The sequence below is a fragment of the Notechis scutatus genome, chromosome 6 (assembly GCF_049901735.1).
Source record: "Notechis scutatus isolate UNSWTSFEM ecotype Mainland chromosome 6, rNotScu1.2, whole genome shotgun sequence".
Classification (NCBI taxonomy): Eukaryota; Metazoa; Chordata; class Lepidosauria; order Squamata; family Elapidae; genus Notechis; species Notechis scutatus.
The window spans coordinates 22,399,946-22,508,432 of NC_142014.1; the positions used below are offsets into that span (position 1 = coordinate 22,399,946).

At 41.5% G+C, this 108,487-nt stretch overlaps 1 protein-coding gene and 1 long non-coding RNA gene across 2 annotated transcripts; one reads left to right on the plus strand and one right to left on the minus strand.

Annotated features, from left to right (window-relative positions):
- Window positions 1-233: 233 nt before the first annotated feature.
- Window positions 234-14,080, minus strand: LOC148130141 (uncharacterized). The gene is made up of 5 exons (XR_015750283.1): window positions 14,018-14,080; window positions 8,418-8,505; window positions 4,893-5,043; window positions 1,031-1,104; window positions 234-339 (listed from the first exon to the last, which is right to left on the minus strand). It is a non-coding gene; the product is annotated as an uncharacterized LOC148130141 (long non-coding RNA).
- Window positions 14,014-80,820, plus strand: FBLN1 (fibulin 1). Its single transcript, XM_087969518.1, has 17 exons — window positions 14,014-14,444; window positions 34,327-34,426; window positions 35,674-35,806; window positions 37,762-37,930; window positions 38,479-38,523; window positions 39,803-39,904; window positions 41,790-41,927; window positions 45,791-45,928; window positions 46,365-46,508; window positions 49,436-49,564; window positions 50,560-50,685; window positions 52,403-52,522; window positions 54,167-54,298; window positions 56,035-56,158; window positions 64,842-64,984; window positions 65,696-65,827; window positions 79,448-80,820. Exons 1-17 carry the CDS (start codon window positions 14,363-14,365, stop codon window positions 79,585-79,587), a joined length of 2,097 nt encoding a protein of 698 aa, XP_087825644.1. The 5' UTR covers window positions 14,014-14,362; the 3' UTR covers window positions 79,588-80,820.
- Window positions 80,821-108,487: the final 27,667 nt, after the last annotated feature.

The following is a 108,487-nucleotide window of genomic DNA, read 5'->3' on the forward strand; positions in this document are numbered from 1 at the left end:
AAGTGTGGAGTGATGGCCAAGCACCCAAAATGCGATCAAAGGACTACAGGGTTGGTGCGGCAGTCGTAGCTTTGATGATGGGTCATAAGTACCTTTTTTCCAGTGTGTCTCAAGTTTGAACAGTGTTTAAGTGACCATTTGAAAGTTGAGGAGTACCTGAACCCAACTTGGGATACAATGCGGGAGCTTGTTGTCTTTCGTGTGATGATACCTTCACACGCACGTGCACGCACCTTCATGTTTCAAAAGAAAGTTACCTTCATTAAGGAATCCGTTCTCATTTTCAGCCAGCGCAATTTCCACTGGAAATTGTGGAAACGCCTACTGGGCTTCGGTGACCTGGAAGAGACACAAAGAAGTCCATTTTTGGTCTCTCATTTGCACTTGTGGCCATTGAGCATTACAGTTAAAGAGGCCTCTTTGTGAAGAGGTCCTGGCATGAAGGGAAACAGCTCCTGTGACAAGCCCAATTCCCATGATACTTGATGCCTGTCCTCAAAAACAATCCCTCACTTAGATTGTTCCTAGTGGAGCATTTTACTGGAGTTCTAACATCTGATTCCATGAATGTTTGTACTGGCCCAATTTTCCTTCAAGCTCCCCTGGGACTTTAAGACTTACCACCCTTCCCTTCACAATAAAAATTAAATGCCCCGTTGTTGCAGACTGCTGAAGAAGGCCTCGGATCATGAGGCCAAAGGCCTCCTCCAGCAACAACTTCTCCCTGAAACGAAAGACAGATGATGATGTGTGGAACGTTTTCCCAGCTGTTCCAATACCAGAAAGGAAGTCCCAGAAAAGTTGCTGAGTTGCTGGTACCTCTGAAACATTCTTGTCTCCTTTTTACATGGAGGACAACCACATGAACCCAAAGATCTCCAGGAGGGGAGACTCAGTGTGTGGGCACATGGCTGGGGGAACCTTGCTGTGAGATCAAAGGAATGAAGAGGCATCAGTGCCCATCTTAGGGAACAGCCCTCGGGTTCATTTTTCCTAAGAGAATAGCAGGCAAAAGGAAGAAAAGGCTGACCTGATGTCATAAATAGCAAGTAATGTAGCTAGTCCTGTTGTGAAGCTGCTTAAATTGTTGTCCTCCATCAGAGTCTGATAGGGAACAAGAGTGGAGAGAAGGGAAAGTCAGCCAGGGTGCTCCAGCCCTTCCCTTTTTCTTTTTCCCAGCCCCTGTTGACCTGCTCTTTTACTCCAGCTTCCCTGTCAGTAGAAAGGAAACTGAGCCCCCAAGTTCGGGACCCTTTGCACAGGCCACATTTTGACAGTCTAGGGGCAGCTTTTCTCTCCTCCCTTCACTGCTCCTGTCTCTCTGTCCTGCTTTAGTTGCCTTCAATTGCCACCTGCCTCCCTCCCAAGACAGCAAGGCTGTAGAGGTTCCTGTTTCTTGGCTTTGGGACTGACATTTACCCGCTCTGCTTCAGCTAAAACAGAGTGGTGATGGAAGAGAAGCCCTGAACGACGCTGTACTCCTGCTGCAATGGGAAAGAGTCAGGGTCTAAGATTGGGAGTCTGTGGGGTATCTTGCCCCCAGAATCCCCCGGGTTCTCTTTCAGAAATGAAGGTTGAAAAACCCTTGAGTTTCTCTCTATCCCAGAGAATATATTGTGCCCCCCCGAGACTGGGATTCACACATGGGAGAAAAAAAGCTTAGCTTTTCTCATCCATTGTCACCTCCAGAGGGCTGAGGTCATCCTGGAGAAGGAAAGAACACCTCGAGGCCCACTCCCTTCCCAAAGAATTTTGCAACTAATTCCAGCAACAGTGCTGCAGATTCAAAAATAGGCTTTGTGTCTATAGATGTCTTCTGCTAATTTAAGGCAGAATGTGGGCCAGTCTACAGATTTAGATGCAGAACAGGAAACTTAAACAGAAACTAACCATTGTAAACATAGACACATTATCTTTTAAAAAAATGCTCATTAGCATCTTCAGCTGAGAGGGACTGCTACTATTTTGATTCTCTAGAATTTTTTTTTTATCATATGAATGAGCTTTATTTCAAACAGTAAATAGATATTTTAAAAGCTGGATTGATAGCGCAGAAATCAATTGTATCACCTTCATCCAAAATCTTTTTCAATTCCAACAAGGTATCATTCTCATTAAACTTTTTTTTATAAGCCAGTGAATAAAAAAAACCCACCCATTTATAGAAATTTATCCCATCAGTAAAGTTACTGTAATTCTATACAATATCATCAAAGAGAGTAAAAGAATGGAAATTGTTAAGTCCGTCGCAGGGAAAGGAGACTCGGGAGCCAGTGACTTAGTTCAGCTCTTTATTAAGTCCCGAGATCGGCTCGGGCTCTAGGAGATTCGCGGCGGCTTTTATTCTCTAGCCGCGGCCAATGGCACCACTTTGAATCTCCCACGATTAGTTTTCACCAATCGCGGGGATTCGCGGCGAGCCAATCAGTGCGGCTCGCTTGGCCAATCAGGTCGCCGTGCGCTCTGACCAATCACAGCGCGGTGTTTACAAGTATGTTAATGGATCGTACAGAACAGAAATGAAAATGGGCAGGTCACGTAGCAAGAGGAACTGAGGGCATGTGGACTGAGGCAGTCATAGAATGGATCCCACTTGATCAAAAGCATCCACGAAGGAGATCTAAAATAAGATGGATCTACAACATTATCAAGTATTGCAGGCCCAATTGGCAAAAAAAAATCAGGATTGTATTGGTTGGAAACATGCTATGCTGGCTGGAGAATTCTGGGAGTTGAAGTCCACAAGTCTTAAAGTTGCCAAGTTTGGAGACTTCTGGGCTAAAATGATGATGATGATGATGGTGATAGATATTTTATTATTTCAGTGATAAACAAATCCCAGATTCAGCAAATGATATTCCCAAAGCAGCTTAAAATTCTTTCTGGAATTAAACAGTTTGACCCTGTCATTGTACATCTGCACTTAATGCCAATCAAAATCTAAACAACAGGCAAAATGATGTAACAGATGTGCATGCCACAAACAGCAGTTCTCCATTTCACTCTGCATATTTCTAACCCGAAGTGCCAAAAAAAGCGTGGGCTTTTTGCCTGCATATTTTAATTAGCTGATTGTTGCCAGGTCTCTCAACCCACTTCCTGACTAATAAAACATATGGTGACTAATGCTGTAATTCTAATATGTTCCCTGCAATCTGCACAGTATTTGCAATAGAGCTTTCAAAGCTTTTCTAACGGGTACCATATGCTTTGCACAATTCCCGGCTGCCTGAGATCAAAATTCTTTCGCAAGAGATGAAAAGCCTCCAACTCACTGGGGCTTAAATTAATTGGCCTTTGTCAATGAGTGTGGTGCATTTTAATCCCCTTGGGTCAGTTTTGGATTCCCCGGAGCCGTCTCTTCCTCCACGGAATTCCAGAAAATCTGGGAGCATTCCTCAATCCACTGGAAATATTGGTTCCTTTGCCATGATCCAGGTCAACTATGTCAACTTTTAAGATGTGTGGATTTCAACTTCCAGAATTCCCCAGTCAGACATGCTGCATCAAGCTGAAGTTCTACCACCTTCAACATGTTTTTGTCTTTTTAACCCAGTGGAAGGCCATCACAAATAGAACACTAAGGGACTATGTAGACCACAGAGAGTGTCAACATGACTTTGGAAGTTCTTTGGGCAATTATTATGGGTGCCATAAACCTCTATACCAGGGGTGTCACACTCACATCGTCACGGCATCATCATGTGATGATGTATCGGGACTTATTTCCCCTTTGCTAAACTGGGTGTGGGCATGGCCAGCATGTGGTGCATCCAGCCCATGGGCCGGGAGTTTGACAGTCCTGCTCTATAGAATCTAACTACCAGTAGGAAGTAGAGGAGAGAAGAAGGACATCATGGATTTACACAGATATTGCTGAACGTAAGGATGACTAATGATGAAAGATGCTGAGACTTAAGTTCATCAATATCTGGAGAACCCACCTGATAGACGATTACAAATGCCACTGAGAACTAATATAGAGATTATTTTTCTTTTTAATTGCTGGCTGGTTAGTCAAGTTTTTTTTTCAATTGATCACAATATGGCCAGGACTGAGTGTATGTGATAATTGAAAGAAAATATGGGTGGGGGAGAGGAATGCAAATGTTACACTATTTGTTATTCTTCCTCTCAGTAGCAGTTGTAGCTTTAAAAAATTCTCTAAACCACTAGGGTAGAGTAGGGTAGAGTAGGGTAGAATAGAAAGAGTAGAGTAGAGTAGAGTAGAGTAGAGTAGAGTAGAGTAGAGTAGAGTAGAATAGAATAGAATAGAATAGAATAGAATAGAATAGAATAGAATAGGATTTATTGGCCAAGTATGATTAAACACACAAGGAATTTATTTCTGGTACAGAAGCTCTTACGTCCATGCAAAGCAACAGAGCAATAATAATAATCATAATAATATACCAACAAGAGGTAGTAGAGAAGATGAGAAACTACAGCCATACAACATGGGTGAATATACTTTGAAATAAGACAGTGCTGTGAGGATTAGGTGTTCAGGTGAATGAGGGCGTGAGGGAAATAACTATGTGTTTAGTTGTTTTGGCATCAGAGGTGGGATTCAGCAGGTTCTGACCAATTCTGGAGAACCGGGAGCGGAAATTTTGAGTAGTTCAGAGAACCAGCAAACACCACCTCTGACTGGCCCTGCCCCCATCTTTTCTCTGCCTCCCATTGAGTCCCAGTTGATTGGCTGGGTCTTCTTTGGTTGCCCTGCACAGGAGAACGGAGCTGGAAAGCAGGTTAGTGGAGTGGGGAAGGAATGGGGATTCTGCAGTAACCTTCCCCTGCCACGCCCACCAAGCCACACCCACAGAAGCAGTAGTACAATTTTTTGAATCCCACCACTGGCATCTACATAACACAGATAGTCCTTGACTTGCCTGCGTCCCAAGGGGAGGAGGTGAAACAGTTTATGTTCAAGATGTGAAGGGTCTGTAGTTATTTTCTCAGCTGTCTTTCTGACCAGTGCAATATACAGGTCTTCTATGGAAGGCAGACTGATTGCAATTCATTTTTTTTTCTGCAATAATCCTAAGAGTCAAACATACACACCCTCTTAGCTTTCCATTACTACAAAAAGGGTAATGTTTAGCTCATTCTGATAACACTGAGGAAACCAAACAGTAACTTTTAGCTGGGCATGCTGAGTAACGATAACCCGAATTTCTGAGAACCTCAGTCACACATAGTTTTGGAATGGTGCATGTCTGACTAAATATTGTGGCATAATGATAAGTCTTGTTCTTTGTTTCATCTCTTTTTTTTTGTCTGCTAGACTTTGTGCAATTATCTTTTGAAAATAAGAACCAAATGTTGTCTTTGGAAACGACACCCAGGATCAGAATGGAGGCTTTTCCCACCCACTTCTTGGGGGAACAGACATCCTTTAAATTGCTTCAGACTGGAGCAATCCTTGATCTTCTTAACTAATCCTTGAAGGGATGTGGGAGGCATACTACTTAAGACTTTGAATATAAAATCCTTTCCCCATCCTTAGCCAAAGGAAGATAAGGGATTCTGCATATGGACTATGTTGGAACTCAGGCATTTCGAAGAAAATGTTCTCCTTCTTTGGTTCTTTTGTTGTTGTTGTTGTACATTTTGCACATTTTGACCCATAAAAGGCATGGGAGATGGGCTATCAGTTCTTTCATCAGCCCACATTCCATCAGGAGCTTTTTTCCTCACATTGAGGACCAAAGATGACGCAACCTCTCTAGTTAGTTGAAAACAAAAGTCCCTCCACATGTAACTTCCAACAAAATTTGAAATACAACTGAGAAATTTTGATTAAAAAATATTTAGAATAGAATAGAATAACAGAGCTGGAAGGGACCTTGGAGGTCTTCTAGTCCAACCCCCTGCCCAGGCAGGAAACCCTACACCATTTCAGGCAAATGGTTATCCAATATTTTTTTAAAATTTCCAGTGTTGGAGCATTCACAACTTCTGGAGACAAGTTGTTCCACTGATTAATGGTTCTAACTGTCAGGAAATGTCTCCTTAGTTCTAAGTTGCTTCTCTCCTTGATTAGTTTCCACCCGTTGCTTCTTGTCTGGCCCTCAGGTGCTTTGGAGAATAGCTTGACTCCCTCTTCTTTGGGGCAGCCCCTGAGATAACGGAACACTGCTATCATGTCTCCCCTTGTCTTTCATTAGACTAGACCAGTGATGGTGAACCTTTTTGTTGTGGTGTGCCGAAAGCGCGCACGTGCCAGCACCCACAATGCAATGTGCCCTACGCCCCCTGCACATGCGCATGCAAGCCCTCCCCCCACCACCTTACCTGCACTGTGCATGTGCGCGCCTCCCAGCTGGTTTTCGGCCTGTTTGAGGCCTTTTTCGCCCTCCCGGGAGCTCGAGGGAAGCCTCTGCAGTCTTTGGAGGCCGAAAAACGGGCCTGTTTTGCCACTTCCGGTTTTGGCACTTCTGGTATTTCCAGAGGGCCTGTTTTTCGGCCTCCAAAGGCTGCAGAGGGTTCCCTCAAGCTCCCGGGAGGGCGAAAAAGGCCTCAAACAGGCCAAAAACCAGCTGGGAAGCACGCATGCGCAGTGCAGGTAAATTTGGCTGGGGCTCACATGCACAAATGGCTCTGGATGCCACCTGTGGCACACATGCCGTAGGTTTGCCATCACGGAACTAGACATACCCAGTTCCTTCAACCGTTCTTCATATGCTTTAGCCTCCAGTCCCCTAGTCCCTCAAATCCTGTCCCCTATTTGAGGGACCACCTCTCCCCAGGTACACCTACCCTTCCCATCAGATCTGGCAGGAATGTGATGGGTCCCATTTACTAAGAAAAATCATCTGATGGGACCCAGGAAGAAAACTTTTTCTGCTGTGGTGTCTGCCCTTTGGAACTTCTTTCCCCCAAAACTTAGATTGTGGTCCTATCACCTCCTGTCCTCCTTCCAGACCTAAAATTTGAGCCAATCAACCAAACCCTGCACTGAGATGGCCTTGTCTGCTTATGAACTTATCCACTGCTTCTACTCATGTCAAAGAGCTTCCTTGGAGACCACCAATAGTTCTTTCTCTCTACAAGTAGTTGCTGCTGTCCTACCAAGTGGTTAGATGCCATTCCATGGGGAATGGTTAAAGAAAAAAAATTGAGATGGTGACCACCACAACAATGAAATACATGTAGAAATAGGACAGATTTTGATCGCACACATTTAATGTCTTTCAGTTTACTATTTGCTGTGCCTTTCCCATGCTCTTCATAATGTTGCTAGTCCTGAAAGGAAATAGCACAATAGGCATACAGGTAGTCCTTGACTAACAACCACTTATGACCGTTTTTCACAGTTACAACCTTTGTAGCATCCCCATGATCCTGTGATCAAAATTCTTTTTCTTTTTACAATAATTTTTTTATATTTTAAAAACATCTCACTAGGTGAACAATGTGGTACCAGGTTTTCACATTTCAGTACAAACGTGACCATGATTACATACTCAGCTTTCATATCCAAATTCATATCATGTTATTGCTTATTCCATTTTTCTTTAAATATACTCATGAATAGTTGAACAATATTATCAATATTCTTATTCAATTTCTATATTCATTACTCTTATATTATACAATTTCATCTCATATTATAACTTATTTCACTTTTCTTTAAATATTCTCAAGGCTTATTTAACAATATTATCCATATTCTTATTCAATTTCTATCTTAATTATACACATTTTCTTACATCCGTCACATTTGCAAGTTTTATGACCCTGTGATCAAAATTCGGATGCTTGGCGACTGGTCCATATTTGGTCGTTAGTCATTTTTTTCAGTGCCATTGTAACTTTAAACAGTCACTAAACGAACTGTTTTAAGTTAAGGACTACCTGTACTATTGGCGTTTCCACTACATACTGCGCAAGATGCTTTTTAAAGTTTCCATATATTTATCAGCTACTACTTCATAAGCTACCTAAAATGCAAAAGATTATAATACCAAAGCAAATGAAAACGTAACCAAGGACTTTTCCATTAACTTATCCTCCTGGCTGAAAGTTTATTTTTATTTCTTCTTTCTGGACTTCTCCAACATTACCTTATAAATAGTGGGATCAAGACAGCAGTTACACCCTGGAAAACAGCTGTTCGTAAGATGTGCCCTCAATAGTAAAGGCTTTTTTTGTTTGTTTTTGGGTTAAAAACAAGCAGCCAGACATGTATTATTTTGGTTGGCATCACAAATGTGGCATGAAACAGATAAACTCCTAACATCTCATGGTCCACAATTGTTGGCTTCGTTCCTGCAGGTTCTCCACAGCAAGGAGGCTTGTTTTCATAAAGTCTCATCTTTAGTCATCCCTACCATTCATTACTCTCCCAAGAAGGCCCCAGGACTGAAGGAGCTGACTGAAGAACATACACCTGAGGCCACACAGGTACCAACCTTGAATCAGGTGAAGTAAGGATGCAAGATCCCAGGTCCAACAACATGTCACAAATTAGGAAGAGACGAACAAAGGAAGAGATGCCATCTACTTGAAAGAAAGAAGCATGTTCAATCCAAAGCACCAGAAGGGCAAGACGAGAAACAATGGATGGAAACTAATCAAGGAGAGAAGCAACCTGGAATTAAACTTTCTAACAGTGAGGACAATTACCGTAACCAGTGGAACAACTTGCCTCCAGAAGTTGTAGGATGGTACTTCATCACTGGAGTTTTTTTAAGGAGAGACTGGACAGTCACTTGTCTGAAATGGTATGGGGCAAGGGTCTTCAAACTTGGCAAGTTTAAGACTTGTGGACTTCAACTCCCAGAATTCCTGAGCTAACATGACAGGAGGGGGAATTCCTGAAGTTGAAGTCCACAAGTCTTCAAGCTGTCAAGTTTTTTTTTTAAAAAGTTTTTATTTTTTACAACAAACATACAAACAAAACATAGAAACATAAAACCCTCTTTCAATTATATGCATACAGTGTGTCAGTTGATTACAATCTTTTGTGCTATCCTTTTTTTAACCATTACTCACAAGTTATATAAATTCTCACCTTATCAATCTAGCTTGTGCTTATGTAATATCAATTATTAAACATTCATTTGACTAAACTATTTTCCATCATTTTATACGAGATATTCTAAATTTCATTATGGTTTAATCTTATACATTCATCTAATGGTTATATATTTTATATTGTATTCTATATCAATTTATTAACTTTTATTGTAAGGCTTAGTAATCTATTTTTTACCATGTCTTTTTATCTAACCATTGATAAATCCCATATCATATAAAATTGTTTATCTTCTTGTTCTCTAATTTCAAATGTCAGTTTACTCATTTCGGCACAGTCCATGATTTTCTTAATAAATTCCTCCTGCATGGGTATTTTTTCATTTTTCCAATTCTTAGCAAATACAATTCTAGCCGCTGTTAAAACATTTACAATCAAATATTTTAATTCTTTACGGTATATTTCCGGTATAATTCCCAATAAAAACATCTCAGGTTTAAAGTCTATGTGTTGTTTTATCATTTTTTCCAACCATGTGTGGATTATATATAGTCCAATATCTTTTTGCATCCGAGCATGTCCACCACATATGGTAATATGAACCAGGTACCTGATGACATTTCCAACATTTATCCGATTTATTCTTGAACATCCTCGCAATTCTCGTTGGGGGTAAGTTCCACCTGTAAAACATCTTATACAAATTTTCTTTATACGCAGTTGACATTGTCATTTTATAATTTTGAGACAATTTTTGCCATTTATCTAGATCAATCCCATATCCAAATTTTTCCCCTACGCAATCGTTTCTTTTACTTGTTCTTCCTCTAATTTAAACTCCAGCAAATGTCCATAGTTTTGTCATTACTTTTTCATCAGTACCTGTCAAAATTTTATCTAAATCAGTCAACCTATCATAAATACCTTGTTTTATCTTTATCAAATCTAGATTGTACTTGCAAATATGAAAACCAATTCATTTTTACAACTTGTTCTTCCAACGCTTGCATAGATTTAAGTTCACTTCCAGTATTAACACAAACAACAGAGGCGACAGTGGACAGCCTTGTCTAGTCCCTTTTCTTATATCTATAAAGTCTGTTAACTCTCCATTTATCATAACCTTTGCAGTTTGTTTACAATAAATCGTTTCTGTGGCTTGAGTAAATTTTTTACCAAAGCCCATTTGGTCCAATTGTAGCAGCATAAAACGCCAATTCACATTATCAAAAGCTTTTTGTGTATCTAAAAACATCAAAGCCATTTGTTTTTTGGGATGTGCCTCAAAGTATTCCAGTGTACCTAAAATTATTCTCATATTGTTTTTAATTTGTCTCTTTGGCAGAAATCTATTTTGATTATGATGAATAAAATTGTTTAAGTATCTTTTCAGTCTTTCTGCCAGAATTGAAGCAAAAAAATTATAATCTGAATTTGAAAGTGATATAGGTCTGTAGTTTTTAACTTGCTGTGGGTCTGTGTCCTCCTTCAGTACAAGTGTAATATATGCTTCTGACCATGTTTTCGGTATTCTCTTGTCATAACTTCATTCATAACTTCTAATAAGTGAAGATTCAATGTTTCCTGAAATATCTTATAAAATTCCACTGGCAAACCGTCCGGACCTGGTGCTTTCCCAATGTTTCGCTTTTTAAAAGCTTCTGTTAATTTCATCATTGTTATGTTACTTTCTAACATTATTTCAATATCTTTGGGTATCTGGGGCAAATTTGCTTCCTGTAGGTATTGTTGAGTTCTTTCTTCCTGAACATTCTCTTGATGGTACAATTTTCCATAATATTGAATAATTTTTTTCTTCTCCGCATTTCCACAGCATACATGTCCTTGTTCATTTATCAATTGTGTATCCAAGCCTCCAAGTGGCAGTGCTACTTATTTCCCTTTCCTTTCTCTTCCCCTCTAATATTTAAGCCAGGAATAAAAAAGATAAAACTAGTCTAAAGTTGTTAAAAAGAAACAAAAAAAAAACTTTTCCAAAGAGTTATTTTAAAAGGAAAAAATAAAAGTTAAAAAGACCAGTCCAGTTTAAAAATTGAAAAGTTTTTACAAAAATCCAAAATTCCAAAAAAAAAGAGAAAAAAACTTTCAGGTTTAATTTGTGCTTAATCTCGCCGCTTGACCACTTTTATCTTCACTTTTAAATTTAACTTTTAGTCTTTTAGGGTGTTCTCTCCAGAAAATAATAAGTAGAAATTTATCTCACCAAACTGACTCACTTTCTTTCCAGCTTTCTTCCGTTCCAGAGCTGTCCCAGCTTCAGCAGCTTTAATGGCTGCCTCTCCGCCGCAGGAAAAAAGGGCTTCTCCTGGATCTACCAGGGACTTTGCAATGTTCCTAGGATCGACAGGATGTGCCCTCCACAGTCACCATCTCTACAGGACGGTTTAAATCCGGTGGGACTGTCCTGCAACGGAGATATCAGCAGCGATCTTAGAGCTTCAAGATCGCACGCTGTACCGCCGCGACGCCAGCTCCGCCCTCTCAAGCTGTCAAGTTTGAAGACCCCTTGTATAGGGTCTCCTGCTTGAGCAGGGGATGTACTAGAAGATCTCCAAGATCTCTTCCAGCCCTATTCTGATTGGTTGAAGCTCATATCCAAGGCATCAGAGATGGACAAAAAAGAGGATCAGATTTTCTACCTGCGACTCTGTCTTCTGTGGTTGGATTGCCTGAATCCTTGGACAGGAAATGGACCATCTTTGGATCTTCCTGAAATTGCAACTTGTCACTTGAATTCTTTGGATAAGGTCTTCTGCTTCTTTTGCACACAGAAATCTTTGTTTTTCAGTGTGCTTTGTGTTACATTGGTGAAAGATTTACAACTGCAATAAATATCTTGAGTATTTTTTATCAGTAGTTGGCTAGGGGTGTAACTAGCAGCCCGGAGAACAGTTGTATCTCTCTTGGAACTTTTGCAAACTATCAAAACTTTTTCTTCCTGCCTTTTCTTTTTTGTGTTCCTATTATTAATCTTTAACAGGATTTATGGCTTAGAGTCACGGGAAGAACATGTTTACAGAAGGATAGAGATAGGAGTTAAACAGTTCTCTATAAGAATAGAATAGAAATAGACTAGAATGAAAAGTAAAGGTAATACATAGATATGGAGGTTCAATGCCCTTAACTAGAGTAAGAGACTTTTAACAGGACCTGCAATTGAGCAAAACTTGGCTCCATTCCTGGAAATGTCACTGGAGAAGTCAGCAAGTTAAAAGCAAATAATCTTGAGTTTAGGAGCAGCCTGAATAGCAAATAAGCAGTGGGGTGAGGAGTTCGGTGTGCCAAGCACAATAGAAGGGGCAATGAAATAAAACACTGTTTGCTGATTGGATTGCTGAGTTGAATCAGATGTCCAAAGGTTTTGCATTAAAGCAATTTAAAAAAGTTTATTTCAATATATGAGACAAGGAAAAAAGTCATCTGTTCACTAATGGGAGAAGATGGCAAGGGACCAGTAGCAGGGAAAAAGCAGAACTGCTTAATTTATTCTTCGTATCAGTTTTCATGCAAAAGGGGAAAAATAGTCCAACCTACCAAAAACCGCACTGTAGGAGACAGAATAGGAATGCAAGTCACAACAGGCAAGAAATTGGAAGAGAACACCTATTCATGTTAAATGAGTTTAAATTGCCAGGACCATCCTAGAGTGGTTCCAATCTACAAAAGGGGGAAGGGAGTGGATCCAGGAAACTACAGACCTATCAGCCTGACATCAATACCTGCCAAGATCCTGGAATTGGAGATTAAGAGAGTTGGAAGGGACCTTGTAGGTCATCTAGTCCAACCCCCCCTGCCCAAGCAGGAGACCCTACACCGTTTCTGACAGATGGCTGTCCAGTCTCTTCTTGAAAGTCTCAAGTGATGAAGCTCCCCCAACTTCTGAAGGCAACTTCTGTTCCATTGGTTGATTGTTCTCACTGTCCAGAAAGTTTCTTCTTATTTCCAGGTTGAATCTCTCCTTGCTCAGTTTCCATCCATTATGCCTTGTCTGACCTTCGGGTGCTTTGGAAAATAGTTTCACTCCCTCTCCTCTCTGTGGCAGCCCCTCAAATATTGGAAGACCGCTATCAAACAGTGCATTAGTGCTAGAGAAGTTGTCAAGGGTTACTTCTGAACACCTTGTTCAATGGAAGCTGCAACAGGCCCAGTAAAGCCTTTTTAGAAACACCCCCACATACACACCTCACATGAAAATGAAATAAGCTGCCTGGAATTTAGCTAAATTCTTCCTGACTTTATATTCTGCTTGTTTGCAACCAGCCAAGGCAGGCTAGATGCTGCATCCTGGATAACAGGCATTCAATACTAAAGTAGTAAAATAAGGTATGAATGGAGAAATTACCACTTGCACATTTCTGCTCCCTTAAGGCATATTAATAATCCCCAGGCAGGGAATATGAAATGAGCATGAAATGTCCTGCCTAGGACTAATAATTGCTTTAAGTTTTGAAGGGGAGTTGACCCAGGAGATGGGAATATATTCTCCAGCTGTGGCCAAGCAACAACCAGGATGGCTCCCCAAATGACATCTGACCTCTCTTATCTCCTGCTTGTTGAAGGGGCGGAAGAAGAGGGAGATGGAGGGATTTTAGCCACGATTGAGTAAGATAAAACCAGATCTCAACGTGCTTACTTTAGGACAAAAAGTGACCTACTTTTCTTCCCTTATTTGTTTCAGGCGTTGCTCTTTCCAAAGATTAAACTGTTAACTACCTCCCTTGCAATAAGGATACTCTCCCCTTTAATTCCCGCCCCCTCCCCGAATCTCCTCGATCTGCGTTATTTTTTTTATTTTTTTTTGCATGTGCAGAATAGTATGCGGAGAAATTTGGGCATTTCTCCCCCCTCCCCCCTTTTGGCTGCTTTTTAGAGAATCCTCCCTTTCTGTTTTGCAAGAGGAAAGCTGCGGCAACCTCTGCCTTGTTTCCAAAGCTTTCTAAGTTAAAAGGGTGGTTTTTGGTTAAAAGGGGGTGGGTAGGTGGGGAAAAAGGACCACCCCTGGATTCAACATACCACTCAGGACAGGGCCTGCCTCCAGACGATGCTGAGCCCTCTGCAAGCGGGATAATTGAAAGGAAGGAAGGGAGGGAAAGGGGGCGTTGGGTGAACTCGTTCTAAAATTACTTTTGGCGGCGGGGGTGGTGTTGGTGTTGGTCGGGAAATCCTTCGCCAGGATTTCAACCGGTCCTGGGCGGCTGGGAGCCCTTTGAAACCCGTGATTACAACAACCCCAACTTCAGGAGGAGGAGGAGGCACCGGCAAGCGCGAGAAAGCAGAGCAGAGAGCAGAGTAGCTTTCCGCGTGAGGGGCTCTTTCTGATTTTCCACGGCTTCTCTTCGCTCCCCCTCAGCCCAAGGCATGGACCCTCCGCGCCGGCCGCCCTGGTCCCCGCTGCTTCTCCTCGCCCTCCTGCTCCTGCTGCCCTCCGGCCGGGCGCAAGGTAATAAGAGCAAAGGCGCTGCGCCAAGTTCGCGGGCTTATGGAGAGGGAGGGAGGGTTGCGCGGAAACCCGGCTCTCTGAATGCGGAGAGCCGCTCGGGCGCGTGGAAAGCTCAGGACGGGGCGTACGCGCAATACCTCGAGGCCCCCGGCGCAAGCCCGTTTGTGCCTTCCCGCCTTAGGGATGCCGCGCCGCCCCGTCGGGCTTGCAAAACGCCGAGCCGCCGCCGGAGGGCAGCAAAAGGGAGGCGAGATAATTCCCTCTTGCCACCCTCTAGAGGACGAGCGGAGTCCTGCAGGCCCGAACCGCGTAACCCGGGATCCGCTGGGGAAAAAGGAGTGGGTGAGATCCCTTCTCCGTTCTCCACCCCGCACCGTTGTTCTAAGGCTGTGGTGGCTTGAGAAGGTTCACACGTTCAAAACAATCTCGGGAGGCAAAGCAAGGGGATCCAAGTCATTTTTATTTATTTATTTATTTGATTTGCCAATTGTTTACAGTCAGGTGCGGTTTTGAAGTGCCCTTGGCATTGACGTTACGGAGATTCCCTCCCAACATCTGGGCTCCTTTGAAAGTCCTCGTTTTTGTAGCCAAAAGGGGCGTGGGAATGGGAGGGCAGCTTGTGCAGATGGCACCCGGTTGGGGAAGGTTCCAGAAAGCCCTCGTTTTTGACGTGGGGTGAAGCATGGAGCCATTTCTTCAGTGGCAGATTCAGGCTCACTGGTGCCCTGAGCACTGACAAATCTTGGTGCCTCCCCCCCCTTTGTAAATACTGTACAAACGAAGCCATATTGTCAACTTTGGGCCTGGTGCTTAATGGTTAATACATCACTGCCTTTGTTGTGAAAACGGGTCTTTCTCCCTCCCTCCACACACAATATGGCTCACACTATTGGGACCAGAATTAAGCTTCCCCCATTGATTTTGCTTGATGGAGGCAGGCTGGGAAGATTACAAATAGTGATCACCTGACCCTAGGATGCTGCAACCATCCTAAATAACACGCCTGTTCCCAAGTTCCCAAATTTTGATTATGCGACTGAGGAGATGCTGCAATGGTCTTAAGTGTGAAGACTGGTCAAAAGTCACCTTTTTTCAGTGCTTATTATAACTTGGAACAGTTGCTAATGGGGACTATCCATACATTGTAGGTAGCATATGTATTTATGACAAGATTGCCTTAGTCATGGAAAGAGATATGTGCTATTTATCATAAAGATGGCTGTTACTGAACTTTAAGTTTTCTTTTCTGTTTTCTGTTAGGATAAGGGAATGAAGTGGCAATGCTTGCTTAGAAGTAACTTGCTATTTTTATTCTTTCAAATTTATTTGGCTGCCAGTCTTCATGCAGATCTGGTTGAGAACCACGTGAAAATTGGCACAATGCTAAAGCATGATGGTCTGTCTGAGAGAGATATTAAGGTGCTTTTCTTCATAATAATATAGTGACATATCGGTCAGTATTCAGACTGGGGCCAAGAATCTTGAGTAGTTATGAATACGTTTACACCCTGTGTTTGGATTCTATTGAAATCATTCCACCCGTTTCCTGACATTGGGACAGATGTTATCAAGGATATTTGTAGGACTTGGTGTCTCTTTGAACAGTATTTCTCAATCTTGGCAACTTTTAAGACGGGTGGATTTCAACTCCAGGAATTCCTCTTGCACCATCACGCATCTTAAAATGGCCAAGTTTGAGAAACAATGGCTTAAGGATGCTGTGGCCAGCCTCCTCCATTTTCAGTAATCTCATTTTCTAAGAATGTGTAACGCTAAGAAAAATGAAACCCAGAAATTATAGCCAGTTGTGGCATTTTGAAAAACCAGTAGAACAAGGACATTTCTCTGGCTTCCATTCTTTAAACTCATTGTACTTCATACCGCTGTAACCACACTGTGGCATATAATGTTTGAGGATAAATATTTGAAAACCTGATGGCTGCCAGGATTAAGGTGTTTTTCCCCCCTTTTTTGGTCATGCCAAAAGGCAACATATTTTTGACAGCCAAAAGGCAATGTTAGACATAAGTACATCCTTAATTTACATCTAGGCCAGGTATTCATAGAGAGGTGAACAGCCAAGCTGCATCAAGATAGAAGACCAATTATTCCTCTTGAGGCCTCATCAACCTGTGGCTTGCTTTGCATTGGGTCACCTGTAAACTTATATAAATGTCTTCTCTGTCATCCAGTTCAGTGATGAGTCCCCTGACCCTCCATTCAGGAAGCTGCCTCTTTCAGGTGCCAAAATTCACCCAGTTGTAAGTCCACCTAACAGCCAATATTTCAACAGCAGACCATTATGAGATTCTGGGTTGAATAAAACCTTTTTTTCCCTTGGGGTCCAGCTTTTATGGCCATTCATCTGAGCTACTTGGCTAGCGACTCTATCGAAGTAAGAGTTGGGTGTTTTTCAACTTTGGCAACTTTTTAAGATGTGTGGACTTCAGTTTAGTCTAGTGGTTAAGGCCTCGGAATAGAAAGCAAAACACCATGAGTTCAAATCTTGTCTTAGCCAAGAAAGCCAGCTGGATGAATTTGAGCCAGTCACTGACAGAGTTATTGTGTGGAAAATAGGAGGAAGGTATGTTGGATATGCTCACTGCCTTGAATTATTTGCAAATTATAAAGGCAGTTTACAAATAAATGGGGGGGGGAAATGAACTCCAGTTGCTGGCTGGGACTTAAAATTGTCAACATTGAGAAACCCTGGTAGGGAGATGTGGTTGCTCTGGTATGATTTGTTTATAATAAACTGGTGCTGGCTCCTATTAATAGTAGAAAGTCTATCCAAGTCCTTGCAAGCACACTGTTTTGCCATTTGTTCCTGCCCAGTTTGTAATCAGCTGATAGGCCTGTTATTTCTATGGTCCTCCCTGGGCTAATTTTCTCTGTAAAACTCTAAAGCAGAGGTTTCAAACTCAAGGTCCAGGGGCCGGATCCACGGTGTGCTTAGATCCCTGGCCTGAAAAGAGCAAAGGAGCTCCATTTTTCCTGGCAGGGGGCTGCAGGAGGCTGTTGTGGCCAAAAACAGGCTATTCAAAACAAACTAAAAACAAAACAAAAGGAGAAATGTTTCTCCTTTTGCATTTGAGCATCCAAGGGACAGGAAAGGAGAAAGGGAAAGAGGAAAGACGAAGAAAAATAGGAGATATGGGAAGAGAGCAAGGAAGGAAAAATAAGGAAAGAGGGGAAGGAAGAAGAAAGAATGAAAAGGGAAGGGAAGAGAGGGAGGAAGGGGATTATAATAAGAGTGAGGGAGGGTCTCAGGGAAGCCTTGCATTAGCACTTGGCCACCACAGGTGCCCCTGACACTTGTGCCACGCCCGCCATGGCCACGCCCATCCCTGACCACACCCACCATGGCCACGCCCATCCCCGGCCACACCTGCCATGGCCACTGCCAGGCCCTCTGAAGTCACACAACCCTTCATTGAAATCAAATGTGACATCCCTGCTCTAAAGCCTCTGAAATATGAATCTGTTTGATTATTAGAATTTTAAATAAATGAAGGCATTGATTGATTGTTGTGCCAGCAAATTGGTGCCAGATTTTGGTAACTTCTAATGTTAGTTGTTGTGGGAATAATATCACATAACCCCGGTTATGATTATTTGACAGATTTATAATTTCTGAATTAATGTACTGAGCAGGGATCTGGCTAGACATCTACTTCCAGTTTGATGAATGGTCCCTCCCTGCTAGCAAACTCCTCTGATGCTATAATAGTTGAGGCACTTCAAAAACAACCATTTCCCCCTCCATAAGAATGGGCAGCTGTCGACTACTGGATAAGGCAGGCAATATGTCCTCTTGGTATAGGCTACATGCTTTCTATGGAAGCTGGAGAAACTTCAGTGGGACAGAAAGTTAATGTCAGCCCACATGGTGTAGTAGTAAGAGCATTGGTCTGGCATCAGGGAGACCTGGGTTCAAATTTCACTTGGCTTAGTTACTCAATGAGTGGTAGGATTCAATTTTTTTTACTACCAGTTCTGTGGGCATGGCTTGGTGGGCGTGGCTTGGTGGGTGTGGCTTGGTGGACATGGCATGGGGAGGATACTGTAAAATCTTCCCTCCCCACTCCTGGGGGAAGGTTACTGCAAAATCCCCATTCCCTCCCCCTCCCCACTAACCTGCTTTCCAGCTCCCTTCTCCTGTGCAGGGCAACCAAAGAAGACCCAGCTCATCAGCTGGGACTCAATGGGAGGCAGAGAATAGATGGTGACTGGGCCAGTCAGAGGTGGTATTTGCTGGTTCTCCAAATTACTCAAAATTTCCACTACCAGTTCTCCAGAACTGGTCAGAACCTGCTGAATACCACCTCTGAGTGGCTCTCTCTAAACCTAGCCTACTTCACAAACTTGATGCTAGGATGTTATAAGGAAGCATGACCCCACATTGCGCCGCCTCAAGATCATTTCAAGAAAACAGGATTCATACATGACCTGGGGGGAATGAATGGGACATGACTTGTGTCGGTCAACACCACGTGTTCGTGCATCGTTTTTTTGTCTGATGCAAGTCTATATTTTACACCATTTACATACAACAGGACATTGTTTTCAGGTTCATATATGAGCCATGACAACATAAGTGCTTACTGTATTATTATTCTCAAAGTATTAGCACCTTTTTCTTCAAAAGCCTAGGCTGCTTTAATGGTTTGCCTAGGGGTGCTGTGCTTGTCCTTCCAAAGGATGTTGATACATAAATATTAAGCACGTTAAAATGCAGGTAGTCCTGGACTTATCACCACAAGTGGGACCAGAACTTCCATCACTGAGTCATGCCTGATTTTACGACCTTTTTTTGTCATGGTCATTAAGTGAATCCAGCTTGCCAGAAGCCCTTTGGGAACGTTACAAATGGCAAGTTGTACACTGCAACCATTGTAAACACACGCCGGTTGCCAAGCACCTGAATTTTGTTCATGTGATTGCAGGGACACTGTCAGTCATAAGTGTGAGGACTGGTCATAAGTCATATTTTCCAGGACCATTGTAATTTCACACAGTTGCTAAATTGAGTACTTCTCTGCATCAATCACTCAGGGGCGTGCAAAAAAGTACCAGTGGGTACCATTGAAATTATAAAGTTATTGAAATTGTCAGTACAGAATATACTGTATATTGCAAATGAATAGTAAAAGGGCAATAATAACTCTGTGTTGAGTATATTTATTTGCACATACGCATACACCTGCTCACAAGTGCACGCCCATAGACAGTTGGTAGATTACTTTATAATTCGATTATTTGCATTCTGATGAACAAATCCAAATTACAGAAAACTGTAGTGAATAGGAAAGGGAGGTAGTATAATAATTGTAGGAGAAGGAGAAGCAGCAAATCATGGAGGGTGGAATTAAGAGAGGAATCAGCCTAGAATCTCTACACAGCCACATACGGTCCAAGTCCAGCCTCCTTTGAATTCCGTTAACTCTTATGCCAATTTAACGCTGACCATTAGTTGATTAGACTCTTGTGTATAGCCATGAGCAGTAAATCACCTTAATTGGAACTTAGTGTGTGGTCCTGATTCTTCAAGCCTGACAATTCGGAAACTCAGGGCATTGGGGTCAGTTCTACCATCAGATTTCTGTGAGTCCAAAGTATGCTTGTGTGTTTGTGTTTAAGCAGGAGTTTGTTTACTGTAGCTCTGCATGATTCCTGTTCCCTCCTGGTCTTTTTGGTTGCCTTCCAGGGGCACTTGCATTGAATAACTCTTCTTAACTCTGCACTGAGTGTGAGTGAATTTGCTCACCAAAGGCCGTCCAAAAATTCACCAACATTGCTATTCTCCTTTTAAAAGGAGTGAGTGTCTCTGCGTGTTTTCCTGTTCCAGCTGTTCTTTTTTTCTTCCCAGTGGAAAGGTATGGATTACAACAGGGGTGTTTTTGCTGGCAGAGGCAACACGGGCCAGTCCTTTGCTGTTTCCAGGGTGGCCCCGCAGGCCAGATCTAAGCACCCTGTGGGCCGAATCTGGCCTGTGAGCTTTGAGTTTGACACCCTTGGATTATACCTTTGAAGGGAGGTAATTCTTACTTTCAGGACATTTTTTTAAAAAAAGAAATAACTTTGTGGTAACTATGAGGTATACCTCTTGGTATAATTCCACCAAAAAAAAAGGAAAAAAGCTCTCTCACATTGTATAAGTTTGGACGGATGCTTGCAAAATTCATTCTTTGGCTGGCTTTCATTGCATCTGGGTACATAATACTATAGCCAAATTAGTAGTAGCATCGAGAAACTGGAAACCTGTGCCTTGAGCTCAGCAAGTCAGTTTACGGGTTGTTAGCAGCAAAAAACAAATCCAAAATCTTGTGCATTTGTGTGTGTGTGTGTGCACAGACACATTTAACGGCAATGACTAGTTGTACATTAATTACAGTAATACATTGTATATTAGGGTTCCTGTATTGAGGGCCACATATTTGGCTTGGGGCATCTAAAGGTAAGAAATCGGTAACCTATTGTTTTTCCAAGCTAAGAGAAGAAAAGAATATAGACTAAACAACCTAGAAAACTTCCAGCGATCTTTAATGTTTCAACAGACTGCTTAAAAGATTAGGAAGGAGAATACTATCTGCAAAGTGTCCCCTCACAATCTTTATGTATACTGTAAAAGTGAAATACCACTCACGCATCATCACAAAATCTCCAGAGCCATAAAGCCTACAAACTTGAAATTTGGCACGTATGTTCTTCTTGGCTTCTAGGTGCTCACTAAGAAAGGATTTTTCGAAATGACCATCAGAGCATTAATATTTCGTATATTATTATTATTATTATTATTATTATTATTATTATTATTATTATTATTATTATTATTATTATTAACACACTCTGATGCTAAGGAGTTCTTCTCCCTCTCCCCACCTGAAAAGAAATCTGTTCCAAATGCAAAACACAAGCAGAGGAGAGGAGTTTCAGTTTTAGTTTCACAGCACCAAGCAGCTTTAGTACAGAACAGTTGAGCTAAGCCATGCCCAGGCTCCTTGCTGTCTCCTTGCTCACAGGGCAAATACTTTTTCAGTTTCCATGTTTCAGTTTCCAAACAGCCCTCAACTCTCTCACACACTGACAGGACCCTAGCCAGATGAATACTGATGGATGCTAGTAGGCAGAGGCACAATTTTCTCCCCCTGATTTTCCTCCCCCAAAACTAAGCCCGATCACATAGTTTCGTAGCGGAGCACGGGTATCGAGCTAGTTTTTTTACATAAAATGTAGTTCTACTGAGCGAAAGGCTACACTTGAAAATGATAGCACTTATTCTTCATCCTTGTTATCAGTGAAGTCACTTCGATCTGCACCAATCCTTCATAGAGAGAACAAAACATCCATCCTTACATCCACACACACGCACCCCACTTTTCTTGTATACTTATGTAGAAAAAGTAAGAAATAACCAGAGAAATCCATGATATAAATAGGACTAGTTTACAACAATACCATTCCTAATTTTCCTGGACCTTCTTCCACGTGCTGTGCCCATACATCTCTTCACACATTTCCTTTGTTCTCTGAACTTATCAAAGAAAATTTCTTTTTCAAGATCACATTGATTCCTTATCAATGATGATTTTCTTGTTTTTTCCCCCCTTTCAACTCATTTACTCTTCCTTCACATATTTGTTTTGCAATTTGATCCTCATTTATTCACTCTCTATGACCAAACGTCCCCCAAATTCCTTTTTTTATCCTCGACTTTTATATCTATCCCACAACTATTTGGCGCTCATTCATTCTTGAATCAATTTCTTCTTGTGTTTATCCACACACCCCTTCTTAAGTAACTCATTCCCACTGCATTCAATTTACTTTAATGATATATAGAGTTTCCATATAACTTTTGGCAAACATTCCTGGCCACAGATCACATACCGCCTACTACCTTTCTCCCAACATTTCCACTGTTAAAAAATATTTCCATCCATTTTCCTATTTTTAGGATATATTTTTGAAAAATACACAAATTCTTCTACTGTACTCTCTTCTAAAACTATTGTCCCTGTAGTTTTTCATTGGTTATGTGTAATGTGCAATTGTTCACTCCATTTTTTTTTGTCAAAATAACTAGTTTTCAGGTCTGTACTACTGGTTGCATCGTATAATCTGTTGAACATTCTCTGCAAATCAATTAAAATACAAAATACAATTAAGCTCAATCATTAGCAGTGAAAAAATGGGGTGAAAGATTTTAACGAATTGTGGCAGAGCGTGAGTCGAACACATCATCTTAGGAAGTTCATTCCATAGCCTGGAGATGTTCTTTTCCTAGCTAATCGATAATCAAGCTTCTCTCAGAGATGTAGAGGGAAAGGAAGATGATTTGGGCAGATTTGTTACCAAAGTGAGAAGGGAAAAACTTAGCTTAAGTCAAAACAAGAAGAAGATAAGAGTATGTGCAAGCAACTGGCTAATTCATATGGGTATTGGGAGAAACATAGAACATAAAATAACAAGGTTGGATGTCTTCTAGTCCAACCCCTTACTCGAGCTGAAGAACCTACAGACAAATGGCCATCTAGTCTCTTCTTGACTCCAAGTGTGGTCCTATCAATAAAGTATAAAGTGGTACTATTATTTCATGTAATCTTGATACTATCCCTCTGTTGATGCAGCCTAGGACTGCATTGGCTTTTTTGACAGCAGAAAATACAGTCAGATCTGCAAGATTCTGTTACTACAGGTAGTAGTCCTTGACTTACAACCGTCTCTTTAATGTCCATTCAAAGTTATGACCATGCTGAAAAAAGTCACTTATAACTTATAAGTCCTCGCATTTATGACTGTTGTGGTATCCTCAATTATGTGATCTAAATCAGGGGTGTCCAACCTTGGCAACTTTAAGCCTGGAGGACTTCAACTCCCAGAATTCCCCAGCCAGCAACTGGCTGGGGAATTCTGGGAGTTGAAGTCCTCCAGGCTTAAAGTTGCCAAGGTTGGACACCCCTGATCTAAATCCAGGCACTTGGCAATCAGCAATTTATTTATGATAGTTGCAATATTCCAAAAGGAATGGTGCAACCTTCCCAGGGAGCTTCTGGCAAACAAAGTCAATGGGATAACCTGGATTTGATTAACAACTGTGGTGATTCACATAATGACCGTAGTGATTTGCTTAATGACCACAGAAAAAAAGATTGTAAAACGAGTCACCTAATGATCGCACCACTTAGTGACAAGTTCCAGGCACAATCAAAGAGATAAATTGAGGACTGCCTGTATATTAAGCATTAAAAGCTGCTTGAGCCTTCTTGAATGGTTTTCTTTGTTTGGTATACATACTGGAAGGGGCAGGGAGCCATGTTCAGAAGATCTTCTCTTGCTGGAGTTAATAATGGGGAGAAATCAATTCCTCCATCGCTGGAAATCTCATTATTTCCAGGACCTCCTCTCTTATGAGGACTCTCCCAGTTACTGACTCCAGCAAGAGAAGCTCCTCTGAAGATGGCTCCTTATCCACTGGGGCACCTTAAAATGTGCTGGAAAGCAATTTACAAGCAGGGCAGATTTTTCAGGACAGAACCCCTTAATCCCTTCACGCTACACCAGGGTACTATCTGGGGCGCTGCCTTTTACACCAGGTACAATTCCAAACTCTGGGTAAATGATCCCACAGCAGTCAAGATGGCCTATGCCCAAAATGAAGATCATGGATAATCACTAAGTGCAGTGAGCTAAGGAAGAGTGGGAGTTGGTACACTTGCTGTACCATGCTCCTGTGCTTCTCCCTTAGCCATCCCTTGCAAATTCTTTAAAAACACACTCCCAAATGGTGAAGCTGTTAGTTCCCAGGGTGTGCAGTCCTTAGTGAAGGGTTGGGACTACAGAAGTAAACAAAGGGCTGCTAGGAGAAAAGGAATAAACATTTGAGTCCAAAATGGGACTCAGGAATAGTATCTCCTCTGTGATTAGAATGGACGCTAAATGTCTATGGAGATTCTTACCACAATGTAGAAAAAAAGAAGCATATCTTAATGCTGACACGCCCTGCCAAGTGAAAGCTCAATAACATTGCATGTTCGGTGCCTACCACCTCTTTATCTCAGTGTTGATATGCGGAACTGCTGTGACCATTGAGAAATTTCTTCGGTGGGAATTTGCTTCCCTCTATGAAATCCATGGTTCCATGTCCTGTAGTCATGAATGAAAGAGAACAGATGCCACCACAGAGCCGCACCTTATAGGGGAGATGAGCGGCATGAAACTTTAATAAATAAAAATGAAGTCCAACCTATGCATGGAATGGAAGACCCACAATCGTTAGATTGGTAAAACTGGACCATGATTACAGAGACCTTTTAAGTAAGAGAAAATCTACGTCAAGGTTAAAAGAAGAAACTTCTCATTAAAATAAGTGAAGTGTTAATAGGGCATGTTAATAGGGCTTTTCTTCTCTCAAAAAAAAGGCAGAAGGGCTCTAAAAGAAGTATATGAACTCTTGGATAGATATCTGGAATACTTTGAAGACAATAAGTATTTTACAAGGTAGTTGTTTCTCTATTTTTCCCATTTTTCTGTGTATGGTTTTTTTCTGGGTTGTGTCTATTTAAAAGTTCAAGGTGACATTAGACAATTTGGTCAGGAATCTCCTTCTACAAATAGAAGATGGCAATAATAATAACAATTTATAATAACTGGCCTAAAGTTTAGGTGTATAGTGGCAGGAGGTAATTTAACTGGAGCCATATTTAAACCTATTTTTAATCCTTCTTAGACGGGTTCAGGACTATATGATACAGAACTGTGAAGTCATTGGCTTGGCTTGAGGTTGTTGCAAAGTAGAACTGGCTGCTCTTTCCCAAGTCTAGATTTTTATCGCAGTCTAGACCACAGTTCCTCATCAGCTGATTTATTTTGACATCTGATTTATAACAAGAACAGTCCAGAAAAAAAGTCAACATAAGATTTGTATTGAAACAGTCATAATCTTATAACCAAGAAGAGAAGATTGCGCTGACTTGATGACTGTTTTATCCCAACCATCAAGTTGATTTAAGTTATTGTTTTATTTTTTGGATCCCTTAAACCAATGGTGAATTACTGCCAACTGAAATTTCTCCAAACACTACAGGGTTTCATGTTTCTTGTTAAAACTTCAATAGTTTTTAAAAACCCCAATAGCTTATAATTCCTCTCTTGCCTCTTGCATATAAGCTCAACTATTGCAAATTATTTAAAGCACTTTTTGTGGGCTGGCTGGCACTTGTCAAACGTTCTCCAAAAAAGACACCCAAACCCAGAGGTAATCAGGTGTATCTGTAAATCTGATCTCTTCAGATAAACAGAGTTAGAAAATTCCAGTGCGTAATTTCCAATTTAGTTTTCCCAGTGCACACCCACTGAATCCCTGTATCATTGCTTTGTTTAGTTAGCAAAATTTGCTTGAATGTCTGTTTATTAAATATTAGCAAACATCAAGAGATTAACTGATAAAATGGGATAAAAATAAAGGCAAAAAACAAAGAGATCAACAAAGAGTTGAAGGCAAGTCCTTAATAACAACCTACACCAGAGTTTCTCAACCTCAGCTACTTTAAGATGTGGGGACTTCAACTCCCAGAATTCCCTAGCCAACTAGGGAATTCTGGGAATTGAAGTCCACACATCTTAAAAGTAGTTGAGGTTGAAAAAAACTGGTATATATTGCCAATATATTAAAGAATTTCCCAGAACCATTTGTTGGAAGAAATGTCCATTTGGGTTCAGTTCCAAGTGGGAGGAAAGACACTGAAAAAAATAGAAGCTGATTGGAAAGATGGTTTAATGGTGGATGAGGTCTTGGGCAAAAAGAGCACATGGATGAGAGAGGGGGGGAGATTTATACCCTCTGTTGGGCTTTGAACTTGTTTCCTGTGGCAAGAAATGTATCCTGATTGGTTGTCAGACTCCCATGGGACCATGCAGGGGTGACTTTGTAGGTTGTCTTGAGTCCCAAGCTTGGTTGAATCCTGCTGGTGATGTAATCTTCCCAGGTGCCATGTGTGAGATGGGTAGAGGGCTAATCCTATCATGTCCTGAAGGCCATGTCTTAATCCCATCACCCTGCAGCTGAAGGGAGCTGGAGTAAGCTACTTTGTCTTGAAAAACATGTTTCTCCTTTTCTCATCCAGGGAAATATAATATTCTGCCTTTTTAATATTTCCTAGAATATTTCATTCTTCTAGGAGAGGGGTGGGTGCTAACTTTCTACACACTGGAAATAAGTAACTTGCACAGACATTTCCAAAGGGAAACTGCTTATTGACTTTGCTTATTTCAGCTTTACCCCTTTATGTATATAACAGCAATAGTATAGAGAGGAAAAGTAGGACATCAGGTGATTCCCTCCTCTAATCTGCAGTAGGAAAGAACCAAAATGATGTAGCCAATATACAGTGGGAGACATTGCTCCTATTATTGTACCTGAAAGATTAATATTTTGGGAGGTGAATACTACAAGCTAAAAGACGTGAGTTCAAAAGTACAGCTAGGTTCAAGTGCCAACTTCTCATCCCCACAAGATATAAGCCTTTCTGTAGCAGCTTCCTCAAAATGAAAAAGGACCTATTTGGTCTATCATGCTTTTACTCAAAGGCAGAAAATTTAGCCAGCTACAACTTCACCAGATGCATGGAGTGACTAAAGGCAGAGGTGGTATTCAGCAGGTTCTGACCAGTTCTGGAGAACCAGTAGTGGAAATTTTGAGTAGTTCAGAGAACTGGCAAATAGCACCTCTGACTGGCCCCACCCCCATCTATCCTCTGCCTCCTGAGTCCCAGCTGATCGGCTGGGTCTTTAGTTGCCCTGCACGGGAGAACGGAGCTGGAAAGCAGGTTAGTGGGGAGGGAAGGGGAGTTTGCAGTAACCTTCCCCTGGAGTGGGGTGGGAATGGAGATTTTATAGTATCCTTTCCCTGCCACGCCCACCAAGCCACACCCAAAGAACCGGTAATAATTTTTTTTTGAATCCCACAACTGACTAAAGGGTTGGCTAAACTCAGGTAGGATTTAAATTGGCATCTAGGAGGAGGAAATGGAGGGGGAAAGGAAGGTTCTTTATGGAAGTTATGATTATCTAATCAATTGATTTGCTGGGACTTCTAAGGCAGCGTGAAACTTTTTGATGTTTGGCAATCTCACTGTCAATATAGTCTTTGTTTCAAAACCGTCACTTTGAGGAGAATGGAATGCTATGATATTGCTTTGTTCTTGTTTTGATTCACAATGGTGAATTGGTGTCCAATTAAGCCGCACAAAAATTGTCCTGCTTATCTTATGTGGAATTCAGAGGAGCATTGCAAGATCAATGATATAAAACGATGGTTAGAGGAAGAATATGTGAAGGCCCCTCTAGTCTATCTTCAGCATTGTTTGGAACCTGGGATGGTGATATAGGGGCAAAATAGACATCTGTTTTTGTTTTTTGGGGGGCAGGGATTCCATGTTAGCGTCATGGTCTTATTTCTTGTTGCTTTACAAGAACTTGGTTCAGGTTGGGTGACTGTATGAATCAACCCTCCTTTCTCCCAGCTGTCGCTGAAAATCAGCCCCTTCAACTTGATGAGGGAAGCTGTGCTTGCTTAAAAAAAAAGATTAGTTGTAGCAATTGTGAAGTGAATGTGGTAGTCATTAAGCAAACCTATTGTTCACTACGGTGTGCTTTTTTTGCCAGAAACCAAAAATAAACATCATTTTCCAGGAAAAAAAAATTCTGGAAATCATGGTCATGTGACTGTAAATTTGGGCCAGTTGCTGAGTGCACAAAATGCTATCTATCATGTGAAAGCACAGGGGAAGAGGGAGAATGAATGTCGGAACTTCAAATCAGGGTCATATGTAGCTTTTTCGGAATCTGTTGTAATTTCAAACAGTCGCTAAGCGACTTGCTGTAAGTTGAGAACTGGCTGTATAGCAAAAATGCTGCTTATGGATTTGAGCCATAAAGTGCCCCTTTTTGGCTTAACATTGCACACTCTTTCCTCAAACAAAAGATCTTGCTTTTTTTTTTCTTCACCAGGGGACATGTGTCGGACTAAAAGAAGGAGGTTTTCTCATGTTTTGTTTGCATGGACACGAAGATGTCCATTGGCAATATCCAAAGACCAATTGGAGGTCTTTGTTTATTACTACTTCTAGTGTTTCTGTTGTGTGGAGAACTTTGGTGCATTAAAAAATTAAATATATACATAGTCTTCCTTGCTTTAATTTGGACATTGTCCACCAAAAATATATAGTCTGAATAAATGGGTTTGGTAAAGTATATGTGCAGCGTAGTGCTTCGGTTTGGCTGTTTTTAGCAATACGATTATGTGCTAAAGTGGAGTTTGTTTACTTTTTAACTATATTGTTTGCCTTTCTGGTGTGTGTGTGTGTGTGTGTGTGTGTGTGTTTGTCATTCATTCATTCATTCATTCATTAATTCATTCATTCATTCATTCACAGGCAGACCTTAAGATATGACTGCTATGAAGCCTGCCCATTATGGTTGCATGTTACAATGGTCATTAGGTGAAGCATCTTACCTAACAACCGTCCATCCTTGCTCACTCCACTGAACTGTTAAATGAATGGGTCGGTAAGTGGAGCGTAGGATGCCTCAGGGGTGGGAGAAGCCCTTGGAGGCCTACCACGGTTCCAGGCTCACCTGCCCTGGTCTTCCCAGGGCCTTCCCCATCCCTGAGATGCCCCAGGCCCCACAGGAATTTTCCTATTCTCATCTGCTCCCTCCGCCCCAGTCCTTAGGCCTGATTCCCAGCCTACCAGACCAATCCTCCTCCTCCTCCTCCTCCTCCTCCTCCTTTATCTTTTGAGGAGCTCCCAGGCCTTCCAGAGCCCTGGAATGACTTACTATTTTGTATAGCCGCTTGGCCACCATTATGTCCTCTAGCCACAAAATGACAGCTGTGTTGGGATCACAGCAGTGCATCCCAGGGACAAACACTACTTCATTTTGCTGTTTTAACAAGACCTGCACAGAGCTGCAGAATAGCTTCTTGCAGCATTCAGAAACATCTGCAGTGCTGGGCAGACCCTGTTAAGGCAGAAAATGAAGCAGGTTGTCTGGCGGCCGCCATTTTGTCCCAGCTCACAATGGGAGACGGGGGGAAAATGGCGTCTGCGTTTAGGTTGTCACTGCGTAGCTCAGGGACAAGTGGCCTTCCATCCTTCCCCAACATGAGGCCCAGAGGGCTTCAGAAGATGGATGTGATGGGTGATGGATGATTTGGGAAAAGGTCCAAGTGCTGCAGGGTCCAGGCAGGGTGGGATGGAGGAGAGGGAGCTCTGCAGCGTCCTGAGGTCTGGTCATAAGGATCAGTGGCTGCAGGGATGTTGCATCTGTTATAATTTTGAAATAGTGTTGTATGTTATTTTTGGGTGTCTGTTGTAACTTCGAACGTTCATTTAAGTGACCTGTCATATAGAATAGAATATAGAATACTTAATTGGCCAAGTGTGATTGGACACACAAGGAATTTGTCTTAGTGCAAATACTCTCAGTATACACAAAAGAAAAGATGCATTCGTCAAGAGTCAAGAATCATAAGGCACAACACTTAATGATAGTCATAGGGTATAAATAAGCAATCAAATCATACTAGGAAACAGTCAATATAAATAGTAAGGATACAAGCGACAAAGTTACAGTCATACAGTCACAAGTGGGAGGAGATGGGTGATAGGAATGATGAAAAGATTAATAGTAATAGTAATGCAGACTTTGTACCCTGTTTCTCCAACAATACGGCCTCCCCCAATAGGAAGTCCCAGCATGTTTTATAGGCATGAAATGAAATTAAGCCCCTCCTCCCAAATTAAGGCCTATATTAAAACATGCAAAATGGTGGAGAATGGTGGGGGGGGCTTGCCGTTAGGAAGTACTTTTGTTGCACACCCGGATATGGTGCTGCCTGCGTTGACCCCACTACGAAGTGCCCCACCAACGCCGAGGTCAACATCCAAGCCGTCGCCGCCCGCCCGCCGATGCAAGGGGGGGGAATTAAGTCACCCCCGAAAAGACGGCCTAGCCATTTTTTCGGGGCTCAAAAAAAAATAAGACCCAGCCTTATTATATAAGAAACATGGTAATAGTTGAACAGTGTTGAGGGAATTATTTGTTTAGCAGAGTGATGGCGTTTGGGGAAAAACTGTCCTTGTATCTAGTTGTTCTGATGTGCAGTGCTCTATAGCAGGGATCCCAACCTTTTCGACGCCGCAGCCCGGTTCCGACATCAGCTGGGCGCCGCCGTGCACGCGTCAATGGCGCCGCATCTTTTATGAGAAAGGCGCTCCGGTGACGTCACCGGAAGCGCTGTTTCGCATAAAAGATGGCGAGCGCTTCTGGTGAGCTTTTCGGTAGAAATGGCTTCTACCTGGAAAAGCTCACGGCGCTCGCGCCATCTTTATGTGAAACAGCGCTTCGGTGAGCTTTCTACCGGAAAAGCTCACCAGAAGCGCTTTTACCAAAAAGATGGCGGCGCCAGCAACCAGCGCCCGGTAAAGCTTGTTCCACGGCCGGTACGGTCCGCGCCCGGCGGTTGGGGACCCTGCTCTATAGCATCGTTTGAGGGAAGGAGTTGAAACAGTTTATGTCCGGGATGTGAGGGGTCTGTAAATATTTTCACAGCCCACTTTTTGACTCGTGCAGTATACAGGTCCTCAATTGAAGGCAGGTTGGTAACAGTTGTTTTTTCTGCAGTCCTAATTACCCTCTGAAGTCTGTGTCTGTCCTGTTGGGTTGCAGAACCAAACCAGACAGTTATAGAGGTGCAGATGACAGACTCAATAATTCCTCTGTAGAACTGGATCAGCAGCTCCTTGGGCAGTTTGAGCTTCCTGAGTTGGCGCAGAAAGAACATTCTTTGTTCTTTTTTGATGATGTTTTTGATGTTAGGTGTTCATTTTAGGTCTTGTGATATGATAGAACCTAGAAATTTGAAGGTCTCTACTGTTGATACTGTGTTGTCTAGTATTGTAAGAGGTGGTAGTATGGGAGGGTTTCTCTTAAAGTCTACCACCATTTCTACGGTTTTGAGTGTGTTCAGTTCTAGATTTTCCGGTTACACCATGAGGCAAGTTGTACAACCAGGGGTGGGATTCAAATTTTTTAACAACTGGTTCTGTGGGCGTGGCTTAGTTGGTGGGCATGGCTTGGTGGTCATGTGACTGGCTGGGCGTAGCCAACTCAACATCACTCACATCGAGGCATGCATCTCCTCGCCTGGCCTCTCATGACTGTGGGGATGCTGCAACAGTCGTAAGTGTGAAAAATGGTCATAAGTCACTTTTTTCAGTGCCATTGTAACTTTGGTTACTCCACACAAGCAAAGTACCAGCAAAGGAGGGGAAAAAAACTCCAGAGAAGTTTCTGAGATAGGATGTCTAGTCCTGCCAAGAATGTAATAAGGGTTAATGGAGAGGCAGTTTCTTTAAGCAACCCCAGAATGTTTCCTTCCTGCCTTCCTTACAGGATTAGGCCAGTAATTTCTTCTGACAACCGGTTCTCCAAACTGCTTAGAATATTAACAACCGGTTCTGTAGGTTGTTAACCGATTCCCCTGTGTACAACCTCCCGTCTGTATGTGGACATATCTCTAAGACAACCTGTATGATCTCTATATTTAATTCGCCCATTTTTTGTCCATTTATATATATTCTTTTTATTAAGCTTTTGCACCTATCTTTAAAAATCATATATTCCATTTGTTATGGTTCCACAGGAATTTCTATTGTGTTATTAAGATGGTCCATGTGTGTTTGCATATGTGAAACATAATGTGAGAAATGTGGCTGCAAGAAAGACTATCTGTCCCTTTTTAACCTTTATTTTTAGTGTCCCTGCCCCATGCATCGGTTTGTTACCTTTGGGTCCTTTGATTCAATTCAGTGTTCCACAATTTCTGCAACTTTAATATATCAAGATTTCAGCTCTTAAAATTCCACCCGTTAGCACATTGTCTAATTGGATTCAAAACTTACCACTGTGCAGTATTCCTTTCTTGGCCACTATAAATATTGGTTTAAATATTTTCCCCCACTTTTTTCAAACTGAAAAAAGAGGGTCTTAGCAGCTAGCTAGCTGTTCCCAAGCTTAGCAAACAGGACATTCTCGCTAGGTGACACCGAAATCTGGTTTGTCTAATACGAATTATTAAATAAATTACCATGTGTGGGATGCGCATAGTTTGGTAATCCCAAATTAAGTAAATCTTACATGTTTGATCCTCAAAATGTCCGCTATGAAAGAGAATGATGAACGTTCAAGATGATACTCAAGATTGTCCTGAGGATGTAATTATATCTGCCTGTGATAAGGGAATCTCTCATTTAGACCGCTTTTCTTGTTCAGAGTTGATCAGATTGCAAGTTGATTTCCAGCAGAATTCTGATCTAGTTGAGAAGAAATTAGAGAGGAACAAGAAACACATTTCAAATGTGTCTGGATCCATTTTTGTTACAGATTTATGACTACAAAACTCATATATTTTACAGATAGCTTTTGACATATGACCACAATTGGAACTAGAATTTCTGTTGCTAAGCGAGGTGGCTGTTAAGTGAGTTCTGCCTGAACTTTTTTGCTATGGTTGTTAACCGAGTCACTCTAGTTGTTAAATGAATCAAGTCAATTCATTTTCCCCTCCCATGGACTTTGCTCACTGGAAGCCAGCTGGGAAGGTCGCAAATGGTGATCACATGTCCTACTGATATTGCAGTTGTCATAAATACATATTGATTCCCAAGCATCTGAATTTTGATCATGTGACCATGAACATCCTGCTATGGTTGGAAGTGCAAGGATTGGTTGTCAGTCACTTTTTTTTTCAGTACTGTTGTAACTTCGAACAGTTGCTAAGTGAATTACTGTGTCATGTCCCTGTTGGAATCTGATTCCGAGGGGGAGGTTGAGCAGCTGACAGGGAGTGGGAGTGTGACTCTGGAGGCTGTGGAAAAAACTGGGGAAGGGCACAGTCCAGATGGATATTCAGAGGAAGACCCAGGGCCACCTCCTCTTCATACTAGGGCATGCAAGGAGGAACGGAGAAGGGAGCAACGTGAGTTACGGGGGAGAAAAGGGTCCTGATTCCCTTCTTTAGCTGCAGCTGAGAAAACAGGATTTGAAAAGGGCGTTTGTGCACAGCACCTTGCTGGAAGCAAAGCGTGAATTATCTTTCTTTGTCAAGTCTTATCTGGATTCCAGCATCCTCCCAACTGTGTGTGTGTCGTTATCTTTTGAAGTCTGCAATTCATTATCCTGCCCTGTCTCGTTAATTGCTGCAGCTGTGATTTGTGTTGATTTTTATTTATAATCTATATGTACTTTGGGTTGGGACTGAATTTCTTCCCTTTAAAAACTGTTCTTGGGAGAGTTTTTTCTCCAGCTGATGATAACTGGACTTTGGGGGCAAAGTTGGAGGTATTAAAGGGACTTTACCTACTTTTGTGACTTTGTTGCTTTTGTGCCATGCTCCGGGTCATCACATACTATAAGTCGAGGACTGCCTATAATCCAGAGGAAGAAAATTTACATTTTACATTGTAAATGTGTGTATGTCAATGTATCTACATCTAAATGTAAATTCTATCTTTTGAATGCACATGTAATTATATCCATCCCAAAATATAGACAAACAAGGGTATCTGCAGGTGTGATCAACAGAGAGGCAAGATGGTAGCTTCAGTGGTGCAATCAAATGAAAGAATTATGAGATAAAATAAAAAATTGGGATATGAAGTATGGGAGCATAGGTCAAATCCTAGGCAGGAGATATTAAGTAAGATGGTTGGGGAGGTTCCTTTCATTCCAAGAAGGTGAATCACCTTGAAACTGGACTTTGTCAATGCTGCTTACTAAGGCTGCAAACTATATATATATATTTTTCACTCTGTAGAGGCCTCAGTGGAGACCTGCTGTTCCCGTGGATATGAATGGGCAAGTCAAAAGAAAGACTGTAGGTTTCTCTCTTCAGATCGGGATTCCAAGGAATGCAGGTAGACAACAAAGTGTTTAGCTTGTGTATAGTTGGATCATCCAGGTTTTTTCCCCCCTTACCTATATTATTTTGATAAATAACTTAAGGCAATGAACATATCCAGTGTTCCTTTCTTTTCCTATTTTCCCTACAACAACAACCCTGTGACGTGAGTTGGGCTGAGGGGGAGGGACCGGCCCAAAGTCACCCAGCCGGCTTCCTTTCTTCAGGCAGCACTCGAACTCACCATCTTCTGCTTTCTAGCCCGGTGCCTTAACTACTACACCAAATTGGCTCCTCATTCAGGACACGAACCTTGTCTCCTTCAAGGTGACTTCCTGAGATTTTGATTGGCATCTCTCTGTAATTTTTTGAATGTCTATGTGATTTTTCTTAGCAGCAGTATGGAAATAACTTTGCCATTATTTTCATTTTTACTTTCCAGGCAAGTCTGAGTCTTAGGATAGGCTGGTAATGTCCCATCCAAATATGAACCAGGTCCAACCTTGCTTATCTTCCAAGCTCAGACAAATTATCCACATCCTGCCCCCTGCTAAGATGCTGCTGGTGTCCATTTCCCAAATTGCACCCATTTCCCCCAACCCCCTTGATTCGTCCTCTTTCATTACAAATTCAGCCTCTTTGCCTAATTCAATTTTGGTTCCTGCCGGCGAGTCAGACTCTTCTGAGGAAATGTTTTGATTGTTCTCTACTGTTTTCAAAGTTGCAACTTTTTCTATGTTTTGGCAAGTATGTTGTGTGATCATATCACCCATTACAGAGCTTCCATTACAGATGTTGAGACTCTAGAAAGAGTGCAGAGAAGAGCAACCAGGATGATTAAGGGACTGGAGGCTAAAAATGCGATGAACGGTTGCAGGAACTGGGCTTGGCTAGTCTAGTGAAGAGAAGGACCAAGGGAGATATGATAGCAGTCTTCCAATATTTGAGGAGGTGGCAGAGATAATTCCAAAGCATCCAAAGGCCAGACAAGGAACAATGGAAGGAAACTGAACAAGGAGAGGTTCAATCTAGAAATAAGGAGAAATTTTCTGACAGTGAGAGCAATCAACCAGTGGAACAGCTTGCCTTCAGAAGTTGTGGGAGCTTCATCACTGGAAGCTTTTAAGAAGAGACTGGACTGCCATCTGTCAAAAATGGTGTAGGGTCTCCTGCTTGGGCGGGGGATTGGACTAGCTGACCTACAAAGTCTTTCCAACTCTGTTAATCCGTAATCTGTAATCCTCTGTCTGGTTCTCTTTGTAGGATAGCCCAGGAACAGTGCTGCCTCAGTCAGCTGGAAGTGTTGCATTGCACCACTGGAATGGCCATTGCTAGTAAGCAAGAAAATTGTGACTTGCCAAGGGAGAATTCCACCTGTGAAGACAAGATCATTAAGGTGAAATTGTAGAGGGGATGCTCAAATGACTGCATAGCAATTTGGAATTTTTCTTTGTTAGCAGAGCTGGATGCTGCTGGTCTACTTTGGTACATTTCACATTCTGGTTGCAGAATTTGCTGGTTCCTGGGCAGTTCTTTGAGAGTTCCTAATAAGGAAATGGGCAAAAGGATATGGCAAATATTGGGTGTTTTCAGTGTTTCCTCACGTGCATCCTATAAAACCAGAGAATCCCTTAAAATGTTGTTTACAGCACTCTTAATGATTGTTTTGCATTTGTTACATGTGTTTAAATCTGCACTGTGGTCTTCAGACGGGGGAAATCTCTGTGGGGCCATTTCTTTGATGACTGTTACACGAGAAAGACCATTGAAACCATGCATACTTCACAATGGGCCATAATGTTAGGTGCGGAAATTACAAACTTCTGTACGAAGCATTTCATGCTAGAAATGAAAAAGTATTGTGAAATATTATGATATATTATCATAATGAGAGCATATTAAATTAATAGATGGATATAAAAAGATAAAATGAGAGGAAGTGGGCAGGAAAGGATCGGGATTCTTTGTTTCTTTGCCTCTTTTTTTTTTGCACATGGATGGGATTCCAGTAAAGTAGTAACTATAAATGAATTGTTAAAAAAATCTTGCCAAACCGGGTATAATTTCTCTGGGATATTGCTGTAAAGTGCATAATTTATTCATGAATGTTGAAAGCCTGAATTTTCATCTTAAGGGATGGAGAACTTTGTAACTCCATAATGAGGAAGGTTCTCAGGCGGCATTTAATCTAGAATTGTCAAATGAGATATTTACTAAGATCAGTGGCATCTTTCCAAAAATAATTCAAATAATATGGACAGACTTGGTTCAGATTAGAGAGCAGGAAAACTGAAGAAAGGAACAATTGACTGTTTGGAAAACCACTTGTCAAGAACTGATCTATTAATGAGTCTTAAAGACTTTTCTTTTAATTGCTTTTAATTGCTCCATGTTTGACCCTTGCTATTTTAATTTTTTCCCTTTCTGTCTTTACTTGTTATATTGTTTTAATTGAAGCAATCTTCTTCTAATACTTCAATTATAGATTGCAGTTTTGCCACTGAGCATTCTGAATGTGTTCAGAGATTAAATGTCTCAAATTCAAAACAGGTTACTTATTCTTAATTTCCTAGAAACATTTCAATCTCTAAACACTTCCAGGACAGCAGTCAAACACTTGAGATATTATTTGAGGCTTGCAACTGAGTAGTTGTTGCCGAAATTTTTTAAACATCCAAATATTTTCAGAAATATTCTGAAAGGCTTACCTCAGGGTTTCCCAACCTTGGCAACTATAAGACATTCTGGTTGAGGAATTCTGGGAGTTGAAGTCTGTTAAGCCTGGATTCCCCAATGGGTGTTAAGGAAAACAAACTAAACAGAACATGCAGCGAAGTCAGATAGGAAGACAGGTAAATGTGTGAGATAAGTTTTCTAGTTAACACGCAGTAAAAATACAGATACGCTTGTGCTACCAAAAATATAGTTTATTCCATTTAAGAATTATAGCATAGTCATGTAAACAGTCCAGTAGTCATATATCAATTTCAGTCAAGTCTTGTCAGGGATACTCTATTTGCAAAGTCTGTGTTGAATAGCCAATGTCAGTACACTTACAATAAATCAGTCCAATCAGAGAGTGCCTTGCTGCTTATATAGTACTTTTACAGTTGCACCCTTAATTACATTCCTTTAGCTTAAAGTCACATACACTTTATCTGACAAACCATGATTCATCATTTTATTATCTTTACCCAAAACAGTTAGGGTAAAACAATGTTATCCCTAACGAAGTCTATACATCTTAAAAGTTGCCAAGGTTGGGGAAAAACGTAGCATAGAAAAGTGTGCTAGGTCTCTGTTTTTGAACGACAGTTATGATAACGTAATCAATTAATTTCCGCTACACAGAAATGTTGTTACTGCTGCTTTTTGGGGAAAGAGGCCCAGAAACAAGGCCATAGCTGTGAACAGAGCCTCCTAATGGGTTATCAGTGTGGATTGGTGTTCAGAGCTTGCTGTGTCGAAGGGCAAGAAAACTCGGATGCTGGGATTGTTGACAGTCCTAACAAAGAACTGGGTAAGTTGTTCAAATAAAAACATTTTCTGAGATGAAGGAACAGCATGCTTTGAACTGCAGGAGGACTGTCGCATGCTGTTTGTAAAATGGCTTAAAATGTGTAGGGATCTGTGGAATCTGAGACTAACCTGTAACATTTTTGCTTCACAAGTTAAAAAAGCTGAATGCTGCTCTCTGTCCCCAGAAAAGCAAAGTTGTTGTTGGGAGGAGTACCATTATTTACCATGTCAATTTTGAGTTCATTCCTCCATTTAGACCAGTATTTATCAACCATAACCACTTTAAGATGTGTGGACTTCAATTCCCAGAATTATCCAGCTAGCATGGCTGGCTGGGGAATTCTGGGATTTGAAGTCTACACATCTTAAAGTTGCCAGAGTTGATTTTAAACATCTAGATGTCACTGGAAAAGTTTCAAATGAAACCTTCCCAATTGCCTATATTGTTGTTTTAACTGTGAATGAATCAGCCAATATCTCTAGCAAGAGGTCAGTATGACTAACAGCATATCTCTCTTTCACTCCTCAATGCTGGCTTGCTTTATCCAGTGGAAATTAACCTTGAGGATCATTACCTGAATGACCGTTGCAGAGGTAAGCTAGTTCATTTTGTGGCAAGGGATCATCAGAAAGAACAGACCATTGGTGTTAGATAAACTTGAGAGTTTGTAGAGGCAGCGTGAATTTTTTTCAGTGTTCTCATTCAATGTTGCCTTATAAAATATGCCAGTTCTCCATTTGGCAAGTCTTAACTGACCTTGTCTGATCTTGGAAAGCTAAGCAGGTTTAAGGCTGGTTAGTTCTTGGATAAGAGAGCATCACCAAATCCCAGGGCTATGGGCTAAATTGAATTTCACAATTATATTGTGAAATATCTTTACAATTTAAAGGAGCCAATCTGGTCCAGTGGCTAAAATGGTGGATTAGGGAAACACTTCTAGGAGCAATCTGATCCAAAGACCTTTTAGCACAACCATTCCAGTACCTGTGGATATTACCTTAACTTTTCTGATCTCTACTCCATTGATACTCGTGTTAAGTTATTGAATAAAAATTATGTACAGCAGAACTTAATCCCTCCAGGATAAATCAGTTTAATCAGTTTTTGGAAGGCTCTAATCCAAGGGTCTTCAAACTTGGCAAGTTTAAGAGTTGTGGACTTCAACTCCCAGAATTCCTGAGCTAACATGACTGGAGGAGGAATTCTGGGAGTTGGAAGTCCACAAGTTTTAAAACTGTCAAGTTTGAAGAGCCCTGTATGTAATCTATAAGTGGAGGTCTTTTCAGAGGGGCAGGGCCATCGTGTTGAAACAATGCCGCCAAGTTCAGCTCCCCTCACTTCCAGTGCTTCTCCAGGGAGGTTCCATTAGATCAGGGCTGTCAAACTTGTGGCCCGCAGGCCAGATGCATCACATGCTGACCACACCCACACGTGGTTTAGCGAAGGGGGGGGGGGAAGTCGTGATACATCACATAACGATGCCATGGCGACATGAGTTTGACACCCCTGCATTAGATAGATGAAACCTGGTTGGAGGTAGCAACCCTGAAGGTGGTTCATAGGTTTTGAAGGACTTCATAAGTTAAAATTAGAGCCTTGAAACATATTGAGGAATATCTTGGCAGCCCCTACAGGGTCCATGGAATTAATCCCACCTGCTTACTAGATACATTTGCTGTCATTGGGTGGGTTACTGCCAGTTCTGAGTGGGTTTCACTACTTGGTGAAGTGGATGGCGTGAGCAAGACCTTTGCAGGAGTGTATCACTATGGCTGGGAAAGTTGGAAAATATGGCTGGGAGAATTGGAAAGATGGAAAATATGCCAATCTTCGGAGAAAGGATTATATTCTGCCATAATTCTTGGGTTTTAGGTGGAGGACCTTGTACCCAACAATGTAGGGATACAGGAAGTAGTGTCCTCTGTTCTTGCTTCATGGGCTACCAGCTTCAACCAGATGGCTTTACTTGTGAAGGTAATGAAAAAATTGATTTCCTTATATTTTTGATACTTTCTTTCTTTTTTTTTTTTTTCAAATGATTTTTATTATATTCCACCAGTATAAATCGTAGTTACATTTTCAACAGCATTTGCATGAACATTCAATATTATCTTATATTTCTACCATCTATTTGTACACATCATGAATAATTATTATCTTTACTTATATTTACCATTGATATCTAGCTTTGTCTATTTTACCCATCTACATATCTATGTATCACTCTCTTGAGAATTCTCCTGCATGGTCATTCAATTCTTATCTCCCTTTTTTAACCACTCGTACCATCTGTGCCAAACTGAGTAATAATATTTTTGATATTTTCAACTAACTAGCCCTCCTTATGTCAGCTTTGGAAGCCATATTGAGATCCGATGCTCCCACGCTGCCACAATTGAGCCTGGGAAAGTGGGGTGGGTGGGATTCATTTGAGTATATCTAGTTAGACAAAATAAAATTCTTTTGCTGGTTCAAGGTCACGTAGTGTTGCGCATAGTGAAAAGGAAGTCTTACTTTGGGACGGATGGTGATTGGGCCATGTGATGTGGTGATGGGTATGGGGGATGGATTTGTAGTTTTTACTTTTGCAAGGAAGCCCAAAACTTTCAGATTTGGGATTCCACAGATGTACCAGTTACTATCCAAATAAAAGGAACCTTTCAGAGATGTCTGTCTCGGAGTTATTGGTTGGAATGGAGGGTTACTGGAACGTTGACACCTTATGAATTGACTGGTTTTGAAAATCTAAGGTTTGACTTGGGATGGGGGAATACCAGGAAATAGTTTGATAAGCTGAACAAACATTCCCAAAGAAGATGGTGCCAACCTTCTTCTGTGTCACAAGAAAACTACATAGACACGACTCATAATCTCCAACAGAGGAAGTTGGAAAAATAACCCCAGAAAGAGGTTACAAAACTACATGCGTGTGTCTGAAGTCTGGTTCATTTCAAGGAAGATTTGACTTTTTATGACCCATCTATTGTCCAGATCAAACCATTGTATTGTGCGATGTTCACAAGTTGTTGAGAAACCCTAGCTAGCTCATAGCTATGTATGGACAATCTACCATGAATTGAGTAGGAAGTTAACAATATTAAAGAACAAGAGCAAATTTCTGTCTTTCATCTTATAGCCCTATGAATATTGTTGCTCAAATCTGGTTCTTTTAGGTCATTGTTTTCCAAACTTGAAATTTCAAAATGTGTGAACCTCTGAGTAATTCCATGCCAGCTGGGAGTTGAAGTCTACACATCTCAGCATTGCCAAGTTTGAAAAACACTGCTGTTAGTTTAATCTAACTTTCTTGATTATTCCTTTAAGCAGAGAGTAATTTGATCTTTTGTCAAATTTTCTTCAACTTCGATTTCTTTCTCATGTAACAATGATTTCAGAAGTGTTTATTCCCTTGAGAAACTACTCATAAATGTTGATCAGTGCAAAGAAATGTTTTTAAGCCTACGTCCTTGACTTGCAATCCTTCAAAGTTACAGATACACTGAAAAAACTGACATGATCAGCCCTCCCACAACTGTCATGTTGTTGAAGCGTCCCCAGGACCATGTAATCACTATTTATGTCCTTCCCAGCTGGCTTCCAACATACAAAGTCAATGGGGGAAACCATATTCACCTAACAAACATGTGAGTCAATAAGTGCATTGATTTGCTAAAATTAAAAAAAAATGCATTGATTTGCTTAATAACCATGACCAAAAAAGGCTGTAAAGTGAGGCATGACTCACTTAACAACTGCCATGCTTAGCAACCAAAATTCTGATCCCAGTTGTGGTTGTAATTCAAGGACTACCTGTATAGAAAACGGTATGCTACAACAAAAATGATTGTATTCTTTCTAGATATTAATGAGTGCATCACTTCTGCCAACGCCTGTAACATCGGTCAGATCTGTGTCAATACTCTGGGCTCTTTTCGTTGCCAGCGGGAGACAAGTTGTGGGACAGGTTATCAGCTGACAGAGCACAATTTCTGCAAAGGTACGTTTTAGAACGTAGAACATGGAATTATAGGGCCGGAGGGGACCCCAGAAGTCTTCCAGTCCAACCCCCACTCAAGGCAGGAGACGGTATATACCGTTCTGGTCAAATAGTTTGTCCAGTCTATTTTTGAAAACTGCTACTGCTGGAGCACCCACAACTCACAATTCACAACTGCCCAGAAATGGCAGAGATGGTTCAAAATACAGAATGTTGCAGAGGGTGTAAACCATCTCTGCTCTCTTGAATGCCACAGTATTAGGTTCGTACAGTATTTGCCCAGTGTAAGCTCAAGTTTGCAGTGATTAAAATAGAGGCTTGTCTGCAAACATTCCCAGAGGGATTATCTGTGGGGGAGTTTGAAAAAGTAATAGCCGTCATTTTGATTGTTGTGGGAGGGGAGGGTATCCTCCAGAGGTGGTATTCAGCAGGTTCTGACCAGTTCTGGAGAACAGGTAGTGGAAATTTTGAGTAGTTCAGAGACCTGGAAAATACCACCTGTGACTGGAGATTTTACAGTATCCTTCCCCTGCCACCAAGCCACACCCACAGAACCGGTAGTAAAAAAAAATGGAATCCCTCCTCCTGCAGATGTCTTGGGATTCCTGAGAGACAGAAGCATCTGTGTTTGCAAATGGACTCCTTTAGTGCTGCAAAGAGCCATCGTACCGTAGCAAATATTGGGCAGTGCTAGCGTAAGGGAGAAGGCAGCGCCTCGTTGGGGGCGGGCAGCTTTGCAGGAAACATATATCTGATCCCACTCCAGCCAACTGCTTTTAAAGCCCTCAAATGGGTTCCTTTCAGTGTTCCTCTCAACGTTGCTTGAACCTCCCCAGATCTTAAAAGGCTTGTCAATTTTTCCTCGTAACACCCAGCTTTGCCTTCCCTCTGGAGCAGGGGTGTCAAACTCAATTTCATTGAGGGCCGCAACAGGGTTGTGTTTGACCTTTGTGTTTGTGTGTGTGTGTGTGTTTGTGTGTGTGTGGCCAGGGTGGGCATGGCCAGCTCAATGTCACTTGTTTCGGGGACGTCTTCAGGGGCCTCCTGCAGTGTCTCTGCCAGCGAAAACGGAGCTCGGGAGGGCCGCCTGCAGCCCTTCCAAGCTCTGTTTTTATTGGCAGAGCCACTGCGGGCCAGTCCTTTGCTATTTCCAGGGCAACACCATGGGTCAGATCTAAGCACCCCATGGACTGGATCCGGCTCGTGGGTCTTGAGTTTGACACTCTTCTCTGGAGGAAACAATCTGTGATGACCCAGGGAGGGATACAAAAGCAACAAAGTCTCAAAAGCAGGTGAAGTCCCTTTAATTCCTTCAACTTGGCTTCAAAGCTCCAATTATCATTGACTGGGGAAAAACTCCCCCACAAACAGTTGCAAAAAAGAAGAAATGCCGTTCAAACTCAAAATACATATAAATTATAAATAGAACAAACAACATAAACCACACTGAAGCAATTAATGAGACAAGGCAGGATAAGGGCTTGAAGATGTCCACAGATATCAAAATACATATACTGGGAAGGACGCCAGAACTCAGATAAGAACTGAAAGACTAGAATTATTTCATGCTTTGCTTCCAGCACTGGGCCATGCGCACTTTGTCCTTTTAAACAGTCCTCACAGCTGCAGCCCATGAAGGGGATCAGGGCCCTTTCCTACCCCATAGACCACGCCATTCATGTTTTTCTCTTATCCACTCCTCTGAATGCCCAGCCAGCCTGTGCCCTTCCTTTCCCCAGTTTCCTCCACAACCTCCGGAGCCACACTTCTACTCCCTGTCAGCTGTTCCTCCTCTCCCTCAGAGTCAGACTCCAACAGGGGCATGAAACAATCAATCTGTGGTCTTCCTCCATATCCATAAAGCCAAGGGACTAGGAAAGGGAGTGGAAATGATCTGGTTGTTGACTCAGAGCACCTGAATTGGCTTTTTTTTCAGAAATTCACTTGAATGGTCATGCAGTCAGTGTGAAATCTGTGGGCCCTGCCCCCTCAAGAGTGATGGGTAGCTACAATTTGCAGTCACCATTATGACTAATGGATGCATAGACCTGTGGTTCAGCAACATTGGGAAGACCAATGCTGCACTTCTGATCTGAAGCAAAGATAAGAGTTGTTGAAAAGCTGCTCGCTACCGGATTTTCTGGTCTTCAGAAGAAAGTTGGATGAAGCATAGAATAGGCACTGCTGGTTCAGGAGCCTTTCAGCAGGATGATTAAATGCATATAATAATAACCACCACTGCAATAGCAGCATTCCAACCTTTATTATTTTTCTAGAAATAATACCTTTACCCCTTTATAACTATTTACAGAAATTCCAGGCCAAGTTTCCAATTATACATTTAATTTCATTTGAAGAGCAAAATATGGATGGTTTTAAAATGATATTTTATAATAGTTATAATTGTCTCCATGGTTTTCGAAAGGAGGACTATTGTTTAACAGTGATGCAGATTCCTCTTTTTTTTAAAAAAAAGTTCAAGACAATGACAGAGTTTATATCCAGGTGTGAATTCTAGGCCATTTCAAACCCATCAAAATAATAACAGTAAATTTGAAGAGTGCATATGAAAAAAAAAAATGCCTCAAGAATCTGTTCTGTCAAAACAGATTTATCTTTGCAATCTTGTAGAATACATTTCAGTTATATTTCAACAACCCATAACTCTTAATAAATTGACAAATACTTTAAAGGATTTTTTTTTACAGTACTGAAGTAACATTTCACTAGAATTCACTTCCAGATAGGTTCCAAGGCGGGAAGTAAGTTTAGGTAAATGAATACCGCGGATGTGTACAGATTCCTCATGCCTTCCAGTCTCCCTCTCCCCCATAAAATCTGGATATTATAGCTTCAGATGCAGAAAATCTGAGGATCTATAATTCTGAAGAAGGGAGGGGATTGCTTTTTATCTAGTTCAGTCACTGGAATTGAATTTAGTTTCTAACTCTTCTTAAATTAAGGAGTGTAAAGTGCACTCATTGTACCTATCAATGCTATCAATGTAGTCTAGATCAGGGGTTGCCAACCTTTTGGACCTCAGGGACCACCAAACTCATAATTTTAAATCCTGCGGACCACTAATATGAATTTTGACTGACGGTGGCTTGCTGACATTGGTGGGAAAGTCGGTCCCATATTCCAGAGCTGCAGTAGTCACAGGACTGGCCCTTTGGCCATCCCGGAGCAGCTGCTCCTCCACCTGGGTGCACTGGACTGCCGTGGACTGGAGGAGCTGCTCCAGGATGACCAAAGGGCCAGTCCTGTGACTACTGCAGCTCTGGAATACGGGACCGACTTTCCCACCAACGTCAGCAAGCCACCCCGGAGCGGATTTCCCTCCCCCGCCATTGGCCTTACCTTCCAGTTCCAGCTCGCATGGCTCTACTCAAGGTAAGGTTTGCACTTGGCCGAAGGGTGGGGGCCAGCGATGGGGTGGGCCATGTGGGCGGCACAGCCTTGTGTTCCTGTGCAGCCTGGATTAATTGCTTTGGGGAGGACATTTCTCTGCGGACCACCAAAATTTTCTCGCGGACCACCAGTGGTCCCGGGCCCACTGACTGGTGACACTGGCCTAGATCAGGGGTCCCCAACTCCCATTCCGTTGCATGCCAGAAACCGGTCCACGCAAACCAGCAAAGCCCCATCCATCGGATGCAGGCAGCACACAAAACCATGCCACCCCACCCCCGGCGGTCCATGGAAAAACCTCTCCAAGGAACCAATCCCTGGTCCCCAAAAGGTTGGGGGCCGCTGGTCTAGATCTAGGTTTAATCTGTCAACAACTGCTTTTTATCTCGGTCATGACAAGATGGCTCCGGGAGAGCTCACGCTAACTCATTCTTTCTTTTGTGATGTGCCAGATATTGACGAATGTGAGACTGGTATTCATAACTGCCTCCCCGATTTTATCTGTCAGAATACGCCAGGATCATTCCGTTGCCGGCCCAAACAACAGTGTAAGATCGGCTTTATACAAGATGCTCTCGGCAGCTGTATTGGTAAGACTCTGCTGCTTGCATTACTAGGGGATCTCCTCGAGCTGTGGTAAAAAAAAAAAACTCCAGATGGTGGTTATAGGACACATAAAATGGAGTCTTTTTTTGTTTTTGTTTTACGGTAGCCATTTTGAGATTTTTGATCCTAGCTTGTGGCCATATTTGTGAGCTGCCCTCCACTTACGAAGTTATCCCCACTGAAGGTGTTTTGGATTTGCAAGCAATGTTTTCAGCAGTGGATTGTAGACTTTCTTTCTTTCTTTTTCTTTCTTTCTTTCTTTCTTTCTTTCTTTCTTTCTTTCTTTCTTTCTTTCTTTCTTTCTTTCTTTCTTTCTTTCTTTCTTTATTCCTTTCTTCCTTCCTTTCTTTCTTTCTTCTTTCTTTCTTTCTTTCTTCGGTCTCACCTTTTCCTTTTAAACACATGGCTGTATTTTTGCAGATATTAATGAATGTTTGACTCTTGCTGCTCCTTGTCCTGCTGGGCAGGCCTGCATCAACACAGATGGCTCCTTTGCTTGCCATAGGAATGTCCCAAACTGTGGAAGAGGCTACCGCTTGAATGAAGAGAAGACCAGATGTGTTGGTCAGTACCGAGATAGCCATATTTCATCCCCACCCATCCACATTTATTCTGATGTTTTGCTTCTATTTCTCTTCCGTTGACATCCCTCGGTTCACAACTACGCTGAGAGGAAGGTTTGGGGCAGGGGTGTCAAATTCGATTTCATTGAGGGCATCAGCCATGGCATGGTTCTGAATTGGTTTCATGGTTTGGGGGTGAGTGGCACAGTATTGGACTTGTTCTTTTTTTTTTTCTCTATGGGGTAGGTACCAGTTGGTTTTGATTGGGAATGAGAGGACTGGCCCTTACTGTGCTTCAGAGTTCAGTGTCATGGCCCCATCAGAGCTTGGTTCAGAGGAGAAGGAGGAGTTGGAACTGGGACCATCTGACAGGGAAGGCACGTCTCCCTTGGGATGTTTGGAAATTATGAAAACAGAAAAAGAACGGATTCTGAACCACTGTAATTTCACAACGGAGCCTCATACGAATTATGTATTATGCAATGAAATTCTTAACTTTGCATTCCTTGAAGCTTTAATATTTTCCTGTTGGTCATTTTTCCTTCTGTTCCTCTGATGAGCCGTTTCTCTGGTCAGCTCCAAACATTCCCTCTGAAGTTAGAAGTGATCTAAAACCTCCAAGATTTTTTTTTTAAAGAATCCAGGAAGTGGTGTAATATTTGAGTTGTGGACTCACAAGGTTAGCTTCACCAAGGAGGTAAAATGAAATATCTGAATATTTCAGAAGGAAATCCAGGAAAATCTGACCACAAAAAGCTTAATTGTAGAAGCATTCCTGCTTTTTATGGTCTCTCTCCAAACCCCTGACCTCTCTCTGCTCCAGAAAAGTCCTGCTGGCTTTAACTTAAGAAACTGAGCTTACAGACAAGTGAATATTGACCATGTCAGCAGAAATTTTTCCTGAACTTGCAGTATAATGTGTGATTTTAATCCACCTGTCTGATTTTCTACTCACATTGTGTCACATTCCATGGCCAAAACACAAACAGCTGTCTTAAGAATATATTGACTATTTTCTGGTGATGCTCCTTTTTTTCATATCTTTGATGAAACTTCATGATTTTTCTGGAAAAGGGGTCAGGAATTCTTTTATCTTGACCCCCATTGCTTTCTAAGTGAAAACAAATCAATATTCAATATTCATACTTCAAGTCGACTTCTCTGTTGGGCTAGATTAAATACTTCATTATTGATGGTAATGTACTGTATGGTGAGCACTTTAGGTATTACTACCGTATTTACATTCTATTTAGAATTCTGCTTCATTTTTATTCATTCTACAACCAATTTAATCACTCTGCTAGAATAAAAGATAAGGGTAACTTTAATTTAAAAGCTAAATCTTTTTCCTCTCTCATGTAAATAATGGCACTGGGATGCTGATACCTAAATTCAATTCTGTGATTATTAAAAAGGAGATGTACAAATCAGAAAGAGCACTCTTCAAAACTAAAAAACAATGTTTCAAGGGTTTTGTAAATTTGCAAATGTTTGTAAATGTGTTGCTCTTAAAAAGGTTATTTCTAGTACCTCTAACATGGCTTTCTTCTAGAGCAGGGGTCTCCAACCTTAGCTTTGCTTTGCTGGCTCAGGAACTCTGGGAGTTGAAGTTCACAAGTCTTAATGTTGCCAAGGTTGGAGACCCCTGTTCTAGAAATACTAGGAAGTATATTCACAGCTGTTAAGTGAATCACTGCAATTGTTCAATTAGTAACACAGTTGTTAAGTGAATCTGGCTTCCCAATTGACTTTGCTTGGCAAAAGGTTGCAAAAGGGGTCACATGATTAGGGATGGGCTGCTGGGGGCTTGCAGGGGCTCGAGAGAGCCCCTAGCTGAGACTCTGCAGGGCTCAGAGAGCCCCCAATAACCTCAGAAAGACAAGCAGCAGGGGAAAGCTCTTAATAGGCTTAATCGAACTTCTAGGCGTTCAGCCAAGAGCATTTCACACCTCGTAAAAGTGTTGCAAGCTAGATGAACAATCCACTCAGCACTTGTCAGGGAGAGCCATTGAGAAAATCAGATAACATAACCACTAGCCTCCGAGGGGATTAATTCCCAAATAATAAGAATCATGTAACTGACCAGAAACTCCACTAAGACTCCAAGATCCCTTTCACAGTCATTGCTATTAAGTCTGGTTTCACCCAGTCTTTTCTTTAAGTCTTAAATGCACGAAATAATAAGCATCTTTTTTTGAGATAATTAGGGCAAAGAAGCGATGTCGAGTTGGCCACCCCCACTCAGTCACATGACCACCCAGCTACACCCACCCAGGCAATCATTAGGGCAGAGAGCCCCTTGCTAAAAAGTGCGAAGCCCACCCCTGCATATGATCTCTGGACATTGCAACCATCATAAATATGAGTCAGTTGCCAAGCATCTGAATTTTGATCATGTGACCAAATGAATCAAACAAAAAGTTTAAAAGTTATGATATTTATTTAGTTAGTTACCAAGCACATATAAATTATATTGAAGTAACCAAAATACCTTTACCATCCCCAAGGCATGTCACAACTTTTGAGCACCCCTAATGTTTGGAAAGTGAAAGTTGAAAAATTAGACACGCCCTCATTGGGGATGTCACAATGTTTGTGTGTGTTAAAAACGCTAAGTCGCTTTTTTTTTTCACGGCTGTTGTAACTTCGAATAGACACTAAATGAACTGTTGTAAGCCGAGGACTACCTGTACTTTCTTTCTAGCATTCCACTGGGCTGAAAAGAATGAAAACTATGAAGGCCGTGCAGAATTAGCCACAGGCTATTACAATTAGACTTGGTTTCCCTCCCTTCCAGTTGGTTTTGCTTTTCTTTGTATCATCATCGTTGTCATCATTATCATCATCCAAATTCGTATACGTTGTTGATGAAGCTTGATGACCTTCCTCTCCCATGACTTTTCCAACCTTTCTCTTCCCTTCCCCAAGATATAGACGAGTGTTCAGGAACCTCCCAACCTTGTGGGAAGGGTCACACCTGCATTAATTCCCCTGGAAGCTATCGTTGTCAGTGCCAGCTGGGCTACTACTTTGATGGGATCAGCAGAACTTGCACAGGTAAGAGCCAGGGGTCACCTGTGAGTTTCATCAAGCATGGAAAAAACCAACTGGGCAGAAAGCCCACCAATGGGTATTTGGTTGTCAACTTTGCTGTATCCAGTGGTTGTGTTTCAAGGTGTTGGATTATCCAGGTAGGGTGTCAGGGCTCCAGCATCCACCCCTATTCAAATCATGAGTTTTTTAAAAAATCATTTATTAGGAGTGAACATGCTGGCATTACCTGGGTGCAGCTGACTCTGAGACACATCATTCATCACACCCTTGACCCTGGTCTTCCCTCCACCCCCTGGATGTATACTCTCCAATGGGACACATCCATAGCCGAGAGTCATCAATCATGCTCTCCTGTAATCTTGAGCGCCAGAAGCTTAGGCTGCCTAGCAATTATCTATGAAAGTATTTAAGGAATGCATTACTTTCCCCACTCCCTTTCTGCTGACAACTCTAAAAGACCAGAGAAATATTTCTGAGTTGACATAGGGTTATTTTTGCCTTGGGACATGGTAGGAATCAAGCTATATCGGGGGTGTCAAACTTGCATCATAATGGCGTCGTCACGTGACGTATCAGGACTTTTTCCCCCTTCGCTAAACCGGGCATGGGCGTGGCCAGTGTGTGATGCATCTGGCCTCCGGGCCGCGAGATTGACAGCCCTGGGCTATGTGCATCTGTCTGGAGATACCATCTTATTATGAGTGCCTTATTTGTCCCCGTGAGAATTGGCTGGAAAATAGACAAGGAGCCATATTTTTTTGCTCTGTGATAACCACCTCCTGCCCCACAAAAGCCTCTTTTCAGAATTATCCCATATTATTTTCATATTTGTGGGGCCAACAACGTGCTGCCCTTTGAAGAGTGCACATTGCGTATAAGTGGGAGTTAAGTCAATGTAACATCATGGTTCCGATGAGATGGATAAATTGATGTTTGAGGACACCCGGTTTTGCTACCTAGGCACAAAACAGTTGACCGTGGCTTATTCATCTCCTCAGATGTTAATGAATGTCGTCGATACCCTGGTCGCCTCTGTGCTCATAAATGTGAAAATACTCCTGGGTCATATTATTGTAGCTGTACAATGGGATTCAAACTTTCTTCTGACGGGAGGTCTTGTGAAGGTAAGGTGCTATGACTCAATGAGAGAGAGAAGGAGGGTGAGAGAGAGAGAGGGAGGGAGGGAGGGATGGAGAGAGAGGGAGAGGGAGAAAGAAAACACATTAGCTGTATGCGCCAGTTGTGTTATGCGGCTACAAAGAAGGCCAATACTACTTGTAGGCTGTATGAGCAGAAGAATCCTTTCTGAATTCCAGGAAGTAATCATTCAACTCAATTCTACTTTAGTTAGATCCCATATTGAGTGCTGTGTCTCATCTGGGCACCAAACTTTCCAATGGATTCAGAAAAATTGGGAGAGGCGAAGGGAAGAATGACAAAGAAGACTTTGGGGGACTCGAAACATGTTGTATGAAGAGCAGCTGAAAGAGTTGAGTGGGTTTAGCCTTGAGAGGAGACAAGTGAGACAGGACATAAAAGGCCTCTTCCGATAGCTGAAAGGGATCCCTGCATGAAGGGGGTGAAGAAGTCAGGATGGGGTAGCTATGATTGAAGCTCTGTCTCTGTTTATGTATCTATTCTATCTTATCCTGAAGTGCAGGGTGTGCTATACAGGCAGTGCTTGACTTACAACTGTAATTGAGCCCTCAAGTATAATCATTAGTCTTGTTGGTCATTAAGCAGGTTATCGCATGAACACATGTGATTTTACAGCCGTTTTTGCGGCAGTCATTAAGCAAACTCATGGTTTTCTATGGGCACTCCTTGCCAGAAACTGGAAGGAAATGCCACTTTGTGGCAAAAAAAGTAATTCATGGTCACACATGACTCTGGGATGCTGCAAAAGGCCATAAAGATGGGGGAGTTGCTGACTACCCCAAATTTGGTCATGTGACGGGCAGTGGTGGTGGTAATCCAGACATCACAACTTTGAATCCAGGCACCTATTGGCAAGTTCACTTGAAATAGTCGCTAGGCAACGTTTTAAGTCAAGGACTACCTGTAATGGACATTTAAGTTACAGAAAGGCAGGTTCTGATTATGTATCAGCCAGGGGTGGGCTTCAAACATTTTAGCAAAAGGTTCTCTGCCTGGTTGCTGGGTGGGCGTGGCCATGTCGGACTCCTGCACCACGATGGGAGGGGGGTGTTTTTGCCCTCCCCAGGCCCCGGAGGCTTTCCTCGAGCCTCCAGGAGGGCAAAAATGGCCTCCCCGGAAGCTGGAAATAGGCCCATTTCTGGCCTTTGCTGAACTTCTGGGAGGCCCGTTTTTCGTTCTCCCCGAGCCTCCACGGGGGCCCTGCACTTACCTGCATCTAAAACGGGCTGCGTTGGGACTCCTGAGAGGGGCTGGGCGGGGCCAGCCAGGAGTGGGACTTGGGGGTTCTTCGAACTGCGCAGAATCTTAGCTAGGGGCTCTCGCAAACCCCTGCAAGCCCCCAGCAGCCCAGCCCTGTGTATCAGGAAAAAAATTCCCCAAATCAGTTCAACAGTGGTGATGGATACTCCTTCCTTGGGTGCGTCCAAGAGAGACTGGTCTTTCATTGGACTCCAGGGAATTAGGGCCCTTTCCAATCTTAGGGTTGAAGGAAGCTAACCCATCAAAAAGAGGCCATGGTATTTTAAACATACTCTGTAGAAATTGGAAGCTCAGGTGAGGACCAAACTAGATTCAAACCAATATTTGCAGGGTTCGTGCATGGGTGAGGGCAGCCCTTGGAGCAAAGCAGGGTATGAATGGAAGGAATCTTGTTTGGTATTGATACATATTTATGGATTTCAGACTTAAATGAGTGCGAAAGCAGCCCCTGCAGCCAGGAGTGTGCCAATGTCTACGGCTCCTACCAGTGCTATTGCCGTCGCGGCTACCAGCTCAGTGACATAGACGGGGTCACCTGTGAAGGTGAGTGGCCATCATCGCCTGCCCTTTTCACGTCAAGGTTTAGACAGTGATTTCAGACCATCTACCTGTCTGGCTCGATAAGAGTGGTTGTGATTGGCAACTGCTCTCTAAGAGCTCATTGCACCTCAGGAGAATTTGCATGGAAATGGAATTCCATGTACAGTTCCACCCGAGAGCACAATCTTGTCCTTAGCATTTATTTACACATAGTGTACGTATTAAAGGCCAACTATGCAGGGACCAATGGTATAGCTTCATTGATCATCTGAAGATACAATAGATCCGTGATGGCGAACCTATGGCATTCATGCCGGAAGTGGCACACAGAGCCACCACAGAGACAGCCATTGGCCATTGCTGTGATGTGTGCTGGCCAGCTGGTCTTTGTGCATGCTGGAGCGCTGGAAACCGGAAGAGCAGTTTCCAGCAGGCATATGTGCACTGGCTACCTGGTGTTCTGGATTCTAACATGCGTGCAGGTGCAAAGACCCACTGGCCAGTGCACACATGCCCGTTAGAAACTGACCAGTCACCTGGTCTTCCGGTTTTTAACATGCATATGCACACGAAGACCAGCTGGTCGCCACGCATGCATGCACAAAGACTGATCAGTGTGTGCATGCACGTTAGAAACCGGCCGGCCAGCTGGTCTTCGCATGTGCATGCACGTTAGAAGCCAGAAGACCAGGTGGCCAGTGTACATGCACACGCCAGGAGCTGCTCTTCTGGCTTCCGGCCCATACATGCATGTGTGTTTGAGCACTCGGTTCCTTTTTGGTGCGCATGTGCTCCCGTTTCTGCATTTGGTGCCAAAAAGGTTAACCACCACTGCGATAGATCTTCCAGTCCCATTCAGAAATTTACAGTGGGCTCTATTTGAACTTTTAATTTCATTCATGCAGCATTTCTGAAGATGTGTGGGCATCAACTCGCAGAATTCGCCAACCAGCAAAGCGCTCTGGGAAATTCTGGGAGTTGAAGTCCACACACCTTAAAGTTGCCAAGGTTTCAGAAACATTGATATAATGGGGTAAACAGAACAACCAGACGGTATGAAATACAACCAAAAATATAACAGTAAAATTAGAAAAAGGTATATATTGCAAACCAGCCCATTAAGTTGGACCAGTTTTCCTAGGTATGGAAGTGTACAAAGTTTTGGGTCCTTTAAATGAAGCATAAGAAACAATATGAACAGTTTAAGTGTAAAAACATTTTTTTGCAGAGGAACACAAGAAAAAATGGAATTTCTAACAGCACTAAGGGAAGGTGATAGATTCACATAATACACTAAACCACAAAATAGATAAAGAAATACGTACAAATGCTATGACTACCCAACCCTTAAGTGTTATGTTGTTAAACCCAGCCCAGGAGCACAGGAATTAGGCGAAATAAGAGTATTCAGAAATTTTCAGGATTTCACCCAATGTGGTTTTGTATTCCTGGTCTACTTTCTCCTTAACCTGGTTTTCAGGTGAATAAAATTTTGGGAACTGTGATTCAAAATGATTGGAGGATGCCAGATTGGGGGAAAGGGCCTTGGGTTATTCATTTCGGGATGTCAAGACCTCTATTACTGGGTGGCTTAAGACCCACCATTGGGATCTACCGTTAAGACTTCTTTCTATTTCTGATTTTCAGATATTGATGAATGTGCTTTACCAACGGGGGGCCACATCTGTGCTTATCGGTGCATCAACGTGGCAGGCAGTTTTCAGTGCACCTGCCCCCCTTCGGGTTACAAGTTGGCCCCCAACGCACGGAACTGTCAGGGTGAGTCTTAGAAACTCAAGCTGCAAAAGAAAGCAATTTTAATTAAAAAAACAAACAAAGAAAAACCAAAGAAACACCACTTGCTTTTTGGTTGGTTGCCAAATCCCAGGGATTGTCACACATCACCTTTGTTCCATCTGTAGAAAGGAATTTGTGCCACAGCACCCTCTGCTGAGGAAAGAAAAAAAAACTGCATTTAAAAATGCTGATTGGGTAGATTTCCTGCCCTCCAAATAATAGCATAAAACTAGAAAACAAAAAATGAGAAAATAAGCCCCCAATAAAATGCCATGGGGAGAGAAAATAAGAAAGGAAATAATAAGAAAAACTGAACAAGACACATTAGAAAGTGAATTTTCCAGGAGGCAACTGGACTTTCTGGCTTTTTCTTTCTTTAAAGATGTTTCGCTTCTCATCCAATAAGCTTCTTCAGCTCTGACAGGACAGTGGGGAGCTGAAGAAGCTCCATGAATGAGAAGCGAAACACCTTTAAAGAAAGAAAAAACCAGAAAGTCCAGTTTCCTCCTGAAAAATCACCTTTGGGACAACTATGAACTGGACGACTGAGAATCTTCGACAGACTAGAAAGTGAAACCCAGAAGTTCATCCGCTGACTTTCAGAGTCTGGTCCTCCAGACTAGCACATAAAACTTGGAGTCATTTTCCACAGCATTTTGCGCTTGATGTTCCGGTTGATGTTCTTCAGAAAAATAATGAAGCAGCCACAAGAACAACCCACCTTAGAGAACAGCAGCAGCCCAACCCTGAACTGCATATATATTTTCATTCCTGCAAGCTTGTTATTTATTCGTGTCTTATTACAAAAAAAATGGAAATCACAATATTATAATAAGAGAGTAGAATTAAAAACCTTCTATTTCTTGGTTAGCAACCAGCGACTGTTTGCAATTATGACCATGATTAAAAAAAAAAAAACTTACAACCAATCCTCACATTTACAATATTTGCCAATTTGTAAAGCAAAGGAAAGCTTAAAGTGAGATCATAAGCACGATTGTGGTTTCACTTAGCAACCATTTTGCTTAATGGTTGCTAAATGAGGATTAATTGTACCAAGCAAGAAACAGATATGAAAAAGCAGCTCAAATAGTTCTGTTCAACGGTAAAATAGACCCGCTGAGCTGTTTGGATTAAAATTAATTTCCTTTAAATTGGTTGTGCTGGTTAGACAGTATATAGTTAGTTTAGGAATGAGAGCTGCCCCCTTAAGGGAATGCTTCATGGGAAATGTAGTTAATGCCTGTTGTTATGTTGAGATTCATCTAATGTCCAATCTTCGCCTTAATAGCTGCCTCAATAGTGTGAAAAGATGGTTATCTTCATCCCATGGCGTTGTAGCAAAGGAAAACTCCAGCATGATGCTGGGGTCCAGATAAGAATGGCCCAAAACTCCCTCAGCCCAAAGAGAGATCAATTCAGTGACCAATCAGGATTACAGATGTGACCACCTGATATGAACTATATCTCCCAAGAGACATTAACTACATTTCCGATGAAGTATCCCCTTAAGGGGACAGCTCCCAGGGCTTGAAATTGGTCCCTCAACCAGTGGGGATGGAAGAGTTTTTATGCAGAAGAGCCTTCAAGCCTGTGAACATGAATGTAAATGGATCACCCAATCACAGTTTGCTGCTGTAACATCAACAGTTTCTTGCTAGAGCACTCCAGTTAACTTCTCTTTCCTGGTCTTTCTGTCTCGTTCTCCCTTTTTATAGATATTGATGAATGTCTTACTGAAACTCATACCTGTTCACACAACCAGACCTGCTTTAATATTCAGGGAGGATTTCGCTGCCTTTCTCTGGAGTGTCCAGAGAATTATCGCAAATCTGGAGACACGTAAGTGCCCCTCTGAATTCCCTTCAGTAGTTTTGAGGATGGTGGCATCACCAAAGTTGACCAAGAAACTGCCTGCCCAAGTGACCTTCTTCAGTCTTAAGCTGTTTGCTCAGCACTGGAGCAGCAGGGCGAAAATTAAGACCGGATGATGAAATTTAGACTGTGATGGTCACCCTGGACCATAGAACAGAAGGATGATAGGAACTATGGTGAAGCATTTCATAACTTTGGCAGCTTTAAAAGATGTGTGAACTTCACCTCCCAGAATTCTCCAGCTAGCTAGGAATTCTGTCATGGGGATGGTTCAGCAGGCTGATCCTTAAGGATTCTCACCACCACTGTTAGCATCCTGCTTGCAAACAGGTAGTTAAGAGCTACCTTAGGAATTATGTCTATTTGGGAATTTGGAACAAGGAAAGAAGAGGCTGTTGAGGGATTGATATAGATAAACCAAAAAGATAAAGTCTTCCTTAAGTCGAATTTGTCTATGAAGATGTCTTTGGCACCACAATGGCCTTCTTCAGAGGGTACATTTTTGATTTCCTACTATCCCCAACTGCAGAGGTCTCCGAACTTGACAACCTTAAGATTTGTGGACTTCAACTCCCAGAATTCACAAGTTTTAAAGTTGCCAAGTTTGGGGACCCCTGCCCTACTGTCTTGGGGTTTCTGATGGTCTCCCATTCAACTCTGAACCAAATTAGACTCACTTTTCTAAAGTCAGACTATGCTGGTCCAGATTTGTATGTGTGTTTCTTTGAGTTGGAATTCCTGGCAGTTGCGTGGACTATCATTAATGATAAACAGTGATTTAATAGCCAGTCATCAACACCCCAATCTATTTCTAAAAAGCACAAAACAGCCACGGTATAAATACCAAACACAGAACAGCCCAAAGCTCAGAGAGAAGTTCCCAGAGGATGGGCTCCAGCACAAGTCCAAAAGCTCAAAGAGGAAACCTCTGGTCCCAGTGACTGATCCAGACTAGATCTTGTAACATTATCCTGGGACACGCATATTCACCTTCATTGGTTGCTCAGTCTTCCTCACTTTTTATTGCAGAAGCAGCAGTTTTGCTGTGGGGTGAACTGGAAGTCCTTAATGCATGGGTGAAAATATTGGGGGTTTAGTATAAAAAAAGATGGGAAAAGCACTTCCCTCACTTTTTGCGCTGCCTTCAACATTGTCAAATTATAAAGGGAATATTTTGTGAAAAAAATGTCCTTTGATTTGCCATAGAGGCCAACCTCGCTTCTTTGATTATTATTCCAAAGTAGTAATAATTCTCCCAGCAGGCTTATCACAGATATATACGTGTCCCTTTATATCCACTGGAAGCAATGCCTATCTGTTAAACATCTTTTATTTTATAAATTATAAATAACAAAGGCAGCTTGCAAGTTAAAAACAGCTAGTGTTAGTAATATAATGATGTTCTAATAAGACAAAATACATCCTTTAAAATAATATCTCCTTACCCGTAGAAGAATGATAAATGATATCTTTATATGTGTTGCTTTTATGTATCTAGTGGCTTTTCATCCTGGAATTTATTTGGTTCAGAAATGAGTATGAGACTTGTGTGAAACACAAAGGTGTTTAAACCCCCAGGTGTTTTTGGTCTCGTTTATATTTCAACTCCTCACTACAATGTTTCACTGTTTCAACACCCAGTTTATGAAACATTCCACAAATGAGCTCCAGAACAAGATAAAATATTCGGTCAAATCCTGGAGGTATAAAGGTTCTCTTCAGTTTTTATTTTGTGTACCTATGGATGCAAAAATCTCCCTTTTTTAACTGGATTTTTTTTTAACATTTTTTATTGCTTTGTTCTTAACAAAATCTTAATAACAGAATAAATATTGGTGCCTTCTGAGGCTCAACAGAAAGCCAACAATACTGATTCTTGGGGAGGAGGGGAATCACTACTTTCAGCTAAAATAATCAGACTTTCTACCCGCTGGTACTTATTTTTTTAGCTTGGTGGTTGGGTAATATCACTGCTGAGCCCTGAAAGGAGCTCCATAAAGGTGCTTTTGGAAACGTGCTCCAGCTTTTGCTCATTCAAACAGCTGGACTTCCTCTGTGGTTGTGTGGCATGGAGAACCATCAGGTTGGAGAGCTTCCACAAGTGCTTAAAGGCAGCTAACAGCATTTAGTAACAAAAAAAAAAAAAAAAACAGTGAAAAACCTGAAAAGCACAGATTAGATTCTCTTCATCAGATGGAAGAAAGTAAAAACTGGAACATAGGCTTGGAACAATATACCCCAGGACAGGGGTAAACTCAGTTTCATTGAGGGCAGCATCGGCATTGTGTTTGACCTTGGGGAGCTGGGTGTGTGTGCCTGGGATGGGTGGACGTACCCAGCTCGCTGTCACTCATCGAGGCTCCGTTCTCGGCCGCGATGGCCTCCTGCAGGCCTCTGCCAGCAAAATTGAAACCCTCCCTAAGTGCGGTTCACCCGAGCTCCATTTTCTCTAGCAGAGGCACCATGGACCAATCCTTTGCTGTTTCCAAGGCAACCCCGTGGGCCAGATCTAAGTGCCCCATGGGCCAGATCTGGGCCCCAGGCCTTGAGTGACACCAGTGCCTCAGGAGATCCTGCCGAGAGCAGTTTCTCAACCTCAAAAACTTTAAACTGTGTGGACTTCAACTCAGAGAATTCCCCAGCCAGTTAAGTTGAAGACCACACTGCTTAAAGTTCTTGAGAGACACTGTTCTGAAGGATAAAAGTCTACATTCCGGGTGGTCTCTTATTCATTTACTAGCCACAATGAAACTGGCTAAGCTTGAAGCTGGCCCTAAAGCCTAAGCATCCCTCAAAGTGAGCTCAGTTCTGGGTGTTGTTATGGACACATTGATGGAGTTTTCTTGGCCGCAAGAGGGAAGCTGTTTGCCCTAATTTTCTGCAACTTGCCAGCTGAGTTTTCTACTCTGGGAGCCTCCCAGCCCAGCACTACCCCTGATTAGCTTCCCAGGCCGGATGAACTGAGCATGCTCGAGGATTTTCAAGACTAGTCAGATGCTCGGGGACATTGCCTGCATGGTTTATTGGGCTGTTCTTAAACCACAGTTTGAAGCTACCCCCTTCTGCATGAAATGCATGGGTTAGGACCTTTGCCTGCTCCGCTCCAGGCCTCGGGGATGTGGGCGTCCAGCTCCCCTTGGCCCTGCGGCTTTTCTCCTTCTGGCCGAACGGTTGCTAACCCCTTCCCGTTCTTCTCCCCCCACCTCCCCGTCCCCTTGTCTTGCAGCCGTTGCGAGCGCCTGCCCTGCCCTGCCCTGACGGAATGCCAGCAGCTGCCCTTGAGAATCACTTCCTACCACCTCACTTTCCCCACCAACCTCCAGGCCCCCTTGACATTTTCCGCATGGGCCCGTCCAATGTCGTTTCCGGGGATCACCTTCACTTCGCCATCCTGAGTGGGAACGAGGGCGGCTTTTTCACCGTGAGGAAGGTGGACGGCTACAGGGGCGTCGTGACTTTGCAGCGACCCATTCCAGAGCCCCGAGACCTCCTCCTGAGGATTCAGATGCAGGTCTCTCGCCATGGAAGGGTCAGCACCTCCCTAGCCGAGCTGTGGATCTTTGTCACCGCACAACTTTGACCCTTTGCATGCTGACTTTGCCTGGGCCTCCGCGGTTGCTACTTGGGTTGTTTTTTTGTTTTTTTTAATCATCTTCTAATAAAGTTTGGATCGGCACAGCGGTCCTGCATGCTGTGTTTGCCTTTTGTTTCATTCAGACTGATCACTGTTTTCCTTCAATGCTTTTTAATGTGGCAGGTTACTTGCCCTTTCTCCACTTAGGGAAGTTTTGCATGTAAATCCATCAACGTTCACTTTCAAACCGCAGTATCTCCAGGTAAAAAATAAATAAATAAATCAAGATGGCAGCCTCAACATAAGAGGAGTTTAGCTTATGCATTTTGGTCCTTTTTATGATTATTATGATTGGGGACTGAAGGCTAAAAGATATGAAGAACGGTTGTAGGAACTGGGCATGGCTAGTCTAGTGAAGAGAAGGACCAGGGGAGACAGGATAGCGGTCTTCCAATATTTGAGGGGCTGCCACAGAGAGGAAGGGGTCAAGCTATTTTCTAAAGCGTCTGTAGGCCAGAGAAGGAAGAATGGATGGAAACTGAACAAGGAGAGATTCAACCTGAATATACATAAGGATAAATTTTCTGATAATGAACCAGTGGAACAGTTTGCCTTCAGAAGTGGTGGGAGCTTCATCGCTGGAAGCTTTCAAGAAGAGACTGGACTGGTGTTGGGTCCCCTGCTTGGGCGGTGAGTTGGACTAGGTGACCTGCAAGGTCCCTTCCAACTCTGTTAATCTGTATCTGCTGCTGACCCAACGGTGCTTTTTCAAGAGGCAAACTAGTTATTGTTGTTTTTCTTTTCTTTGAAGACGTTTCGCTTCTTATCCAAGAAGCTTCCTCAGAGCTGAAGAAGCTTCTTGGATGAGAAGCAAAAACATCTTTAAAAAAAAAACCAGAAAGTCCAGTTGCCTCTTGAAAAAGCACCTTTGACTAAACACCATGATTTTTAAGATGATGATTGGAATTCCATAATTTGATCTTAGCTAACTTGAATATCTCATTGTCCAGAAGTTTGTGGAGGGGTATAGGAGTCTTCTTAGCTCTCTTTCAATCCAACACTACGTACTTCACGTCCTCTTTTCCCTATGAAATGCAGTCTTTTTCTCCTGGGAATCCAGATTACATTCCACCACACCATCACCACTTGCAAGAGACTGGTTGTTATAGACAATTTCAATAAAAAATGACTTTAATTTTCCTGTGGAATTGTTTTCCTACTCGGATCTACTTTGTGGGGCTGACAGTAGCCAAGAAAATGATGGAAAAGTGGGCATCAGTTTCATAAACGCTTGATTAACTTTAAAACAAGCAATCGAAACAATCTGCACCTCAATATCGCAGAGATCTCAATAGTCTGACTGTTCTTCCTACCATGGGGGCAGCTGGCTCCGAGGCAACATTTTGGGCTCACCCGTTTCTCTTCTCCAAGGGGAAAGATATTGAGAGGGCACAACACAAGGGAAAGCTGCACAACCCAAGCTGAAGCTTGTTTCTTCAGAAGTGAGAACCGCTGTGCTTGCAGAACTTAATTCCAAGGGGCTGCGTGAAAAGGAATGGCACTCCAGACTTAGGGGAGGTCAAATTGCAAAAGGCCAGAGAATCAATACAGGTAGTCCTCAACTTACGGCCCACAATTGAGCCCAAAATACCTGTTGTTAAGCGAGACCTTTGTTAAGTGAGTCTTGCCCCATTTTGCAACCTTTCTTGCTACAGTTGTTAAGTGAATCACTGCAGCTGATAAGTTAGAAACACGGTTGTTAAGGGGAATCTGGCTTCTCCATTGATTTTGCTTGTCAGAAGGGTGCAAAAGGGGATCCCAGGACACAGCAACAGTCATAAGTATGAACCAGTTGCCAAGCATCTGAATTTTGATCACATGATCATCGGGATGCTACAAAGGTAAGTGTGAAAAATGGTTTTGAGAAGAGTCGGGATTCAGCTGGTATGAACCGGTCTGCTCAGTTTGCTGAACCGGCTAATCCTGGCCCTGACCGTTTTTCAGCCATTCTCTGGGCTTTTTTCGGGCTGTTTTTGGCCATTTTCAGGCCGTTTTTGGGGTGTTTGGGGGCATTTTTCCAGCGAAAAATGCCCCAGAAAAAGCCTGAAAATGGCCCGTAAACCAGCCAAAAATGCCCCCCAAAATAGCCACAAAATGGCCTGAAAATAGCTGGAAAAGGCCCAAAAAACTGCCAGAAACAACCCCCCAAATGGCCCAGAAAACGGCCAAAAAATAGGCTGAAAAATGGAAGGGAGGAAGGAAGAAAAGATGGGAAAGAGGAGAAGGAAGGAGGGAACAGTGGTGGGATTCAATTTTTTTACTACCAGTTCTGTGGGCGTGGCTTGGTGGGCGTGGCAGGGGAAGGATACTGTAAAATCTCCAGTCAGTGATGGTATTTGCCGGTTCTCTGAACTACTCAAAATTTCCGCTACCGGTTCTCCAGAACTGGTCAGAACCTGCTGAATATCACCTCTGGGAGGCAAGGAGAGAAGTAAGCACAGTAAGTAAGTAACTAAGGGGTTAATCCAGCTTTAGCTTAGTCTCTTTCAGATTGCCTGCACAACAGTATTCTCAATCCTTCCCCTTCTTATATTTTTTATTTATTATTTTTGGGATGCAAATGGGCTTTAATTGTAAATTACTTCTGAGGAGTCAATGGGATGTATCGCCTCTGCCACCTCAGGTGTGAAATGTTGGCTGTTATGACACAATATATTGAATTTTAATAAACCCAGCCCCCAATGTCTTACTTTCCTTGGTGATGGGAGCAAGGAAACCACCATCCTTTCACTGGGAGGGGGGTGGATTTGCACCAGGAGACCGAGGGTTGGTTAACCCTATCCTGGTTAGTTAACAATTTCATAAGAAATTGTCGTTACAAAATTTTTATTCTGTGCATTATAAGCCATACTCTCTACAACGTTCAAATGGATCATTAAAATCAGGAGGCTTCATCGAAGGGCTAAAGGAGAGGTGCCCTTTTATCAATTTTGGATTTATCTTCCTCCAAACCTGAAACATAATTTTAATAAAAAGGTAATCCTCAACTTGCAACCATTCAGTTAGTGACCAAAGTTACCAATGCACTGAGAAAAAAAAGTGACTTACAACAATCCTTGCATTTATAACTGTCACAGCCTCCCAACAATTATATGACCAAAATTAGGCAATCGGGATGCATTGATGATCGTTGTGGTTAGCCAACATCAGGTGCGGATGGCTGAGGAAAGCGAGGACTCAGATGAGGGGCCAGGACCATTAGGAAGTGGAATGCTGCCTTCAGAGATTGTGGGGGCTGGCAGCAGGGATGTGCCAAGTACATGTTCAAGCAGGATTGCTCATAGGAAAGAGCAGTTACAACAGCACGGGCGACTCGGGAGTAAGGCTGCAAGGTAATGGCCCCTCCCTCAAGAAGATAAAAGCCAGCTATGAAACAAACCTTTGCAGAAGGCAAAGATGTTTTGAAACTCAGCCTCGTGGACATTACAGTTGGTATTTGAAGACTCTTGTGTTGTAAACTATTTCTTATCTGTTGGTCTTGGCAGTCTTGCAAAAACTTGGCAAGGCTCTTTCCCGTTGGAGCTAATTAGTTGGAAGCAGCTTTTTATCTGTGAAGAAACAGAATTCATAGATGAAACGGTAAAATGTGCTGCTGCCTTTGTCTTGTGTTTGCTCTCTTGGAAACAGGTTTGGGTCAGAACAATGATAAGTTTCAGGTTCCTGAGGTCACGTGCTTAGTCAGCTTCTAAGAAGCAAAGCCAATGGAGAAAACCAGGTTCACTTAATAACCATATGATTCACATAACAAGTGAAGTGTTTCCCTTAACAACCATGATACAAAACATTGCAAAATCAGACACAACTCGCTTAAGTTGAGGATTACTTGTATTTTCTTTACACTGCTTGCTTTTATAAGATTCTTTTGGAAAAACAAATATATGTTTCTGTCTAATTCCTGTACGTCTTCCCTCTGAATCCATATATCAGATGTGTCTTATAGTTTGAATGGGTCATGTTTCCCAAATGAGATGATATAGTTTAAAAGAGGGATCCTTTATATTCCCTGGCATATAACCTGTAAAAAAAATTCCTGTTGACCCTTGATTATCATTTTTAGCATTAAAACTAAAAAAAAAAATATTTTTTCTCTGAAATTTCAATTGGTAAAAAATTTGGAATATGAAATTTAATTTTGAAACTGCTGTTAGTTTAACAACCACAATTTGAGCTAGTGTATTCAAATATTTCTTGTGCCATCTTTTCATATCTTTTTTCCAGACAGGTTAGTTTCAAAGAATTTATTAATAATTATAGCAACAGCAAGCTGCCAAATGTTTGTAATATTTTTATGCCACTAGTATATTTAATTTATTAGCTATTTTTTTTCTGTGATCTGTACAGAAATGGATATGCAAAAAAACTTTAGCTGACTAAAGTTTAATTTCTAAAAATCACTACTAAAACTGATTCCTCTGCAATTATGTTTTGCAGAAATATCCAGGATTTGATAGTTGGGATCATGTCATCAACAAACAAGTTTAACAAATAAATAGCAATTTTCTCCTATTTTTCTTCCTTTAATGTCCTTGTTACCCATGGCTTAATGACAGAATTACTATCTAAAGGAAGGTTCGTTATTTTACAGCTATCATAGGGCAGGTTTGTTCTAGACTTTGCTGTAACTAAAAACTTTAAATACATCTCCAAAATGTTTATGGATTTGCTGCCCTTGTTGGAAACAGTTTGTAGCTGGATGTACTCTTTTCAGACTGCATTCATTTCATGAATGAATTTCCCAAATAGCTAGATCAGAGTCTAAGGCCTGAACACATTTCCATAAGTTGATAACACAGTGAGATCAAAAACTTAACTTCACTGCTGATCAACAATCTTCGATTTTTGCCATACAAATGATTTGCAGGATTGTCCAAAAGATGTGCTCAATAGATGGTTTGCAACCCACATTAAAAACAGATAGAGTTTTGATCCCATCACAACAACCATTAACTCTACTCCATGGATACACTGGGACATTTGTTTCTGGTCTTAATTTGTATGTTTTTCCTTTTCCATTAGAATCAGACATGAGAAAACAGATACCATTCGCTGCATTAAATCCTGTCGACCAAGTGATGCCAACTGTATCTTAGACCCTGTTCACACAATTTCCCACACCGTCATCTCTCTGCCCACTTTCCGAGAATTTTCGAGACCAGAAGGTAATGCGTTTCCTTGCTCCATAAAATTATCCAGAGGAACATCACCTATGTGGGGTGATAATGTTGGAAATGATGATGGTTTTAGGTATCTTGGATTCCTTACTACCCAATAAGACTGTTGAGCACACTGGTTAGGATTGGAAGTCTTTATAGTCCAAGATCTCTAGAAAGCACAAGATGGAGGAAAGTCCTATGTTAATACAACGAACCTCTATCCTATCAGTGACCCAAAAAAGTAATTTCTAAAATATTCCTTCCTTTTAGCTTACCTGGGCATGGCTACTGATTAGGTTCCAGAGTGAGATTCTGAAATCTTAGGTTCCTTGTGGGATCAAGTTACAAATATTCTAGTCAGCGAGAAAATTTATTTTATTTATTTAATTAATTTATATTGCCGCCTATTTGCCCATAGCAAATCATGGTGGCTTACGCAATGTAAAACCATATTTAAAACAAAAAATAAAAATAAAAAACAATAAAAACTAACAAAAAGAATCAAATAAATTAATAAAGTACAGTAAAAAACAATCTGGGGGGAAAATGCTTTTCCTTTTCCCAAAACAAGTAGTGCCAATGTCCTATCCTATTGTTATTTTGTTTAACTAAATTGCTCCAATTGCCAACTGGTTACATAGATAACACCGGTCTTTGTGGCAGTTATTTCCCATTGCTGCTGTCTTCAGGTGACCCTCATATTCTCTCTCTCCTCAGAGATCATTTTCCTTCGCGCCATCACACCAGCATATGCGACCAATGAGGCCGACATCATATTTGATATAACTGAAGGAAATTTACGGGATTCTTTTGACATTATCAAGCGCTATGCAGATGGCATGACTGTGGGTAAGGTATTCCTCTTTTGGGTTGTAGCTCTTACCATTGAACCCAATGGTTTTGATATGATATTCCAGCATCCACCTATCCACCCACCCATTCATTCATTCATTCATCCACCCATCCACCTACCCATCCATCCATCCATCCATTCATCTACCCATCCTTCCACCCACCCACCCATCCATCCATTCACCCACTACCCATCCATCATTCATCCATTCATCATATCCATCCATCCTTCCATCCATCCATTCATCTATCTATCCATCCTTCCTTCCATCCATCCATTCATCTACCCATCCTTCCATCCATCCATTCATCTATCTCCATCCATCCATCCATCCATCCATCCATCCATCCATCCATCCATCCATTCATCTACCCATCCTTCCATCCATCCATTCATCTTATCCATCCTTCCACCCACCCATCCATCCATCCATCCATTCATCACCCACCCACCCACCCACCCCATCCATCCATCATCCATCCATCCATCCATCCATCCTTTCATCTATCTATCCATCCTTCCATCCATCCATCCATCCATCCATCCATTCACTCACCCACCCACCCACCCACCCATCCATCCATCCATCCATCCATCCATCCATCCATCCATCCATCCATCCATCCATCCATCCATCCATCCATCCATCCATCCATCCATCCATCCATCCATCCATCCATCCATCCATCCATCCATCCATCCATCCATTCATCTACCCATCCATCCATTCATCTACCCATCCATCCATCCATCCATCCATCCATTCATCTACCCATCCATCCATTTTCATCCTTTACCCCAGAAAGGTCCCCCGTTCATTCTTGTGGCTTGTAGAAGGAAGGGTGGTAACAATGAACAATGTGCAAAGTGTACAAGGCTTTGCTTTTCTCTTTCACCAGTGGGTGAGATGTTTCAGAGGGAAGCTAGAGTTTCCTCAGAACATGTTTTGAAACTGCTAGCATATATCGCACTAGAATCCATGGCTCAAAAGATTGTGTGTCACTTCCGAACACCTGAAAAGAGCATACAGGCTGAGGGTCTATGGAGATTCTCAGTCATCTAGGTCATGCTTGCCCCAAAGGTGCTATTTTTTTTCCTTCAAAAGGCAACTGAACTATGTTTTTATCCAGTTGTCAGTTTTGTTTTGAAAACAAAAAAGCACCTTTGGGACATATAAGCTGAGGGCAGAGCTCTAAAAAAAATAGGCAAAAGAGAGAGAAGAAGGAGAAAAAAAACAGAATTTGGTTTCTTGAATAGAACAGAGCTGGGAGGGACCTTGGAAGTCATCTAGTCCAGCCCCTTGCTCAAGCAGGAGACCCTATACTATTTCAGATAAGTGGCTGTCTAGTTTCTTCTTAAAAACCTCCAGTGATGGAGCGCCCATGATTTCTGGCAGCAAGCTGTTCCACTGGTTAATTGTCCTCACTGTTAGGATGTTTCTCCTTAATTCCAGGTTTGCTTCTCTCCTTGATTAGTTTCCACCCATTGTTTCTTGTCTTCTGGTGCTTTTGAAAATAAGTTGACCCCCCTCTTCTTTGTGGCAGCCTCTCAAATACTGAAATACTGCTATGATGTCACCCTTAATTCTTCTTTTCTTTAGACTAGCCAGGCCCAAAACCTGCAGCCGTTCTTCATATGGTTTAGTCTCCAGGCCTTTGATAATCTTAGTTGCTCTTCTCTAAACTTTTTCCAAGGTCTCAACCAGTGGTGGTATTCTACCGGTTCAGTCTAGTTTGGGTGAACCGTTAGTAAAAAATGCTACCGTTCGGCCGAACCATTAGTAAAAAAACAGCCCCCGGTTCAGCCGAACCAGTATTTCTTTCTTTTTTTCCTCCCAATGATCAGCTATTCTGATGATCAGCTGTGCTGGGAATCCCCTCGCTGTCTTACTGCTTTGCCCAGGAGGCTTCCCTGAGGCCCAGGAAGCAGAAAAACGGAGAGGGGGGTGCTGCAAAAAAAAAAAAAAATCATCCACACCCACCCAATCACAAGGCCATGCCCACCTAGCCACGCCCACCTAGCCACGTCCACAGAACTGGTAGTAAAAATATTTGCATCCCGCCCCTGGTCTCATCATCTTTTTAGTAGTATTGTTAGGGGCTCCTTCCTTTGAAGGGGCTGTTAGGTTGGGCCAACATTCTGACTTAAGAAATAGAAAAGAATAATTAGAGATTTCCTCCAATCATTGGATTGGAGAGTAGGACCAGCAATGTGCAGAATCTAGGTGTCCTTGTGTAGTTTGAAGTTACTTATAGAATTAAAACAAAAATAAAACATGCTGAGTGATGGGCACTAAGGAGTATTTCCCAACCTTAGCAATTCCAGGAGGTACTGACTTCAAATCCCAGAATTCCCTAACCAGCATGGCTTCTGGGACTTGAAGTCATTACATCTTAAGAGTTGCTAAAGTTGAGAAATTTTGGACAAGGGAAATAAACCATCCTTATCCATGCGTAATTTTAGAACCTCTCTTACAGTTTGGCCTGAAGATGGCACTGTGGTCATGCTCATTCCAATTTATTTCAAAAATTTCTCCTGCAGAAGTGGTTACTTGGTGCCAGAGGGGAAACATGTCCATGCAGGCTTCTAAGCTTTGGGGTTTTAAAGAAGAGCTGTTGGGAAATTAAAGGTCTGCATGATGATTTTCTGCAAAGAGTGGTTTTGCTAACCTAGAAATGATGAAATCAGGAATGACAATCAATATATACATATGCAACCCAGAGGTTGGTCATTATAAACTCAGGCAGGGAGAAAGACTGCATATTTTAGGGGGCTATGTATAAGAGCACATGTTTTTATGTAAATTGTGTGTTGCCATCTTCCTGTGGCACTCTAACTATCTTCTTGCCCCTCTCCACATTTCCAAGATGTCACGTCAATGACAGACTGAACACCCCCCTTCTTTATAGCCTGTAGAGTTAGCAGAAGAACAGAATAACAGAGTTGGAAGGGACCTTGTAGGTCAAGCCCAAGCAGGAGACCCTACACCATTTCTGATAGATGTCAGTCCAGCATTTTCTTGAAAGCTTCCAGTGGTGAAGCTCCCACAGCTTCTGAAGGCAACTTCTGTTCCATTGGTTGATTGCTGTCACCGTCAGACAGTTGCATTCATGTTTCTCAACCTTGAGAACTTTACACTAGATGGACTTCACCTCCTAAAAATCCCCAGCCAACATGCTTTAAGATGCATGGACTTCAACAACCAGGATTCCCTAGCTAGCATGATGGGAACTGAAATCCATCTGTCTTAAATTTGCTAAAGTTTTGAGAAACACCAGTTGGTACAATATAGGTGATAAAAGAAGGTGAACATAGCATACTATTGATGTGACTTTAGAACTTTACTTCCAAATTCAGACTTGTGAAAAATCAAGTCACTTTTTATCACACGTGACTCCCTTTGCTTGCAGATAACACTGCAGGATGGCTCTTGATTGATAAGTTATAATACACAGACATACATAACACACACACACACACACACACCATTTCTGTAAAATTTGGGAGTGGTGCAGTGGCTTAGAGATGGAGCTCTCATAATCAGTAGGCTGTGAGTTCGATCCTAGGTAGTGGCAGATATTTCTGTCTCTGGACACAATGTGGAAATATCTGCTGAAAAAAACTCCGCCTTGGTGACAGGAAGGGCATCCGGCCAGTAAACACTCAGCTGCATTCAGTGGCCCCGACTCCACCCCGATGCAAGGGATTACCGGAGTCATTAAAAGACTTGAAACAACTGGGCAGCTTAACCAGGAAACAATTGTATGCTTCAAAAGACAGAAAGCACCAATCCAGCAAAAATTTAAAAAGCATTTTTTTTTAAACAAAAAGCGCTGGCATTTAATAGAATACTACATTTAATAGGTGAGACTACTAAAGTATATTTCCACACAGGTGGGGATGCCTGTGGGGGCGGGGGGGGGTCCAAAAGCCCATCTGCAGCAGTGCATGTACAATTGGAGCCCAATCCCTTTGCTGTGCCTGGACAGCCTGGCGCCCAAGTGAATCTGCCAAGCAGAAAAAAAAGACATAGAACCAGGTCAGCAGACCTCAGTCCAGCTCCGGACACCTGCCCAGCATGTCCACTGGATGTGGACAAAAAAAAAGAAAAAAGAATCAAGATGGTGGCCAGCATGAGACAATTATGTGCAAGACACGTGAAAACCCAGCTGAGGTTTGTTGACACCGTCACGGCTACCATCTTGCTATTTCTTTTTTAGTCACCCCCCGTGAGCATCCCTGCGTGCACATATAGGAAGGCACATGACATGTGTGAGCTGTATTAAATGGAGTCTGGAGCCCCCACGCGATTCAGAATCGGAATTAGGAACCGAAAGTCAGCTATAAAAGAGAGAAGTAAGCAGTATAAAAGAAAGCTTCTGTATGAAAGCAGGTGTTTCAAATCCTTTTCTGATCGCTCTTTGGAGTGTGTGTGTGTGTGTGGGTGTGGGTGTGGGTGTGTTTATACCCAAAGACTATCTTCTTACCCAACGGCCTCCTTGCAGCTTGAAGGCTCACTTCAGAGATTAGAAGAAGCCTTTCCCTGCTTCCCAAAAACTCCAGCAGCTGAAGCCAGGGGCAGTGGGCCCCGTTGAAGATGTTTGAAGGGTCAACATTATTGCCTTGTAAGTTTTCACCACCAGGAGGCGGTAGGTGACCGGAACTGGCTTGTCTAACGGCGCCTTCTCTTCCAGTTGTGAATTTAGAAATGCAGGTCAACCACAGGCCACCTTCTGAAATGCCAGAAAGCAATGGGAAGTTTGGGGGCCTGTGTTGAGGGATCTAGAGGCTGCAAAAGCAGGGCCGGGGGGGGGGGGGTGAAGCTGTGGACCAAGACAAAGGCTGGGTGGGTTTCTCGGCACCCAGAAATTACGATAAGGGGATATGGGTGGACCAAGAGTTGAGCTGACTGCAGCCCACCTTGTATATTAGTTTGGTGTAACAAACTAAGTGAGCCAAAGAGGACGATTTTTAGGGTAAACAGAAGTAAAACCTCCACTTGTTCTCTTTAAATCCTTTTACAGATTTTCAACTAGAATCTCTCTCTCTCTCTCTCTCTCTCTCTCTCTTTACCAGCTGTCAGGGAAGAATTCATTTCCTGCCTGTACAAAAAGGTTTTATTAAAGCCTGCGGTATTAGAAGGCTTTTCCCCCGCTTAGCTCTGCCTAATTCTCTAATGCCACCTGTATTCAGGCAAGGCCACTAATTCCTGCAAAGTAAAACTTTGATACAGTTGCCCTGAGTTAATAGAAAGCACAGTCTTGGCTTTTAAAAAACCTCCCTCCCAATTATATCTTTTCTGGCTTTGTCTTAGTTGTCCTGTTGAGGTTTTTTTTTTTTAATGCAGCACATATTAAAAAAAATAATAGGTGGCACTTCTATTACAACGACTTGGCTGCCATTTTGATTTTTTTGGCCATACCCAGAGACACACCTGTGTTTAAAGGACCTGCAGGTAGGCCTTGATTTAGGACAGTAATGCCTTCTGTCCATTACGGTTGCAGGCAGGGGTGGGATTCTAACCAGTTCAGACCAGTTCAGGTAAACCGGATGTTAAATTTGCATCTGGTTCACCGAACCGGTATTTGAACCGACCAGCTGGCCCTGCCCACCCCTCCGCTCCTCTCCCAGGAGTTTTCACATGGCCCATTTTTGATGCAGGTAAGTGCAGGGTCTGCATGGAAGCTCTAGGAGGGGGGAAAACTGGCCTTCCGGAAGTCCAGAAACGGGCCTGTTTCCAGCTTCCGGAGGGCCTTCAGAGCCCGGAGGAGGCCATGTTTGCCTTCCCAGACACCCAAAGGAAGCCTCCAGACCCTTGGGAAGGCGAAAAACGGCCCTCCTGGAAGTTCTGGTAGGCCACTCCCATCATGGCCACACCCACCCAGCAACTGGGCAGCGAACCGGTTGCTGGGATTTTTGAATCCCACCCCTGGTTGTAGGTCATAGCAGTCATAAAGCAGGCCACCCGTGTGATCCACCCAATTTGATAACCTTTTTTTTTTTTTGTGGGACTCAGAGGTTCTGATGGGGAAGAAGATGGAGATGTTTAGCTAGAGAAAGGGGAACACAGAGATCAGAACTTTCTGGATATCTCTGCCATAACAGACCTGTTATGGTGTGCTTGGACGCTGTCCTAATTAATTGGATTTGGAGTAGCAACAATAATAGCAATAATCGTATTAATGTCAGGAAAGAGGGGACAGCAGTTTTCCGAAACATGAGGGGTTGTCGGGGAAGCAGATTTTTTTTCTCCTTAAGACTTGAGGGTAAAACATGAAGCAATGGATAGAAGCTTTATAGGAGGAGATCCAAAGTTGAAATTAGGAGGACTTGCCTGACTGTGAGAGGTCTTAATTCATAGAACAGCCTGCTTCCTGAAGTTGTGGGGACTCAATCATTGGAGTTTTCAAGAAAGGACTGCATAGCCATTTATCTGGGATGTTAGGAGGATCCGTGCACTGGGCAGAGGGCTGGGGTTGAGATCCTCCAAGATCCCTTTCTATTCTACCCTACAATTCTATGATTCTATAATGTCAATCACAGGCACCTTCACCTTGTATTGTTTCCTTGTTTTTACAGTTGTAAGAGTCCTGTAAATATAGCCACTTAGCAGAATGAATAAACTGGAGAGAAAGAGAAAGAGAGGGAAAGGAGGGAGGAAGGAAGGAAGGAAGGAAGGAAGGAAGGAAGGAAGGAAGGAAGGAAGGAAGGAAGGAAGGAAGGAGTCTTTATTATGAAATTAGTGGCCCGGCTCTTTCTCTGCCTGCACTCTGCTGGCCTTTTCATTTCTGCACATTCTCAATGTGAATTAAGTGGTCCATCAAATATTTATTAGGAGAGAGAGAATTGTCAGGCTATGGCCATCACAAATGTGACATCACAGAAATAAAATAGCGTTAAGAAACCTGCAGCATAAACTGAGAAGTTGCTCAGATATTGTGTTCTGACCAAGGCTTCCTGAGACTGTAATTAAGCACACGCTTAGTTAAAACAACTCTTATTTTATTTCAACGCTAGGAATTATGTTCATTCCCAGCCTATAATGAGTCCCAAACGGTCCCTCGAGATAAGCATCCACCTTTCTCTCCTTTGAAGTGCTGCCAGCAACAAAAGTGCCAAATGAACTATAAAAAAACCAAACCAAAGTACAAAGTCTACACAGAGCTCCAAGGATTAATCTGAACAGAATGAACAACTTTGCTTCCTACAAAGGTTTCTTTACCGTTGCATGTCTTTTATACCTTATGAGAGGGGCAATCACCTCCAAAACTTCCTCCCACGTCACTCCTTTTGTCTCAGCTGCTCTTGCCTTCTGGCAGCTTTGCGCACACACACACTGAGAACAGGCTCCCCTTGTTCCTCTGCCTCGCTGCTGCCAGACTCCGAAGGCTCCGGAGTCAGCACACAACTCCCAGATGGTCCTGGCTTCATCTCTGCATTGGACACAGGACCCTCATCCGAGTCCTCCCCAGACTCCCGGACTGGTCCCCATTCTTCCCCACTGTCCGATTGCACTGCCGTCTGCACAGGCTGCTGGCGAACCACAACATATTTGGCAAAGAAAGACTACCTCAAGTCAAGTCAGTTCAATTGCCTTCACAACACATGTTAGGGTTTGGGGATTAATCCCTAGAAGAGTATTGCAGCAGTAGTCAAGCCAGGAAGCCAAACGAGAGTGGAAGGGCCCCAGAGTATACACACACTGAACACAAACACTGTTTGTAGTTTAAATAGTTTTTAATCCAGTTAGAGTTTAAAGCATTGTCATTCAGTCCATTAAGTCATTCACAGTATTTCCATCCAGTAAGACTCACTAGTATAGTCCAAGTTAAGAGTCCTTGCAATATCTTTATCAGCCGATAAAGATATCTTCTCCTCCTCGGTTTCACTCTCCAGAGAAACAAACGCTGGATATTCAGTAGAATTACGCAGTAATCAGCAAACAGTAGCAAACAATAACAGTTCAGTCACAGGCACTCACAGTCAGTAATCACAGTTAGTCGCAGCAGCACACAGTTAGTCGCAGCAGCACACAGTTACAGTCGCAGCAGCACACAGTTACAGCCGCAGCAAGCTTTCCAGCTTCTAATGCTTCCTTATATTGTAACTTCTAACCGCACCCTTAATCGGCTAATTGCCTGCTGCATTGTGCTTAAAGTGATAAGCACTTAAACCATGATATCTAAGTTTTATATATTTATTCACCCAAACCATATTTGGTATCAATGTTATACCTAACATACTCCCCTTTTGGGTGAAATAAATATATAATACCTTACAATCTAATCCCATATTTTTACAACTCTCTTGGTGCTTACTGGCACCTTGGGCTTTAGTAAAATTATCAGCTAAATTGTCCTCCGACATACAGTACTCTAGCTGAATCATCTTACTTCTTACAGATTGTCTCACGTTTAGGTATCTTAGATCTGTATGCTTGCTCCTTGTTTTTACTCCAATATTTGTGGCCATTTGAATTGCTGCCTGATTATCTTCATGTATAATTATAGGATAATCTACAGTTATACCTATATCAATTAACATTTGTTTATACATTATTAATTCTGTACATAACAATGATAAACAGGAGAATTCTGCCTCCATAGTAGACAAACTTATATGCTGTTGTCTTATTGACTTCCAGCCTATTAATGTCTTACCCAGCATTATGGCTGTTCCTGAAGTCGACTTTCTAGTGTCTCTTTCTGATGCAAAGCTAGCATCTGCATAAGCACTCAGAATTAAATCACCCTTTGGTTCTAAATACAATGAATAATTCATTGTCTTTTTAAGATATCTTAATATCCTCTTAGCTGCTATCCAGTGTCTTTCACATGGTGCAGAATTGAATCTAGCCAACTGATTCACGCAGTATGAAATATCTGGTCTAGACCAATTACTAATATAACTCAAACTACCAATTAAAGATTGATAAATCACCTTATCAAACTCAGGGCTTTGTTCATCAGTGTTGCTAAACTCCTGACTCATTGGAGTCTTAGCTGGCTTACAAAGCTCCATCTTGTAATCTTTTAGCAATTTGCTTATCTTATCTTCCTGAGATATCTTAAAACCTTTCCGTGTTTTCTTTATATTCAAACCGAGATACTTCTTTATCTCCCTAATTGCTTGATCTTTATTCTCTTTCCTAATGATGTTATTATTTTATTTGCTTCATCATTAGTTTCAGTAATCAAAGCAATATCATCTGTGAATAGTAATAATAATGATACTTTCCCATTTGTCTCCCTCTTAAACAGACATGGATCGGCTAAACCAGCTTTAAATCCTATATTGTCTAGTTCCTTTACAATATACTGGTTCCATTCATAGCCTGATTGTTTAAGACCATAGAGGCTTTTCTTTAACAACCAACAATCATTATTATCCTTATTTTCACTTTTAATACCAACAGGTTTTTCATATAAATAATATGTTTTAATGGGGCGTGCAAGTAAGCAGTTTCCACATCTAAATGGTTAACTATATAGTTTTTACTAGCTGCCCACACTAAAGCTGCCCTCAAGGTTGCTGCCTTAAGACTAGGTGCAAACACCTCATCATAGTCATTAGCATTCTGCCTAAAACCTTGGGCTACTAACCTTGCCTTATGGATTAAATTACCATCTTTATCTATTTTTACCTTAAATATCCATTTGCAGCCAATGGATTTCTTTCCTACAGGTAATTTGGCATTCTCATACACCTTCATATCACTTAATGAATTCAGTTCCTTATTCATTGCTGCATACCAACTTTCTTTTTCCTTAGTAGGATACTTTTTAATTTCTTCAACAGAATTAGGAACTTGATTAATCTGACACACTGTGTTAGCCTGGTACCTATCAGGCGGTCTAGATACACGTGTAGTTCTTCTGGGAATTACAGGGCTTACAGGAGGACTTTGTTGAACTACTACCTGTTCATCTTCCTCATCCTGTTCAGCTATTGAATCTGTTTCTTCCTTTATGGGCACTATTTCATCCTGTATTTGTCTCTTTACTTTATTTTTAAAGTTACAGGGATAACTAATGGGATTTCTATAGGATTCAATAATTACATCTTTATTGGCATCCTGTTCTAATTTCTCCCATCCTTCATGTTCTAGAAATTGGGCACTAGCACTACATAACACTTTAGATGTGCCTTTCTCCCAAAATCTATATGCCCTATGGTTTGCCTGATAACCAACGAAGAAAAATCTTTTAGCTCTATGTTGCCCTTTTTTTCTGAGTTGTGCAGGAATATGCACCCATGCTGGTGCACCAAATGTGTGCAGGTAACTTAGGTCAGGTTTCCTGCCATGCCATCTGGTAAATGGTATTTCACCTGTTGTTGTATTAACAACGTTGTTCAATATGTTATTAGCACACATTGTAGCCTCCCCACAAAGAATCAGGTAACCCAGAATCATTTAACATTGTTCTAACCATTGCCTGTAGTGTTTGGCCTCTTCTTTCAATAAAAGCGTTATGTTCTGGCCTGTATGGAGCAGACTTCTTATGCTCTATTCCAGCTACCTTAAGTCTGTTCTGGAATTTGTTATTAATAAATTCCGTACCATTATCTGTCACCAGGGTTATCAGTTGCCGTTTAGACTTTCTTTCAGCAAACCTAAGCCAATTGAAAAAATGTTGATATGTTTCAGTTTTGCTTTTCATTAAATAGCAAAACCCATATCTAGAATAATGGTCCATAATGCTCAGTATATATCTAGCACCCCCATACTGGGTTTCTTTGGACCTATTATGTCTGCAAATACTACTTCTAAAGGTTCTTTTGTTTTGAAACCATTTAGCCTATTTGCAGGCAATACCTTGCTCTTATCTTCACAGCAAACATTACAACGCAAATATTTATCACAAGGTTTTAACCTTATTCCTTCAGATAACTCAACTGTACGTTTTAGCATTTTAAAATTTACATGCCCCAAACGCCTATGCAATAAATGGATACATTCATCATGAGGCTTTATATTATTAAATACAGTTTGAGCCTCCCCTTTCTTACTATTATCTAAGACATATAATGTTCCATTTAAAGCTGCAGTTACCCTTTTGTTATCTTTTTCAATTATGCAATTATTATCCTTAAAAGTAATTACATAACCTAATTTATCTAATACCCTTACTGAAAGCAAATTAAACTTTAGTTGCGGTACATACAACATTTTTATATCCTGGTTTATGTACGGACAACGTGCAAAACCTTGACCTTTCGCTTTCAGGTTCCAGCCGTTTGCAAGTGATATATGTTGAGAACTTATAGACATTTTTATAAATTTTGTCTTATCTCTTGTGATGCATTGGGATGCGCCACTGTCAACAACCCATAAATTATTCTTCACATCAGAGTTGCTAAACGTGGCTAGTTCAAATGCTTTCTTTGGCTTTTTTACATTCTGGCTTTTTCTCTTTTTGCAGAATCTTGCCAAATGTCCTCTGCCTCCACAATTAAAACACTTTTTAATTGTGTATGCTGTTGAAGATAAATTCTCTTCTTCCAGGTGCTTTACTTTGCTTTGCTGGTTTCTTTCAAGCTTTGAAGATAATTTCTCTTCTTTCTTATCTTCTCTCAGCTCGTCACGCTCACGCCTTCTTCTGGCTTCTTCTAGTAGCCTGCCTGTAATCTCGGTTAATGAGAGGCTTTCTTTTGGCAATACCTCTAACGAAGTCACATAGTCATCATAGCTTTGATCTAATGAAGATAATATTATATAGACTTGTTGCAGTTCATTAAATATAAGCTCTTTTTCTTGCAAATCTTGAAAAATGCTCTTCATACAGTTTAAATGAACTAACATATCTCCATTCCTCTGAAGATGCGTTGAAAAAGCTTCCGTGTAAGATTTATATGTGCTCCTACACTGTCCCAACATAAATCTTCCTGAGGTTCTCCCAGCAGTTTGCAGCATTTTCTTCTCCACGAATATGGACAAGCTGCTGATCACAGAGAGTCAGTCCTATGATGCATAAAGCCTGCTCATTCTTCAGTTTAAAGTCTTGTAACTTTTCTTTATCATCATCATTAGCAGGATCCCAGCTACTCACATCTGGTGGGTTTGCTATAATGTCCCACAAACCTTCTCTGCGTAGAAGTAAACTACATTTCATTGACCATGAAACATAGTTTGTTCCATCCAGCCTGGATATCATGGACAGTTGTGACAAATTTACTTGTGCCATTGCTCTTCAGATATTTTGACTATTTTAAACTAATTAAAACAGTTTGTTTTTACAGTAATGTGCAACTCACACCAACTCTCTCTGCTATATCCTGGTTAGTTAGACTATGCTGCTGGGCCCATAACCAATGTTAGGGTTTGGGGATTAATCCTAGAAGAGTATTGCAGCAGTAGTCAAGCCAGGAAGCCAAACGAGAGTGGAAGGGCCCCAGAGTATACACACACTGAACACAAACACTGTTTGTAGTTTAAATAGTTTTTAATCCAGTTAGAGTTTAAAGCATTGTCATTCAGTCCATTAAGTCATTCACAGTATTTCCATCCAGTAAGACTCACTAGTATAGTCCAAGTTAAGAGTCCTTGCAATATCTTTATCAGCCGATAAAGATATCTTCTCCTCCTCCGGTTTCACTCTCCAGAGAAACAAACGCTGGATATTCAGTAGAATTACGCAGTAATCAGCAAACAGTAGCAAACAATAACAGTTCAGTCACAGGCACTCACAGTCAGTAATCACAGTTAGTCGCAGCAGCACACAGTTAGTCGCAGCAGCACACAGTTACAGTCGCAGCAGCACACAGTTACAGCCGCAGCAAGCTTTCCAGCTTCTAATGCTTCCTTATATTGTAACTTCTAACCGCACCCTTAATCGGCTAATTGCCTGCTGCATTGTGTAAAGTGATAAGCACTTAAACCATGATATCTAAGTTTTATATATTTATTCACCCAAACCATATTTGGTATCAATGTTATACCTAACAACACACACAAAGGGTCTTCTGTCCTGTTGCATTCTTGGAAGATGTTTTCCCACAAGTTTGCAACCCTTTGGATTTCCAAGTGGTCTCTTATTTAAGGAGTAATCTAGTCCAGCTTTGTTTAGCTTTTGAGATCATCCAAGGTTAACTATGTGATGCTAGTTAACTGGGGAATAAGATAAACTTTAGATTCCTGTTACTCGTAGACCACAATCATTTTTATCCCAATTAAAATATCCAAGTATTGTTTCATATCTAAATATTTTTTACTGAATATTTCTACTGAAACACTCTTGAACATACTATGATCTAAAAAAATCATATACAAAATAAGGTGAGGTGCATACCCTCAAAATCCTATTTTCTGAGCCATTTTATACATATATGACAATTTTTACTGGGTACACCATCATTCCAGGCGTAAATTTCCTGCTCCCTAGAGATGCAGAGAAGTGGTTTTCTCAATGACCTCACCTAGAAGTCTTAATGGATCCTGAAAGTGAAAAGGAGTTTGTAGCTTTCCATAAACCAAAAACCAGAGCGATGGAACAGCAGCTTCTCAGAATCATTGTTTAGGAATGATCTAGCAAAAGGAACCAAAGCAATGCTCATCATGTCACCGCAATTAAAAATGTTAATTATTGCTGCTGTTGTTGCTGTTTCTCCACTCACAGGGGTCGTTCGACAAGTGAAACCCATCATTGGACCTTTCTATGCCACCCTGAAGTTGGAGATGAACTACGTTGTCGGAGGGGTTGTCTCACACCGTAATGTTGTCAACGTGCACATCTTTGTTTCAGAATATTGGTTCTGATGGTCTATTTAATGAAGAGAAGAGAGCGTCAAAGTGAAACTCCACCACATATTACCGTGGAATCTCTGGTCACGAATGCTTCTGACCATGACCAAATCGGGTTCCGACCAAAATATTCACAACTTTTTTGAATCTGGTCACAAACAAATACTCGGGTGGCGATCAAACATGGCCGCGGCCAATTTCCCCTTCTGCACTGATATCCCCTTCCATGCCATTTTTTTTTGTAAGTGCATGCTCAGTTAGTCTCGGTTCTGGTCACGACCAAATCAGGTTGCGACTGAAGTTACAGAACAAATTACGGTCGTGACCAGAGGTTCTACTGTATCTGGAAGCTCTGTATTCATGGTTGTGGGGGGAAGATGTGGAGAAAAAGGACCGTGTAGCCTTCTTTTCCAAGGATGTAATCTGGTTTCTAGCTTAACTGCAGGACAAATAGCAAACTATCTAAAATAGAAGTAGGATGTCAATGCCTGTAAATTCACAGTAGTTAATATTGTGTTGTATATACAGTATGGTTTTTTTTTTGCATCTGGTGGCTTGAACCTCTCAGTGAGTTTTAATCTCAGCTATTTTGTTAAGTGCTTGAGACTGGATTTTGCAGATCTGAGTCTTGCTGTCTTTGATGCTTCCACCTCCTTGAACGTTTTACCTGGCTATGATTTCTTTTTTAAATTGTAGAAATTTTTTAACAATCATCTTGTCATCTGGAGTCAAAACTAACTCCAGCTAATGGGGTTTCTTCTTACCGGCATTGGGCCCACTAATTCCAATTACCAACAGTAGTAAGTCCAGGGGATTGTTTAGTAATATTTCAGGCCCTTGTTTTACCTGGCTGTGTATTTTGGTTTCTTTTAAATTTGAGAGTGTCATTAAAGGGACATTGGACAACAAGGGATGAGAATGGTGAAAAACTGAGCCTTTTAGTGCCCAGGATCTTCAGCATACAATACAAAAAGTATAGTATCTTTCTAATGCTGCAGTCAGACTGAAGTATGTATCTCAATTCAAGAAGATTGTGGCTTGTTGGTGGTATTAATATTACCAGCCAGGAGGTTTGCTCCTCAAAGAGGACACAGAATCTTCAGCTCACATAAGGGACTCCTTTGGTTTTCTTTAAAAATTAATCTCCCTTGAAATTTTAGGTGTGGAACATGCTTTGTTGAAAGTACTGGAAGCCCACACGTATATATGACTTCCTTCTTTTCTGCAATAAAACAACTTATCTTACTATTTCTGCTGTCAGCTGATTAATGAATGCAGATTTGAGTATTAAGAGTAGAAATTTATTGCCGCACCTGTGTGAAGTATGGCAGCTGTATATGTGAGATGCCAAAGAATTTTTAGATTGATATTGAGACCCCAGATACATAAATACAATTTCTCGTAAATTAAAAAGGTAAGAGGGCTCTTTGGGGGCTTTAAACATCCATGGATGATCAACTTAATCAAATGATTCTTGTCAATATACAGAAGCAGAAAGCTTTCACAAATGGGAAATGAGTAATTTTAGAGGAATGGCTAAGTAGTGTGAATATGGGAAGTGCAGACATTTCTTAATCTGTCTGGGTCAATTTTGCTGTCAGGTTATGGCCTTAAGTCAAGAAACAGATGGTAGGAGAATGGTTGATGTTCAAGAAAACATGAAAAAAAAAATAATATAAACATGGAGTCCCTTTTATTTAAAAAAATTTTTTTTATTTTTTTATTAATAGAAATAGAAAGAGCAGTATGTTCAAAATCCATATAAACAGTCTGTCTGGTTACAATTCTTTTGAGTAATATTCATCGTAGCAATAACAATAGTGTTCTCTAATAATAATGTTATAATAACAGTGCTTTTTCCTCATAATATTGATACATATTAATTATTAGTACTAATCAAAATTAATTAAAATTAATAAGTTACAGTGATCAACCCTAATATTAAAATTAATCTTTCTCTTGTAGTTTTTAAGGTTCTAACTCCTGTTTCTCTCATTTAACCATTGATAAAACAGATCCCATACCTCAAAATATTCAGTGTTTTCTTTAATTTCAAATGTTAATTTATTCATTTCTGCACATAAATTTTTTGTTATTATCTTCTGTGGGGATCTCCTCGCCCAATAGTGCAAACACTATTCTGGCCAGATATGGAGTCCCTTTTAATTCACCCAGTTCCTAATGAAGCAGTAGGCTTCTTCAGGTTGACCACATATCTGTTGGCCAAGCTTTTCGAGAAGTTTAAGTCTCTTGACTTACCTCTATCCCAATGGTATATTATTTTTTGAAGGGTGAGGAAATGTCTCAGCTAAAAGTTCATGCTCTTTCTCACTAATAGTCCCTGAAGTTTCCTAGAAAAGGGGCTAGAACAACTCCATCACAAGGCTTCCAGTTCAAGGCCATAATTGTTGAAATGCCTATCAACACACAAGTTTTACACGTATTTAACTTTTTTTCATGATAATATGCCATTTTGATTGCAACGTTAAAAAAAATAATCTGCAGCATTTTCTTTTAAAGTAGTTTATGACCTTTCCTAACTAGAAGAAATAGGAGATATCTAGATTAGTATTTCTCAACTTTGACAACTTGAACATCTGTGGATTTCAGCTCTTTCAGAATTCTCCAGCCTACTGGCTAGGGAATTCTGGGAGTGAAATTGCTGCATTTTTAAGTAGACTGATCTAGAAGAGAGTCTTAGAGGCATTCAGGGGATCATTATTCTGTGGATTTTCACCAGTGAAATCGTGTTCCGGAAGAAATGAACCCAATCTAAAAATCTATACAGGGCAAATTATAATCTTACCTTCTTTACCCGTGAAACAGTTTGGTTTGGAAGGATGCTGAAACTAGAAAACACATTTTTAACAGATTGAACTTGGAAAGCCTTTTCTGCAAATCCAAACCAAGTTGAACTTCTATATCAGGGGTCTTCAAACTTAGCAGTTTTAAGACTGGTGGACTTCAACTCCCAGAATTTCCCAGGCAGCATGGGTTTTGCCAAGTTTGTAGACCCCTGTTCTAGATCCTTCTGACCCTCTGAAATAATAATGCATAACCTTTCTGCTTTTCAATTTTAAACAATTTCTGTCATTTAAAATGTAAATTTCTGTAATTGTCTGGGAATTCTAGGAGGGTTTATCCCAATACCTCTAGAGAACGTTAGTCTGGGGAAAGCCAGTTTACAGGGAAAGGTCTCTTTATGGAGGAAAATCTCTTCTCACTTATTCCATTAGGTTTTCTAACTTGCAAATTACATGCTTGCTTATTTATTTTAATATGTACATCTGCTTGACTTAGAAAGCATTTGACTGAGGATAGGAACATTATTACATCTTGAGGTTACTCATAATCAAGTTACAACCATTTCCCCCCCTTTCTTCTTTGCTAGATTAAATAGGAAAAATACATTGAAAATAATACATTCCTAGAAAATAAATATAGTTTTAATATATTATTTTACATTTGCCAACAGCTTTGCCTTGATGTTCTAAGAATAGTGGCCGATTGAAAGTTTCCTGAGCTCTGCCTTCATAGAACTGTATGCCAAAAAAAATGATTTTTTTTTTAAAAAACACATGCCTACAAGAAGAAAATATTGATATGCATCAAGGCCATGTTTGATTTAAAATAATTATACACTCCAATAAATTACACAATCAAAGAAGGGTATTTATAGTTGTTACCAATGGGATGCCCATGAACTTGGACTTACTCTTTTGGGCATATTATCTGTACTTTCTTTTTGGTTCATACCATACTCCAGCTTCAATGGCTGAGTTGATCAGTAAGAAGGATTGATGGCAGCAGAGCCTGGCCTACAGGACTCACCTTAAGGTTGATTTGACATATGCATTAGTTACTCAAATCTTAATTAAAGACATAAGCCAGCATAATGCATCCAGTTTTGGTCACCATGATGTAAAAAAGATGTTGAGACTCCAGAAAGAGTGCAGAGAAGAGCAATAAAGATGATTAGGGGACTGGAGGCTAAAACATATAAAGAAGGGTTTCTGGAGCTGGGTATGTCTAGTTTGATGAAAAGAAGGATTAGGGGAGACATGATAGCAGTGTTCCAATATCTCAGGGGCTGCCACAAAGAAGAGGGAGTCAAGCTATTCTCCAAAGCACCTGAGGGCAGGACAAGAAGCAATGGATGGAAACTAATCAAGGAGAGAAGCAACCTAGAACTAAGGAGAAATTTCCTGACAGTTAGAACAATTAATCAGTGGAACAATTTGCCTCCAGAAGTTGTGAATGCTCCAACACTGGAAGTAGATTGAATAACCATTTGTCTGAAGTAGTGTAGGATTTCCTGCCTAAGCAGGGGGTTGGACTAGAAGACCTCCAATGTCCCTTCCAACTCTGTTTATTCTATTCTATTCTATTCTATTCTATTCTATTCTATTCTATTCTATTCTATTCTATTCTATTCTATTCTATTCCATTCCATTCCATTCCATTCCATTCCATTCCATTCCATTCCACGCCACGCCACGCCCCCCACTCCACTCCACTCCACTCCACTCCACTCCACTCCACTCTACTCTACTCTACTCTACTCTACTCTACTCTATGGAAGGTGGGATACAAACAATAATTTTTAAAATTATGCAAAATTTAAAAAACATAAAAATACATTTTAAAAAGCTAATATATGTAAAACAATAATCTATAAAAATCTATAGGTGAGTAAAACAGATAAATAGCAGAAAACATAATTAAAGCTAGTTTGAGACACAAATCATCTTCTGATGGACGTCAGGAAGGATATTTCAAAGATTGTAACACTGTTTATTTATAGAGATAATGGTTGTCCAATAAAAGTCACTTTTATCCCTATGTTTAATGATGAGGCATATTCCACATGAATCCCAAAGCTGGACAGATAAGGTATTGCCAACATGAGTACATCATTCCTTCCACTGTCCCATTCCTGACCTCAGAATTGGTAAGAAAAACCACCTATCCACAAATGAGGAGTAACTTCAAATTATACCCTGCAACTGAAGTGCTTTGCCAAAATTTGGAACAGATTTTGTAATAATAACAAAAAGGCATCAGTATAATGGATAACATCCTCAATTCCTTAAATGTACTTCAGGTTTTGAAAATGTGTAATAAATAATGTGTTCAAATAAGATTTAACCAGAAAATACTAGATATCTTCATTGTGGGCAGTTACTTCTACAACATATTTAGAAATTAGAGTGGAATTTGGCTTTTCAGTGTGACATGCAAGCTCTTCAACTGAAAAATTAAATCTGAATTCTGATGAACACTAATCCATCCATAACTGCAACAGATCTTGCCCTTGTCTAGGGGAAAAGAGAAAATCTGTTTCAAAGTCATCTGATTAGAAAAATTGCTTTCCAGCTGGGTTCTTTAGCTAGAAATATTTTTTCCACATATACATCCTTAACTACTTAAATGAAATCCAAGTACAATGGCTTTCATATGGCCATTATGAAGTTTACAAATCATACCGGCTTTGTGGATCCAAATACTACCTCTATTTGTATTATTAACACTACAATTTTTGTGCTATAGCTTTTCCCTGATCTGCCTACAATGACTTAATATATAATTTGGCAACACATGTAATAACACAAAACCTGCAGATCACTATAAATACATATAATGCAGACTTTCCTGCAGGAAAAAAGAAAGTTGATGGCAGTTACAGCTATGCAGCTGAAGTCCTGGCCTTTTTTTTAACGTATTAATTATCTTAACTGGGCTTTCAAAACATTTATTCATAACTTAAAATAGAAAAATAATTTTCCATCATATTGTGAGAATATGTTAAAAATCATACAGCCTTTTGTTCTCTCTCTTTTTTTTACAAGGTTGTTCTATGGGAATTGAAGGTTTTGTTAGTTAAGGAATAACTAATGAGTAGCCTTGGCCAAAAGCAACAAATTTTTGCTTCTTTTTTTTCCTGGTATGTTTTAGTGGTGTCATTAGCTAATGAGTATCTTATTTTGACAAGAACAGCCAGTGAAGCAGAATAGGGTGGGAAAACTTACAACATGGAGATCTGATGCTTATGGAAGAGTTTAGGTAGGAGGAATAAGAAAACTCAAGGATGCAGGCTATGGATCAGCCGTACTGAGGTTTCTTTCTTTCTTTTTTTGTCAATGTTTTTTTTTTTTTTGCAAATTATTCTCTAAGACATTTTACAGAGGACAGACGGCTGCTAAATTCTTTGTTAGTGAGGCTTGGAGGCCACACTCATGCTTGAAAATATCCCTGAGGAAACTCCTTGGCAACGAGAGGTTGAAGAATCTGAAGTGTAGGATGGCAAACAGCCTGAAGATACTTTTATCTAAGCCAAACACACAACGATGGTGATTTTAGTTCCTGTCTGCTCACATGTGCTCACAAAGGAGAACAAAGGCAGAATTATACTTCAAAATATAAGCAAGTACCCCATTCGTATCAATGTTGACCGCAAGAATGTAGGGACAGCAATGCAAATTCTTCCTGTTTCATTTTCAGCAATCTTCATTCAGCAAGGAAAAGCGTTCCTGGAATGATCTCCCTTTTGAGAAAACAAAACATGTCAGAGGCTAGCAAATAGGAATAAAAAGAAAGACCGTGATACAATCTGGGAACTTAAAAAAAAAATTAAGAAAGAAACCAGGGACAACCATGTTGATCTTGCCAAATGATTTGGAGATGAGTTCACAAAAATGCAAATGCACCCACAAACTGGGGTGCCAATGGTGCACTTCAGAGGGGATATTCAGCAGGTTCTGACCTGTTCTGGAGAACTGGTAGCGGAAATTTTGAGTAGTTTGGAGAACTGGCAAATACCACCTCTGACTGGCCCCACCCCTATCTACTCTCTGCCTCCCATTGAGTCCCAGCTGATCGGCTGGGTCTTCTTTGGTTGCCCTGCACAGGAGAACGGAGCTGGAAAGCAGGTTAGTGGGGTGGGGAGAGAATGGGATTTTACAGCATCCTTCCCCTGGAATGGGGTGGGAATGGAGATTTTACAGTATCCTTCCCCTGCCACACCCACCAAGTCACGCCACATCCACCAAGTCACGCCCACAGAACCGATAGTAAAAAAATTTGAATCCCACCACTGGTGCACTTGAAGCGCCACATATTTCTTATGTATGCTGCACCACTTCAATCACATTTGTGGTGGCCTCCATCTTGATTATGTTCTGTGGACACCTCTGAATACAACCAGGACAGAGGTGGTATTCAGCAGGTTCTGACCAGTTCTGGAGAGCTGGTAGTGTAAATTTTGAGTAATTTGGAGAACCGGCAAATACCGCCTCTGACTGGCCCCGCCCCCATCTATTCTCTGCCTCCCACTGAGTCCCAGCTGATCGGCTGGGTCTTCTTTTGTTGCCCTGCACAGGAGAATGGAGCTGGAAAGCAGGTTAGTGGGGTGGGGAGGGAATGGAGATTTTACAGTATCCTTCCCCACCAAGCCATGCCCACAGAACCGGTAGTAATTTTTTTTGAATCCCACTACTGAACCAGGACATACAAAGACCATGTCAGGTGATGGGTTATTTGAATCAACCTCACAGTATCCCACAGTTAGGATCTCAGAAGAGAAATATGAGCTGAAATGACTCTATCTCCCCTTCATAACAGTTCCTGAATAAAACCCAAGCCTTGCCAGATTTATTACCATTCCACTGGTTAGTCAATAAACAAACAAATAAATCTTGCTACTGGCTCTTATTAAAAAACAGAAATGAGCCAGCTTTGTCACTTGCAAATGTTGACACAAGCTTCATTTCTTTAATTGGTTGAAAAGATGTTATTTGTTTGTCTGCTTGTTTGTTGATATTCCACATAGTTATTATTTTTACAAACAACTCAAGTTAGTGAACATATTCAACAGACCTTCCTCCTCGTATTTCCTCCATAACAACAGTCCTGTGAGGTGGGTTGGGCTGAGAGAGAGAATGACTGGCCAAAGTCACCCAGCTAGCTTTCATGGCTAAGAATTCAACACATCTTGTGTCAAAAGACTGCAAGCTGACTAACAGCTGTCATCATATGAAATACTATAAAAACAGGAAAAGCAATTAAAAAGGGACATCCAATAAACCAGTGTTTTTCAAACTTGGCAACTGTGTGGACTCCCAACTCCCATAATTCCCTCATCAAATTGGCTAAATTATGCCCAGTTTTGCCACTTAAAGCCGGTGTATTCTATCTAAGAATACAACAGTCTGTGCTATAGAGCAGGAATTTATAAAGTTTGAGGTAAAATGTAATGTATAAAATGCCAAATCATTTTTAAAAATGATATAAAAATGCAGTGTAAACAAACAAATGGTTAGGCCGTAAGATCAAAGTCCTAGAAAAACATTGAGAATGTTTTGCCTTTCTGTAAAAGAAAAGCACCCTGTGATGTTCCTTCTAAAACAAACCGCCTTGGGTTTGAAAAATAATATATAATAAAACGTTTGCTCTGACACCACTTGGTATGAAGGGTCATATGGTGCTCAGCTTCTCAGAAACACACGATTGGTCTTTTGATACCTTTCTTCAAGGTATTCCTGGTTTGGAAATACTGCATCAAAAGGACCAAGCCTGTCCAACCACCTTTTCCTTGGTGATTTAGTAACTAATTTTTGAAAATGATAGTTGATCAGCCTTCAAAAATGATGGTTGGATTGTAAAACAATTCCCATCTGGCTGGCTCAGGTGATGGAGAAGAGAAGAAGGAAGAATGGAGCAGTCTAGGGCAGGTCTGTCAAACTTGATTTCATTGAGGGCTGTATCAAGGTTGTGTTTGACCTCAGGGGGGCGGGGTGGGCATGGCCAGCTAGGCATCACTTGTGTTGGGGGCGCCTATGGCAGCCCGAGCGCTCTGCCAGCAAAAACAGGCTCCCAAACTCCATTTTTGGCTACAACAGCCTCCTGCAACCCTCTGCCAGTGAAAATGGAGCTCGGGAGGGCCACCCGCAGCCCTCCCAAGCTCCATTTTTGGCCACAATGGCCTCCTGCAACCCTCTGCCTGTGAAAACAGAGCTCAGGAGGGCCGTGTGTTGCAGCTCCATTTTTTCTGGCAGAGGCACTGCAGGCCAGTCCACTGTTTCCAGGACAGCCCTGCGGATCATATCTAAGCCTTGAATTTGACATCCTTAGTCTAGGGCAGTGGTGGCTAACATTTTTGGGCTCCTGTGCCAAAAATTGTGTGCGCGCTTACATGCTCGTGCTTGCGTGCCAGTGCCCAGAAGGCAATGCATGTCCCCCTATGCATGAGCGCGCAATCCTCCACCTCCCCACCTTCCCCCGCCACCCCCTTACCTGCATTGTGCCTCACAGCTGATTTTCGGCTGGTTTGAGGCCTTTTTCGGCCTCCCAGAGGCTTGAGGAAGGCTTCTGCAGGCTTTTCAGGATGAAAACTAGGCCCGTTTCGTCACTTCCAGTATTTCCGGAAAAGATGGAGAGATTTAACCTGGAAATAAGGAGAAACCTTCTGACCGTGAGAACAATCAATCAATGGAACAGCTTGCCCTCAGAAGTTGTGGGAGAGCCATCAGTTGAGACTTTCAAGAAGAGATTGGACTGCCATTTGTCAGAAATGGTGAAGGGTCTCCCGTTTGGATGGGGGGTTGAACTAGATGACCTATAGGGTCCCTTCCAACTCCGATGATCTGTTATCTGATATCTGAATCCTGCCTTATTTTCCCTGTAAATGCAGTTCATATAGCAATAGCATTTAAATTTATATACTGTTTCACAGTGCTTTACAGCCCTCTCTAAGTGGTTAACAGAGTCACCATATTGCCCCCAACGATCTAGGTCCTCATTTTACCGACCTCAGAAGGATGGAAGGTTGAGTCAACCTTGAGCCGGTCAGGATCGAACTGCTGGCACTCAGCAGAATTAGCCTGCAATACTGCATTCCAACCACTGCCCCACCATGGCTCTTAATATACTTGTGATGATAGGAGTAGCAGACATATATACTGCTTCACAATGCTTTACAGCCCTCTCTAAGCGGTTTAGAGTCAGCATCTTGCCCCCCCAATGATCTGGGTCCTCATTTTACCCACCTCGGAAGGGTGGGAGGTTGAGTCAACCTTGAGCCCGTCAGGATCGAACTGCTGGCAGTGGGCAGTGAGTTAGCCTGCAGTACTGCCGTGCAGTACATAACTTGAAAGTTTTGTTGCCGTACACAAGTAAAAATACATTTGTGAGAAGAGACGTTGATGAAATCAAGAGCCATCCATGGCTTGTGTGTATCAGGAAAGTCAAGATGGTGGCTAGGAACACACAACCCAAATCCCACCCTATAAAAACAGGGAAGGACCTCCGTTTACACTATAATTTCAGCTCCAAGTGCAAAGATCGGGAAATATGCTTCAAATAACCCAATGACATTCCAAACACCAAGCGTTGGATGGTGCTGTTCCAGTGTTTCAGAAACCTTCCGAAAGCAACTGCGTAACATTTCTCCATCAGAGACTGTTTGCAGAGGCGAGAAAAGATCAAAATGGCCCCATTAAAAGACAAGCCAATTCATTACTTCTTCCTTTCCAAACAAACGGGTGGGAGAAAGGGGGGAAAGGGTTCTCATGAGAAACTGTATGCATTTCTTTAACAGAGGGCACTTTAGATCAAGGATAGTCGAAAATCTGTATGATGTACCGGTTTCTAAGGCAACTGTGCATTTTTATGAATACCAGAGCAAACAGATGAATAAACCTCGGGTCAATCATTAATTCATATTATTATTTTTGGAGCTTGGGTAGAGCGATTGAGATACCAAACTTCCTTTTTATTTGGAATTTCAAATGGTATTGTTTGATTTTTAAAGTAAACACTCAACAGTGCTTTTAAAAAAAAACACCCAGCATTGCCTTTCTTCCCCTATTACACTTTTCTTGAAATGGCAAATTACCCATCATGGGATTGTTTTGAGGAGGGGGAGGCTAAGCCACACAAAGTGGTCTCTGATTCTGCAAGGTAAAGAACCAGTGTGTTCAAATTTCGCTAAAACAGACTGAAGGGCCAAGTGTAAAGTCAAAATAAATGGAGCCGGCCTTGCTCAGACTCCATTTTGAGGATCATGCTCTGTTTTGGCCCCATCCTTTAAGAACGATTCAGATAATTTAGGCCAGGCTTGGAGCAGGGAGACCCTGAGATTGGCATAAAATCTTATAAGGAGTCATTGAGAGATGAAGATATGTCTTTCCTCTCAGAGGGGAGCAGACTGAGAACAGTACAGGCAAGTCCTGGACTTGCCACCATCCAGTTAGTGCCCCATTCAAAGTTACAATCATCTTCTTTTAGTGACCCCACAATCCCTTGCAAGGTGGAGTCTGGCCAACCAAATGGAGCTGAATGTTTACTGGCCAGATGCTCTTCCTGTCACCAATGCTGTTCTGACCCAAACCTGGTTCCAAGGAAGCAAACACAAGACAAAGGTAACAGCACAACCTTTTAATGTTTCTTTACGAATCCCATTCCTTCACAGGTAAAAGCCTGCTTCAAACCAATTAGCTCTGATAAGAAAGAGCCTTGCCATGGTTTTGCAAGACTGCCAAGAACACCAGATAAAGTTACTAAGCAATAATTCAAATCAAAGAGTCTTCAAACACCAACACAGATATTCCTAACGTCCACCAGGCTTGAGTGCAAAAACTTCTTTGCTTCCTGCAAAGAACTACAGTTTCTCAGCTAGCTTTTATCTCTTAAGGGAGGGGCCATTTCCTTCCAGCCTTACTCCCGAGTCACCCGTGCTGCTGCAGCTGCTCTTTCCTTTGAGCAGCCCTGCGCGCACACGCGCTGGACACGGGCTCCTCAGGGATCTCTTCATTGCTGCTGCCAGCCTCCACAATCTCCAAAGGCAGCATTCCATTCCCTATTGGTTCTGGCCCCATCCCTGCATCACACATAGGCCCCTCATCTGAGTCCTTGCTCTCCTAGCCCTCAGCCATCCGCACCTGCTGCCAGCGAACCACAACAATACAGCAGATATATTCTCATTGTGCCCAGAGAGAGAAATGGTTGCCTCTACCTGGGATCGAACTCACAGTCTCCTGAAGGTGAGGCGAGAGCTCCACCTCTAGGCCACCGCACCGCTGACCCTTCAAAGTTACAGTGGCACTGGGAAAAAAGTAACCGATCACCAGTCTTTGCATTTATGACTGTCATAGCATCCCCAAGATTATATGATCAAAATTAATGTGCCTGGCAACTGGCAGTTATTTATGATAGTCGTAGCATTTTGTACTCAAGTGGTTGACATTTGCAGCTTTCCCAGCTGGCTTCCTGCATGCAAGGCCAATAGGGGAAGCCGGATTCACTTAATAACTGCAGTGATTTGCCTAAAAAACCATGCCCCCCCCCAAAAAAAGTTTTAAAATTGGAGACAGTTCACTTAAAAAACCATCCTGCTTAGCAACATAAATTCTGAAGGCAGTTGGGATTGTAAGTTAAGGCCCAGGTCAAAGGGCATGACCTGTTCTCCATCAGTCTCTAGATTAGGGGTCTTCAAACTTGGCAGCTTTAAGACTTGTGGACTTCAACTCCCAGAATTCCTCCTCCAGTCATGTTAGCTCAGGAATTCTGGGAGTTGAAGTCCACAAGTCTTAAAGCTGCCAAGTTTGAAGACCCTTGATCTAAATTGCCAGAAATGGGATCAAGGTCTTAAAAAGTAGATTCTGGTTGATTATTCGGATAGCAGCTCAACAAGGTGGCCATTTGTCTGAGGAAGTGGCAATCTTTCCTTTACGTGGATTTCTTCAAACAGAGGTCAGATAGCTGTCCCTCACACATTTTCCAAGTTATATTTCTGCATGAATTTTAATTAATTGATGGCCACAATGGTCTTTTTCAGTGGCCCATTCTGGTTCTGTGGGACCAGTTAGTGAAAAGAGCTTGGAAATACAGCTGTGGCCTATCTTCAAAGGTACTTACAGAAGGTGAGGCTATATTTAATGTATTAGACTTCATTTATTATTTTTGATACACTAATTCATTAAATATTAAAATGAGTTATACCTGATCTTGTATTTGAAAGGAAACATATTTGTACCCATCTCTTGCATATGATTTTACAAAAATTGATCTGTGTTATGGTAATTAATATATAAATATATAATATTAGGAAATTAAACACAGAAGTTACTTCATATAGCTTCAGTGTCCAAATATTTCTGCCCATTGTCTACTATATATTAGGTTGGGATTTTTTTTTACCCTTGTAGAGTTCTGTTTTCCTTTGCTAGTGTTAATTCCTGTTGTACACTCCCCAAAATCACATTGTTTCATTTAGGCCACTTTAAACACACACAACAAAAAGTCTTGTAAAACCTAGCTGTGTAAGAAATTAAAATATTATTTTCTGTTGTACATCTCTCTGTGAGAATGTACGCCGTTGCCAGCTGCTCTTCTGGTTTCAGGTGTGCACATGGGCACTGGCCAGGTGGTCTTTGCGGGTGCCAGAGCACCAGAAAATGGCCCGAAAAATGCCAAAAACCAGGCCATTTTTCAGGCTGCTTTGGGGCCATTTTCAGGCCATTTTTAGGGCCATTTTGGGGCCAAAATTGGCCTGAAAACAGCCTGAAAACAACCTGAAAACACTCCAAAAGAGCCCCCCCAAAATGACTAAAAACAACCAAAAAATGCCCCCCAAACAGGCCAATTTTCAGGCCGTTTTCAGGCCAAAAATGGCCTGAAACTGAAACTGACCAGGCACCAGCCAGTTGGTCTTCAGGTTTCTGGTGGTCTGGCACACGCTCATGCATGTGCATGCATGCATGTTCCGGTTTGGGCACTCGATGCCAGAAAGTTTCGCCATCACTTCCCTATACCATTTCAGACAAATGGTTGTCCAATCTCTTCTTAAAAACTTCCAAGGTTGGAGTATTCACAACTTCTAGAGGCAAATTGTTCCACTGATTAATTGTCCTGTCAGGAAATTTCTTCTTAGTTCTAGGTTGCTTCTCTCCTTGGTTAGTTTCCATCTACATTTAGGGCCTTCTCTTGTCCCAAGAAGAGTACAGGTAGTCTTTGACATAATGAATCTTCCTATCACAGTTGTAATCCATAATAGTCGAAAAATGATTTTAAAATGATTTTATAATTTTTTTTTTGCAAATCTGTGGTTGTTATGCAAACACCATAGTTGTGAAGTCAACCAATGGTTTGTAAAACATGGTTATGTGACCGCAGGCAAATGGCCTTCAATGTAACTGTGTTGCTGAGCACCTGAAATTCGGTCATGAGGTTTGTTATATGTTATATATAGTCGGTTGAAGTTCTCATTCTGGTCCTCTATTGGAGCGGGAAAATACTCTCTCCTGATTGGTTATTTGGCTGATCAGTTTCCTATAAAAGGAGCTGTGTCAGCCAGGGAGTTCAGTTGTCTGCACAGGCACAGTATATAATAAAGAGCTGTTAGAAATCACTCTTGCCTCACCTCCATTCTTTGCCCAGAACACAACAAGATTGTGGTGGGGAGCAAACATCGGAACTTCGAATCTGAGTGGTAAAGTCACTGAGCAACTGGTTGTAAGGACTACCCATATAGCAATAAATTAAGTCAGATATGGATAGGTGGATCTCTCAGCCTAACCCACCTCACAGAGTTGTTGTTATGTGGAAAAAATAAAAATAAAAAAGAGGAGGAAGGAGTGTTATGTATATTTGGCACCTTGAATTGATTATAAAAATAAACATTATAACTGTAACAGTGATACCTATTGTTATCGGGGCACTTGGTACCATGTCCAAGAATTTTACAAAATACATCAAGAAATTGCAGCTTCCTGCAATAACACCAGTGGAATTGCAAAAAACTGCACTACTTGGAACATCGTACATCTTAAGAAAATACTTGGTTGATACCTAGGATGCTAGCAGCAACTCGTATCAACTATTAGCGCCAGTCAGTGATATTTGTGATACATTTTTAAATGTTCCGTTGACTGCATTTCATGTTTAATGAATAAAAGAGATAACAACAACAACAACAACAATAACAACAGACAGTGAGCACTGCCTATGCAAAGAAGGTGAAGAAACAGTGGACCACCTGGTAAGCTGCTGCAAGAAGATTGCAGAAACTGACTACAAGCAGCGGCATGACAAAGTAGCAACAATGGTGTATTGCAAGATCTGTAAGAAATATCATTTGCCTGTAAGCAAGAACTGGTGGGACCATAAAGTAGAAAAAGCCATAGAAAATGGAAAAAGTTGAATTGCTCTGGGACTTCAGAATCCAGACAGACAGGCACCTACCACATAACACCCCGGACTCAGCAGTTGTTGATAAGTAAGACAAAAAAAGTCTGGATAGTGGATGTGGCAGTGCCTGGAGAGAGCAGAAGAGAAGAGAAAGGACTGGAGAAGATAACAAAATACAAAGACCTACAAATCTCCTGCTTGAGCAGGGGACTGGACTAGATGACCTACAAGGTCCCTTCCAACTCTGTTATTCTGTACATGTGTAAATAGAAATAGAACGACTATGGTAAAGTCAAGCAAGGGTAGTACCAATAGTAACAGGCGCCCTGGGTGAAGTCCCAAAATAACTGGAGCACCACTTGAACACCATCATTGGCATTGACAAATTTGCCATCAGTCAATGGCAGAAGGCAGCTTTACTTGGAACAGCTTCCATCCTGCGGTGATATCTGTAACACCATCAAACATCCATGATAAGGACTCGATAGGTAGACAAAAATGCCAAACCCAGTTTGAACATCTGGCTGACTGTGTGATGAATAATGATAATAACAATACACAACTTTATTACGATCATAGACCAGAAACAAGGTAGGATAGAAAACTGAGAAATAAAATAATTAATTCTTTTTAAAAACATACAAAGCTGACGTGCTTCTTGGATCAACCTTGCTCATCTTCTGCTCTTGGCTGAGGAATCGGGGACCACTTTGACAGATCCTTCACTCATCAAGGTAAGTAAGATTTTACTTGAAACCCTAGACAACGCTGAATATTTTTCGGTGCCAGCGGTTAGGGGAGCCAAGGACAACTTATCTTTGCTATTCCTAATGTACTGCTTGGACAACATCATTGCCAACAGAAGAATAGAGCTTTTCATTTTTGCCCTGGTTTGTGATTTCTCTCATTTAAAAACTTTTTGGAGAATATTGAAAATGGATCCAAATAATTCCAAAAGAGAGCTTTGTTAAGTGAGAAATTCAAAATTAGAAAGAGATGCCACGTAGTCCCGGACATTCTTAGACGACCCAATTATCTGGATCACATTTCCCCTAATTTCCTGCAGCTGGAGGTGCACTCCATTGGTTTTATACGTTGCTGTGTATAATATCTTGCTGCAGAATCTGATATGAGAACAGATTTTGCTCCAATTTAGATTCACGCTCCCCCCCCACAAAAAAGGTGGTGATGTGGGAAATTGGCTGTACTAGAGAAAGCATAGGAAGGAGCTATACAAAGCAAATTGCAAGGCTACCATTTGGCAGAAAGGAAGCCCTTCGTCAAACCTGACAGACAGGTAACACAATTGTTGCTGTTCTCACTGGCTTTCATTGCCAAGAACTGAATCCTGTAGGCTAAGCCAAATAGCCCAAGAGGAAGTTCTCAAGCTGCAGGGGAGAAAAAAAAGGCTTTCTTCGGTGGATGGAGGTAATGTACAGAATAACTAGGGTGGGAAAGAGCAGAGGTGGTATTCAGTTGATTCTGCCAGTTCTGGAGAACCGATAGCAGAAATTTTGAGTAGTTTGGAGAACCGGAAAAAACCACCTCTGACTGGCCCCGACCCCATCTATTCTCTGCCTCCCGAATCCCAGCTGATCGGCTGGGTCTTCTTTGGTTGCCCTGCACAGGAGAATGGAGCTGGAAAGCAGGTTAGTGGGGTGTGGAGAGAATGGAATTTTGCAGTATCCTTCCCCCAGGAGAGGGGAGGGAATGGACATTTTACAGTATCCTTTCCCTGCCACAGCCACCAAGCCATGCCATGCTCGCCAAGCCACACCCACAGAACCGGTAGTAAAATGTTTTGAATCCCACCACTGGAGAATAGCCTAAAAACTGTCAAGCTAGTGGGTGTGTCCACTAGCTGAAAGTGCCACCCCTTTTTGATGCTGACTTTTGGAAAGCCCTTGCACTCTCCCCATCTTCAATTCACTGGCACCGGCCTTGAATCTGTGGCTGAAGGAAGGGTAGAGATGGATACATCATTAGGACAGGAAAGCCAGCGAGAACTTGAGGAGGTTGAACAGTCCCAACAGTCTCACCGGGGCCGGGGATGTAGTCCAGACGAACACCCGAACCTTTAACAGAGTTACTGATCCAAAATCATAATTAACAATTCAGTTGACATTAGCCCCAAAGGCAACATGAATGTTGGGCTCACCTGTGGCCATAAGTTGAAGACTACCTGTATTGTGATGCTTCAAAATAATCTCCTGGCCTTGTGATAATGAGCTCTTAAATCTCTTAGAATCATAACAGTTACATGCTGGCAATATTTGTTCTGACCCAGGCTTCATCAAACGTACTTAAACACAAACTTATTTTAAAAGCAAAACCTATTTTATTGCAACGCTGGGAATTACTTTCCTTCCCAGACAGAACAAATTATAAACAGTTCCCCAAGATAAGCACACTCCTTTCAGTCCTGTGGAATGTTGCCAAAAACAGAAGTATCCAATTATAACAGAAACCAACCAAAATACCAGAAAAAAACAACCAGAGTTTCAATGAGGACTCGGAATCTATCGAATGACTTCGCTTCCTGCAAAACTTTTGTCATTGAGGTCTGACTTTTATCCCTTATGGGAGGGGCAATCACCTCACAGCCTTACTCCCGAGTCGCCCCTTTTGTTTCAGCTGCTCTCGCCTTCTAGCAGCTCTGCGCAGATTCACACTGGGAACAGGCTTGCTGCTGCCAGACTCCAAAGGCCCCAGAGGCAGCACCCCACTCCCAGATGGTCCTGGCCTCATCCCTGTATCGGATGCAGGACCCTCGTCCAAGTCCTCTCCAAACCCCCTGACTGGTCCCCTTTCTTCCTCACTGTCCGTCTGCACCAGCTGCCGGCGAATCACAACAATATTTAATGTTGGTTTTTTTGTATCTACAAATCAAAGTCTATACTACTCTTTCAGTGTTCCACAATTCAGTTTTGTTTCCTTCTTACAGCTATGTAATCGCAATACTCCTTTTTCTTATTCATAGAGCCAAAAGACTTCCAGTTGTCATTCTCTGGACAGCTTGTTATATTTACAACAGATTCTGTCTGACAGTCATTCCTGAACGAGACAAATGCTTTTAGTAAGAGTGCAGCAGGAAGGACAATTCAGCTGCTGTCAACATCTTGATGTGATCCAAATGTGAACTACTGAGGCCCTACCTCTCAATACACTTTATTATGCTGAAGACTCCTCCAAGGAAATGAAACCCAATCCACGTTGTGCAGACATATTTTTGCATCACACTGGCAGGTACAGATGGCAGTACGCTCCAACCCTGGCCAACGTTTGATTTTCATCAACCTTTGACAGTAACTTGAGTATTGAGTTTTGTTTCAGCTTTGACAATGCTTGGATCGCTTTATGAGTTAGTAAAATGATGGACTTTAATTTTATGGAACAAGCGGGGAACGCATCTTTCTGATGTGGAAGTCACAAAGAGGAGGAACGGTACGGCACGCATGTGCAAAAAAACCCCGCCATGGAATCTTCTGGATTCAAGCTCAAGCAGCAAAATCTGATTGGGTGAGGAGCAGGTGCAATGTGCGAGGAATGTAACCCAGGATGAAGGTGTGGGTTGGCAGAAATATGCAAAAATATGCAAATGATCAAAGCAGCATTCCAGTGAACAGCTGAAACTGCCTGTTATGTTCTGAGTGAAGAATGGAAGCTAGGCCAGAATGATTTCTAACAGCTCTTTATTCAATTGTGATGACCCGGAGTGTAAACAAACGTAACAAAATCCAAAACATAAATAAATGTCCTTTAATGTCTCCAACTTGGCCCCACTGTTCAATAATTCTCATTTGGAGATAAAACGTGCTCAAAAATAGTCTTCAAAAGAAAGCAATACAGTCCGAACTTAATGAGTAGATAGAGAGGAAATAAAAAACCAAACAAACTACAATGACGAAATTTCCACAACAGAACAGGATAAGTAATTACCAAATTCAAGGAGATAACAAGGCACAGTCTGTTGGAAGGACGCCAACCAAGATAACTTCAGCCCAAAATAAAACATGCTTTGTTTTTGGCAACGCTGTGTTGTAATCGTCTCTCTTATATACTAGTCTCCCCAGCTGCAACCCATGAAGAGGATCATGGCCGCTTCCTCTCTCGTAAGCCAAGTTGTTGCCTTCTCCGTTCCTCCCTGCATGTCCTAGGATGCAGAGGGGATGGGCCTGGTTCTTCCTCTGACTGCCCAGCTGGCCTCTGCCCTTCCCCAGCCTCCTCCACAACCTTCGGAGCCACACCTCCACTCCCTGTTGGCTGTTCCTCCTCTCCCTCAGAGTCTGACTCTACCTAGAGCATGACATCAATACTGCCTGTGAGGCAACTGTAGCTCCCTGGCTGACCGAGCTCCTTTTATAGGAAACTGATCTGCCAAACAACCAATGAGGAGAAAGTATTTTCCCGCTCCAACAGATGACAAGACTGAGAACTTCAACTGACAACTACTATATATACTTTATACCCGTGATGGTGAACCTATGACACACATGCCAGAAGTGGCATGTAGTGCCATCTCTGCGGGCATGCAAGCCGTCACCCCAGCTCAGTTCCATTGTGCATGCGCACATGCCTCCTGCCAGCCAGCTGATTTTCGGGTATCTGCTGTGCATGCATGGGGGGTGGGGTGCATGTGGGAGATGCGTATGCATGCACAAGGGGCGGGGGAAGGGGTTGTGCATGCATTGCATTATGGGTGCAGGCACGTGTGCACTTTCTCGCATGCATGTGCACACTTATGGCACATAATGACAAAAAGGTTAGCCATCACTGCTTCATTCAATACGTAACACGGCCTGGTTGAAAATCATGTCTCTACTGCTCTGAGAGACAGTGGGGTTTTCTGAATCTTGCAGTCTGAAGCTGCAAGGGACAGCAACTGCTTGCAATCCTTTTCACTCCTATCATTAGATGGCCTTGTTATCCCACAGGAAGGCAACATCTCCACGAGTCGAGCTCAGCTCCTGCAAATGCAACCATGCAGCTCTTCTGGCATCAGAAGAGCTGGCCCCTCACGAACATTTTTGGATCTCCCAATCCAGCCAACAAGCCTAAGATTTCCAATAATCCAATAAAGCTCAAGCTTGCTTAAGGTTTGGGAAAGCTCATTAAAGTTGGCTAACGGTTGTAACTAAGCTGGGCAAAACCAAGCTGGATTCATTTTTCTGGGAAATGTTGAATACAATATGCCAGCTTGTCCTCGACTTAACAACAATTGGAACCAGAATTTCCAATCCTAAGTCGAGTTGGGCCTTAATTTAGGACAATTTTTACCTTGGCTGTGAAGGGAATCACCACAGTTGTTAAGCAAATCACAGGGTTGTTAAGTGAACCCAGCTTCCTCCGTGGGCGTTCTTTGCCAAAAATCAGCAAAAGAGATTGCAAATCACAATTATGTGACTGCAGGAAGCTGCAACCAGTCGTAAACGTGAGTCAACTGCCAAGCACCAACATCACCATGAAGATGGTGTGATGGTCATAAGTGCAAATACAGGTTGTAAATCACTTTTTCTGAGGTCGTTATTAAACGAATGGCCTTAAGTAGAGGACTACCTGCATTCATACAGGAAGCAATGTAGAAGCAATTCACCACAGCCTACTTTCTGAGAGGGAGAGACAGACAGACAAACAGACAGATTTCCTGGTGGCTTGGCATCCTATTTGGTTTTTATTTTTTTTAGCTCAAACAAGGTTGGATGCACTGGACTAGAATCTCCATAGTTTTTAACACATACTTCCTTAACAGCAGAAAATGTTTGCAATTCTATTTGAGAACATAGGTGGAATGCAGTGGTATGTTTCAAATATTTTTACCACTGGTTTGGTGGGCGTGGCTTGGTGGGCGCGCTTTGCATGCGCGCGCACACTTTGCGCAGGCGCAGAGGCATTTTGAGTCACCTCCTGCAATCCTGCACTCTCCCTGATGCTTCAGCAGCTGCCGCGCGGCAATTGCTGTGCCGCGCAAAGCAGCTGCGCTTCAAAAGCAGGACATAAAGGTTAGTATGGGGGCCTGGGAGGGCCGGCCCGACACAGAGCATTGGAGAGAACCAGTTTGGTCTCCGCTGCTCATTGCCGCCACCGGCTCGGCAGAACCGGGGCGAACCAGTAGAATACCACCACTGGTGGAATGGCGAGGTTTGGAAAATCATTAGGCTCCGTCACTTTGGAACAAGATTATTACATGCTGTGTACATCACAGAACTTTGAAAGAGAAAATTACGTGCCAAAATTTGTGGGAGTAAGTGTGGATATAACCATGAAGTAAATTAAATAGATACAAGGAGAAAACCCTTAACTCCCTCCCACAATCTTTTTCTATTATGAGCATTTCCCTCCCCAAATTTTATACTTTACTTTGTCCAGAAAAGATTATACAGGAAACAGCATGCTTTGCAATGTTGCATTTCTATGTATTTCTACAGCACCAACTGTATCGATAATCTGTGGACGTAATGTACAGTATGTTGTGACATTGCTGTCACGTTTTCAGTCGTTGTGAGTGACATGTTGTGTTTTATTATTCAAGGAATTAACTGGTAAAGACAAACGGCTTTTTAATGAAGGCAGAAATACTGTACTCTTGCAAAGGAACCAATGCCATTTAATTCGTGAATTTCACTAACTGCATTGAAACAAAGAAATGTATTATTAAATGAAATGCCTATTCATTTGTAATTTGGTGATCTGCAAGAGTAGAGGTGGAAGAACATGAACTCTGAAAATGATTGTCCTACATATCCTTCACACAATACTAATCCCTGTTTCTCATGTTGATTATGGAAGATTTCCTTTTGCCTGAAGTCATCGTAGCACTTGTCTGTTTATTTAGCTTCAGGTTGATTGAGATCTTGCTTGTTTGTTTAACATTTCTAACAACCATGCTCCATCTAAAAGCTCTTACAACAGTAGACAGGTTTTAATATATATATTTTTGAAGAAAACTAGAATAATCCGAAAAAAACCCACGTTCTTTTCAAAGCTAGAAGTATTAGTGACAGCCAAGCTGCAGGAACCAAGTGGGGTTAGGAACATCAGGTAAATTCCAGCCTTTTTTTAAGGATAGAAAAAGAACATATGAAAACTTGTCCTTTTTCTAACACATTTAACATGTATTTCTTGGCAGTTCTCCTGTGAATTTAAAAGCTATATGGCAGGCAGACAGGCAGGCATACAATATGTGGCTTTCATATCTTCCCAATAGTTCATTAAAGAAATAAATATCCTGTTGTATATGACAATTATGTCACATTTATTATTCTTGCACCAAGGGCAATACATATACTTGCATTTATTTGAGCTGCACCTGCTTTTCTGGATTTCAAGTCAGAGAATTAACACATTCCAAAAGAATTTTTTTTGTACTTACATGTCCACCTACTCACCAGAAGCAGAGTCTATCTTAATGAAAAACTTACTAGAGAAATTTGATTGGCTTTTAATCAGAGGTGGTATTCAGTTGGTTTGGACCAGTTCTGGAGAATCGGTAGCGGAAATTTTGAGTAGTTTGGAGAACCGGCAAATACCACCTCTGACTGGCCCTGACCCCATCTATTCTCTGTCTCCCAAGTCCCAGCTGAACTATGTGGTCGGGTTTAGTTTTTTGGGAGGAAAATAAGGGGAAAAAAAATCTGCCTCTGCCTACCAGCATCCATTGTATTCAACTCGCTAGTGTCCTGTCAGTGTGTGAGAGAGATGAGAGCTGTTTGGAAACTGAAAGAGTATTTGCTGTGTGAGCAAGGAGACAGCAAGGAACCTGGGCGTGGCTTAGCTCAACTGTTCTTCTACTAAAGCTGCTTGGTGCTGTGAAAGTGAAACTGAAAATCCTCTCCTCCGGTTGTGTTTTGCATTTGGAACAGATTTCTCTTTCAGGTGGGGAGGGGGAGTAGAACTCCTTAGCATCAGAGCGTGTTAATAATAATATAGGAAATACTAATGCTCTGATGGTCATTTTGAAAAACCCTTTCTTAGTGAGCACCTAGAAGCCAAGAGGAACCTACATGCCAAATTTCAAGTTTGTAGGCTTTACGGTTTTGGAGATTTTGTGATGATGCATGTGAGTGGTATTTCGCATATATATTTCGCACGAAGCCGAAAGCACCAGCCTGAAGATGGTGAGTGGGACCTCGTCGAACCGTTGCCAAGATGCTCTCAATCTTACACGGAAAAAGACCCGAACACGCCAAGACCTGCATACCTGTACCCGTGAAAATCTACGAATATATATATATATATATATATAATATAATATAATATAATATAATATAATATAATATAATATAATATAATATAATATTATATTATATTATATTATATTATATATATATATATATATATATATATATATATATATATTTCTTAAGTTTTCAGCGGTACTTACATGTATGGCCTTCAGCTTTGTTCGGGTATTTTCCCACGTCATAGTAGTGGTGCTTTTAAAGTTGTAGCAACGTTTCAGCAGAATTTCATCTGCCATCATCAGGCTTTGTATTGTACAAAAGCCTGATGATGGCGGATGATTTGCTGGCGATTGCCAACACCACACTATGACGATGAAATACCGAACAAAGCTGAAAGCAGCCATATATATACCAGCGAAAACTTAAGAAAACGTACATATATATATATATACACACATATATATACACATATATATACAGATATATATAGATATATATATACATATATACATATATATATACATGCATGCATGCATACATACATACATACATACATATATATATATATATATATATATTTGTTTTCTTAAGTTTTCGCGGTACTTACATGTATGGCATTCAGCTTTGTTCGGGTATTTTCCCACGTCATAGTAGTGGTGCTTTTAAAGTTGTAGCAACGTTTCAGCAGAATCTCATCTGCCATCATCAGGCTTTTGTATAGTGTTCGTCTGTGAGTTAGACTTTTACAGTGGTTTCAGATTTAAATTTGGGGCAGCCTATTGCTGTGCCAGAATGGTTTTTTTTCTTCATCCTGATTGGTTGAGAGTCTTGGTCTGTGTTTATTGGTCTTGGAGTTTGCTGTGTTCTGCTTCTAATATCTTCTGTCTGTTTTTTTGGCTCTTTTTGTATCTTGATTGGCTGGCAACATTGTGTTACTTTATTGGAGGCCTTTAGTGCAGCTTGGCTTCGGGTAAATGGACGGCTATCATTAGTTAGGAAGCTGGGTTTCATCTGGGTGCCTGGTTGGGGTGTGTTTGAGCTGGAGGTATCAGGGGGGATCTGTTTGTGCCCAGGTGTTTGCCTGGCTTGTGGTGTGGAGATTTTTTGTTTGTGAGTGCAGGCTTCCAAATGATTGACAGCCTGGTGGAATCATCTCTTCTGTTCATGCTTTCTGGTCTTTTTCAATCTCTATGGCTTCTCTGATGATTCTGTGGCTGGGATTTTCTATAGTGGCTAGGGTTTTGGTGCCATTGAAGTTGATTCTATGACCTGTGGCTTCCATGTGTTGGACTAGTGAGGAAGTGTGTTCCAGCTTTTTGACTGCATTTTTGTGTTCATCCAGGCGGGTGCTTATTCTTCTATTGGTCTGTCCAATGTATGTGGCCGGGCATGATGCACAGGGGACTTCGTATATGCCTTGGTTTTCCAGGTCAGTTTTGTCTTTGGGGTTTCTGAGGATGGCTGCTATTTTTCTGTCTGTTTTGAAGGCAGTCTTGATGTGGTGTCTGTATAGTATCTTACTAATTTTGTCTGTAGTGCCTCTTATGTAGGGCAGGACAGCTGTTCCATGGGTCTGTTCATCTTCTGGGTCTCTATTATGTCTCAGTGTGTTTTTGTGGATCAAGTTGGTGATTTTGTTTTTGTGGAAGCCGTTGGCTGTCAATATTTTAGTCAGGGTGCATAGTTCAGTCTTAATGTGTGTCTTGTCTGCCAGGCGTTTGGTTCTAGTAATTAGTGTTTTAGCCACGGAGTTTATCTGTGCTGGGTGGTGGTGGGATTGGGCGTTGAGGTAGCGGTTGGTGTGTGTTTTCTTCTGGTATATGGTGTGTCCTAGTGTGCCATCTACAAAAAAACAGACAGAAGATATTAGAAGCAGAACACAGCAAACTCCAAGACCAATAAACACAGACCAAGACTCTCAACCAATCAGGATGAAGAAAAAAACCGTTCTGGCACAGCAATAGGCTGCCCCAAATTTAAATCTGAAACCACTGTAAAAGTCTAACTCACAGACGAACACTATACAAAAGCCTGATGATGGCAGATGAGATTCTGCTGATTGTGAATTTCACTAACTGCTTGAAAAAAGCACTATGTATTATTAAATGAAATGCCGAATTCAATTTGAATTTATGATCTGCATATATATAGGTGGAAGAACATATATGAAATATATATGTATATATATATACACATATATATATGTATATATGTTGATTATGGAAGATTTTGCCTGAAGTCATCGTATCTGTTTATTTATCAGGTTGATTATCTTGCTTGTTTGTTTAACATTTCTAACAACCATGCTCCATCTAAAAGCTCTTACAACAGTAGACAGGTTTTAATATATATATTTTTGAAGAAAACTAGAATAATCCGAAAAAACCCACGTTCTTTTCAAAGCTAGAAATATTAGTGACAGCCAAGCTGCAGGAACCAAGTGGGGTTAGGAACATCAGGTAAATTCCAGCCTTTTTTAAGGATAGAAAAAGAACATATGAAAACTTGTCCTTTTTCTAACACATTTAACATGTATTTCTTGGCAGTTCTCCTGTGAATTTAAAAGCTATATGGCAGGCAGACAGGCAGGCATACAATATGTGGCTTTCATATCTTCCCCAATAGTTCATTAAAGAAATAAATATCCTGTTGTATATGACAATTATGTCACATTTATTATTCTTGCATCAAGGGCAATACATATACTTGCATTTATTTGAGCTGCACCTGCTTTTCTGGATTTCAAGTCAGAGAATTAACACATTCCAAAAGAATTTTTTTTGTACTTACATGTCCACCTACTCACCAGAAGCAGAGTCTATCTTAATGAAAAACTTACTAGAGAAATTTGATTGGCTTTTAATCAGAGGTGGTATTCAGTTGGTTTGGACCAGTTCTGGAGAATCAGTAGCGGAAATTTTGAGTAGTTTGGAGAACCGGCAAATACCACCTCTGACTGGCCCTGACCCCATCTATTCTCTGTCTCCCGAGTCCCAGCTGAACTATGTGGTCGGGTTTAGTTTTTTGGGAGGAAAATAAGGGGGGGGGAAATATGCTTCTGCCTACCAGCATCCATTGTATTCAACTCGCTAGTGTCCTGTCAGTGTGTGAGAGAGATGAGAGCTGTTTGGAAACTGAAAGAGTATTTGCTGTGTGAGCAAGGAGACAGCAAGGAGCCTGGGCGTGGCTTAGCTCAACTGTTCTGTACTAAAGCTGCTTTGTGCTGTGAAAGTGAAACTGAAAATCCTCTCCTCCGCTTGTGTTTTGCATTTGGAACAGATTTCTCTTTCAGGTGGGGAGGGGGAGTAGAACTCCTTAGCATCAGAGCGTGTTAATAATAATATAGGAAATACTAATGCTCTGATGGTCATTTTGAAAAACCCTTTCTTAGTGAGCACCTAGAAGCCAAATTTCAAGTTTGTAGGCTTTACGGTTTTGGAGATTTTGTGATGATGCATGTGAGTGGTATTTCGCATATATATTTCGCACGAAGCCGAAAGCACCAGCCTGAAGATGGTGAGTGGGACCTCGTCGAAACGTTGCCAAGATGCTCTCAATCTTACACGGGAAAAGACCTGAACACGCCAAGACCTGCATACCTGTACCCGTGAAAATCTACGAATATATATATATATATTGTTTTCTGAGGTTCTCGGTATTTGTATGTGGATCTTTAGTTATTCAGGTTTCTCCGCGTAAGATTGGAAGTATCTAGGCAACATTTCGATGAAGTCTCATTCATCATCTTCAGGCTTCTGTCTTCAGCTCTGTGCTTCTCAGAGTGAAGACAGAAGCCTGAAGATGATGAATGAGACTTCATCGAAACGTTGCCTAGATACTTCCAATCTTACGCGGGAGAAAACCCGAATAACCAAAGATCCATATATATATCTATATATATATCTATATCTAATCTATATCTATATATATATATGCATGCATGCATGCCTGATGATGGCAGATGAGATTCTGCCGAAACGTTGCTACAACTTTAAAAGCACAACTACAATGACGTGGGAAAATACCCGAACAAAGCTGAATACCATACATACCATACCATACATACATACATACATACATATACTAAATACCATTGTATGTTATTACTTTCAGTGGTATAGAATACATGAAAACATTGTACAAATGACTAGTTAATGGGGAAGCCAGATTCACTTAACCAGATTACTAACTTAATAACTGCAATGATTCACTAAATAACTGTTGTAAGAAAGGTTGTAAAATGGGGCAAAAATTCCTTCAACAAATGTCCCATTTAGCAGCATACATTTTAGGCTCAGCTGTGGTTGTAAGTGGAGGACTACTTGTAATGGATTGTTTCTGGAGGCTAAAACATGAAGAACGGTTACAGGAACTGGGCCTGGCTAGTCTAGTGAAGAGAAGGACCAGGGGAGACATGATAGCAGTCTTCCAATACTTGAGGGGCTTCCACAGAGAGGAAGAAGGGGTCAAGCTATTTGCTAAAGCGCCTGTAGGCCAGACAAGGAACAATGGATGGAGATATTCAACCTAGAAATAAAGAAGAATTTTTTGAACAACCAATGGAACAGCTTGCCCTCAGAAGTTGTGGGTGTCCCATCACTGGAGGCTTTCCAGAAGAGATTTGACAGCCATCTGTCAGAAATGGTGTAAAGTCTCCTGCTTGAGCAGGTGGTTGGACTAGATGACCTACAAGGTCCCTTCCAACACTGTTATTCTTTTGTGTGTGTGGAGGATGCAAGAAGGGTAACTGCTCCATTGGGAAGTCATGTGGTGTCATGAGATTATGGTATCCTCAAGTGTTGCATCTAACGTTTTATGATGGATGTATTTTTACAATTATTATAATGATCTATCACTATTGTATGTACCATTGAGAGCTTATGCACCGGAGACAAATTCCTTGTGTGTCTAATCACACTTGGCCAATAAATAATTCTATTCTATTCCTATTCCATTTCTATTCTTTCTATATTCTATTCTATTCTTTCTATTTCTATATTTTATATTATTCTATGTTCTATTCTATTATTTCTAATTTTGTATTATATTCTATTTCTATATTCTATTCTAATTCCATTCTTATTCTATTCTTTTTATATTCTATTCTATTCTTTCTATTCCTATATTTTATTCTATTGTTTCTATTTCTGTATTCTATTCTCTTCCATTTTTTAAATGAATGCTTTATTGGCCAATGTGATTAGACACACAAGGAATTTATCTCTGTGCATATACTGCATAAGCGCACCAACGTGCCTACCGTCCCTGTCCTATTGTTTCTCTTATTCTTTTATTTTTCTTATATGTACCCATTTCATGTATTCACAACTATGTATACATTTATACTTATTATCTTGTAAACAATTGGCAAATCAAATAAATAAATAAATAAATAAAATAAAAAATAAAGTATACACAAAAGAAGATACGCTCATCAAGAATCATAAGGTACAACACTGAATGATAGTCATAGGGTACAAATAAGCAGTCAAATCTATATTTCTATATTCTATTCTATTCCTATTCTTTCTATTTCTGTATTCTATTCTATT

Bases quoted from the DNA above. Each gene is read 5' to 3' on its own strand.
- FBLN1 (XM_087969518.1), top strand. From the start codon at position 14,363: ATGGACCCTCCGCGCCGGCCGCCCTGGTCCCCGCTGCTTCTCCTCGCC. The intron at 50,686-52,402 runs GTAAGGTGCTAT...TATGGATTTCAG, and splicing joins TGACGGGAGGTCTTGTGAAG to ACTTAAATGAGTGCGAAAGC. The intron at 56,159-64,841 runs GTAAGTGCCCCT...CTTTTCCATTAG, and splicing joins TATCGCAAATCTGGAGACAC to AATCAGACATGAGAAAACAG.